The 144,179-nt window shown below is 45.5% G+C and overlaps 3 protein-coding genes across 4 annotated transcripts; all 3 read left to right on the top strand.

The window, feature by feature from the left end:
- The first annotated feature begins 4,751 nt into the window (after positions 1-4,751).
- PGLS (6-phosphogluconolactonase) lies at positions 4,752-37,021 on the top strand. 2 transcript variants are annotated; one of them, XM_040414636.1, is made up of 6 exons: positions 4,752-4,856; positions 17,324-17,585; positions 31,419-31,526; positions 33,151-33,252; positions 34,490-34,630; positions 36,280-37,021. In XM_040414636.1, exons 2-6 carry the CDS (start codon positions 17,331-17,333, stop codon positions 36,412-36,414), a joined length of 741 nt encoding a protein of 246 aa, XP_040270570.1. In that variant the 5' UTR covers positions 4,752-4,856; positions 17,324-17,330; the 3' UTR covers positions 36,415-37,021. The 2 variants fall into 2 exon arrangements, with proteins under 2 accessions (XP_040270570.1, XP_040270569.1); XM_040414635.1 differs by lacking the exon at positions 4,752-4,856 and adding an exon at positions 4,862-4,995.
- Positions 37,022-51,556: 14,535 nt separating this feature from the next.
- COLGALT1 (collagen beta(1-O)galactosyltransferase 1) lies at positions 51,557-88,796 on the top strand. Its single transcript, XM_040414637.1, has 12 exons — positions 51,557-51,927; positions 53,564-53,674; positions 58,236-58,353; positions 68,916-69,050; positions 69,150-69,354; positions 70,374-70,493; positions 71,094-71,170; positions 73,091-73,197; positions 84,192-84,324; positions 84,588-84,715; positions 86,603-86,809; positions 87,313-88,796. The coding sequence occupies exons 1-12, from the start codon at positions 51,725-51,727 to the stop codon at positions 87,578-87,580; spliced, it is 1,812 nt and encodes a 603-aa protein (XP_040270571.1). The 5' UTR covers positions 51,557-51,724; the 3' UTR covers positions 87,581-88,796.
- A 47,519-nt stretch (positions 88,797-136,315) lies between these two features.
- On the top strand, positions 136,316-138,278 carry LOC120987283 (protein kinase C delta type-like). Its single transcript, XM_040415864.1, has 3 exons — positions 136,316-136,353; positions 136,872-137,073; positions 138,081-138,278. Exons 1-3 carry the CDS (start codon positions 136,322-136,324, stop codon positions 138,276-138,278), a joined length of 432 nt encoding a protein of 143 aa, XP_040271798.1. The 5' UTR covers positions 136,316-136,321.
- The last annotated feature ends 5,901 nt before the right edge of the window (positions 138,279-144,179 follow it).

Genomic DNA, 144,179 nt, shown 5'->3' on the forward strand with positions numbered 1-144,179 from the left:
GCTACAGATTTGGTAGTCAGAGCAGCAGCATGATGGGTTAAATGTGAAAATGAAGGCAAGATACTCTGCAGATATGCTGAAACTTTTAAAAGTTTTTTCCAAGATTTTAAAACTGATGGCCTATCCTCTGGATAGATCAACAGTATCTGATCGGCAGGGGTCCGCTACTTGGGATCCCCACCGATCAGCTGTCTGGAAAGGCACCGGCGCTCACAGGAGGAGAAGCAGCCTTCTCGTGCTCACTAAACACAGCGCTGTACATTGTATATAGCAGATGTGCTTGGTATCGCGCTCATCAGCCCCATTCACTCTTATAGCGCTGAGCTGTGCCTAGGCCATGTGACCGATGAACGTTTCGTTACTGGCCCAGGAAAAGCTGTAGGAAGGCCACGCCAGTGTCTTCTCAAACATCTCATCAATGGGGGAGCCAGATTTTGGACCCCACTGATGATGTAACTGATTGGTATTGGTATTTAAAAGGGATATCCAACCCCAAAAATGCCACCCCAAAATGCCCGGGCCCCTCAAACGGATAGTACTTACCCCGCTCCCCGCATCGCTTCTGATGCTCACACAGCCGCCGCTGCATCTCCCCGTCGCGTAGATGAAAACATCCATCGGGGGGCAGACAATAGCAGGGAACGAGCCTCCCTAGTTTCGTGGGTGATGCTAGGGAGGCTTGTTCCCGTCGTGGCCTGCTATTGGCTGCCCCCCCTTCGAGGATGTTTTGATCTGGCGATGGAGAGATGCAGAGGTGGCTGTGCGGGCATCAGGAGTGACGCGTGTAAGTACAGTAAGTACAATCTGTGTGAGGGGCCCAGGCATTTAGGAGAGGGGGCATTTTTGGGAAAAAGTCTCGTAAAATGCCTATAACTTGTAGAACAAAAATGGCTAAAATTTTTTTATAAAGATCAATTAAAAATATATATTTTTAATTGCAATAAAAAAAACCCCCACCATATAGCCTTTAAATACATCCATGCTAACAGCATGTCAACTAATATTTCATGATATATCTATGTATAAGGAATGGTATTACAAAAACTCTTTCTTTTAATGTTCAGCATTGGGATTTAGCATTAGTATATTTTATTATTTATTTGTATTGAATCTAAAAAAAAAAATCATACCTAACAGTCATACCTAACAGTCATTTAAAAATAAGCATTATTTCATTTTTGGAGTGCTGTCTATAAATTATTCCAGTCATTTAATCATGATCACATACGGAATGTTATTAAATCAAATACCGGTATTTAAATAAATCGGTATCTTCCTTTGGTTAGGTTTTTAATGCATTTTAGGTAAACAACTGTCATATAAAATAATTCTAAATTAATTAAATCCAACATAAAATTCTTTAAGGTTTTAATAAGGAATGCGGTTCTAAAAAAAATTACCATATATACATAAAAACATATCATACATTTTCAATAAATAGCTAGATTTGTATAATTTGACCAATTTCAAGTAATATTCATGAAAATAATATGTAAATTAAAACTCATATTAAAAATGTATATATAAATATAAATACAATGTACAATTTTTGTAATGCTGTACCCCTTACTATTGGATAATCTATTAAAAGATAGTGAATTGAATCCCTAATGAAATCCTTGACCAGTCCAGGTGTCTTAGTCCCACATCTGCTATCAGTATTGTGAGCCCCATGTTATATATGTTAAGTCAGGCCTGATTCACACGACAGTTATTTGGGTCCAAATCTGAGCCGCATCTTTTTGCGGCTCGGATGCGGACTCATTCACTTCAATGGGGCCACAAAAGATGCGGACAGCCATCCACATCCGTTGCTCCATTCCGTGGCCCCACAAAAAAAAATAGAACATGTCCTATTCTTGTCCGTTTTGCGGACAAAAATAGGCATTTCTATTATGGGCAGCCCGTTCGGTTCCGAAAATTGTGGAACGCACGCGGACCGCATCCGTGTATTGCGGATCCACAGTCTATGTTTTTCTGTTAGATCAGGGATGCTCAACCTGCGGCCCTCCATCTGTTGTAAAATTACAACTCCCACCATGCCCTGCTGTAGGCTGATAGCTGAACGCTGTCCGGGAATGCTAGGAGTTGTCGTTTTGCAACAGCCGGAGGGCCGCAGGTTGAGCACGCCTAGGTTAGATAAATTGTAAGGATTAGTTGAGATGTTACCTACCTTCGCAGGAAGAGTAGGAGACACCACTGGCCCATTGGAGAACATACAACCTGCTTATGAGCTCAATCAACACTGCAAGGGATTTAGGATGCATCCCTATAAATAGAGCAGATCTGACGCAGAGGATTCTGGGAGCATAATCAGCTTATGTGAAGGGCTAAAGATATATCATATGGTAAAATCTGTGGCGTTAAAAAAAAAAAAGAGAGAGTAGTGGATGCATGGAATAGCCTTCCTGCAGAAGTGGTAGCTGCAAATACAGTGAAGGAGTTTAAGCATGCATGGGATAGGCATAAGGCCATCCTTCATATAAGATAGGGCCAGGGGCTATTCATAGTATTCAGTATATTGGGCAGACTAGATGGGCCAAATGGTTCTTATCTGCCGACACATTCTATGTTTCTATAAAGAGGATGTTAGAAAATGACCCAATGGTTAAATCAATTTTTATGTTTAACATATTTTTTTAAAGAAATTTCATTTTCTATGTTACTATCTGTATTAAACCCTTAGATACCGGAGTTTTTTTTTTAGTTTTTTTTTCCTGGAGCCATAACTTTTTTATTTTTCTATTAACATAGCCGTATAAGGGTTTGTTTTAATTTTTAATGCCACCATTTAATATAGCATACAATGTAGTGGGAAGCAGGAAAATGGGGTGGAATTGGGAAAAAGTTTTATAGTTTTTTTTTCTCTATGTAGAAATTTTTTATTTTTTTTACATCGCCATATTCTGACCCCCATAACTTTTTTATAGTTATGTCTACCATGCTGTGTGGGGGCTAATTTTTTGCGGGACGATCTGTACCATTTTGGAGTGTCTGTTACTTTTTGATACCAGCCTCTTCCGTTTTTAGGGTAAGATAAGCAATAAAAAATGGTGAATTGGCCAATTTGATACTTTTTTCCGTTACGTCATTCGCCGTATGGGATAAATATTTTTATATTTTAATAGTACGGGCATTTTTGGACATGATGATTGTATTTTTTTATTCTAGGGAAAGGGGGTGATTTGCGTTTTTTTTATACTTTTCAACTTTTTGTTTTTACTTTTTTAAAGTTTTTATTGCCCCTCTAAGAGGCTACAATGTGCAGTACTCAGATTTATTACAGTTTATACTGTATTCCCATACAATAACAGTACAGGCTGAATTTGCTGATATCCTATGGCCCCTTTCTCACAAACGATACGGATTAGGTCGGGATGCGTTCAGGAAAAGTCGCACCATTTCACAAGCAAGAACAGTCAGTTTTGCCTGCGATTGCGTTCAGTTTTTATCGCGCGGGTGAAATGCGCATTGATGCGTTTTTCAAGCGCTTGATAAAAAACTGAGGGTTTACAAACAACATCTCTTAGCAACCCTCAGTGAAAAACGCATCGCATCCGCACTTGCTTGCGGATGCGCTGCGTTTTTCATGCAGCCCCATTCACTTCTATGGGGCCAGTATTGCGTGAAAAACGCAGAATATAGAACATGCGGCGATTTTCACGTAACGCACAAGTGATGCGTAAAAAACAACGCTCATGTACACAGAGCCATTGAAATTAATGGGTCCGGGTTCAGTGCGGGCGCAATGCGTTCGCATCACACATTGCGCCCGAGCGGAAAACTCGCTCGTGTGAAATGTTGGCCAACATAGGAACTGCTCCTCTAATACGCTGGCTCTCTTCAGAGAGACTCAGCATATTAGAATGAATGACTGGCTTCTCTGATCGCCACATGGCAGAGCCAGTCTTAACCAGGAAATGCGCACTTCCAGGTTTTTTGCTATTTGGATGCCGTGGTCGCACTTGACCAAGGCATCTAAAGGCTTAAATGATTGCGGAAACAGCAGAGACCCGCCGGCTATGGCGCCCGCTGCACGTGCGAGCCAGCACCATGTTTAAAGAACCAACCAGGGCCATACATGTACGGCGCTGGGAGCCTAAGGGTTAAAAGAAAATCCTAAAATCCGGCAGTTTTCACACTGGCCACTAAGTCTTATAATAGGCGCCACTTCTAGATCTGTACAGATTAATTTTCAGCAGTCATCTCATTATCATCACAGGATTACAATGACAAGTATCACCTCTGTATATAGATAATACAGAGTCCGCCATTTATAGTACTTCATATCACAGCTTTACCTCTGCACAGCTTTTTTGATGCACAATTCCAGAAAACTGGCATAAAAATTCATGTACTACCCCAATGACTCAAATCAAGCGTCCGGTCACACGTGTCAGATTTTGGGGCAGGTTCCAGGTAGAAATCTGATGACAATAGCCATCCCATGCATATGAATAGGGTTTCTGTAACCCTGTTCACATGGTTAGGAACATTTCCACGTAGCAAACGACTTATTCCCATGGAAAAGCTGGCGGACTCAGGTCTGTTGTTCAGAAAGGCAGATATTAAGAAACTTTGCACTTATTACTCAGTGCATCATGATTCTCTGCATAAAAGGGAACCAAACCGTGTAGACAGAAAACAAATCTTGCAATACTTCCTGCCTCTGGGTGTAACCACTAGTTCTTTTCCACACAAGAGTCTTCACTTGCCAGCAATTGATAGAACTTACATACAAGTACTTCCGCCCTTACTTGACGTCGCTTCCTGTGGCGCTCAGCAACGCCGAAGCGGTACCTGAAGAGTGAGTTGCTCTGCCATTGGCCACGTCCGCCCTTACTGAAGCCTCACAGGTAGGGCTAGATGACGTCACTTCCGCCCTCTTACCTGCCTGTTCCCCTTCTCTTTTTTCTCTTACTCTTGTCATTGTGCCGCCCAGTGTGCGCTCGGTACAATATCCATCACTCCTCTGCTCTCACTGTGACGGTCAAGGTGCGTGCTGCTGTGTGACAAGGCTGCGACAGTATGTATTGCTGTGCATATATGACAGCGTGGGTGTGGGTCATGCTGCTGCCGCGGTGCATTGTTCTGACCTGTGCTCCTGAGGTTGCATGTATAGAAGAGGTGTAAAGCAAGACCCTCCAGCTGCAATCTGCTGTGGAACTACAGGTGGCAGCATGCCCTGCTTGGACTTGTAGTTCCTCAGCAGCTGGTGCACCTTTGTGCAGGTATTGAATCTCATGCACTATAGGGTTAGTGGTGGGATCTGTCATTGTTAAGTGGGTTAGGAGCTGTCACCCTGACATGTGATTGTGCCCCATTTTTCCTCCTCTTTTTGACCCTAACCTGTTGCATGTCATTTATTATTATTTTTTTATTATTATTTGTTGATGTGTGTGTTTTTTTTTGTGTTTATGTTTGTGTTCTCCGGCGCTGAGCTTTCTGTTCTAATCCGTCAGCAGAACAGAAACATTGAAAAAAAGTGTAATTTTTATGCTCCATTTGTTTGAATTTGTGCTTTAGATAATCTGCTGCGCTCGGCGTCTGCCCCGTCATGTAGTATCCGCCGGGCTCGGCGTCTGCCCCGTCATGTAGTATCCGCCGGGCTCGGCGTCTGCCCCGTCATGTAGTATCCGCCGGGCTCGGCGTCTGCCCCGTCATGTAGTATCCGCCGGGCTCGGCGTCTGCCCCGTCATGTAGTATCCGCCGGGCTCGGCGTCTGCCCCGTCATGTAGTATCCGCTGTGCTCGGTGTCTGCCCCGTCATGTAGTATCCGCCGGGCTCGGCGTCTGCCCCGTCATGTAGTATCCGCCGGGCTCGGCGTCTGCCCCGTCATGTAGTATCCGCCGGGCTCGGCGTCTGCCCCGTCATGTAGTATCCGCCGGGCTCGGCGTCTGCCCCGTCATGTAGTATCCGCCGCGCTCGGCCTCTGCCCCGTCATGTAGTATCCGCCGCGCTCGGCGTCTGCCCCGTCATGTAGTATCCGCCGCGCTCGGCGTCTGCCCCGTCATGTAGTATCCGCCGCGCTCGGCGTCTGCCCCGTCATGTAGTATCCGCCGCGCTCGGCGTCTGCCCCGTCATGTAGTATCCGCCGCGCTCGGCGTCTGCCCCGTCATGTAGTATCCGCCGCGCTCGGCGTCTGCCCCGTCATGTAGTATCCGCCGCGCTCGGCGTCTGCCCCGTCATGTAGTATCCGCCGCGCTCGGCGTCTGCCCCGTCATGTAGTATCCGCCGCGCTCGGTGTCTGCCCCGTCATGTAGTATCCGCCGCGCTCGGCGTCTGCCCCGTCATGTAGTATCCGCCGCGCTCGGCGTCTGCCCCGTCATGTAGTATCCGCCGCGCTCGGCGTCTGCCCCGTCATGTAGTATCCGCCGCGCTCGGCGTCTGCCCCGTCATGTAGTATCCGCCGCGCTCGGCGTCTGCCCCGTCATCTATCCATCTGTCTATCTCTGTAGTGCACTTGTTACTGTATATTACTCTACTGCTACGCTTGTGTTTATGGTGATGGACGTACGTGGCGTCCAGCTGCCCCCTTGGCTCGTGTATACGGCCTCAGTGTGGAGACGCCGCAGTTCCGCTTATTGATTGAAGGTTGGCTTCATTTCATGCCAGGGGAAGGGCAATGTTTAGGTAACCAGGACAAGAGCGGGTAGGGCTCCACGCCTACACATGCCTTGGGCAAACAGTTCGGGCTGGCACCTGTAGCTGGCAAGAACTTTCAGCACAGAAATCACATTATATACCCTCAATGTGTAGTTTTCCAACTATTGGAAACTACAACTCCCAGCATGCCCTCCCAACTGTTTGGGGTTGTAGTTTCACAACAGCTGGAGAGCCACATGTTGGAGAGCACCAGAAGACATGGCGCTGTGGCCCTCCCACTGGGAGTTGTAATCTCACTGCAAAAGGTTGGCTACAGGCTCAGCTGTCAGGGCATGCTGGGAGTTGTAGTTTCTCTACAGTAGGTTAGCCAAAGGCTCAGCTGTCAGGGCATGCTGGGAGTTGTAGTTTCTCTACAATAGGTTAGCCATAGGCTTGGCTGTCAGGGAATGTCGAGAGTTGTAGTTTCTCTACAATAGGTTAGCCATTAGATTTGGCTGTCGGGGCATGCTGGGAGTTGTAGTTTCTCTACAGTAGGTTAGCCATAGGCTCGGCTGTCGGGGCATGCTGGGAGTTGTAGTTTCTCTACAGTAGGTTAGCCATGGGCTCGGCTGTCGGGGCATGCTGAGAGTTGTAGTTTCTCTACAGTAGGTTAGCCATACACTGGGCCGCCAGGACATGCTGGGAGCCGGAGGACCACAGGTTGGAGACTACTTATCCTATTAGAAGTTGTAAGGTGCAGGACATGTTGTTCTCTGTTCTCAGCCGCCTCCTCCGCACCGTACATGCGGGAACTGCTTGTATACTAAATGGAAGGTCCTCTGTGAGAACGGGGTAATGGGTGTTCCCACCAATGAACTCTATCACCTCACATCATCATAGGCCCCCTGTGGATCACTAGAACAGTGGAAGCCACGGCTTACTATACATGTTCCACTAGGGAACCCTAGAACCGGACCTATGGCAGCCAGTGGGTCGCTGGGCGGATAACGTGACCCTTTGTATCTCTAGTATTTTTTACTGCGGTGTCTTATTGTTCCCATCATTTCTTAAAAACAGCTCGCCCCCGAGGAATAGATTCCCCAGCGAGGAGGCTTGTCAGTCACAACAAGTGTAATGTGGATACCTGTGAGCGGCTCTGAGCGGGGGCCCCATTATTCCTGTCACAGGAGTATTGTGGTTACCCGGGAGCCAGCTTCTGCTGCTTACATGAACAGCTGCGGCTCTGATTGTAGGGACCTACCTGAACCTACTGTATAATGTACAAAGTGCCCGTCTGTTATCTAATGTTTTATGCACCCATAGAAATATTGATGTTTTTGTTGCAGCGGCCATTTCTGAAAGTACAGCCATATCGGTTGTCACATTTGGATGTCTACCTGCCAAACCCACCGATATACATCTAATGTGTATGGTGGCCTCCTGACTTTCTCCCGACATCTGATGTTAAAACTTTTTTTTTTTTTTAATGGAAAACCTCTTTAAGGACTTTTTTCCTTTTTGTGTTTTGTTATAACTTTTTCATATTTACCGAGCTGTTTGAAGGCTCATTTTATATATATATATATATATATACAGTGGGATGCGAAAGTTTGGGCAACCTTGTTAATCGTCATGATTTTCCTGTATAAATCGTTGGTTGTTACGATAAAAAATGTCAGTTAAACATATCATATAGGAGACACACACAGTGATATTTGAGAAGTGAAATGAAGTTTATTGGATTTACAGAAAGTGTGCTATAATTGTTTAAACAAAACTAGGCAGGTGCATAAATTTGGGCACCACAAAAAAGAAATGAAATCAATATTTAGTAGATCCTCCTTTTGCAGAAATTACAGCCTCTAAACGCGTCTGGATTCTGGTTGAAGGTATTTTGGACCATTCCTCTTTACAAAACATCTTTAGTTCATTCAGGTTTGATGGCTTCCGAGCATGGACAGCTCTCTTTAAGTCACACCACAGATTTTCCATTATATTCAGGTCTGGGGACTGAGATGGCCATTCCAGAACGTTGTACTTGTTCCTCTGCATAAATGCCTTAGTGGATTTTGAGCAGTGTTTAGGGTCGTTGTCTTGTTGAAAGATCCAGCCCCGGCGCAGCTTCAGCTTTGTCACTGATTCCTGGACATTGGTCTCCAGAATCTGCTGATACTGAGTGGAATCCATGCGTCCCTCAACTTTGACAAGATTCCCAGTCCCTGCACTGGCCCCACAGCCCCACAGCATGATGGAACCACCACCATATTCTACTGTAGGTAGCAGGTGTTTTTCTTTGAATGCTGTGTTCTTTTTCCTCCATCATAACGCCCCTTGTTATGGCCAAATAACTCAATTTTAGTTTCATCAGTCCACAGCACCTTATTCCACAATGAAGCTGGCTTGTCCAAATGTGCTTTATCCCACCTCAAGCGGAGAAAAGGCTTCCTCTGCATCACTCTCGCATAAAGCATCTCCTTGTGTAAAGTGCCCCGAATGGTTGAACGATGCACAGTGACTCCATCTGCAGCAAGATGATGTTGTAGGTCTTTGGTGCTGGTCTGTGGGTTGACTCTGACTGTTCTCACCATTCGTCGCTTCTGTCTATCTGAGATTTTTCTTGGTCTGCCACTTCGAGCCTTAACTTGAACTGAGCCTGTGGTCTTCCATTTCCTCAATATGTTCCTAACTGTGGAAACAGACAGCTGAAATCTCTGAGACAGCTTTCTGTATCCTTCCCCTAAACCATGATGGTGAACAATCTTTGTCTTCAGGTCATTTGAGAGTTCTTTTGAGACCCCCATGTTGCTACTCTTCAGAGAAAATTAAAAGAGGAGGGAAACTTACAATTGACCCCCTTAAATACTCTCTCTCATGATTGGATTCACCTGTGTATGTAGGTCAGGGGTCACTGAGCTTACCAAGCCAATTGGAGTTCCAATAATTAGTTCTAAAGGTTTTGGAATCAATAAAATGACAACAGTGCCCAAATTTATGCACCTGCCTAATTTTGTTTAAACAATTATAGCACACTTTCTGTAAATCCAATAAACTTCATTGCACTTCTCAAATATCACTGTGTGTGTCTCCTATATGATATATTTACCTGACATTTTTTATTGTAACAACCAACGATTTATACAGGAAAATCATGACGATTAACAAGGTTGCCCAAACTTTCGCATCCCACTGTATATATATATATATAATTATTATTTTATTTTTTTTACACTTCCTGATAGGAACTTTGCTATGGCAGGGCACAGATCCTTCAAAAGACCTCAGGCTCCGAAAACAACCGAACCGCTACACTGATCTTGGCGTTGGGGAGCTCTTTTTTTTTTTTTTTTCCCGGGAGCATAGCACTCCTGAGAAAAGTCCTCTCGGATGCCATGGTCACAATTGACCACAGCATCTGAGGGGCTAAATGTCTGTGATTGACCTTATCGCCGATCATGGACTCTGCCACCATGTGTCTGCTGTGTAAAACAGCAGGCACCCAGGGGTTCTGTGCCCACGCAGCTTCTGAGAGGACGCCATCTTTACATTCTGGACTTTCACCACACATGTACAGTGGAAGTCCTGAAGGGTTAACATATGGCAGCAGCACATTTTGACCTTCCCTACAATGAGTCCAGGCGGTTCAGTTCTCAGTGGATTTCTCAGACTGGATACAGTTGTTGAAAACGTAGTTTTTTTGGGGGGAAATGACAAATACCATTTTAAGCCGACTCCGGTATCGAAATGGCGGCCGTGTAATATTAAATTTTGGTGTTTGGGGGGTAGCTTCTTTATGGAGCATAGTTACCAACATATCCAGGGCATTTAAGCTTTGCCCCAGAATGCCCGGATCCATCACTATCCCAAAATTCACACAAGCCCCGCCCCTTTCTGTGGACTGTCGGTAAATATGTATGAATGTGGTTGACTTTGAGACAGCCCCTTTAAGTGAACTGACATGACTTGCTCTTATATATACTTATAGGTCTCTAAGGACGAGGGAGGATATTTATCATCTTCCTTTTTCCTGAAAAGTGTTTTTTTTGTGACTTTTTAACTGCTACTTAAAAAAAAATAAAAAATTGTGTGACTCGGATTTTACGCCTTTCTCGCTTCTTTCCCTAAAGGGAGCTTTGCAGGGGCAGGAAGGAGGCATGGTCAGCCACCCCGATAAATTTATCTTCATTTACCTCAATTTTCTGGGGCAAGTGAAGCTAGAAATCCAGATTGTCTGTGCTGGAAAGTCCTTGTTACCCATAGCAACCAATCAGGCTTCAGCTTTCGTCTTCTAAACCATGCTGGAGAAATGATACGCGATCTTTGATTGGTCGCTTTTCCTCACTTTCTTGCCCAGTGTATGTGAACGATTTGGAAAGTGTTGTGGATTTATCCCCCCTTCCCCCCAGTGTGTGCTGACTGGAAAAATCCCGCTGTAGATTCCTCATCACCACAGGAGCAGCTACTATATATTTGTGTGACGGATCGGGGGAGTGGAGCCAGTGAATGCATTCCTTGTGCATATTGTTACCCATGTCCTGGTGTAACCTCTGCAGTATACTTTGGGGAAGAATTATTAAAACTGGTGTAAAGGGAAACTGGCTTAGTTGCCCCTAGCAACCAATCAGATTCCATTTTTTATTTTTTAGAGCACCTTTGGAAAGGAAAGAACCAATCTGATTGGTTGCTATGGGAAACTAAGCCAGTTTCCCTTCACACCAGTTTTAATAAATCTCCCCCTTTATGTTTCAGCGCTACAGTGTATCAGGGCAAATTACAAAAAAAAAAAAAAAACACGGGTCCTCCAGCTTCTTCCCACCTCCACCCCCTGGATACTTGCGTGCTCCCGGCTCCTTCAGTCCACGGCCTGTTAACTTTAGGCTCGGATCGCAGCAGCCAATGACCCCTGCGGCTGGAGAACCCCTTTAAAACCTTGTATTCTGTTGTCCTTGTACGTTTTTTTTTTTTTTATCTGCAATGGATCAGGGAAAAGTGGGCCACGCGTTGATGACATCCGCGGTTTTCGTGGACCTATTGAATAGAATGGACGTGTTCTGTCCCCAAAACGGACCAAAGTACAGCACGCCCCCGTACCATTTGTGGGGGAAAAAAAATAAAAAGACGTCTGAATATACGTATAGAACTCAGTGGATCCGGGTGCCGTCATGTCAGGACATGTTCTATTTTTTTTGTGGATCCGCAAATGCGGATGCAGACAGCACATTCTGGCCCCATTGAAAATGAATGGGTCCGCACTTGTTCCGCAAAATTGCGGCAACGATGCGGACCCATTTTTCGGACGTGTGAATGGACCCTAAAAAGGACCCGTCCACCTCTCCTGACATGTCACTACTTGCATTCCCCATGTAATAACCCTTCTGGAGCATGTATACTTATGGCTCTATGTTGTGCCATTCCTTTATTATTCCTGCTAAAAGTTATGAATGAATTGCCAGAAGTTTGCAATGAAGGTCCAGATGGGTGTTACCAGTTGGGGATGGTGTCCCTTCACAGTCTGACAATGGCAGCATTGATTGGATAGAGTCAGACACACACCTCGCTGGATCCTTATTGCTGACTGCTAGCAAAAATAATTTTCAAAGCAACTCTTCCTAGTAATCCGTGAAACACGGGTGGCCTCCGTGGTTTTCACGGACCCATAGACTATAATGGCCGTGATGGATCCATGAACACGGACAAATAGAGCATGCATCAGTGCTGAAAACAGACCGTGGTAAAACACGGATGTGTGAATGCACACATTAAAATGAATGGGTACGTGTGGCGTCCGTGGAGAACACTGACGTGTGAATGAGGCCTAAATCTGTTAATGGACCTGGGGTTCTCAGTGATGTTACTATGTGGCTTCCATTAGTAATAAAGCTAGAGTAGACATGCTGCAGTACGGCAGGATTCTCGGGGGTTAACAGCGAACACGTCTCTGCTGTGTCATAGTTGTCTTTGGGATTTAGAGATCTGTACAGATTAGGGAAACTTGTGTGCACATTATGGAAAGGAATGCACCGTGGCGCTGTCATGGCTGCCCTGGTATATACATCTACAGCGGTGAAAGTCTGTTAACTTAACCCTTTAGAATTCTCTAGATTTCTGCCTAAATTTGACCTAAAACTACATCAGATATTCACACAAGTGCTAAGGCCTCTTTCACACGAACGATACGGATTGGCTCAGGATGCGTTCCGGGAAACTCGCCTTGTCTGCGATTGTGTTCAGTTTTTTCTGCACGGGTGCAATGCGTTTGGATGCATTTTTCACGCGAGTGATAAAAAAACGGAAGATTTACAAACAACATCTCCTAGCAACCTTCAGTGAAAAACGCATCGCACCCGCACTTGCTTCCAGATGCGATGCGTTTTTCACTGAAGCCCCATTCACTTCTCTGGGGCCAGGGCTGCGTGAAAAACGATGAATATAGAACATGCTGCGTTTTTCACGGAACGCAGAACTGATGCATGAAAATAACTGCTCATGTACACAGACTCATTGAAATGAATGGGTCAGGATTCAGTGCGGGTGCGATGCGTTCACGTCACGCATCGCGCCCCGCGCGGAAAACTCGCTCGGGTGAAAGGGGCCTAAAAGTATATAAAAAACCAAATCGAACAAATGAGTCAAAAATATCACACACCAATATCATGTCTGTGAGTGGTAAAAGTATGTGAACCTTTTCTGTCGGTATCTGATGTGACCTCCTTGTGCAGAAAAAACTGCAACTAAACATCTACAGTTACCTCATTCACACGTCAGTGTTCGGTCAGTGATTTCCATCAGTGAATTTTGAGCCAAAACCAGGTGCGGCTCTAAACACAGAACAGGTCCAGATCTTTCCTTATAGCTTATGTCTGTGGAGGCTCCAGTACTGGCTTTGGCTCACAATCACTGAAGGAAATCACTGACCAAAACACTGATGTGTAAATGAGGCTTAGGGTTCATGTACACGAACGTATTTTCTTTCCGTGTCCGTTCGGTATTTTTTGCGGACCGTATACGGAACCAATTATTTCAATGGGTCCAAAAAAAACAGAAGTTACTCCGTGTGCATTCGGTTTCCGTATCTCAAAAAAATAGAACATGTCCTATTATTGTCCACATTACGGACAAGGATAGTACTGTTCTATTAGGGGCCAGCTTTTCCGTTCCGCAAAATACGGAATGCACACTGATGTCATCCGTATTTTTTGCGGATCCGTCGTGTGCATGAGGCCTTAATTGTTGATTAGTCCTGCAAATCGGCCTGGAGGAATTTTAGCCCATTCCTCCATATAAAACTGCTTCAGCTCTGCTATGTCTATGTTGGAGGGTTTCCTCCCATGATTTGCTCACTTCAGGTCCTTCCACCACGTTTCTCCTGGATTAAGGCCAGGACTGTGACTTGGCTATTCCAAAACTTTACCTTTTATTCTTCCTTAACCATTGTTTGGTAGAACCATTGTCTTTCTGCATGTCCCACCTTCTCTGGAGATTCAGCTCACGGACAGATGTTTTGCCATTTTCTTTTAGAATTTGCTGGTATAATTCCCAAATCATTTGGGGGAGTTGTTTTTCGCCAAGATTTGCTCCTGTTTTCAGGCGTACATTTGCCAGGGCCAATATTCCAGCCGCAGCACATCCCCATCACTTCCAACTGTCGAATGTGGCATAAAACACCAGTGCGACAAAATATTAGCTCAGAATTCCCTTATTTGGAAATGGATTTTCTAAACCAGACAACCCCTTTAAAAGAAGAATTCCAGTTGAATATGAACATTCTCTTCGGATGGCGGTAGACCTGAAGATGATTAGATGTTGATGTCACTGGTATTGATGATCCTCATGTCTGTAGCACTAAGGGCCGTCACACTTTCAGAACCAATTACAGTTTTTTTTTAATAGCCTGTGAATAGGATCATCTATCAATCAACCCACTATACTGATGCCTCTAGTCTGGGCCAGTCACTTCACTGGTTGCCTGTCCACCACAGATAAGAGTTCAAACTTCTCACCCACAAAGCTCTCCACAGTGCTGCACCTCCATACATCGCCTCCCTCATCTCTGTCTACCACCCTACTCGTGCTCTCCACAGTGCTGCACCTCCATACATCGCCTCCCTCATCTCTGTCTACCACCCTACTCGTGCTCTCCACAGTGCTGCACCTCCATACATCGCCTCCCTCATCTCTGTCTACCACCCTACTCTTGCTCTCCACAGTGCTGCACCTCCATACATCTCTTGCCTCATCTCCATCTACCACCCTACTCGTGCTCTCCACAGTGCTGCACCTCCATACATCTCCTCCCTCATTTCCATCTACCACCCTACTCGTGCTCTCCACAGTGCTGCACCTCCATACATCTCCTTCGTCATTTCCATCTACCACCCTACTCGTGCTCTCCACAGTGCTGCACCTCCATACATCTCCTCCCTCATTTCCATCTACCACCCTACTTGTGCTCTCCACAGTGCTGCACCTCCATACATCTCCTTCGTCATTTCCATCTACCACCCTACTCTTGCTCTCCACAGTGCTTCACCTCCATACATCTCCTCCCTCATTTCCATCTACCACTCTACTTGTGCTCTTCACAGTGCTGCTCCTCCATACATCTCCTCCCTCATTTCCATCTACCACCCTACTCGTGCTCCCCACAGTGCTGCTCCTCCATACATCTCCTCCCTCATTTCCATCTACCACCCTACTCGTGCTCTCCACAGTACTGCACCTCCATACATCTTCTCCCTCATTTCCATCTACCACCCTACTTGTGCTCTTCACAGTGCTGCTCCTCCATACATCTTCTCCCTCATTTCCATCTACCACCCTACTTGTGCTCTCCACAGTGCTGCTCCTCTATACATCTTCTCCCTCATTTCCATCTACCACCCTACTTGTGCTCTCCACAGTGCTGCACCTCCATACATCTCCTCCCTCATTTCCATCTACCACTCTACTTGTGCTCTTCACAGTGCTGCTCCTCCATACATCTCCTCCCTCATTTCCATCTACCACCCTACTTGTGCTCTCCACAGTGCTGCTCCTCCATACATCTCCTCCCTCATCTCCATCTACCACCCTACTCGTGCTCTCCACAGTACTGCACCTCCATACATCTTCTCCCTCATTTCCATCTACCACCCTACTTGTGCTCTCCACAGTGCTGCTCCTCCATACATCTCCTCCCTCATCTCCATCTACCACCCTACTCGTGCTCTCCACAGTACTGCACCTCCATACATCTTCTCCCTCATTTCCATCTACCACCCTACTTGTGCTCTTCACAGTGCTGCTCCTCCATACATCTTCTCCCTCATTTCCATCTACCACCCTACTTGTGCTCTCCACAGTGCTGCTCCTCCATACATCTTCTCCCTCATTTCCATCTACCACCCTACTTGTGCTCTCCATTCGGTTAGTGACCTAAGGTTAAAATTCACCATAATCCGTCCCTCTCACTTCCATCTTCAAGACTTCTCTTGAGCTGCACCTACTCTCTGGAATGCTCTGCTACGCAATATAAGGTCAATTCCCAACTGCCTACCTTCAAACCTCAGACCTGAGCGCCATCTTCTGACAGTAATCCCCACACCCAAAGCACTGGCACACGCAGCTCGGCCTACACCACTCGTTTCAGTACAGAGATGGCTGCACCACTTCATATAGCAATCATCTACCTCCTGTGTCACCCCCACTTCCTCATAGATTGTAAGCTCTTGCGAGCAGGGCCCTCATTCCTAGTGTATCAGTTGTATATTAGGCGGTGACTTTGTGATGTCTTTTGTTTTGTACATGAACCCTCTGAATTGTAAAGCGCTGCAGAATATGGTGGCGTTATAGAAATAAAGATGATTATTATTAGCAGCCATCAAAAAACATGACGGGTCCTATTTTTGGCTGTTTTTACGGCCAGGTGGACCCTGTTGGAATGAATGGCCCACTTTTTAATGGTTGTTTAGACAGAAGTGCACCTGTTTAACTGGTGTTAAAAATGTAAATTAAAGGACATTTCAGGGGTGACTTAGTGACATTGGGAGTGTCAGGTCCTGCTGCCTCCATTGTGGAGCAGATAAGCCCTGTTGTGCAAGTGGATTTTATTTTTATTTTTTTATAAATAAGGGGTTGTCCCAGTTCAGAGCTGAACCCGGACATATCCCCATTTTCACCCCGGCAGCCCCCCTGACTTGAGCATCAGAGCAGTTCATGCTCCGATGCTCTACTTTGCCCTGCGCTGAATCGCGCAGGGCAAAGGCATTTTCTGGAGTTTCGGTGACATACCGGGCTCTCCATGGGGCTGCCAGGCACAGGCTTCCGCCAAGCAGTGAGCTCAGTGACATCACCAGCACTGATGGGCGGACTTTAGCGCTGCCCTAGTCTGTAAAATGGCTAGGGCAGCGCTAAAGCCCGCCCATCAGAGCCGGTCTAGTCACCGAACACACTGCCGGGCGGAAGCTGGTAAACGTAGCAGGATCTTTACTCAGTTTTACATAATCGGAGCCATAGGCTGCTTTCACATGAGCATATTCGCAATCCGTATATGGTCCAGATTTTATGTCCCGGAATCTGCTGCTAATGTTAATGAACACGAGGCACATAAATGTTTTTGTGAAATGAAGAGTATTAAAGAAGTACCGTATTCATCCGTTTAGCTGAAAAATGTCACTGCTCCTTTGACATTCCCATTTGTGACTGGAACTGCCCTCTAATGAAATCTGCCATGTAACCTTCTGTCTATGATGTGTCCTTCCAGGTTTGCGATGTCCTCCCATCGTCAGATCCGTGTGTTCCCCTCGCCAGCAGAGCTTGCCCTCTCTCTGTCGCAGCTGCTGGTCCATGAGTCCAGGGGAGTCGATTGCTTCAGGATTGGCTTGTCCGGGGGCAGCCTGGTGCAGCTCCTGAGCCGCGAATTGCCGAAGACCGCGGGTCTCAATACAGAGGGATGGAAAGTGGCCATGTGTGACGAGAGGCTGGTCCCGTTCTCCGATCCTGAGAGCACGTACGGCGAGTACAAGGTGCGTAGTGCTTTGATGAGAGGGCAAAAATGAAAATGGATCCAGTGTCTTAAAATCCCTGATTTTGCGGATCCATTGTAACAATACCTATTGTCTGCAAAACAGACAAGAATAGGACATGTTCTATCTTTTTTGCGGGACTGTGGAACGGACATACGGATGCGGACACATGGAGTGCTGTCCGCATTTTTTGCAGACCCATTGAAATTAATAGGTCTGCATCCAATCTGCAAAAAATGCGGATCGGATGCTTTTGCGGCCAAAAATATGGTTGTGTGAATGGGGCATTATCCATTACTAGCTACCGCACGTGCGATACGTGATACCGGTAAGTGTTTTTTTTTTTTTAGTTTTTTTTTACATGATTTCACAAGAAGCTGATACCTTAGACCCCTAAATCCGCCATTATCATGTCAACTCGTGGACCTAGGATCGGTGATGGCTTCTAGGCATGTCTGGTGCCACAGAGGATACAGATGTGTGTCTGAGAATTTTGTGGGATCCAGGTGTCATTGAAAATGTATGGGGCTTAGGCTACTTTCACACTAGCGTTAATATTTTCCGGTATTGAGATCCGTCATGGGGTCTCAATACTGGAAAAAAATGCTTCAGTTTTGGCCCCAATGGGGACAAAACGTAACTGAACAGAACGGAATACTCCAAAATGCATTCCGTTCCGTTTGGTTGCGTTCTCATACCGGAGAGCAAGCTGCGGTTTTCTTTCCGTCCTGGGATGCGGAGCAAGACGGATTCGGCATGACCCACAATGCAAGTCAATGGGGACGGATCCGTTTAACTCTGGCACTATCTCACACAATAGAAAACGTATCCGTCCCCCACTGACTTTCAATGGAGGTCATGACAGATCAGTCTTGGCTATGTTGCAGATAATACAACCGGATCCGTTCATAACGGATGCAGGCTGCTGTATTATCAGTAACGGAAGCATTTTTGTGCTGAACCCTGCTGGATCCAGCAAAAACGCCAGTGTGAAAGTAGCCTTAGCTTGGTAATACGGAAGGTGTCTTCACTGGTGAGGCCTCGCACTTACCAGAGCCTTGTGTCCTGAGCACCAGTGGCATACATAGATGTGAGCATGCCCTTCTACAAGGATTAAAACTGGGCCATACGCGGTGCATCCATGGGGAGGTCTATATGTATCCTTCATGGACCTGTCGCCATCACCCTCAGCAGTGCGTCACGTACTAGTACATACTTTGCTCTCTTTATTATCTGTAGAGCCCCCTTCATCCACATGTAGCAGATTTGTGGGCAGACAACGCACGGCATTTTACATTTGCAGCGATGTGGATGAAGTTTTAATAAATCTCCTCCACACACTAGAAAATGAATTGCGCCATGGAATAAAGCATCATATCAGTTCTTTCTGCAGATCTTCACTTCGGATTTCACCTTTTGCAGTGCATAGGGTGTCATTTGTGGCAAATCCGTGACAAAGCATGCAGGTTTTGGCAGTGGAATGTGAACGTACCCTTTAAGGGCTCTCCAGGCATGGTAAATACTAGCATTCTGCATTCTAGAGCATCTTTTATTACAGCTCTTTATTGTGCCGTTCCTCAGTTATTCCTCTTAGAAATGTTTGAATAACTTGACAGCGGGAGGTGTCCCTAAACAGTCTGAGCAATTATTGGACAGTGTCAGGGTCCATTCACACTTCCGCGACTTGGGTCTGGATCCGTTCCGCAATTTTGCGGAACGGGTGCGGACCCATTCATTTTCAATAGGGCCGGAACGGATGCGGACAGCACACTATGTGCTATCCGCATTTCCGTTCTTGAAAAAAAATGTCCTATTCTTGTCCAAGAAAAGTCATTTTCTATTATAGTGCTGGCGATGTGTGGTCCGCGAAATGCGGAACGCACATTGCTGATGTCCGTGTTTTGCTGATCTGCAATTTGCGAACCGCAAAACACCTACGGATGCCTGAATGGACCCTTCCATTCACAAGGGGAATGGTTGCATCCACTTGTTAATTTATTCATTCCTTACCAAGAGGAATAACAAAATGCAGGCTTATGAGAAAAGATGTTCAGAGAGACCACCAGTTAGCGTTGGGAGTCTTTTTTATTTATTTTTTTATATATTTTTATTTGAGACGCAATACATCGTACATAAAAACGTACAGCCATCATTAAAACCTATAGAAACATGTCCTGCACATAGAAGAACAATAGAAACCTTCCATGACCAAAGCATTTTGTCTGAATGTTACACATATATCTTAATCCAGCGAGGGCCTCCCGCGGGTTATGTACCTTTCAGCCTAATAATGGTGTTATGTTAGTGTCGTTGGTTCAGCCTACCTAACGTGCCTTTCAATTGCACAGTCAAATACCATTGGGTAAGAGTAAGGGTCCATTCGCACAGCCGTAGATCGGGTCCGCAATTATCCGGAATAGGTGCGGACCCATTCATTCTCTATGGGGCTGGAAGGGATGCGGAGAGCACACTATGTGCTCTCCGCATCCGCATTTCTGGAGCATGCCCCCGATCTTCTGGTCCGCAGCTCCGCAAGAAAATAGAGCATGTCCTATTGTTGTCCGCAATTGCGGCCCAAAATAGGCATTTCTATGGGGGTGCCGGCCGGGTGTGTTGCGGATCCGCAATGCACTACGGACGTGTGAATGGACCCTAAAGGGTCTCATTATTGTTTCAATTTCTGAGCTAGGGAGGATTTGCTGCTCCATTTCCAACTTTCCTTCACTTCCCCTTTCTGCTTCTCTACGTTCCAGTGACAATAAACCTTTCAGGTTTTGCAATATTACCCCTCTTGAGGGGATGGCGGGCCGCAGCCAATTTTGCTAAAGAAATCTCTTAGTCACCAAGCAAATGGCATGAAATAGGACCGGTAGCCTTTGTTCGGTTGGGCCCTCACTGCCCGTCTCCTCCCAGTAATGGAAGAGATAGATCATGGGTCTTAGAGGAGTATTGAGGTTCCAGATATCTTTGACTGTTTGTGCTACTTGACCCCATAGAGAATAGGTCTGAGGGCAGGCCCAAAGACCGTGATGCATTTTGACATGGTGGGCCACGTCCCCTAGCTAAGTTGGCCATCAATCTCCCTGCCTTGTTCCCATATTTATGGAGTTCTAATTCCCATTGGGATTTGTAGAAACCTTCCCTCATATCTGCCCATGTTTCGAAATCTCGTCTTGCCTCAATCCAGGCTTGTTTATGCTGGGGCGTTTGGGTTTGTATAAACTCTCTATATGCCGACTTCCGGTTCCGGCGCGCACATGGAGGGACGTGAGTGAAAGGCTCTCCGTTCGACCGGCCCGAAGTTCTAGTAAACCGCCGCACACCGGGACCGTTAGGTACCCCCAGATCTCCCTGACACTGTAGGGAGCACCTATGGAAAAGTTTGTTGTCAGAGGCGGCTCTCAAAAGGAACCACGAACATCACTCCCACCAGGTGACGACCTGAAAGCCAGGAGCAAAATGGCGCCGGCGGCTGAAAAGCGACACAGGTTCACCCGCTCATCCTCGCAGTCGACCCAGAAAAGTGCAGAGGCATCGGGTTCAGAGGAGGAAGAAGGAGAGTGTGGTCCAAACATGGCTGACGAATTAACAGCCTCATGCAAATCTATGGCCATAGAAGTGGCTAAACTGCTAGCGCCAGATATTAAGGCCTCACTGGAAGCCACGGTCTCGTCAGCCCTGCAGCAACTTCAGACGGATGTGGCGCAACATACCTCTCAGATTGCCGAGGTGGAACAAAGAGTGGCGCTAGTGGAGGAAGACCTGGAGAAGGCCCAGAGCGGTGTCAGAGACCTCCTGCGAGATAACCAATACCTAAAAGAGAAGTTAGACGATTTAGAGAATCGATCCAGGAGGAGTAACTTACGGATCATCGGCCTTCCCGAATCGATTCCTCCGAACCAACTGGTCGATATCTGTGAGGTGGAGATCCCACAAGCACTGGGACTGCGCGGCACCTGCACAGTGGAAAGGGCGCATCGTTTGGGGCCGCAAATTTCAGCAGGTGCGCGTTCCAATAATATGAGACCTAGAGCTGCTATAGCCAAATACTTGAACTATGCCGCTAAAGAAGCGATACTAGCGAAATTTCGACGCAATGTGAGGCCCTTAACGATTAGAGGCAACAAGATCCTCCTATTTAGTGATTACTCAGCAGAAGTGGCCAAGCGTAGGAGGGAATTCTCGCAAGTATGCTCCGCTCTTGCTCACAACAAGATCAAGTTCGCCTTACTTTACCCTGCAACCCTGAGAATTTTTCGTCAGGATGGGGCGGTCGACACGTTCCTTTCGCCTGGAGAAGCATTGGGGATGCTGGATTCGGATCCCTTATTTTCGGATTTCATGTTTCCATCCTCCCAGCGATCTACTTCCTCGGCCAGAGGGAGAGGAGCCTCTCAGAAGATGGGGAGATTGGGGTCCAGACCCACAGAACCAGGACACCTGGAAACAGATCAGAGTTGAATATGGACAACACCAAGTATCATTAAAAAATGATAAGGTCGTCCTTGAGAGTCACGTGAGATATCATTAGACTTTTTGGTTCACTTTTGTTATTGCGTTATTACTTATTGATTATGCCAAAGAGTAAGGGCCGGGAAACGGTATATAATAAGAGATTGCTGATGATGTTTGAAATATGTAGTGACAACTGCTACACTGTTAGATGTGCGAAAAAAGTGAAGTCCTCATTTGCTTTATCTATGTTGTGGGGTTGGGTGGGGGGGTACGGGTGGCGGGATGGCGGGGGGGGGTGAACACTAATCTAAATATGGTTGGGGTGCAGTTACTTTGGTACCAATATGTGCTTGATCTGTTCTGGGTGGCTTCTCCTGCAGAGAACGCGTATATAGTGAAATTACTATGCGTGTAGTCACGTGGAACGTTAAGGGCCTACGATCCCCCACTAAACGTATGGCAGTATTGCGCCATCTCAAAAAGCTCAAAGTAGATGTGGCATTCCTGCAGGAAACCCATTTAGAAGAAGCTGATTTTTTTAGGATGCGTAGATTATGGGTGGGACAGGTAGTAGGTTCACCATCAGTGGGTAAAAGGGCGGGCACTATGGTTTTGTTCCATAAACGCCTGCAATACGAGATTCGCTCCATGTCCACTGATAATCAGGGGAGAAGGATGCGAATAAATTTGGATTCCCCAGTAGGGCAGATAGTTCTACAAAATGTCTATGCCCCCAACACCTCTCAGACTGACTTTTACAAGTCGTTGGAGAAAGACATTTTGGAAGAAGACTCACAGATGATACTGGTGGCGGGAGATTTTAATAGGGTGCATAACGAACAGGAAGATAGAAATCGAGAGGCCCTAGACAAGGTTACTTCACAGAATCGGACCCAGACGTTGCTCCCTTTGATACAAAATACTGGCCTTTGTGACACCTGGAGATATCATCATCCAGTGGATCGTGAGTACACTCATTTTTCTCATGCCCGGGGGTCATGGTCCCGGATTGACTATCTCCTGACATCGCAGAGGATGCTTTCTAAAGTCAAGTCGGTAGAAATTTCAGATTTGTTAATCTCGGACCATGCCCCAGTGGTTATGGAAATAATGGACATAGTCCCCAGGGGACAAGATTATACATGGAAAATGCCGCAACATTTAATCAAGGACAAGGAATTCTTAGATAAGCTGAAAGGGTGGTGGTGGGAATACTCACAGGATAATGCGGAACAGGCATCGAACCAGAATTTATTCTGGGACGCGGCTAAAGCAGTTCTTAGGGGCCAAATTATGTCTTACTCGATAGGAAAGAAGAGGGAAGCCAATAAGAAGTTTGAGGAAGCTACCCTAAAGGTGCGGGAGATGTACACTCAATTTCTGCAAACTCCCTCAACCCCTAATAAAGTTTTATGGGTCACGGCTAAGCACAGTTTTGACTACTGTCAGGAAAGAAAAGAAAAGTGGTTTGGAGACTACCAAAAAGCTAAGTTTTTTCGGGTCGGTAATAAAGCGGGTCGGCTATTAGCAAACCTAACACGCCCATTTGTCAAACAAACGGCCTTGCATCCACTAAAGGACAGTTCGGGAAAACTATGCTCTCAGCCGAAGGACGTAGTGGAGATACTAGGAGAATACTTCCAAACACTGTATTCAGGAGACCCCCCCCACTCTCAGGAAGCAAGGGATCTTTTGGACAGGGCGGATTTGCCGCATCTTTCTACTGAGGCGGTGGAAACGCTATGTCAAGACGTCAGTGAACAAGAATTGGGGATGACAATTAAGTCGCTATCAAATTGTAAAGCCCCGGGTCCGGATGGATTCCCGGCGGAATTTTACAAGGCCATGATCCCAGAACTTTCCCCGACGCTAACTAGGATGTTTAATAATGTTATGGCCGGAGGTAATTTACCTGACTCAGGCAGGTTGGCCTATATCAAAATTCTCCCGAAACCGGGCAGAGATCTGACTCAGCCCAGTGCATATAGGCCAATCTCCCTGATTAACCAGGATATTAAAATCATGGCAAAACTTTTGGCCAATAGGTTGGCCATTTGCTTACCGAATCTAATTGGCTCACACCAGGTAGGGTTTATGAAAGGTAGATCGGCTGTAACTAATGTACGCAAAGTCCTGACTGTTTTGAGTAAATATAGAGATCCAGCGACCGGGCCTTCTCCGGCGTTATTGGCAGTAGACGCCGAGAAGGCATTCGATAATGTAAACTGGCAATGGTTGGATATGGTTCTGGACAGAGTTAACATTACAGGACGCTTCCGGAATTTCTTGAAAGCGCTCTATAATAACCCCCAGGCTCATGTGAATATACCGGGCTTTCTTTCCAAACCAATCACGCTGGAGAAGGGTACGAGGCAGGGTTGTCCCTTATCCCCGTTACTTTTCAACTTAGCAATGGAGCCCTTGGTGAGATGGCTAATCAAATCTGATACTTTTGAGGGTATTAAGATAGGGGTCAAGGTGTTGAAAGTTAGTTGCTTTGCAGATGACATCTTACTATATTTTGGTTCCCCGGAACTTCATTTAGAGAAGACTCTAGAGGCGTTAAATCTCTATGGAAGGGCCACGGGATATAAGGTCAACGTGGAAAAAAGTCAGTTGCTGTTCCTAGATCATAGGTCTCCCGCAGCCAAATATTTTCAGAACAGATTGGAGGTTAGGAGGGATTATTTGACTTATTTGGGTATAAAGATAGGTCGCACCCCTGCGTCATTATATACTCTGAACTATCCCCCCCTCTTCCTTAAAATAGAAAATGAACTAGAAAAATGGCAGGACCTTCCATTATCGTTGTGTGGGAGGGCTCATTTGATCAAAATGGTAAGCTTTCCAAAGCTTCTTTATCCGCTCCAGACTATTCCATTGCTGTTAAAACACACTGATGTAAATAGGATGCAAAGAGCTTTCAACCGTTTCCTCTGGAAAACTAAGAGACCTCGCATTGCCTATGCTAAACTAACGATGCTGAAATATGAAGGGGGGTTACAATTGCCTAATATCCGTCATTATAACCTGGCGGCCCTTTTTAGACATGTGCGTGATTGGGTGTGGGGAACAGGCTATTATTCGGCGATTAAATTTGAAAGGGAGTTAGCTGAGGGAGAAAACCTGGAGGCCCTATTGCATTCTAGATTAAAAGACATACCGGTGTCAATAAGACAGTGTATTTTATTGAAGGACACCATAATGGCGTGGAAGGCGATTAGGAAAATCTATGGTCTTCCTTATTACTTGTCACCTAGACTACCATTATGGTCGCTGCCGGCGTTTCCCCAAGGTAGGGAGAATAGTATGTTCCAGACGTGGAGGGAGAAAAATATACTGAGACTCAAGGATCTACTGCAAACGTCTGGTCTCCGTTGGCTAGATTGGGACCAGGTCAAAACACAATTTGGCTTTCAAGATGCTCACTTTCTACCCTATCAGCAGATTAGAAGCTACTGCAACGCTCAGGCAAATTCTGTTGGTGATTCTGACAGGTTAGCGTGGTTTTCGGCCTTGCTAGGTAGTGATAGCTCTCACATGCCCCTTTCTGAATTACAACGTAGACTCCATAGCATCCAGACAATAGGTTTGGTAAAAGGGGCCTATAAACCTTGGGAGAATGAATTATCCGACCCGAATATATCCAAAAAGATGAGAGAAGGCATGGATTTGGTCAGACGGGCAACATGTAATGAACAGTGGAGAGAGACGCAATTAAGACTCATGCATAGAGCAACGTATGCCTTTAATTTGTCCTATCAAGATGCTCCTGCCCATTATCTGCGTGAATGTCCTAAGTGTAGCCTCCCGAAAGCAGGTTTACTACATTCCATATGGGAATGTCCGAAAGTGCAACCGTTATGGAAGCAGGCTATAGATTCTATTGATGACATTTGGGGGGACACGGTGGGTATCACACCGCAGCAATGCATATTCCATTACATACCTAAAAACCAGGAGGAGGAAATAGGATCGTTGGTTGCTAAACCATGTATACATCTCTTTTTGATGTCAGTTAAGAAATCTCTCCTACGACACTGGCTAGAGAAGGAAGTCCCAGTGTGGGAGGAGGTCATGGGAATGATGAAAAATGTTCTTTACCTAGAGAGACTGGAGGTAGAACAGGATAAGGAACGCCTGGTTGAAAAGTTTATTAAAAAATGGAGGAGGTTCATAGAAAAGCAACTTTCTGATGTTGAAATCCAGGAAATCATAGCCCCATTTAGACTTACTGGGTGGTACTTAGAAGCTCAGCTTGCAGGTAGGTTAGGGAGACTAGCCCTTTAATTCAGCTCTTTGGCGAGTGTATCATCCAGGGTGGGAGGTGAGGCTTTGTTCTGAAGTCACTTCAAGGCCGAAAGTCTTAGATTGGTGTTCAGGGGTGGGGGGTGAGGGAAAGGGGATGGGGTTATGGGTGGAGGGAGGGGAGGGGAGTTGGGGAGTAAAATGGTAAAATGTGAATTGAGCACGATCTTCTTTTTTTTTTGCATAATTGCTTGCATAAATATGCTTTGATGCAATTTTTCTGTACTGTATTGTTCTTATATCCATTGCTGTACAAAGTGATTTCTCATTTCAATAAAGAGATATTTAAAAAAAAAAAACTCTCTATATGCCTTTTGAACCGCCCTGCTATCTTTAATATATTGGGTCTTGGTTGCCTTTTTAAGCCCTGCTTACATTTGTAATCAGGCGGCCCCTTATCACTACCTTACCCGCCTCCCAAAACAGTGCGGGATTGGAGACATGTTCTTCATTTTAAGTACTATACTCTAGCCACCAACCCTGCACCAAAACGGCAAAGGATTCGTCTTTCGCTAGGAAAGATGGGAACTGCCATATAAACTCTGCTCCCCTCGGGACCGTGTCCGCCAGAGTCAGGATAACTGGTGAATGATCTGAGATCACCAGATCTCCAGTAAGTACCTCCTGCACCTTAGATATCGGCTGGGAATCTGTGAACCAGTAATCGATTCTAGACCATGAGTCGTCAGGATGCGAGATCCTCCACATGTCCTGCAAGGATGTGTCCTCTAGGAAGGCGGCCAGAACCCAGCCACCTGCTTTCATAGTGGCCTTAGGGTCACCTGCCTGTTTGCGATCTTAATTTGGGATTAAGGTCACCCCCCACTATCTTGTCCCGTATGGGATATTGCAGAAGCCTGTCTCTCAAGGATTCAAAAAAACGCTTCTGAGCCACATTCGGGGCGTATACATTATAGAGTTCTCCACTTGGGTCAGTTATCTTTAAAACTAGTACTCTTCCTTCATCATCTGTGGCCTGAGCCTGCTCTTTATGGACTAGGTTTTTGAGTATTAGTGTAAGCACCCCTGCTTTACTCCTCCCCTCACCCAAAGCTTAGCCATTCCCTGGAAGTCGGACCCTATGAGGTGGGTATCCTGCAGAAGGCCGATGTCTGCTCCTAGGCGCTTGAGATGACGCAGCACCAACATGCGCTTCTGCAGGAAGCGCCGATCTTTGACATTCCAGGTGATTATTTTAACCATTATGTCATATAAGACCGTATCACCTCACTGTGCAGACTCACGTAGGTATAGAAGTAAACAGCAAGATCAAAACAATAATAACTCCAACAGAAAAAAAGTAACATTGTGAACCAAGCGGTAGTCCCACTGTAAAGAGAAGAAAAGTCGTAGACGGGGAAGAAAAATACCTGATGTGACAGTACCTTCATAACTCGATGCCACATTAGGGCGTATCTGTGGATCCTAGTAAGAAGTCCGTCAGCGCCCATTTTTCCTTTGGCTGGCGGTGTTATGCGGTCCATCCCCCGCTTTGTTTGACCCGGTGATGAACCAGGTGAGTTGCGCAGCGTGGTTCTTGGTCCACTTTTGTCTACTCCCTCACGATCTGATAAATATGGACCCTGAGCGAAAAAGGCTTCAGCCTCCGAGGCGGATTCAGAAGTGTTGATCGATCCCTCTGCACAGCTGACGCGCAGCGCTGCTGGGTACACTAGTGGAAATCTGATATTGCGTTGAAATAAAGAAGTACAAACCCCGCTGAAGGCTCGTCTCTTTTTTTTTCGTCACTACTGCAGAGTAGTCGTTGAACAGCATGATTTTATGACCTTGGTAAGTCAGTGGTTCTTTGCGAGCCCAATAGGCTCGTATAATGTCCTCTTTGTCTGTGAAATCTAGGTACTTCCTGATGACCTGCCTCGCTCTCCATCTTCTCTCTAGGTCCAGCTGCATCATTTAAGCTAGGTCCCAGTCTATGCGCTCGTTCCACTTTTCGTGTTATTGATAGGCGAATACTCCGGTATGGCTCATATACTTTGTCATATTGCAAGGCGCTTTAAAGGGTCGGACATTGACTTATAGCGTAGCTATCCTCCAGTAGGTGGCACTAGTGAGGCAGCATTCATCCTCCTGGGTGAGAGTAAATTTTACATATCCTAAACTATGCAACAGACACTCCTATTTAATAATCTGAACTTCCCCTTTAAATTTGAGACTTCCACTGTTGGTAATACTGTCCTCATCCATACCCGGGTCTCACCGGTGAAACCTTTCACAAACGAGGGTAAGTTGTGGTGTCATTCGGGAAGTTACGCAAGAGGCTAGCGGTGTGCACGGCTCATGGACATGGTCACAAGCCGAGCCCTCACCTGTTGCATAACAGTCTTATCCGGTGAAAGTGCTGTCCATCGTAGAAATGATGGAGAAAGTTGTGAAACGCTCGGAAGACATTGCTCTCCACTGTGGTGAGGGCTCGGAGGTTCTCCTGCTGGACTCTACTTTATTTCTGCGCTCATCCTGACATTCATTTTGCTGTGTAAGATTGAAAAATGACAGTATTCCTCTTTAAGAACCTGGACGTGGTGTTTGTATATGCTTACACTCTAAGAAGTTCTCCAGCAGCCAGAATGTGTTTGTCGTCATCGCTGCGGGACCTCGGAGGTGAGGACATCATGGAAGGTTTTCAGTAGATGTTTGTCAAAACCTACCACTATGTCAAACGGTCGGCAGCTGTCGATCTGTGCTTGATGTTTCTGGCATCTCCATCGTTCTGTCAATCCTCCTAAAAGAAATTTTTTTATCACATGCAAATTACCCCCAATGAGAGTGCAGTGTGGGTGGTGCTGTTGCACCCAGAGGCTCCCCTCCCCGTCTTCTATGCCGCTCCCCCACCTCTGTGATGGACAAGTCCCTGAAATCTCTCGGGATTGTGTTCTGTACATTCGCAGTAAATGTCTGCCCGGCGGTCCCCATCCCTTTACTGCGCATGTACACAACACGATCCCGCGAGACCTCAGGGACTGCTTGTCCTGTCCATCACAGCGCTGGGGGAGCGCCATAGAAGACGGGGAGGTGAGCCTCTGGGTGCACTGAGGTGTAACAGCACCACCCTCATTGCACCCAGAGGGTAATTTGCCTATTATAGAAGTGCTCGACCAAAAGCTATCTCAGGAGTATGGCCATATTTACTGTTCCCAGAGAGGTTCTGCAGCAACTTGGTCAGTTCATCAACTCCTAAAACACATTACAGCTGCTGCAGAACTTCTCAAATAAGAGGGGGGGGGGGGGGGGACTTCATGTCCATGTGTTAGAATTTCTTTTTCTGGTGATAGGTTATGAGGTCCCTTTCCTCTTCTCTAAGAAGTTCTGCAGCAGCTGAGGAGAGTATTATAAGGTAAATTGCACCCCCCTCTGCTGCTGTGAAGATGAAGAGACCTTCTTGTCCAAACCTTTTTTTATTTATTTTTTATTCACTAACTTCCCCTTTCCCTTCTCTAAGAAGTTCTGTAGCAGCTGAGGCAGATGTAAGCTTCATCTTGGTAAATGAAAAGAAATGTAAAATTCTGCAGCAGACGGTCCGCTGACCTTATAATGCACAAGGAAGGAGCTTGACTTGACATATAGTTCTCCCTGTCCAGAAGAGGTTCTGCAGCAGCTAGAATAGTGCAGTGTATTATACAACGAATACTCAAGCTGGGGCTGAGAAAGGGGAACTTCCTATCAATCACTTTGAACTGACTGTTTAGACAAACCCATCTTTTTATTAAGAAGTTCTGCAGCAGCTGGGGCAGTGGAGAAGCTATGGGAAATGGCAGAGGTTTCATGTGCCCCCGGACCCTAGTGCCAAGAGGCCCCATTAGAAGACTCAAGTATTATCATGGCACATGTGGGGACTGGGTACAGGTTTTGCATTGGGATATATGGCAAATCACCTGGAGGTCAGTAATAGAGTACATAGCAGGGATCAGCAACCTTCAGCACTCCAGCGGTGGTGAAACTACAACTCTCAGCATGCACACTTGCTTCGCTGTTCTCAGAACTGTCATTGAAGTGAATGGAGCATGCTGGGAGTTGTAGTTTCACCACAGCTGGAGTGCTGAAGGTTGCTGATCCCTGGTGTATTGCATGTATATAGCCACAGGCATTTTTATTATTTTTTTTGGCCATACGCATCCCTCCGAAATAAGGATCTGCAGTGCAGGACTTTCGTCTCCGCTCAAAAATCCTGAGCGTACACCGAACGGACCCCATTATAGTCTATGGGGACTTTAGGCTCCGTTACGCTCAGTTAGGTCTCAGTTATCTGCAGAATCCGTCCTTTCCGTTCTTCTGCTCCTCAACGGAGCCGGAGAACGGAAAGGAGAAACGGTGATGTGAAAGGAGCCTTAGGCTACTTTCACACTCGCGTTTTGTGCGGATCCGTCTTGTATCTGCACAGACGGATCCGCACCAATAATGCAAACGCTTGTATCCGTTACTAACGGATTCATTTGCATTATTCATTCAAAAAAAAAGTCTAAGTCAAAACGGATCCGTCTTGACTTACACTGAAAGTCAATGGGGGACAGATCCGTTTTCAGTTGCACCATATTGTGTCAGTGAAAAACGGATCCGTCCCCATTGACTTACATTGTAAGTCTAGACGGATCCGTTTGGCTCTGCATAGTCAGACGATCACCAAAACGCTGCAAGCTGCGTTTTAGTGACCGTCTAAAAAACGCAACGGAGACCAAACGCAGCCAAATTGATGCATTCTGAACGGATCCTTTTCCATTCAGAATGCATTGGGGCTGAACTGATCCGGTTTGGGGCGCTTGTGCGAGCCCTGAAACGGATCTCACAAGCGGACCCAGAAACGCCAGTGTGAAAGTAGCCTGAGGTCTGAGCCACCTCAAAGGCTGCAAGTGTCAGGCGGGGGCTGCAAAAGGCAGTTTCCTAGAATGTGACCACAGTCAGGCCTCTTATGGTCACACTGGTCCTGGTGAACGTCTTGTATTACAACCACAGCGGGGAGGAGGATGGAGCCTGCACATCTACCATGATATGGAGACGGTGGTTGGCACGATGCTCCATCTCCTGTTCTCACCCACATTCATCCCCTCCTTCTCACAGCGTCAGCTCCTTCCTCTCGGCCTCCTGTCGGAATCGCAGTTTATCGTCATCGATCCATCACTGCCCGTGGAAGATGCCGCCGCTGATTATGAGAAGAAGTTGCGAGAGGTGAGAACCCGGGGGCTGTGCTACAGTCTGTCTATGGATTCCCTGGTATGTCTATTCCATGGGGGGAAGCTTGTCCTCAAGTACATCCACTTGTCACACACTCCTGTTGTCACAGGACCCGTCACCTCTCCTGACAGGTTTGTTTTAGTAAATAATTGCATCCCCATTAAATAACACTGAAATAGCACTCTGCATTGTGCTGTTCCTCTGTTATTCCTCCTGGTATCATGTGACTAAATTGATCACTGAGCATGATCCTTCTCCTATCCATTGGGCGATTCACTGCACATTCTTGATTGTCCACACAGATGGTAAGGTGGGGATGGTAATGCCCATTTCTCTGTTTATTCCTCCAATTTCAGGAGGAACAGCAGAGGAAAAGCACAACACAAAGTTCTAAGTTTAAATGGACTTTCTGGAATTTTAATATTGATGACCTGTCCTCGGGATAGGTCATCAATATCAGATCGTTGTAGGGAAGGCCGCACCATGTGCGAGCGCAGTCTTCCCTTCATTATTTCCCTGCACGACATCGCAGCGCCGAGCAGTGTAATCTCAAGCCTCCCATTCACTTTTATGGGACGGCTCCTCCCTAGTCAAGTGTATACTACCGAGCTCGCCCATTGAACTGAATGAGACGGCTTATAATTACACTGCTGCCATGTCGATGGCGAGCAAATAAATAATGAAGGGACGGCTGCGCTCACACGGAGCACTGTTTTTCCATCAACCAGCTGATCGGCGGGGGTGCCAGGTGTCGGACCCTGGTCATCAATATTAAAATCTTGGAAAAACCCTTCAAGATCCTCCAGAATTTTTAGAGAATGCAAGTATTTACTAAAACATGTCAGGAGAGTTCATCTTTAAATATCTCATTGTGTCCATGATGGGTCCCTAGCAATGTTTGGGGTAAGGGAGCCACGTAGAAAATGTATCAAGTCTTGGTGAGTTTCCGCTGTTTTGCCTTATGTCTAAAACTAGCCATGGACGTTGAGATGTTCCTCTTCTCATTGATGAGGAACTTTTTATAGGAGTCTGATTTTACACACAATTCGTGTAAGCTTGGCCCGCCTGCACCTCTCCTGACCAGCTCTGAGAGCCCTCCTGCCAAGGTTTCCATGTCTCTTAGATATGTTTGGGCTTCAAAATAGTCATGGTACCTCCTATCTGTACTGCTGATTAACCAAGCTGGCTCACTAGGGGGCAGAAGCATATGGAGTTTGGTCCCTCACATTTTTCTCAAGGGGCCCTTGAAAAAAAAAAAAAAAGGGATTGTCCAAAGCAGAGAACCACTTTAAAGGGTGTCTCCTATAATAACACATTTCTAATAGGTCAGATCGGTAATATATAAATCTGTCTGGAGACATCTCGGAAGTCGTCAGCAGTGGTGGCCCTTGAGGTGTGATCGAAGGAGCTGCCAGTTGGCCTATCTCCCCTTCATTCAGGAGAGGTGCAGGCGGGCCAAGCTTATACTGAGTGACCCCAAGAGATCACATTTTATAAGTGCAGAATCCTAGGTGAACATCCATGGCCTGATCTTATCACTTCGTGTGAATTGTACCTTACTGGTATGTTCCCTGAGGCTGCCATTGCTTATTTGGAATGTTGTTCTTCCCCCTTTTAGGTCTTCCCTGGGAATGGCCTTCCGAACTTTGACCTGCTGATTTTAGGAATTGGGCCAGATGGACACACGGCTTCACTCTTTCCAGGACATCCTCTTCTAGAGGTAAACGCTCCCACATAAGCATCTGATGCCACACAGCATGCAACCAGTGACATTACTGTGGGCAATCTCTGTGATTTCTTTTACTTTTCTTGATAGATCTTTATACTAATACATACTGTAGTAGGCGCATTCTCTTTACAAACTTTGACTCTTTTTGGGGTTCATAACCTGGGATCATCTCTTGCCCCCTCAATGAAGAATGAAGGTTCATGCCTGTCAGCATCAGCGCAGAAGTCTATCCTTGAGTTGTCCTTTTCATTGCTATCATTTTAGGGTTTATACAACTTTTATATCCTTTTTTTTTTCCGTTTCTTGGGAACCAGATGAACAAACCCCACCACCACTGGCATTGTTAGGCCCTTGTTAGGCTGCAATAGCAATCAATGGCACCTCTCGATTGCAGCACAGGGGAAGGGCCATGGTGTCACAAAGGGAAGCCCCTCCCTCCAAAACCACTTAGATGTCGCAGTCGCTATTTACTGCATCTAAGAGGTTAAACAGCTGAATCGGAGGTTATTCTGATCCCGGACTTGAGACAGGGAGCCTGGTTGTCATTAAACGGCAGCATTTGCTGGTCTCAACATGGATCACCCGTGCAACCCTTATTCTCCCCACTACAGTTTTCTGCTGTAAAAAAAAGGTGCAAACCTCACGTTTGAAGACTTTATAAATGCCACTGCGCCTACATGTAGGGGCTGGTGGTGTTTCTGGTGTAAAAGAAGACCAAAATCTCCACCAGCTCGGACTGCTGGAGAATGCAGCTAATTTATGAGGAGGCCTAAATTAAGTGCATCCTTCGCAGCACAGGGGATATTACAGACCAGCGTGAAATGCTGGTCTATGATAAATTCCCCTTAGACTAGGCAGCCGTAAAAAGGCACATTGGTGGTCACCAAGGGGTTAAAGCTCTATACACATCTTCGTAGGGGTCTCCGTTATAAACAAAGTGACGGATCCATTATGCTAGAGACACCAGCGGCTCCCGACTGATCCCATTGACTTAAAATTGGGTCCATTGTGTTGTCTGCTATTTTGGCAAGAAGTATAAGGTTCAATCCCCAAAAATCCATTGAGTATGAAACATTAAATACAAGACTTGGGGAAGGGGGGTGCAGCTGCAGTTTCTCTCCCGCAAGGAATGGCGCCAGAAATGTATGCTCACAGGACCCAGACGAAATATTGGTAAATGTTTGGTTAATGTCCCATAACTTCCATGTTAACTCTTCCTCCTCCTCAGGTGACAGATAAGATTGTGGCTCCTATTAGTGACTCCCCCAAACCTCCTCCAGAGAGAGTCACTCTCACACTCCCTGTGATCAATGCAGCTAAAACAGTCGTTTTTGTGGCCACTGGAGAAGGCAAAGCCACGGTTCTGAAAGTAAGTTACTTGCTGACTAGTTCTTCACAAATACATTTATCTATATACACTCATTACCAAAAAATAAAAACAACGCACCAAGAAGGAGTTGTTGGAATGACACTTTCTATGTGATTGCAGTGATGATACATGGAAGTGATTACAATATTAGAGTGAAAGGAGAAGTTTATTGGGGGAAACTGTACAGTTGAAAGGATGATCTAGTACCCTGTTTGGTAACCTTTATCCTGCATAGAGGATGAGATACAGCCTCTAGTCTGGATACAGGATGAGATACGGCCTCTAGTCTGGATACAGGATGAGATACGGCCTCTAGTCTGGTAACAAGATGAGATACAGCCTCTAGCCTGGATATAAGATGAGATACGGTTGGATATGGAGGCATATTGGTTCTGTATGGTATCCTGTGGCACATCTGCAGGTGCGCCTGTAGATCCTGCACACTCATGGTTGCTGAAGCTGGTGCCATAAATGCTCAGTTGGTGATAAATCTGGAAACCGGGCAGCCAAGGTAGTGTTTTAATCTGGTGGAGATGTTTGTAGAAACCCTTGTGTGTGCGGGCGAGCATTATCCTGCTGATAAATACCAGTTGGAAGCCCTGCCATGAGAGTAACACGTGGCCGCCGGATGTCCTGCACATATCACTGAGCTGTTAGTGTCCCCCGTATCACTACTAGGGGTGACCGACCCGTCACACAAGCAGATGGGGCAGTATGTTGCTCCACAGCAAAGGCAAGAGTGAAGCGCTCACCATGAGGTCTCCATACTGAAACCCAACCACTTTGGGATCCCAAACAGCTCTAGCCCATAGAAGTCCAGGTTTCTTGTTCACAACACCCCTGCAGACGGTGGCTGGCTGTTAATGGCAGAACACGTAATGGTCGCTAAATTTCCTTCTGCCAAGTATCTGGCAATGGCTCGGGCAGAAACAGGAGTGTGTAATGAAGGTGCCATCTATGTCTGGATGGTGGACAGCAAAACTGTGGGAGCTGCTTGTGTTTGTCAGAGGATCAAATGATCCTCTCTACTGGTGGTCTGTCTGGGCTGTCCCGAGTCAGGTTGCCATATGTGCCCTCACATAACCACTACTCCCAACACCCTAGCAGTAAGGACAGAATGACCTAGATGGTGGGCAATTCGTTTAAACCACCATTCTGCTTCTCTCAGTCCAATGATGCTCTCAAAGCCTGTGAACTGGGCAAAATGTCTTTGAGTGCATCATAGAGGCTAGATGTCTTGCAGTCAACGATCTCTCACCAAGAGACTTGATGGACGTATTTCAACTGTATTAACTATGTAACTATTTAAGAGGTACACTAACCAAAAGCAGCCTCTGATAGCCTTTTTATAGGACAGCAGGGATGCACGTTTACGCCCTCTTGTGGCAAGCCCCAATGTTTAATCAGAACATACTGTACCTGTAATAATTTACATATCTGCCTGAGACATAACTGCATGCCAAGTTTTGCCGCAATATGACATTTTGGGTGCGTTATTTTTTAATTATTATTATTATTTTTACAATGAATGTATATGTACCCATAGGTCTCTGTGATTCCCATAATTCCCTTGGGTCCTTTTCGAAGGCTCATCCCTGACTTTCTTGACCAGTAAAATAAACCTTAACATTTAAACTTTTGTCTGCCAGCGTATCCTGCAGGAGGAGTCTGATCCATTGCCGGCTGCTCGGGTCTTCCCGGTGAACGGTAAACTGCTCTGGTTTCTCGATGAACCTGCGGCTCGGGATTTAACTTGTCCTGTGGAGAAACACTCAGTCCTGTAATGTTACTCTTAAGAAGGCCAGCATCCGGAGCAGGTTCAGAACCAGAGTCCGGAGCTCCCCAACACTTTATCCCTGGGTCTACCAGGGCCACGGGCAGAAGCAGAGAGCTGGACAGAGCAGAGCTACAGATCATAGTCAAGCCAAGGTTAAGTCAGCCACGGGCTGATAAGAGTCACACAACCAAAACAGCTTATACATAGTGATGGTTCTGAAGATTGTGATGCACATGGGCGCCATGACTTCCTGGACCAAAGACAGAACTGGAACAAAAGCCAAGGATGCTAATCACTTCAGCCACGGACAGAACTGGAATCAGGACCAGGAGAGATGGCCATGCAAGTAGAGAGGAACCCATAGAACCATAGCCAAAACCTCAGACCAATCCACAGGCAGGAACCAGAACATGAAGCCTTGCAGAACTGCCTTTCATAACCGTACCCTCTTTATTCTTGACTCTGCCCGCTGTACCCTTTGACGATCTGTCCCCCTCTCACATCTGCCTCCTGCTAGGATTTGCTCCTCTGTGTCAGACGAGCCACATCTTCCAAAACGTTTGCACATTCCGAGCGCGCCACGCGAGTGCACAGTAATAAAATGCTAAGCTGTAGATCTGCTGTGTGTATCTTACATGTATATGGCAGTGTGTCAACTTTCAGGGGCATGTATATGGGGGCGTCAGGGCTCAATAAGCCAACAGCTATTGAAGGTGTATTGGTACATTTGGTAGATTTATGTAATAGCTTGAAATTTCAGAACCAAATACTTACATTTGCACCCAAAATAATCAGCATGACAATGGTTTATACCAAAGAGGAGCAGCCTGATGTTCCTCTTATTTTGTGTGGGCCTTTGGTCCAGTGTACCCAACCTCTCTGGAAAATTTCTTGTTGTACCCCGCCTATCAGGGAAACCACCCTAAAAAAAAGTCACTTGATATCACAATCCTATTAAGGGAAAAGAAGACTGGGGTTGGGCGAGTATCCATCTCATGAAAGTCCTGATGTGTATCCTCTCGAGTTGTCTTGTCCAGGTTCCTTAGGGGATCACAGTCCTGTAGACGTAATGTAATAGCAGTACTACTTAGCTCCGTAACAGGGAAGGCCAAACACAACAAAGGGTCTTGATGACCCTCATAAGCATCGGAGCTGCATGTATCCCAACGGTAAATGCTTTCAAACTCCAGGTGCCGAGTCCATGAGAAAGGACTAAGAGGTATGGTTGATGGAAGACTGTCCAACATGGTACCATGTCGTAGAGGAAAGAAGCAAGGAGGTGTACAAAAGCCTACAGAACGTAATGACTCCTGTTAATTCTCAGCGTCTGGTCATTTCATAAGGTGAGCAGATTAAGGAGAGCTTTCAAAATGTACTTCTTTGTTGTAATGTATTTATGTGGTCTGCGCTGTGTCTATTCTTATGCCCCTCTGAATTCCTTAGATTAAGTATAGCAAATACAGGGTGTGATTGAGATTTTTTTTTTAGGGGTTGTCTCACTTCACCAAATGACATTTATCATGTAGAGAAAGTTAATACAAGGCACTTACTAATGCATTGTGATAGTCCATATTGCCTGCTGGCTGGATACATTTTATCATTCCATGATACACTGCTAGTTCCCAGGGGTTACGACCACCCTGCAATCCCGCAGTGGTGGACGTGCTTGCACACTGTAGGAAAAGGTGTCCGTCTCTCTAGTGGTCGGGATTGTGGGAGCGCACATAGGCACTTATGCGCAGCAACTCCTGACCCAGCCACTGCATATCTGCTCGTATCCAGAGGTTTCGACCACCGCTTCAGAGCAAAGTATAATGTGATGGAAAATAAATCCAGCCAGCAAAGGAGGCAATATGGACAATCACAATACATTAGTAAGTGCCTTTGTCTACATGATAAATGCCATTTGCTGAAGTGAGAGCACCCCTTTAATCCTAATAAATATTACAAGAAAACAATTATGAGTACATATTTAAAGGGGTTATCCTCCTAGGAGCCAACAACCCCAATGGACGGAACCAAAAAAACACCTGGCTGCAGACTCGCCGTTCTCAAGTTGCTGCCCCGTTCTTGGCTGCTTCTAGTCCCCGCCAGACCAGAAGTGGCTTTGTCCTGTGACTGCTGCACCACTTCTGATCCGTTGAAGACCGGAAGAGCCATGAACGGGGCAGCAGAGTGGGAACAGTGGGGCTGCAGACAAGTGAGTATGTGTGGACACTTTCAAATAACCTATCCTTCTTACCCTAACCCCCTCCCACCACCACAACTCACCGTTCCTCAGGACTGTAAAAGAATAGTACAAAAAAGCATAAAAATGCTACCTCTTTAGTTTAAACTGATTTGCATGAGGAACCTTTAAATGGCTTGCTAATTCCTACTGTCACTTCTACTGAGCAGAAAACAGACGCAAACCGGATAGACACTAGTCATTGGGGGCACTCCAAAAATCTGGATGTACAACTTAGACCCTCCCAGAAGGTCATCCTTTGATTGAAAATGAGGGATTTATCTTCCGCTTCTATATACTAGAGAAAATGAAGATTTACATGGTGCCTCTCGAAATCATAGTGCAACCACGTAATATTCCTTGTCATTTAGAGCAAGAACCATACTTAGTGGGTCTCCTCTGGTTCATAGAGAAGGTTCTTGTTTGAGGAACTCCCTCTCTTTTCCCTCGATGTACCCTGACAGGGCATATGGAAGAGGACAACTCCTGTACCTTCCCTCGTGTATGACCTGACGATAGTTATCACGTATTCCATGGTTCTGAAGAGCACATTGAGAACGTTAGCCTTTTCAAAGCAGCAAGGTCCTGGGAATTGGGAGATATGTCTGGTTTAGTGAACCACAAGTGGCTCCCCAGAGAGGAAGGACTTTCTTTGAAGTCTCAGGAAGTGAAACAGTCAGAAGCCGAGGCTCACAGTTATAACGCTGAATCTATAATCTGGACTAAGGACTTCTTTCTGAACTATTTTTGGCTAGACCCAGTTTAACCGAATAAAAGATAGAAAGGTAAGTCAGTCCGTAAACACTGATCAACATAAAAAGCAGTTAGTGAGTGACAGGCTCGCAGTTGTCCGTAGGACTGGGTGACTCTGTGGCCGGAGATACCTGCTCCACTGCCTCAAATCTACAGATCCACCTATACACTCAATGCGTTTCTGAGCTCTACTAACTTTTGAGCACATCATCAGGAGCTAAATTCATATTAGAACCACTCTGTACCTGATAGGAGCAAGCCACAGCTGATAAGGGCAGCGTAGCTTGACAGCGATGTAATGGCGGTGCAGACTCTGGGTATATATAGGGCAGGACCCACCAACCGGTTATGGTCATCCACGAGGCATGCCAATCAGAAGTATGGGTCTATTGCCTAACACAACCCCCTGAAGGATTATCGTCTACCATATCAGGAAAGTACTAAACTGATGGAACCCATAGCCTCCATAGTTACAGACTAGTGGAAATCCCAGGTGGCCCCTGACATCTGTCATTAAAAGAAAAGAGCACTAATACTGTTGGGGAATAGAGTGAAGGAGGGTAAGTATATTCAAAAAGCACCCAAAGAGATCCCATGATGGAAAACACTGATGTGTTAAAAACTGTTTGCTCATCTCGTCCTATCTGGCCAAATATTGCCATGTATGATAGTGGGCGAATCTTATCACCTCTGGCCCAGTATTGTCATACATGACAGTTGTAGGGATCTGTACAACTGAAGTTATAGCACCAGCATAACAGAACATAAAACAAAATAAATACCTGCCCGTCTGGGCACTACATAATACACAGGCGGTTTCTGTCTCACCTATAGAGTCCTGTTCACACCAGGCTTCACTCAGCCTCATGGTCAGCCAGTCAACAAGCTCTACCCTCATCAGGTCAGCTCTCCCGGCTTCATTCCCCCAGACTGGCATTCTGAGGTCTGCTTTATTTACCCAGTGATGATCCCTACAGGCCTTACCTGGGATCACCTCGGGCTAGGGAGAAAACCTGGAATAGAGGGGTGTGGACTGGGAAATCCCTCTACCAAACCTATCTCCCTGTCCAAAGAAATCCAGCCCATTTAAACTTAAACAAAGAGCTCCAGCAGACTATGCTCTTTCTGGATTTCTGCTATCTCACGCAGGTTCCTCCGCTAAGGAACCTGGGTGAGTTGTACACTCCCTCCACTACTTTCCCGTACACATTACCACACAGTATATTAAGTAGCTCATTATCCTAGTGTATGGCACGACGAGGCAGAACGTTTATTCAGTCCAATATAGCAAAGAACTGCCATGCATGACCCATAAAGGGTAAGTATAGACAGAAAAACCCAATTTCAAGCTCTTGATATGTCATAGATCAGGGATGCTCAACCTGCGGCCCTCCAGCCCCTGCAAAACTACAACTCCCAGCATGCCTGGAAAGCCTACAGCCAAGCATGATGGGAGTTGTAGTTTTACAACAGCTGGAGGGCCGCAGGTTTAGCATCCCTGTCATAGATGAACAGAACTCGTCTAGTCATTTCTGGTCTGATGGTACCATACGGGGCACAGGAGGGAGACGGACTAGAACTGTATATTAATGACCAATATAGGAAGGAAGAGACATACACAGTGCAGTCACATTGTTATGACCACCAGCTAATAGCTAGAGAAACTGCCGTGTGCAGTTTCCAGCAGCTGGACGGGCTGGGAGTGACTCATTAAGGTCCTGGTAGGTTAGTAGAGGTATCAGGAGCCATGCTGACTGCAGTGCATCCCACAGCTGCTGGAGGGTGCCTGGGGGAAGATCTATAGAGTGAACACAATGATCGAGGTGGTCCCACAGATAGGTTCAAGTCTGGGGTCAGGCTCTTTCAACCAATGTCGGACATTTCTAGCCATGTGACATTGCATTGTCTTGCTGGAAGATCCCATCCACCCCAGGGAAGACAATCAGCATGTATGGGTGTATGTGATCTGCAAGAATGGATTCATACCCCAAATCAGTTAACAGTGCCTTCAACTTAGACTTGTAGTTCATCCAAGGTGGTTGTTGCCCGCTGTACATCGGAAATCCTTCACCCCATCCATTTTTAGACAATCTTGATGGAGGACAGATCTGGTGATGAGCTGGCCAGGCTAGCTGCTGGATACCCTGAGGAGCACGTTGTGTAGTGCGGGCAGTGTGTGGGCGAGCGTTATCTTGCTGGAACATCAAGTTTCCTGAGTCACAGGTGGCAGTAGGACTGGTTCCTTGTATGTCATGGACATATGGAAGGATGGTCAATGTTCCCTCCACGAATACCAGATGGGAACGGCCATGGTAACTAATGGCGCCCCACACCATGACTCCTGTGTGACTCCGCACTATGCATGATGGCAGTAGGAGCTCTCCAGGCCACCTGCGAACTCTAATACGGCAATCATGGCAAACAATAGTGATCAGTGATGAAAGCAGGTTCTGCCTTGGTGCTAATGGATTTAGTCACAAATTGGCATAGGAGTTTTTGGATTCCTCTGGATCGACATGGTAAGATTATAGGTTGACCTTGATGGACTTTTGTCTTTTTTTTTTTTTTTTTTAACCTTACCAATGATGTATCTATGAGCACTTTGTAATGGGGTACTGAAGTGAAAAGCGACATTCCCAACTGAATTATGTATTTGGGTTTGGCCACACAGTCTGGTTTCCTGATTTTGGAAGCCAAAACCACGATTGATTTAAAAAAAGAGGAGAAGTCCTATCCATCCTTTATAGTTTTTCTCCTTTTATGATCCACTCCTGATTTTGGCCTCCAAAACTACATCAGGAAACCTGGCAGTGTGGCTGTACCCTTAGGGATTCATTCAGACAGTTGTAAGGATGTACGTCTCTGAGGTTTTTCATGCAGTTTCTATGAGCCCCTCATCCCTTATTTTAACCTGCTCAGAGATCCCCTCTCCATAATCCTCACAAGTTTATAAATAGGGATATAGTGGATTAACCCAAGGATCTTGGGGGAAAAAAAAGGGTGCAAAAAACACCAAGTGTGATTACAGGTGTGGTGTTTGGTGACTGAAGCAGAAGGGGCCTCCGTTTTAAGGTTTGAGCTACATGGCAAGTTTAGCTGTGATGCACATTGCCCGGCCAAAAATTAAAGAAATAATAGTACTGCCTACATTGCCGGTAATATCAGCTACTCCCAATGTCGAGGGAAAGTATTGTCCCTCCTTGTACCATCTGATTTGAACAACATACTTATATGTGCATAAGTAATCATGCCCTTAAAGTCAATACTATGTGGCACTACCTTTTGCTGCAGTGACAGATGCCAGTTTTTGGGGGTTTGTATCTATTGGATTAGACACTAGGATTTGCGCCCATTCTGGCGCCATTGGCCAGAATGGGCGCAAGTGTCGGTGTCCAGCCGTCCTCAGGTTATGCCATAGATTCTCCATTGGATTGAAGTTTGGGCAGAGGAGTAGCTAGGGGTTCAGGATGGGGGAAAAGGGGGGAGGGGAGCAAAAACACCAAGCTAAAACCTACCCTGCACCTCACATGGATCCAGAGATCTCACCATTCATTGCCCTGCTAAGTACTTTAAAGAGTCCTCATACTTTCACACAATTTAATTTAATAGAGAATGGTGTAATTAGAAAATTTCTGGGTCGGGGGGAACTAACTCTCCTTAGGGAGAGAGCACCTTAATCAGTGTGAGGAGACTTACAGGCCATACATGCTCCTCTGGAATTCTGGGAGGGAAGGGATGCAAATGAGCTCTTAACAAGCTCCTCCTCTAATGCCACCAGATGTAAGGTAGGTATCCTATAGGTCAGTGTTCACCTCTTAACCACCTCAGCCCCCATAGCTTAAACACCCTTAATGACCAGGCCACTTTTTACACTTCTGACCTACACTACTTTGACCGTTTATTGCTCGGTCATGCAACTTACCACCCAAATGAATTTTACCTCCTTTTCTTCTCACTAATAGAGCTTTCATTTGGTGGTATTTCATTGCTGCTGACAATTTAATTTTTTTTGTTATTAATCGAAATTTAACGATTTTTATGCAAAAAAATGACATTTTTCACTTTCAGTTGTAAAATTGTGCAAAAAAAAACGACATCCATATATACATTTTTCTCTAAATTTATTGTTCTACATGTCTTTGATAAAAAAAAATGTTTGGGTAAAAAAAAAAATGGTTTGGGTAAAAGTTATAGCGTTTACAAACTATGGTACAAAAATGTGAATTTCCGCTTTTTGAAGCAGCTCTGACTTTCTGAGCACCTGTCATGTTTCCTGAGGATCTACAATGCCCAGATAGTACAAACACCCCACAAATGACCCCATTTCGGAAAGTAGACACCCTAAGGTATTCGCTGATGGGCATAGTGAGTTCATAGAACTTTTTATTTTTTGTCACAAGTTAGCGGAAAATGATGATTTTTTATTTATTTTTTCTTACAAAGTCTCATATTCCACTAACTTGTGACAAAAAATAAAAACTTCCATGAACTCACTATGCCCATCACGAAATACCTTGGGTTGTCTTCTTTCCAAAATGGGGTCACTTGTGGGGTAGTTATACTGCCCTGGCATTCTAGGGGCCCTAATGTGTGGGAAGTAGTTTGAAATCAAAATGTGTAAAAAATTACCTGTGAAATGCTAAAGGTGCTCTTTGGAATGTGGCCCCCTTTGCCCACCTAGGCTGCAAAAAAGTGTCACACATGTGGTATCTCCGTACTCAGGAGAAGTTGGGCAATGTGTTTTGGGGTGTCATTTTACATATACCCATGCTGGGTGAGAGAAATATCTTGGCAAAAGACAACTTTTCCCATTTTTTTATACAAAGTTGGCATTTGACCAAGATATTTATCTCACCCAGCATGGGTATATGTAAAATGACACCCCAAAACACATTGCCCAACTTCTCCTGAGTACGGCGATACCACGTGTGACACTTTTTTGCAGCCTAGATGCGCAAAGGGGCCCACATTCCTTTTAGGAGGGCATTTTTAGACATTTGGATCCCAGACTTCTTCTCACGCTTTAGGACCCCTAAAATGCCAGGGCAGTATAAATACCCCACATGTGACCCCATTTTGGAAAGAAGACACCCCAAGGTATTCAATGAGGGGCATGGCGAGTTCATTGAATTTTTTTTTTTTTTGGCACAAGTTAGCGGAAATTGTTTTTTTTTTTTTTTTTTCACAAAGTCTCCCTTTCCGCTAACTTGCCCCTCAGTGAATACCTTGGGGTGTCTTCTTTCCAAAATGGGGTCATTTGTGGGGTGTTTGTACTGCCTTGGCATTTGAGGGTCTCCGCAATCATTACATGTATGGCCAGCATTAGGAGTTTCTGCTATTCTCCTTGTATGCTCAATATATACGGGTAATGAGGGTAATGAGATTTTTTTTTTTCCGTTCAGCCTCTGGGCTGAAAGAAAAAATGAACGGCACTGATTTCTTTATTCGCATCGATCAATGTGGATGAAAAAATCTCTGCCAAAAAAAAAAAAAAAAAGGAGGGGAAAGTCGTCTGCCAGGACATAGGAGCTCCGCCCAACATCCATACCCACTTAGCTCGTATGCCCTGGCAAACCAGATTTCTCCATTCACATCAATCAATGTGAATGAATAAATCATTGCCGGGATTTTTATATATTTTTTTATATACAAAGTGTTTGCCAAAGTATAGGAACACCGCCACCTCCTCAGCTCATATGCCTCGGCAAACGTATCTTTTACTGCAGAGAAGAAATCTCGTCTTGCAGCGCCGCATACACCGACTTGTGTGTAATCTGACAGCAGCGCAATGCTTCTGTCAGAATGCACATCAGTGCTGCAGCTAGTCGATCGGTTGGTCCACCTGGAAGGTAAAACAAAAAAGAAAAAACCAGGCCGCAACGCAATAAATTTATTAACTTTATAATAAATTTAACTTTATAATAAAATTTGAACGGAACATATAAACTTTATTTAACTTTTTGAACTGAACGTTAACTTTTTTGCTTACCGGTGATTTTTTTTTTTTTTTACCTTTATAGGACAAACCTCTCCTTCCACATGGGACAATGTGCAAAGCGCAAATGGCCCAAAGATGTGGCGAAGTACATTATGCACTTTGTCCCAGGTGAAAGGAGAGGTTTGCAGCAGCTGTGAGTAAAATGGCCCTAATAGCCCTGTGTGCCTGTCCTGTGAAATGCAATCCCTATGCTAAGTGTACCTGTGTGTGGTACTTCCGGAAACACTCTCCAAAGCATAGGGCAGGGTGGTCAGGACAGTCAGGACAGAAATAGCGGGTGTCATGCCTTATTCCACTCCTGCTACAGACACAACATTTTTTTCGGGGTGGCGGTCGGTTTGAGGTACCAACAACGACATTGGGGAAATGTCGCTCGTGTAGACGGCTAACTACACTGGTGGTTGGGGCCACGGAACCTCCTGGATACAGGAGGTTCTCGATGATCTCTTCCTGAAATTTGAGGAAGGATCCCGTTCTCCCAGCCTTACTGTAGAGAACAAAACTATTATATGCAGCCAATTGAATCAAATATACAGACACCATCTTATACCAGCGTCTAGTGCGTCGGGAAACTAAATAAGGAGACAACATCTGGTCATTGAAGTCCACCCCTCCCATGAGCGCATTATAGTCGTGGACACAGGGGCTTTTCAATGACACTGGTTGCCCGTTCAATTTGGATTGTCGTGTCTGCGTGAATGGAGGAGAGCATGTAAATGTCCCGCTTGTCTCTCCATTTCACCGCGAGCAGTTCTTCGTTACACAAGGCAGCCCTCTCCCCCCTTGCAAGACGGGTGGTAACGAGCCATTGGGGGAAGCCCCGGCGACTAGTTCGCGCGGTGCCACAGCAGCCAATCTGTTCTAGGAACAAATGCCTGAAGAGGGGCACACTTGTGTAAAAATTGTCCACATAAAGATGGTACCCCTTGCCAAATAAGGGTGACACCAAGTCCCAGACTGTCTTCCCACTGCTCCCCAGGTAGTCAGGGCAACCGACCGGCTCCAGGGTCTGATCTTTTCCCTTATAGATCCGAAATTTGTGGGTATAGCCTGTGGACCTTTCACAGAGCTTATACAATTTGACCCCATACCGGGCGCGCTTGCTTGGGATGTATTGTTTGAAGCCAAGGCGCCCGGTAAAATGTATAAGGGACTCGTCTACGCAGATGTTTTGCTCAGGGGTATACAAATCTGCAAATTTCTGGTTGAAGTGGTCTATGAGGGGCCGAATTTTGTGGAGCCGGTCAAAAGCTGGGTGGCATCTGGGACGGGAGGTTGTGTTGTCGCTAAAGTGCAGGAAACGCAGGATGGTCTCAAATCGTGCCCTGGACATAGCAGCAGAGAACATGGGCATGTGATGAATTGGGTTAGTGGACCAATATGACCGCAATTCATGCTTTTTGGTTAGACCCATGTTGAGGAGAAGGCCCAGAAAAATGTTTAATTCGGAAACTTGGACAGGTTTCCACCGGAAAGACTGGGCATAAGAGCTTCCCGGGTTGGCGGCTATAAATTGAGTGGCATACCGGTTTGTCTCTGCCACGACTAAGTCCAAGAGCTCCGCAGTCAAGAACAGCTCAAAAAATCCCAGGGCCGAACCGATCTGAGCTGTCTCAACCCGAACTCCAGACTGGGCGGTGAAAGGGGGAACTACTGGTGCGGCTGAAGTTGGTGACTGCCAATCAGGGTTTGCCAGCACCTCAGGGACTCTAGGAGGTCTACGGGCCTGTCTGTGCGGTGGCTGCGACGGGGTAACTAGTGCACGTGCCACCGTACCAGCTTCAACTGCCCTTCTGGTGCTCGCCACGTCACCATGTTGTACGGCAGTGCTGGTACTAGGTCCAGGATGGGCTGCGCTGCTGGTGTATGCCTCACCACGTGATCCGGCAGCGACAGCCCCACTCTGCTGCCCTTGAAACGGATCCTGCGCAACCTGTGGTCTAGCAACAAGGGGCCGGGTACGCCTGGTGCTATCAGGGACCTCCACCTCCTCGTCCGAACTTTGGGTCAGACTGCCACTGCTTTCTACAGGTTCATATTCTGACCCGCTAGATTCGTCAGATGAGGGTTCCCATTCCTCATCCGACTGGGTCAGAAGCCTGTAGGCATCTTCAGAAGAATACCCCCTGTTTGACATTTGGACTACTAAATTTAGGGGTATTCCCTGAGACTACCCAAGAAAAAAAGCAAGCCTGTCTTACAAAGGGGAGGCTAGCGAAGTACCGGAGACCGCTGCGATTGATAAAAAATATCAAAACATTTTTTTATCGCCGCAGTGCGTGTAAAGTGAATGTGCAGTGATCAAAAAACAAAAAATTTTTGTCACTGTGGTGGGGTGGGCGTGGGTGAACGCACGTGTGGGCGACTGATAAGGCCTGATCGGGCAAACACTGCGTTTTGGGTGGAGGGCGAACTAAAGTGACACTAATACTATTATAGATCTGACCGTGATCAGTTTTGATCACTTACAGATACTATAAAAGTACCAATGCTGATTAGCGATACGCTAATCATCGAATCAGTGACTGCGGTGCGGTGGGCTGGGCGCTAACTGACGCTAACTACCTAACAAAGGGGGCTAAACTAATCCTAAACCTAACAGTCAATACCAGTGGAAAAAAAAAGGGACAGTTTACACTGATCACTTTTTTCCCTTTCACTGGTGATTGACAGGGGCGATCAAGGGGGTGATCAAGGGGCTAAGTGTGGTGTTTGGTGGGTACTCACTGTGATCTCTGCTGGAACCAACCGACGAAAAGGACCAGCAGAGAAGCCATTTAACACCTTATATTTATAAATATAATGTGTTAGGGCTCTTTCACACCTGCGTTCTTGTCTTCCGGCATAGAGTTCCGTCGTCGGGGCTCTATGCCGGAAGAATCCTGATCAGGATTATCCTAATGCATTCTGAATGGAGAGAAATCCGTTAAGGATGCATCAGGATGTCTTCAGTTCCGTAACGGAACGTTTTTTGGCCGGAGAAAATACCGCAGCATGCTGCGCTTTTTGCTCCGGCCAAAAATCCGGAACACTTGCCGCAAGGCCGGATCCGGAATGAATGCCCATTGAAAGGCATTGATCCGGATCCGGCCTTAAGCTAAACGTCGTTTCGGCGCATTGCCGGATCCGACGTTTAGCTTTTTCTGAATAGCGTCCCGGCAGCCAAGGTAACCAAAGTCCTGGCAGCCATGGTAAAGTGTAGTGGGGAGCGGGGGAGCGGTATACTTACCGTCCGTGCGGCTCCCCGGGCGCTCCAGAGTGACGTCGGGGCACCCCAGGCGCATGGATGACGTGATCGCATGGGACGTCATCCAAGCGCATGGGGCGCTCTGACGTCATTCTGGAGTGCCCCGGGAGCCGCACGGACTGTAAGTATACTGCTCCCCCGCTCCCCACTACTAGTATGGCAACCAGGACTTTAATAGCGTCCTGGGTGCCATAGTAACACTGAACGCATTTTGAAGACGGATGCGTCTTCAAATGCTTTCAGTTCACTTGCGTTTTTCCGGATCCGTCGTGTAATTCCGGCAAGTGGAGTACACGCCGGATCCGGACAACGCAAGTGTGAAAGAGCCCTAAGATGGCTTCTGATTCGTTTTTTTGAAAATCGTTTTTTTTTTAAATTAAATTTTGCCGGCCCGCGATGCGCTTGTGCGGGCCGGCATTGCCCGAAATCTCGCGTCTCAGGAGAGGACGCACCGGCGCGTCCACCCAGAGTAACAGGACCGCCGCAAAGACGCAATCCTGCGTACGCCGGTCCTGAGGAGGTTATAATAAGCTTTGAGACATGACTTGGATATTAAAGGGGTTCTACAGTTTGTTTTAACTGATGATCTATCCTCTGGATAGATCATCAGATTCTGATCGGCAGGGGTCCGACACCCGGGACCCCCGCCGATCAGCTGTGTGAGAAGGCAGCAGCGCCACGGCCTTCTCACTGTTTACCGCAGGCCCAGTGACATCACGACTAGTATCAACTTGCCTGGGCGGGGCTAAGCTCCATTCAAGTGAACAGAGCTTAGCCGCACCCCGGCCAGTGATACTGGTCATGACGTTACTAGGCCAGCGGTAAACCGTGAGAAGGCCATGGTGCGGCTGGAGCGCCGCTGCCTTCTCAAACAGATAAGCGGCGGGGGTCCCGGGTGTCGGTCCCCCGCCGATCAGATGCTGATCTGTAGAACCCCTTTAAATAAGCCAGCGCCTTACATCTGGTGGCATCAGAGGCGGAGCTTGTTAAGAGCTCATTTGCATTTCTTCCCTCCCAGAATTCCAGAGGAGCATGTATGGCCTGTAAGTCTCCTCACACTGATTAAGGTGCTCTCTCCCTAAGGAGAGTTAGTTCCCCCCTTGCTCAGACACAGGCCTCCTACCCAGTACAGCCAGTACTCTCTGCTCTGCACTGATGAGGGGCAATCACCCCAAAACAGCTGTCTGCAGATGAGGTGCTGGCTTATTTAATATCCAAATCATGTCTCAAGGCCTATTTTAAGAGCTGAATATTGAATTATAGGATAGCTGCCTTACATCTGGTGGCATTAGAGGCAGAGCTTGTTAAGAGCTTATTTGCATTTCTTCCTTTCTAGAAAATTTCTAAATCACTTCATTTAAAAAAGCTGTAAAGTTATGGCCACTAGGGGTCTCCCTTCCACCTAAGTTGCAGGTCACTGCCTGTTGTCGGGCAAGATCTGCCCCTGGTAACAGAGACTCAGAAGACAGGTGAAAGAAAGTGGGGGCCTGTCAGAGCTGGCTGAGCTCCTGCCTGATAAAAGACCTGCTTCTACACAGCTTCCGAACGTCACCGGAGCCTCCTGCCCTTCTGTGACTTATCTCTCTTTAGGCGGCTTTCACATCTGCGTTTTTTTTTATTCAGGTTTTGAGATCCGGCAGAGGATCTGTTTCAATACAACACTATGCATCAGTTCCCTTCGTATGCGGTTGTATTCTGTTGAAACGGAACAAACCGGATCCGGCATTAAAATCATTGTAAGTCAATGTGCGAAGGCTCCGTTTTTTTTCAGCACCATTGACTTGCATTGATATTAATGCCGGATCCGGTTTGTTCCGTCGGCTTGCTGCGGTTTTGTTTCTGGTCACAAACTGGAACTGATGCATACTGATCAGTTTTGTCCACGTTGACAGTGAATAGGGACAAAACTGAACCGGAAAGCCAAAACGCTGATGTGAAAGTAGCCTTATCTGTTCTGTGAGCAAACATAGTGGGATGTACGGGAAAAGATGTCACACCGGTCCAGTGCTGACAGAAGGGAGACGGCCCCTGCTTCTGAGTGAAATGCATCTAGCTGTGCAGCTGAAAGAGACATTAGGGAAGCCCAAATATAACTGTTCCATTGTACAAAGAAGCACAGCCATTAAAGCAAATACTTTTGCAAGGTGCTGTAAAGTGGATAGGGTCACGCCCCGGGCCCCCAAGTTGCCACAACTTCAACACAACAGGCACAAGTCGTGGCGCCCTGTTCACATTAGCTGTGATTACTTGCGATGTAGGCAGCGATCTTTGGGCGTGCTACACGTTATAGCAGGGATCGGCAACCTTCAGCACTCCAGCCGTTGTGACACTACAACTCCCAGCGTTCACATTACTTGGCTATTCTTATAACTCCCATAGAAGTGAACGGTGAATTCTGGGAGTTGTCGTTTCAGAACAACCGGAGTGCCGGAGATGGATTCCTGTGTTATAGCCGAAGTCGCCATGTTTCCCCAATCTGTTATCTGCTATGATCCTGTACCCCCCTGTTTGCTATATTTGACCCCACAAGTCATTTTAACCCCCAATCTGTCCACTTTACACACATTCACAAGGTAAACACAAAAGCCATTCCACACCGGTGATTTTCCAATGAAAATTGAGAAATCACGTTGCCGGCGCTTGGTCGCTATATGGTAAGGACTGCTTCGGTGTATGTGAATAACACCATAATAAATGTGATTTAGTTTCTCCCAGTGCCCCTGTCCTACTACTGAATGAGGGCTTTCACTGATTTTTACACCTCATCTGAGTGACGCACATACTAGATAGAATACGGCCTCCCTCTTTCCCAGCAGCCACACAAGTCAATTCATCCGGCGTCGCTGCGCCTCTACACGGTGCATTACGGCTTTGAGTTGGCAGTGCGCCCATCCCTTTAAGAACTCGCTCGAATGTGACAGCAAGCAGGGCTTTGGGAGTCGGAGGCGAATAACGTCCTGTCTAAAAGGGATTTTTTTTTACTTTTAGCAGCCAATCCCCGCTCTCCGGTCGCGCTGGCACCGCCTTCCCCTTTAAAGCGGCGCTGAGTTGTAGTCGGAGGGCAGAAAGTAGTTGCAGCCGCCGCCGCCGCTATGTACGGGGCTTTGGTGCTGCTGTGGGCTGTGGCGGGGCTGAGCTCCGGCTACTTCCCGGAGGAGCGCTATAACCCGGAGTCTCCGCTCAGGCAGCCCACCGTGCTGGTCGCCCTGCTGGCCAGGAACGCCGAGCGGTCCCTGCCCGAGGTCCTGGGAGCCATCGACCGCCTCAAGTACCCCAAGGACCGCACCTCTCTATGGTGAGACCCCCTGCATGCAGTTCCTATAGCTTGTGCCCCCTGAAATGCCATTGCACTGTGTGCCAGTCCTGGACTGGGCATCCTTCAGCTTAGGTACCCAGAATTACCTGCTAGTGTGCACTTACCTAGAATAATTGGGTGCACTCATAGTCCTTACCTCTCTTCAACTGATCCTGCTCTGTATCCTACTCCGGAGCTGCGCTCATAATTCTGTAAACAGGTAATAAGCAGGTAACCCCCAACACCTCAAATATTATGATGGGGGGGGGGTGTAGGTTTTTCTTGGATCACTGTGAAGTGCTTACTGTAAGGGCAGGGCCCCACCGTGCGGTCAAGCCATGCCCACCCGTATGATGCCAGCCACGCCGTGGGGCCCTGCCGTAAACGTGACTTTTCTCAGGTGTAAATTTTCAGTACAAGTGGAAAAGTGCAGGAAGATTTCAGCTCTGAAGCCTTTGGAATTGTGACTGCGGCTCGGGGAGATGCACCAGAAGCGACGCTGGGTAAGTATGACCAGTATGAGGTGCCCGGGCATTATAGAGGTTGGATGACCCCTTTACAGAGCACCTGTCCCCTCTCCTGACATGTCACTACCTGCATGCCCCATGTGATAACCATCCTGGAGCCTCTATACTTATGGCTCCATGTTGTGCCATTCCGCTATTATTCCAGCTAGAAGTTAACAAATGAGTTGCCAGCAGTAAAGGTACAGCTGGGTGTTACCAGTAGTGGGGGCCTCTGGCTCTGTCCGGTCAGATGGGGACACCCCCCAAATGGTAACAGCCTGCTAGCAATTCATTCATAACTTCTAGTAGGAATAATAGAAGAGTGGCACGACATAGTCAGAGATGTATTACATGAGGAATGCAGGTGGTTATCGCCTCCAGACATGTCCGGAGAGGTGACAGGTCCTCTTTAAGAAAAGCGCCCTGTCGCTTCTTCTGAAGACTAGTGGCTGTCAGGCGCCGCTTATCTCTCCACATCAGCATGCGCCATTTATGATCTTTTCTGGTATCTTACCTAGTTCTCAGTAATTGGCGCTGCAGGGCTGTGACAAATGTGCTGCTGCGGATTCTAACCTGGTGACCCCCCCCCCGATGGCAGAGCCCCCCTCCTCCATGGTCCTGTGAGGTCCGTGGCCGCTGATTACCTGATGAGCTCACGCGGTGCCCGGGGCCACACTATCTGCTCCGTGCACAGTACACACCCAGTCAGGCTCTGCTGTGCTGCCTCCCCCTGAGCTGAGTTTGTCTTGGAGCCGCTCCTCGCCGGTTCTGTGTGATGCTTTAGCCGCCATTCATTCCTTTAGCATCAGGTCGCGGCGACTGTAGCTGGATTGTCTATCGTATTCTAAGGTCGTCCAGATTGTACCTCCGGCTGCTGTTCTTGTTATCCCTCCCATACTTTATACTGCAGCTTTGCTTGTTCAACAGGAAATGAGTGCCAAAAAGGGGCAAGCCCCCCCCCCTTTTTTTCCCCTTCTACAAACCGCACCGCTCTTGTCTACAGGCCGTACCTGGTATTGCAGCTGAGCCCATAGACAAGAGGCTAGAAGGCAGACTCGGGCGGCCTCTGAGGGTCTTCACATGGCGCCCCCAATACACTAATACGGCTCCACTGTTTTCTGTCTCTACAGGGTTGCCACGGATCACAATGTGGACAATACCAGCAGCATTCTCCGTGAGTGGCTCGTTAACGTGCAGAACCAGTACCACCATGTGGAGTGGAGGCCGCAGGAGCACCCCAGGTAAAAGGCGTGGCGACGGGTGTCATGTTTAATCATTGAAGGGGTATTCCACTTGTTAAATGTTATCCCCTAGCCACAGGACCAGGCATAGCTAATAAAATGGAGGGGATCCTACTGCTGGGACCCCCAGTGATCATGAGAACAGGGACCCTACAGGTGGGGAGTGTACCGCCCCTCCATTCATCTCTATGGGAGCTCTGTAAATAGTCGAGTTGAATGGAGCGTCAGTACGCATACCCAGCAGTGGTGTGCCGTAGGGGAGGAGGGGGGTGGGTCCGCACCGGGTGCCCGCTGTCAGAGGGGTGCCAGAGCTCACTGCTAGAGCACGGTCCTGTCCCGGACCGCTCAGCTCCCCGCGCTCCCACTCTCCTGCACAGAATTATGAAGCCGTAAGACTTCTCCCTGCGGCATTCAGCCTGCAGGCACAGATCGCGCTGCTGGCATGTGTGGGAGGAGCCTGCAGCCTGGAAATCTGCATAAGCTCCGCCCTCACACTGCTGCAGAGCGGTCTGTGCCTGCAGGGAAGAAAGGTATGTGAGCTTCAGGAATGGGACAAGGTGAGTAGTATTTTTTTGATTTTTTTTCTTTTTATAACAGAGGGGGCATTACTACTGTTATGTGGGCACAGAGAGGGCATTACTACTGTTATGTGGGCACAGAGAAGGAATAACGACTGTGAGGGGGCACAGAGAGGGAATAACGACTGTGAGGGGGCACAATGAAGGGATGAGTACTTTAAGGCGGCACAATGTGGCATAAATACCATGAGGGGGTACATATCTGGACAAAACTACTGTGAATGTTGTACAATGAGGGCAATACTACTGTGAGGGGGCACAATTTTTTTAAAGTATTGGGGGTGGGGCCAGAGAAAGGACCCACCCGGTGCCAAACTCCCTAGGCACACCACTGCTTCAAGGGGCTCTGCAGGGTATGGTATACCCATTCCCATAATCGGAGTGGGTTCCAGCAGTAGCACCCCCACCAATCTAATAGTCATCCCCTCTCATGTGGACTGGGAATAACTTTTAACAATCGAAATACCTCTTTAAATGATTTTCAGAGGGGGAATGTGGTATAATAATAGGAGAAGCCCCACCTACCCGTGTATCCCCCGACGCCGCTCTGGTCCTTGCTGCAGCAGTCATGCGGGTATTCAAGAGCGTCACTGCTGCAGCCATGAAAGCAAACACTGGCGGGGAGCAGGGTGGGTAACACTTTCCTTATTATATCACATATCCCACCTTTAAGGGGGCTGCCACAATTACTCTCTTGGGAGTATTTTTTAAAAAAATTTGGCTTGTAAAAAAACACCATAAATTTCATGTATTTTCTGGTGGGTTGCGTTTTTTTCTTGAGTCACATGACACTTGGCCTGTTTTTTTTTTTTTTTTTCCTTTCATTTTTTAAATTTCATTAGAAAACTATGAGTAAACACGCGGCCAACATGTAAAAAGAACGACCTGCCTGGAAAGGATGATTTGGGTCAGGGGTCAGCAACCTCCAGCTGTTGTGAAACTACAGCTCTCAACATGCTCCATTCACTTCTATGGGGACAGCCTAGCAGGTGTGCATGCTGGGAGTTGTAGTTGGAGTGCCAATTTGAGGTGTTCACATCAACAACACTTACACCTGATGAAGGAGCGTTTGCTGGTTCATCAGGTGATCTGCAGCACTTTTTTTTTTTTTTTACACAGGGCAATTTCCAGGAACGAAGTTTCCTAAGGACATCCCTTCCCGATAATTACCCTGTTGGCCCATGTACAGGGGTCTTTATTGCCTGGCTTCTCCACAGAGAACAGTTGATCAGCAGGGGAAGCCTGTCATCTGCATTTTGTCATGAGATCCAAGTAGGGGCTTTCCAAAGTTGAGGACCCCTTTTAAATAAGAAAACCCCTGTGAGGTCTGGAAGAGCAGATGACCTCCACAGTGACCTGGTGGAAGATGGTGGCCTGCTCCGTATGGAGGATCCTTCTCTTAGCCTGAGGCGACATCGCACCGCCAAAGATCGCAGCGTTACGGTGTCTGCATCGCAACTAATGAAGTCGCTGTTGTCCTAAAAATCCAACATTTTGGATTTCTGCTGCCGGTCATGCTGTGGCCGGAGCATCGCAACGAGACCTCATTCACGTTCATTATTTGTGATATTTCATTGCGACACCGCAGTCTCTTTGGCAAAAGTCGCCATGTTGTCCGAGCCTCTCCCCTCTGTTTTAGTAACTACCTGCACTCCCCATGTAATAACTCTGGAGCATCTCTTCTTCTGACTGTCGTGCCGTTCCTTTATTATTCCTGTTGGAAGTTATGAGTTAATTACTAGCGGTTTGCAATGAAGGTGCAGTTAGGAAGGGGGGGGGGGGGGTCCCTGCACAGTCTGACGTTATCCAATCAGTGCTGCCACTGTCAGACTGTGCCGCCCCCCCCCCCCCCCCCCCAAACTGGTAACGCCCATCTGAACCGTCATTGCAGACTGCTAGTAATCCGTTCATAACTAGCAGGAATAATAAAGCAATGGCACAAAATACAGTCGTAAGAATTGGTATCACTTAGGGAATGAGGGCAGTTACTAAAACCGACATATCAGGAGAGGGGGGACAGGTCCTCATTAACCCTTCCACACCTGGATTGATCTTTCTTTGTTCCAGGCTGCAGTAAGGGTGTCTGATATCCATGGAGGCTTATGGGAATATACTGTAAGTCCGCCACGGGTCATCTCTGGCCCCTCCGCATACAGTATGCGGTCCCGGCGTCTGTGGCTTCTGCGTTGGGTACCGGACTTCTGAGCGTATCCTGGATTAAGCATCTAGAGAAAAGATCAACTCTTAAAGGGGTATTCCCATTGTTAGTGGGACCCCCACCTATCACAGCCCCCTGAAATGAACAGAGCGGCAGGTTACGCATGCGCACTGCCCTCCAGTCATCTTTACGGGAATCCAGAGAGAGCGCTCTGCCATTTCTGGTACGTCTGTAGAGTGGATAGCGCTTAAATTCTAACAACCGGAATACCCCTTTAAGTGCTCTGCATGTTTCTGGATCTTGGAGGATAAGCCCCACATTCTCCACTCTCCCTTCTAACTGTTCGTCCTCCATTTTTCACGGTGGAGTGAGGTATTTGCCCAGTAAACAGCAGTCCTCTCCGCCGTACATAGAGGAAGGCGCTAGATCTCATCAGTATGGAGCGTAACAAAGACCTCTCACTCTTAGGGTTGATGCACACGAGCGTGTGTCCCCCGTGCCCGTATTGCAGATGGCAAACAGCGGGTCTCCAATATACGGGCACCGGCCGCGTGCACTCCGTATGCAGACCCATTGACTTGAAATCCTCAAGATGAGGCGCGGTGGTATGGATGGGGAGCCCACAGAAGCGCTACAGAGTGCTTCCATGATAAATTTTTTTTTTTTTTGCGGTGCGGACCATGTCTTGCCGATCACAGACCTATTCAAGTCAACGGGTCTGCATCCGCAAACGGCGTGCACACCGCAGGGGCACACACGCATGTGCACGAGCCCTTATAACTATTGTATAGAATTCATGAAACTTCCCATAATCCAGCACGTGTTGCCAGATCACCAGAAGCTCCAGAGACGTCCATTAACTACACTGATGTAGCGCCTTCATACTCTGCGCATGCACCTTTAAAGAATATTAGGCGGGCCCTGTGCATGGCAGCGTCGGGCGGGCCCTGTGCATGGCAGCAGTGGTCTTATGTTTAGTGTATGATGTTGGATAAATGTAAGATTGTCTACATTTATTTCTGCATGGCAGACTAGCAATGGTTTCCTGCAGAAATATCAGCCTCATAACGTTATGTGGGCCTATGCATTATATATTTATATATTACCGAAAAATTCGTACTCCTCCTCGGCTAAAAATACTCAAAATTGTTAAGAGGAGTATTTTTACTCTTCTGGAAAAAATGTAGTGCGACCTCTGTCGGATGCAGAACTTTGAGGCCTGAATAGCTTTTGGTGTCATAGTAAACATCTAGGCGAGTGCCCAAACTGCAACCCAAAACCCACTTATTTATCGCAAGACAAGAAGTGCCAACAAGACAATAGCATATCTTCCATGTACTTTATCATCTAGTTATAATATCCTGCCTGCATTCAGCGCGCTGCCTGTGCTGTTCATAGTGCCCCCTGCGCTGATGAATGGCAGGAAAAGTCTAAGGCATATTGGTACACCATAGACTTTTTCTAGGGTGCGGGTGCCCACAGAGAGGGTTCTGAGTGCCGCCTCTGGCACCCGTGCCATAGGTTCGCCACCACTGATCTAGAGTTACATTCCAGATACTTGTCCTGGGTTAGAAGTACATGGCTACTTGAAGTTGGCATCTCATCCTAACGTAGCCATGGTACTACAGGTGCCCATCTCTAACTTTGAGCAAAGCAGCACCAGCAGCAGTTCTGCCTATTACAATCCCTATGAGGGCAAGCCAGGGGCAGCTATGACAGGGCAGTGTCTGCCATTGTGACCATGCGTCCTGTCCCTGTTCAGCATCTCCTCCTCTCCTGATGTTTCTCATTCTCCTTCCTAATCCTTGTTCTTCTTCTTCTCCAGATGGTTCCAGGATGAAGAGGGCCCGAAGCACTGGTCGCATGCCCGTTACGAGTACATCATGAAGCTGCGCCAGGCTGCATTAACCTCCGCACGGGAAATGTGGGCAGACTACATAATGGTATGTGATGGCGGAGGTGGAATGATCTCATCAGTGTGATATAAGGCGTGGCATTATAATATATGGGACAATATATGCATCAAAAGGGTACAACAGAGACCTCTAGTGGTGGAACAGCATATTACTCACTCATTTATAGGGGGTAATCCAACCATTGACATCTATCTATAGTAGAAGTCAAAAATGCCTGAAAGGCGCTGGTCTTCTCTCTGGGACCCTCTCAGAAGAATAGTGTTTGTTGTGCCAAGAAAAATGGCTGAAGTTGTCTGAGAAAGGGGGAGAGGAAAGAGGTCCTGGGTTCACACTGTTCGCTCTTCTGAGCCCTCTGTATGGGGGTGATCCAGGACCGCTATGCTTTACCCAGACATGACCAGTCGATTCTGCACACATGAGAAGAGCATGCCCACTACAGCCATGGTCTGGAGATCCACTTCCAGAGTATTGGCAGAAGTTAATATCTACAATGTAGGTCCTCAAGTGGTTATGCTGTTTTCAAGAAACTGGGGGTTGAGTTACAGGTTTTTCAGAATTTTCATATTTTTATTTTTACCAGTTTCAAATCTTTCTGTCTACGTGATCCAGCTACCAACCCCTTGGGTGTCTGGCAATGATTGGTAGCCTTTCTGAAATCATTACCAGCTTTACCAGGCTCCTGGGCTGTTGAGTTGGGGATGGGGCATTTGACAGTATCGGAAGCTGGGTGACAGCTGCTGGGTGCTGTAATGCCAGCTATACTGGTTGGCACCCAGCTTTTAGAGAAGCAAAGTAACTAAAAAAACAAACAAACCAGATTTTGATAACAGATGATGACTTATTAGTGATTTCCTGAACTACCTGATCTAGTTCACCCCTCCCTGCAGTACTCTATTTGTCCACTGGAGGGCTCTGTTGTATGACATTGGTATAATATTGCGTATTACTACACCTGTAATCACTGAAACACTGCGCTCATTGTCTTCAGAGCCGCCATTATATTATGAGATCCTGCTGTAATTAAAACCATATGATGCAGAAGACGCAGACTGTGGCCAAATGTAAAACAGACACAAGGACATGTGGATCTATCTGCTGTTTCCTTGCTGCTGTCACGTTAATTTCCTATTAACCGCATGTATCCATGGTGTTCAGTTACCATATGTCCTATTCTCTAGTCACATCTAATGCTGCATTTCAATGTCTGATGGCTGTTTGATTCCAAGGTGGCCGAACACTTGTTCAGCTGATTAAAGTGGATTGTCCCATGAAAATTAGTCTACATTCATCAAACCAGCTCCTTGGTCTGAATACTTTTGTAATTGCATGTAATTAATCATTTAGTAATTTCTCTGTATGGCGCCACCTGCTGTGTTATTTTCCTTTTCTCCATCCACCTCACTGAGGTGGTCGCACACTTGGTTTAAGGGTCCATTCACACGTCCACAATTCCGTTCCCGAAAAAAAAAAAAATAGAACATGTTCTATTCTTGTCCGCAATTGCGGACAGGAATAGGCATTTTCTATTAGGTGCCGGCGATGTGCGGTCCGCAAAATGCGGAACACACGTCGATGTCCGTGTTTTGTGGATCCGCAAAACACACACGGACGTGTGAATGGACCCTTAATCTTCAACTGTCACCGGGCATATCTTCTGTTGGAAGCTGTGGCAGTTATAAGGGAGAGAGCTGCAGCAGAAGGGACGCACCTCCTGAGCTGTGATAGGGGGAGAGCTGCAGCAGAAGGGACGCACCTCCTGAGCTGTGATAGGGGGAGAGCTGCAGCAGCAGAAGGGACGCACCTCCTGAGCTGTGATAGGGGGAGAGCTGCAGCAGAAGGGACGCACCTCCTGAGCTGTGATAGGGGGAGAGCTGCAGCAGAAGGGACACACCTCCTGAGCTGTGATAGGAGAAGAGCTGCAGCAGAAGGGACGCACCTCCTGAGCTGTGATAGGGGGAGAGCTGCAGCAGAAGGGACGCACCTCCTGAGCTGTGATAAGGGGGAGAGCTGCAGCAGAAGGGACGCACCTCCTGAGCTGTGATAGGAGGAGAGCTGCAGCAGAAGGGACGCACCTCCTGAGCTGTGATAGGAGGAGAGCTGCAGCAGAAGGGACGCACCTCCTGAGCTGTGATAGGAGGAGAGCTGCAGCAGAAGGGACGCACCTCCTGAGCTGTGATAGGAGGAGAGCTGCAGCAGAAGGGACGCACCTCCTGAGCTGTGATAGGAGGAGAGCTGCAGCAGAAGGGACGCACCTCCTGAGCTACGTATATCCGAAAGGTCGGCACTGCTCCTTAGCGATTTGGCGGTGCACGTGTCAGTGGGCAGGAATCCCAATAGACAGTGTATGAAGAAAGAGCGGCACTCGCACGGTTGATATATCATGCAAATGTATTCTGTCACATATTCCAGCATAGTGACGCCTTTCAGCACACAAGGGCTTTCATCAGATTATATACATACATCCTACCCTTGTACCTTTATATAGACACAAAGGAGCTGACGTCACATCATAGACTCCTCCCACAGCTGAGATTCTACGGAGTGTGAGATGTCCCAAATGTCATGTACATGTTCTGGAAAACTAATTTCGCTATAAAGAAAAAGATTTCAGACAACGTATCCTATAAAACCGCATACATTATAGTCTCGCTTTAGACCTTTTGGATCCATAGTTTGCAGTCGATGGATCCAATATGCCTCTCTCTTTTCAGCAACAATTTATTTCTCTCACCACCGCGTCGAGGTAATGGAGCACTCTCGGAACACTCTAAATTTCAATTTCTCTGCTTTTAAAACAGAAAGTGATACCTCATAAAATATTTACTCAACATTCCCCATATGTCTTCTTTATGTTGGCATCATTTTGTAAATGTCATTTTATTTTTTAGGACGTTAGAAGGATTAGAAGTTTAGAAGACATTCTTAAAGGATAACTGTCACATTTGGACCCCAATTTAAATTTTCATATATGTAGTTACTAATAACATGATATTCCAGAATCACTAACTATTAGACTGACTTACCCCATATTTCAGAAGATTCAGCTCTTAGCAACCAGTCTGCATAAAACTGCAATTTCACTATTCTGTTAAGATGGTCGCCGCTGCCCTCACCCTGAGGCTAATCCCGCCTGCCCTCACCACCCACAATGCATTGAGCTCCTCGTGCACTAGCTTCTGCACCTCAACCAATCATTGCTCTCCACACTTAAACACCTCCTCCTCCTCCTTGTATCACATACACTTTAGGAAGTGGCTGGATTGTGGAGCCTCAATTTAGCTTGGACACAGAAAACTAATGGTAATGGTCTCTATGAATGAAACCCAGGCTGCTGCATAGTATTTCCTATGGAGCCATAGCCTGTAATAGGCTCCATAGGAAATATGCGATTTTCTCATATATTGCAAAGCTATTGGTTGAAAAAAATAAATAAAATACAGTTCAAATCACCCCCAATTTTGCAAAAAAGAAAAGAAAAAATTGCAATGTGCGAAAACACCCGTACTATAAAAATATTAAAAAATATTCCCCATACGGTAAACCTAAAAATGACATTCGCCATTTTTGGACACTTCATTTCTTTATAAAAAATTAAATAAAAGGTGATCAAAAAGTCATACACACCCCTGAATGGTATCGATGAAAAGATCAGATTGCACCACAAAAAAAGAGCCCTCATACAGTGGCATCCACAGATCCCCCCCCCCCCCCCCCCCAAAACAGTGCCATCCACAGATCCCCCTCCCCTAAACAGTGCCATCCACAGATCCCCCTCCCCTAAACAGTGCCGTCCACAGATCCCCCTCCCCTAAACAGTGCCGTCCACAGATCCCCCTCCCCTAAACAGTGCTACCCACAGATCCCCCCCCCCCTCCCCTAAACAGTGCTACCCACAGATCCCCCCCTCCCCTAAACAGTGCCATCCACAGATCCCCCCCCTCCCCTAAACAGTGCCATCCACAGATCCCCCTCCCCTAAACAGTGCCATCCACAGATCCCCCTCCCCTAAACAGTGCCATCCACAGATCCCCCTCCCCTAAACAGTGCCGTCCACAGATCCCCCTCCCCTAAACAGTGCCGTCCACAGATCCCCCTCCCCTAAACAGTGCCGTCCACAGATCCCCCTCCCCTAAACAGTGCCGTCCACAGATCCCCCCTCCCCTAAACAGTGCCGTCCACAGATCCCCCCTCCCCTAAACAGTGCCACCTAGTGGGAGGAGCAGGCACGTGACATCAGTGAGTGAGCGCCGCCCGCACTGCCTGCTGTTACCGGAGCTGAGAGTAAGGTATCCTAGTAAAGAGATGAGCGATGATTACAGTTAGTTACGGATTACAGTTTATAAATGTACTCCTGTGAGCGGCGTGGCCCTGTATATTCTAACCCCCAGGCAAGCGTCCCCTTCACCATGGGAACGCCTGGGGGTTAGAATATACCATCGGATCTCGGGCGGGACTCGGGGAGACTCGCTGTGCTTCGTGTCAGTTCCGGCCAGCAACATGAACACGCACGCAGGAGGACGACCTCCTTGTGCGTCCTTCGTCTTCCATCTGAGCACAATTGGAAGACGGATGAGTCATAGCAACCTGATTTTAATCTTGGGTAAGAATAGCATATACTGGGGACATAAATGTGGTTTTTAGGAGTTATTTACTAAAGAGCCAAAAGTTAAAACATGGCAAACAAGGTGATATTAATCACCAAAATCCAATATTGAAGAAAAAAATAAATGTGACAGTTATCCTTTTAAATCTTTTAAGAAAATTTCCAAAACCCACTTTTTAAGGACGAGTTCAGGTCTGAAGTCAGTTTGTGGGGCCTTACATTGTGGAAACCCCCCATAAATGACCCCATTTCAGAAACTACACCCCTCAAGTTACTCAAAACTGATTTTACAAACTTTGTTAACCCTTTAGGTGTTCCACAAGAATTAAAGGAATATGGAGATGAAATTTCTAAATTTCACTTTTTTGTCAGATTTTCCATTTTAATAAAAAAAATTCTTTAACACATCGATGGTTAACAGCCAAACAAAATTCAATATTTATTAACCTGATTCTGAGGTTTACAGAAACACCCCACATGTGGTCGTAAACTGCTGTACGGGCACACGGCAGGGCACAGAAGAAATGGAGCGCCAGATGGTTTATGGAAGTCAGATTTTGCTGGACTGGTTTTTAGATGCCATGTCCCATTTGAAGCCCCCCTGATGCTCCCTTACAGTAGAAACTCTCCAAAAGTGACCAGATTTTGAAAACTAGGGTATAAGTTGCCATATTTATTGGTACTATTTTGGGGTACATATGATTTTTAATTGCTCTATATTACGTTTTTTGTGAGGCGAGGTAACCAAAAAATGGCTGTTTTGGCACCTTTTTTTATTTTTTACAACATCCATCTGACAGGGTAAATCATGTGCTATTTTTATAGAGAAGGTTGTTACGGACGCGATGATATCAAATGTGTCTACTTTCTTTGTTTCAGTTTTACATAATAAAGCATTTTTGGAAAAAAAAAATTGTGTCCATTTTCATAACGCCTTTTTTTTTTTTTCTGCCGATCGTCTTGTGCAGGGGCTCGTTTTTTTGCAGAAAGAGTTGATGTTTTTATTGGTACCATTTTTGGGTACCAATCATTTTTTGATCATTCATTATTACACTTTATGGGGCAAGGTGACCAAAAAATTTGTTGTTTTGGAACAGTATTTATTTTTACAGTGTTCACCTGAGCGGTTAGGTCATGTGATATTTTTATAGAGCAGATCATTACGGACGTGGCAATACTTTAATATGTATACTTTTTCTTATTTAAATTTTACACAATAATAGCATTTTTGAAACAAAAAAATTATGTTTTAGTGTCTCCATAGTCTGAGAGCCATAGCTTTTTTGTTTTTTTTTCCAGTTGTCTTAGGGTATCATTTTTTGCGGGATGAGGTGACTGTTAGATTGGTACTATTTTGGTAGGCATACACCTTTTTGATCGCTTGGTGCTGCAATTTTTGTGAAGTAAGGTGACAAAAAATAGCTTTTTTGGCACAGTTTTTATTTGTTTACAGTGTTCAGCTGAGGGGTTAGGTCATGTGATGTTTTTATAGAGCCGGCTGTTACGGACGCGGCGATACTTAATATGTATACTATTTTAAATTGATTTCACTTTAACACAATAATAGCATATTTGAAACAAAAAAATTATGTTTTAGTGTCTCTACGTTCTAAGAGCTATAGTTCTTATGTAGGGGCTCATTTTTTGCAGGATGAGGTGACTGTTTTATTGGTACAATTTTTTGATCGCTTAGTGTTGCACTTTTTGTGATGTAGGGTCACAAAAATGCCTTTTTTTTTTTTTTTTTTTTTTACAGTTTTAATTTTTAAAATTTTTATGGTGTTTATCGGACGGGGTCGATCATGTGATATATTTTATAGAGACGGCCGTTACGGATGCGGTGATACCTAATATGTGTAGTTTATTTTTTAATATTTGAAACTCTTATAAATGAGCGGATATAGTATAGTAAAAGGCAATTTATTTTATTTTTAATTAACATTATTTATTTTTACTTTTTTATTTTCACCCTTTTTTTTTAATTTATTTATTCTTTATCTAGACCCACTTGGATCTTGAAGATCCAGTAGGGCTGATGGCTGTACTATACTTGCCAATGCTCTTGCATTGCAACGTATAAGGGTCCATTCACACGTCCGTTTTTTCTTTCCTGATCTGTTCCGTTTTTTGCGGAACAGATCTGGACCTATTAATTTTCAATGGGTCCTGGAAAAAAATCGGACAGCACAATGTGTGCTGTCCGTTTCCGTTGTTCCGTTCCGCATGTCCGTTTAAATATAAAACATGTCCTATTTTCCGCAAAATTCGGATCCTGGTACAATACAAAGTCAATGGATCCGCAAAAAACGGAAGACATTCGGATGTCATCCGTTTTATGCGGATTCCGTTCCTGGAAATTACATTTAAATTTTTTTTTTCAAAGAAATCCAAACAACTTTATTTGCTTATTGAAATTTATACAGGTTTCCGTTTTTTGCGGATCCGCAAAAAACGGATGACATATGGAAACATTTTCAGGAACAACGGATCCGCAAAAAACAGACCGAAAATCGGGATATAGAAAAATACTGACGTGTGAATGTAGCCTAATACTATCAGTTTTACACTGATAGATGGCAACACTGGATGCCTTTGCAAGGTGTCTGGTTGCCATGACAACCATCGGGCGCTGCCATCGCAGCGCGGCAGCCCGGTGGTTGAGAGAAGGAGCCCCCTCCCACTGTTAACCCCTTGGATGCCGCTGACAGCGGCATCATAGGGGTTACAGCAGAGTGTCAGCATTTAGCTGACACTTGCTGTTGATGGCGGCTGCTCAGGAACAGAGCCGCCGCTATCACAAATAGCAGGGGGACCCATGGGGGTGGGAGCACAGGGTTGAAATGGGGGTAGGACCTGCACAGATGGGGGCAGAGCATGGAGGAAACGGCAAGCAGGGAAGACATCAAGGGGCTGGTATTAAGTAATTCTGAGGCTGTTACAGAATTACTTAATACCAGCACTTAAAAACATCGGAAAAAATATTTTTTTCTATCACTTCTTAAAATAGTTCTGGAGCGAAATTATTTCCTATTCCAGGATTCCTTCTACCAGCAGTGCCGTGGGACCGCGATGGCATCGAACGTCGCACCGCCATACGCAAATTGCTAGATGTCATATTTTTACCGCAACCCATTATACTCAAAACATAGCGTTTTTTTGGCGTCGATTCATCAATATTTTTTGCGTGTGGCGACGTTCGATCCCTCACAGAATTTACCACATATTTCAATTCTGTTTGGGAGGAACTACAGTTCCCCATGCATTCAGACATTAGTAAAATCTCATTCCTGGACACCTCGGTCTTGTTAGGGGAGAATGGGAAAATACATACTGACCTCTTCACAAAAAGCACTGATCGAAACAGGCTACTTTCACACTTGCAGCAGGACGGATCCGACAGGCTGTTCACCATGTCGGATCCGTCCTGCGGCTATTTCGCCGTGCCTCCGGACCGCCGCTCCGTCCCCATTGACTATAATGGGGACGGGGGCGGAGCTCCGGCGCAGCACGGTGGTGCACGGCGAAAGGCCGCCGGACTAAAATTACTGCATGTCAGGTTTTTTAGTCCGGCGGCTTTCGCCGTGCACCGCTGTGCTGCGCCGGAGCTCCGCCCCCGTCCCCATTATAGTCAATGGGGGCGGAGCGGCGGTCCGGAGGCACGGCGAAATAGCCGCAGGACGGATCCGACATGGTGAACAGCATGTCGGATCCGTCCTGCCGCTAGTGTGAAACTAGCCTTACCTTTGCCAGCAGTCATCTGGCATCTACAAAAAAAATAAAAAATAAAATAATTTTTTCCCAGTACCAGTGGGTCAAGCGAATTGTTAGCAATCCGGAAACCTGCGAAAAAAGATTGGAAGAAATGACCAATAAGTTTTTAGAAAGGGGTTATCCTAGACGGCTGCTAGAGGAGCAGAGGATTAAATACCACCCCTGGATCCAGAGGGTTAAAAGCATTGGCAACGAACACTGGCAGGTAGTCTCCAGGTCATATCCTCAAACTGATGAATTCCAGAGGCCTCCTATGATGTGCTTCAATATACGTGACAAGATAGTCCGAGCGGACATGGGCAGTAATAAAACGACACTATCCTCCCCCAGACGAGGCACATTCCCATGTTTGAATTGTGTCAATTGCTCAAGCGTTATTAAAAGGTAGCCATTTTTCCCATCCGCATTCGGGTGAACAAATTCCAATAAGGGGAGTCTTCACCTGCGATTTGTCATATACATCCTTAAGTGTTCCTGCGGTCGGCTGTACGTGGGGGAAACCTCCACGCGGATCAAAGATCGATTAGGCAAACCCAAATCGACTATCGGAAAGGAGCATTTACTACTCCCAATACCGTATCACTTTCACCACAAGGGACATACAATATCACAACTACGCTAACGGGTCATCGAGAGTGCTCCATAACCTCGACGCGGTGGTGAGAGAAATAAATTGTTGCTGAAAAGAGAGGCATATTGGATCCATCGATTGCAAACGATGGATCCAAAAGGTCTAAATCGAGACTATAATGTGTGCGGTTTTATAGGATACGTTGTCTGAAATCTTGTTCCCCTCTTTTTCTTTATAGCGAAATTAGTTTTCCAGAACATGTACATGACATTTGGGACATCTTACACTCCGTAGAATCTCAGCTGTGGGAGGAGTCTATGATGTGTCTATATAAGGTACAAGGGTAGGATGGATGTATATAGTCTGATGAAAGCCCTTGTGTGCTGAAACGCGTCACTGTGCTGTAATGTGTGACAGAATACATTTGCATGATATATCAACCGTGCGAGTGCCGCTCTTTCTTCATGCACCTCCTGAGCTGTGATAGGGGGAGAGCTGCAGCAGAAGGGACGCACCTCCTGAGCTGTGATAGGGGGAGAGCTGCAGCAGAAGGGACGCACCTCCTGAGCTGTGATAGGGGGAGAGCTGCAGCAGAAGGGACGCACCTCCTGAGCTGTGATAGGAGGAGAGCTGCAGCAGAAGGGACGCACCTGCTGAGCTGTGATAGGAGAGCTGCAGCAGAAGGGACGCACCTCCTGAGCTGTGATAGGAGGAGAGCTGCAGCAGAAGGGACGCACCTCCTGAGCTGTGATAAGGGGAGAGCTGCAGCAGAAGGGACGCACCTCCTGAGCTGTGATAGGGGGAGAGCTGCAGCAGAAGGGACGCACCTCCTGAGCTGTGATAGGGGGAGAGCTGCAGCAGAAGGGACGCACCTCCTGAGCTGTGATAGGGGGAGAGCTGCAGCAGAAGGGACGCACCTCCTGAGCTGTGATAAGGGGGAGAGCTGCAGCAGAAGGGACGCACCTCCTGAGCTGTGATAGGGGGAGAGCTGCAGCAGAAGGGACGCACCTCCTGAGCTGTGATAAGGGGGAGAGCTGCAGCAGAAGGGACGCACCTCCTGAGCTGTGATAAGGGGGAGAGCTGCAGCAGAAGGGACGCACCTCCTGAGCGTGATAGGGGGAGAGCTGCAGCAGAAGGGACGCACCTCCTGAGCTGTGATAGGGGGAGAGCTGCAGCAGAAGGGACGCACCTCCTGAGCTGTGATAAGGGGAGAGCTGCAGCAGAAGGGACGCACCTCCTGAGCTGTGATAAGGGGGAGAGCTGCAGCAGAAGGGACGCACCTCCTGAGCTGTGATAGGGGGAGAGCTGCAGCAGAAGGGACGCACCTCCTGAGCTGTGATAGGGGGAGAGCTGCAGCAGAAGGGACACACCCCTGAGCTGGCAGCCTGAAATAAATCTAGCAGAACAATTGGAGCAATGAATATGGAGATCTGTGGACCCATGTGAGGTACAGGGCTGGTTCTAGCTTTGATAGAAAGAGGCTGTCATGTACTGGCTGATGTCTGATTTTCATTTTTGACTTCAATCATGGGATAACCCCTTTGAATGCTGTAGACACACCAACCCTCCTCTTACAGCAGATAACGCCTTTAACAGTAGACCGTTTTGGAGGCTTTCACCTATAAGGTTTGTCTTCTCCTACAGTTTATAGATGCTGACAACCTTCTGACGAATCCAAACACCTTGAGCTTGATGATTGCAGAGAATAAGACTGTAGTTGCCCCCATGCTGGAGTCCAGGGCGGCGTACTCTAACTTCTGGTGCGGGATGACCACTCAGGTGAGGATCTGCTGCCTGCGATGAGACTGGTGTTCACTTTTGGTCTACCACCATGGACTGTACTGACTGTATTGTATGTAATCTCTCATGCATACAAAGGGTTATTACCGACGTACCCCAGCCTACATGCCCATCCGGCGCAGGGAACGTCGCGGTTGCTTTGCTGTTCCCATGGTTCACTCTACATTTCTTATCGACCTGCGGAAGGAGGCCAGCAAACATCTAGACTTCTACCCACCACACCCGGACTACACCTGGGCATTCGATGACATCATAGTCTTTGCATTCTCAAGTCGGCAAGCTGGTGAGTTCATGATGGTTGGAGTGATTGTTTGAGTGTGGATTTGCAGGATGCAGCCTAAGGGTGCATTCACACGTCAGTATTTTTACCTTTCCAGATAAACGTTCCTGTTTTTTGCGGATCCGAAAATCTGGATGACATGATGATGCTTTTAGCATGTCATCCGATTTTTTTGACGGATCCATTGACTAGAATGGGATGACGGAACGCAAAATCGGACAAATAGTAGGACAGGGTATATATTTTTTTTCCAGTATCCGAATAACGGAACCCACGGAACGGAACGGAATCACGGAATCGGAGAGCACTATGAGTGCTCTCCGATTATTTGTGGATTCCCTTGAAAATGAATGGATCCGCATAACGTTCCGTTTTTAATCTGAACGGATGCGGAACACCAAAACGGACGTGTGAATGGACCCTTAGATTTACTGGATGTATCTAGTGGTAGCATCCTCCAGACTGGTCATACTTGTCAGCATCCTGACAGGGGTCTCATGTGCCGCTGCAGCCAATGACTGGTCGCAGTGGTGACGTGTCCCTCATGCGTCATGTCAGTAGGTCCCGTGATGCATGGAGGACACATCACTGCTGGGGCCAATTATTGAGTGCTGTGCCACACATGACCTCTATCAAACCGGATGTTAACGAGCAGGACCAGAGCACAGTGACCGGGGGGTGTGTGGCCGAAAGGCCCTTAAAGGTGGACAACCCCCTTTTTAAAGGGGTTGCCTATTCATTACATAGTCCAACAGATAAAACCCTGGAGTGTAACTACAGGGAAAGTTGCTGGTGGCTGCACTCTTCTACAGAAGGTCAATTTGGGCAACACTTTCTGGTTCATTAGCTGCTCATGTTCTTCTCCATGCTTTACACTGCATCTCTTCTTCTCGTGTGCGTTGTGACTATGTCTATCACACGGAAGGCATGATTATAAAGCGCAAGCCTACCTATGATCTGTTTCTCCTGTGAGGGACGTACCCGTCACATGCCCAACCATTCCTCCTCCTTCTTCTCTGCAGAGGTCCAGATGTTCCTTTGCAATAAAGAAGTATACGGACATCTGCCGGTTCCTCTGCGGGCACATAGCTCTCTGCTGGATGAGGCTGACAACTTCCTGCATACCAAGCTAGAGCTAATGGGTGAGTGTTACTGTAATAGGGGGGCGGTCATTCTTTAAGAATTATTTTTTTGGTGGTCCTTGGAAACAAGACGGCATTTATCTCCCCCTCCTTCTGTCAGACGTCAAGTAATTCTGAGTTAAACCTTTGACTTAAATCGAGAAGAGCCTTGTATTTCGGCTCCATTGAAGGCCATACCTCACACAAGATGCAGCCATGGTCCATCTAGTGCTATACAACTCCTCTGAAGTATCCTATGGTTCTGGGCTGGTGTCCTGGTGGCTTCCATGCCTAGCCTTGCTTTGGAAAACTTTCTGAGGAATGTGCTGAACTTCTATTTTACTTATGGTTATGTGCACGTGATGGATATGGCTAAACCACATGAGGACCTGCGGCAGAGGTGCAGCAGTACCCCGAGGTACAGGCTCTGCTTTTTGCCGCTGATCTTTTCGATCCCCACGTACCCTGCTTTGCCATCAACTAGTAAAACTCCTCAGACAGAACCTCCCAGATATTCAAAAGCGAGGATCCATTTTAAAAACGCTCCGCTTTCTTCTTGTCCGTGGCGTTTCTCCACCTTCTACTCCAAAGTTAATTCTGGTGGTTGTGTTCTGTCTGCAGTGAAGGGACCTCCCTCTGAACCCTCAAGATTCCTGTCTGTTCCACCAAAAGTCTCAGACAAGATATCGATGGATGAGGTAAGTGGAGATGGACATATTATAGCCGGTTCATTGATGTTCAGGCTGCAGATATTGATGATTTATCCTCAAACTTGAAGTGTACGAAGCTTAGGCTACTTTCACACTAGTGTTTTTTTGCGGATCAGTCATGGATCTGCAAAAACTCTTCCGTTACAATAATACAGCAGCATGCATCTGTCATGAACAGATCCGGTTGTATTATGTCTTCTTCTATAGCCATGACGGATCCGTCTTGAACACCATTGAAAGTCAATGGGGGACGGATCAGTTTTCTATTGTGTCAGAGAAAACTGATCCGTCCCCATTGACTTACATTGTGTGTCAGGATGGATGCCTTTGGCTCCGCTTTGTCAGGCGGACAGCAAAATGCTGCAGTCCGCCTCCAGAGCGGAATGGTGACTGAACGGAGGCAAACTGATGCGTTCTGAGCGGATCCTTTTCCATTCAGAATGCATTAGGGCAAAACTGATCCGTTTTGGACCGCATGTAAGAGCCCTGAACGGATCTCGCAAACGGAAAGCCAAAACACCAGTGTGAAAGTGGCCTTAAGCAGAAGGCCCTGTACACTGTAGTCTCTGAATCTGCCGTACTGCGGCTTGAAAGGGAGCGGAGCTGCAGTACCCCAGTACGGCCACTACACCATGTCCGGCACTGTCAGCTTCCAGTTCCATACACTGTGTAGATTCCAGTGCCGCAGCTGATCGGTGGGGATGCTGGTTTTTCAGGTCCCCACCAACTCCTATCCTGAGGCCCGGAGAACCCCTTTATCTGGTAATTAATGCTGGGGTAGTTTTACTAATATAAAAATGTGCCAGAATCCTGGCGCAGTTTATTAACCTGTTTAAGACTGCTCTTTTTTTTTTTTTAATCCCCTTTTTAAGACTCGCTGGAGAAGGGGGCATGGCCTTAATATCTCGCCCTGTGTCAAAAAATGCGCCAAGAGTTTGGAGCATTTTTTGGTAGTAAACTAAGCCAAGAAAGGTGGTGTAAAGTCAGACTAGACAGTCTATAGGCACAACATCCAGCGTCTAACACAGAGTGCAGTGTTAGCAAATGCAGAATGATCTCTCTTCAAGATAATGGACCACTACATGATGGCTGTATTAAAGGGGTTCTCCGGGAATTAAGAAAATGAAAATGCTTAAATATTACTTTATTATAAATATATTCTCAAATACCTTTTCATTAGTTATAATAGCTTGTATTGTCTGGGGAACAATCATTAGGAGAAATAAAATGGCCGCCGTCCTATTAGTACGCACAAAACCTGTCCTAATCACACAGGAGGACAAGTTACTTCACAACACTGAGGTAGAGAGCTGCCTCATCCTCCTCTCTGCTTTACTTGTCAGGGGTTATGATCCTGAATACAGATGATACGACCTTCTGCTGAATCTCTGTAGGGATGGAGTTCATGAGGAGACATGAAGTACAGAGAGGAGGTGGGTTGTGGATGATGAGCAGCAGCACTTGTTTGCAGTCTCCATTACCATAGCCCCACATCACCACAGTCTGTCGTATCCATCCTCTCTGTACTTCATGTCTCCTCATGAACTCCATTCCTACAGAGATTCAGCTGAAGATCTTATCTGTATTCAGGATCATAATCCCTGACAAGCAGAGAGGAGGATGAGGCAGCTTTTTACCTCAGTGTTGTAAAGTAACTTGTCCTCCTGTGTGATGAGGACAGCTTTTGAGTGTACGAATAGGACGGCGGCCATTTTATTTCCCCTAATGATTGTTCCCTAGACAAAACGAGCCATTATAACGAATGAAAGGTATTTAGGAATATATTTACAATAAAGTAATATTTCAATATTTTCATTTTCTTCATTCCCGGAGAACCCCTTTAAGGTCACCAATCACCTTATCCCCCGGGTGTCCAAAGGATGACTTGTGTTTTACCTCCTTTTACAGATTTTCCTCATTAATTTGAAGCGTCGGCAGGACAGGAGAGACCGCATGAAGAGGACCCTTTACGAGCTGCAGATTGACTTCAAATTGTCTGATGCTGTGGACGGCCGGTGAGTTAGAAAACTCTTCAGACGAGCTTTGCTGTGGAGGGGACTGTGGAGCGTAGAGTGATGTTGTAAGGCCCTGTAACCTGCATACATAGCTCCAATATTCAGTAGTGCAGGTCGTCACCACTCGCCCCACGTCCTATAATCTAATGCTTACCTCAGACAAACACATTCAGTGGAACCCAGGAGACCTACGCGTTTAGGTTCATATTTGTGCTCTATGGCTATCGTGTCTTCCATGTGTTAGTCTTTCCAAAGGGTCATAATTGCTCAATTAAAGTGCTGGAGCCATTGAAAATTTTTATAGCATTTCCTCCCTTTTGTCCCCCAACACTTTTTAAAAAGTTTTTCAATTCACCTGATGTACCATTAAAAAATAAATACAACTTGTCTGCCCACTCCCCACCCCCCACCAATACCCCCATCCCCCACAAAAAAATAAAAATAAAATACTGAGAAGCTCCAAAAGAACTATGTGGAGGTCAAAAACATCATTAAAAAAATAAAAAATCCAAGCCCACAAAATTTTTTTTTTTTTAAACCAGCCCCTGGATCTGAATACATTTGTAATTGCTTGTAACTAAAATGTCTAGCCTCTGAGCTATTCAATGAAATGTATCTGTATAGCGCCACCTGCTGTTTGTTCTTTTTATTTCTTTGGCCACCTTACTGAGGTGGTCGCACATACTCTGCTCCATCCTTCAACTGCCTCTAGCCATATCTAGTGTTAGAAACCGTGTCAGTTACAATGAGTGAGATGCAGCAGAAAGGAAATGCCTCCTGAGCTGCGATAGGGAGAGAGATGCAGCAGAAAGGACATGCCCCTGAGCTGCCAGCTTGATATGAATCTAGCAGAGCAATTAATGTGGAGATCTCTGGATCCATGTGAGGTACAGGGCTGCTTCTTGTGCTACATGATGCCTCATTTTTTACATCAAGCATAGGATATCCCCATTAAGTACCACACTAGGCTGCATCCTTAAGGGGGTTAAAGTGTTTTTCAAACATTGATTAGTATGTTTATTTTATTTTTAATAGGCTTCTGACCCAAGTTAAGAGGGTCGGTGAGTGGAGGCGAGCTGCACTACCAAGCAGAGTCGTCCTTGGGGGTCAGACTCCCACCATTCACACATTGATGGCCCATGTGGACCCCAGAAAACCCCTTTTAAGTGGATTTTCGGGAACCCTGCCACATCTTGGATGTACTCTGTTCTGTGTTGGAAATGTCCGCATACATATGTTAAAAACCACTTTGTGTGTATAATATGTCGATGTAACAGACAGATTTGGCTGTACCTGGACAGAGATTTGTGTCTTCTTTCCATTGTTTGCAATGGTCTGTTCTGTCTCATGTACTAGAAGTCCTGGCTGACCTGGAACAACCGCCTAAAACATCTGTTTTCCTATGTATTAATGGACCTGTTTAACCTAGAGAAGTAGTATCTGATGTCCGGCTGGCAGAATGCTTCTTGGCTTAAAGGACCAGCACTTAACTATGCAGCAGAATTAGTCGCTCCTATTTACCGTAAATGTTCTTGGCTTTGGTGGGGGGGGGGGGGGGGGGTCGGGGGCTCAGGGATTTCTCTCGACACTGGAAAAATGGCAGTGTGTCTTATGGAGCGAATACTAATGAGCGCTCCTGGTGTTGGCTTTACTCACCGCTCCCTGGTCTTTTGCTGGCACTGCGCTGTGTCTTGTACAGTGTCAGAACTTGGTGCGTGTAAGCGTGTGTGTGTGTCAGGTTACAGTGTATTGCTGCAGGAAGAGCACCCTGGATCTCCCAAGTGGTGGCCCAGTCCAGGGCAAGAGGGGCAAGTTCTTTTATTTTATGTCTGAGGAGGACTGGGGGTCTGATCTGACGTCTGAGGAGGAGGACTGGGGGTCTGATCTGACGTCTGAGGAGGAGGACTGGGGGTCTGATCTGACGTCTGAGGAGGAGGACTGGGTGTCTGATCTGACGTCTGAGGAGGAGGACTGGGGGTCTGATCTGACGTCTGAGGAGGAGGACTGGGGGTCTGATCTGACGTCTGAGGAGGAGGACTGGGGGTCTGATCTGACGTCTGAGGAGGAGGACTGGGGGTCTGATCTGACGTCTGAGGAGGAGGACTGGGGGTCTGATCTGACGTCTGAGGAGGAGGACTGGGGGTCTGATCTGACGTCTGAGGAGGAGGACTGGGGGTCTGATCTGACGTCTGAGGAGGAGGACTGGGGGTCTGATCTGACGTCTGAGGAGGAGGACTGGGGGTCTGATCTGACGTCTGAGGAGGAGGACTGGGGGTCTGATCTGACGTCTGAGGAGGAGGACTGGGGGTCTGATCTGACGTCTGAGGAGGAGGACTGGGGGTCTGATCTGACGTCTGAGGAGGAGGACTGGGGGTCTGATCTGACGTCTGAGGAGGAGGACTGGGGGTCTGATCTGACGTCTGAGGAGGAGGACTGGGGGTCTGATCGGACGTCTGAGGAGGAGGACTAGGGGTCTGATCTGACGTCTGAGGAGGAGGACTGGGGGTCTCCATAGACTCAGGTACTGAACTGCCATTCCATACACTAGTACTGCAGAGTGCCACACTTACAGGGCCTATTGTGCCCTATTTTTTTCCACATGGTTATACAGTGCCCTCCTATTGACTTCCAAACCATTGACCAGGTAAATGGTGCCTAAATTTCCACAGTTCATCCCTGCACCTTTACCATCCAAGAGTAGCCTGCACCCCATCCCCATCCTACGAGAGAACACCTAATGTGTACTGCTATGTCCATCCTGAAAACCATTTTTTTATTTTGATTGTAGTAGTTTTGCTTGTTACTATTACTTTGTTTCTGCGCTTCCTATGCAGAGCTATGTCTTACAAATTGTGTAATCTGATTCTGCAGTCATAAGATCTTTGTTCCCTTTTTCTGGATTACCTATGTATGTAGGGAATCATCATCAGTACACAGGGGTTTTCTTGTCTGATACCATGTGGTAACATAAATCTGCATAGGTGCTGCATACTGAAATGCTAACCAATGTTGAACTAAGACCTAGTGCAGATTTTCTACATTTTCCATTTCCGTTCTATTAGGTCATTTAAAAAAAATATCTATGTACTGTGCTGGCAGATGTAGCTTAAAAAGGGGTTGCCCAGCCTTTGGAAAGTGATGGCCTATCCAGAGGACAGGCTATCACGGGTGTCTGACCCCCGCTGATTAGCTGTTCGGTGTAGCTCCATCGCCATAATTCTGCACCTGCGCTACACAACAGTTGTAGCGGTGGGAGCTTACAACTACCACGATGCTCCCATTGATTTTTGGATGGCGTTCGTGGCATCGGACCCTTGCCGGTCAGCTAGTGATGGCCTATTCTGAAGATAGGCTATCACTTACTAAGGGCTGGACAAGCTCTTTAAATCTCAAGTGGTCTTGTCTGCATCCTTAGGCATGATGTAAATGACCTTTTGATACAATAAAAATATATTAAATAGGCACTGTATTCGCAACAAAACATGGCATGAATCAGTAGTGCAAGTGAAAAAACCTTGTAAAATATCTTATTAGAGAAAAATGCTTCTTTCTTCACTTATCAGCCAATTCTTACCATTCCCCTCATTCACCGATCATTTGCTCTTAGCTCACTGCTAACTCGTTGACTATCAACTCATGAAGTGGTCAGGTTACTGCTGCTGTCCATAGAGGTCTATAGAGAAGGGAAGGCAAAGAGCAGGAGTGAGCTGGTGGAGGGAGACAGAGGCACAAACACACAGATGCTGCTTCTGGCTTTAGTAATTTTTCTATCACAACCTAGTACTGCAGTCACATCTACACTGCTCAGTACTGCTATAATATGTCCTCTGTGCTACTGTTACTTATGAGAGTGTGTTAGAGAGAGACTACTTCTGAGAGTGTGCTAGAGAGAAGGGGAAGCAAGATCTCCTCTCTTCTATGTGTGCTGTGTATTGGAAACATCATAGCAGTTAACCTCCACCCACCAGCTAAGGGAAAACTGACAACTACAGATGGAGCCAGCAGATATGGAAACTTGTGATTCATGCAGGATACATACCATATAATGGGTAGATATGTTATACTGCATATACACACTTGACAGCTTATTGTGAAAAGTCACCTGAAATGAAGAGTACGCCTTATAGTGTAACTGTCATATTATTTTTTTATTTGCTAGTTTATTAGAGCTAGGCACGTATACCTGAGTTAGTCTGTCAATGATTGTCAAAAGATCTGTAATTGCCTGTAAACAGAAGACGGAGGAGCGGTCCTTCACACTGCATGCCTGCATTAGGCTTCAGAGTGAGGAGGCGTGTCTCTCAGTAATCCAATCTGATTGGCTGTCAGGGAGCTGCTGGCTACAGCAAGTGTGTATGTGAAGTGAGGGAAAGCAGTTTTGGCCTCAGAGAACTGGCAGAGGAGCCATCTTAAGAATGTCCTCATATTGTAGAGGTTTAAGAGCCGTAAGGAAGAGAAAAAGTCAAGGAAAACAGTGGTATGTGAAGAAACTAAAGATTGCTTTATGCATAATGCTGCAGCAGCAGTAACATATGCTAAAATAGATTTATTTATTTTTTTATATATTTTATTTTTTTTTTTAAATGAAAACATGACCGTTACACTTTAAGAAAACTTATTAAAACAAGATTGCTGCATTATTGCGGTTGTAGCCAGGAAATGGAGAATTGCATAATAGTTGTCTGGAAGTAAAACTGGAAATTTGGTTGAATGCTTGTTTATCTGAACAAATATTTCTCAGGAAACGAGTTGACACCACCAGGCCGGGTACCTGTACAGTATTAGAATGTATTGGCTCCGATGAGCTGAAGTTAATAACTTCATAAATTTATTTGTTCTGTAAAAAAAACAAAAAGCATTTCCCGAACTCTGGTTCGGTTCCAAGGTACCACTTGGAACCGAATCGCGAAGCAATAACTTCGGCTCGTCGGAGCCAATACATTCTAATACTGTATGGAGCTCCTGCTCCGTACAGTATTGGAACAAAGTTTTATGCGAATGAATGTTTTCATCCGAAGTCGATTCTCTCATCCCTAATGACAGCGGGCCCCCAAGTACCAGCTGCCAGGCCTGCGTACTGCCACTCCATTTAAATTCTGGGACTGACTGAGAAGAGGGTTAGATTTAGCAATCTGATACTTATTTTTATGGATGCTTTAGTGACCAAGCTATTTTTAATAAAAAAAAATTTTTTTTTACATTTTCATCGTCTTATTATGGCTATTTTTATAGTCTTATGAGGGCTTTTTTCTTTTTTTCTTTTTTTTTCTTTCTATGGATCGGTCTGAAAGCTTTTTTTTTTTTTTGTGGGACAACTTTGTGGTACTTTTTATCGTGCATAACACTTTTTTGATCGCTTTTTATTTCATTTTTGCTTTGGTGAGAATAAGCAAAAATGAAGCTATTGTGTTTTTTTTTTATACAGCATTCACCATACGGGATAAATTACATGATAATTGCATAGTGTGAGTCATTACGGACGCAGAGATACCAAATATGTGGAGGAGATTTTACTTTAGCTCCTTTTTCTATTTGAAAGCTTTTTTTTTTTTTTTTTTTTTTTTTTTTTTATGGAACAAAGGTGTATTTTTTTTTAACTTGAATTTTTTTTTTATTTGATAAAACTTTTTAACTATCCTTCAAGGATCTGTTGATCGCTTCTATAATACTCTACAATTGTTTATGCAATTTCTATTATTCTGTCAGTGCTATGCTGACATCCACCAGCAGGCTGCACCAGAGAGGCCTGCTAGGATACAAGGCAGGCATGACAGGGGCCTTCACTAGGTTCCAGCTTGCGTGCACAGACAGACATTTGCTCCTTCTGTAACCACATAGATGCCGCAGTTGCTATTTCCCTTGGCATCTAAGGGGTTAAATGTCTTCCGCTCTGAGATCGAGGGAGATGTTCAAGCTGCTATGGCAGTCCCTCGCCTTCTGAACGTCTCATAGGCCTGCCACAATAATGTTCCTATGGAGCCCTGCCCATGGCGAGGTTCCGTATGAACAAAGTGAATCTCCTATAGGTTGCAATGTTAAATCATTGCAGTTCATGGGAACAACAGATGATCGCAGCATGTTAAGGTCCGCTAGGGGGACTTAAAATAAGTGTGGAAAAAAGTTAGAGGTTTTCACATGTGGTATTGCCGTACTCAGGAGAAGTTTGGCAATGTGTTTTGGGGTGTCATTTTACATATACCCATGCTGGGTGAGATAAATATCTTGGTCAAATGCCAACTTTGTATAAAAAAATGGGAAAAGTTGTCTTTTGCCAAGATATTTCTCACCCAGCATGGGTATACGTAAAATGACACCCCAAAACACATTGCCCAACTTCTCCTGAGTATGGCAATACCAGATGTGTGACACTTTTTTGCAGCCTAGGTGGGCAAAGGGGCCCACATTCCAAAGAGCACCTTTCGGATTTCACCGGCCATTTTTTACAGATTTTGATTTCAAACTACTTCGCACGCATTTGGGCCCCTAAAATGCCAGGGCAGTATAACTACCCCACAAGTGACCCCATTTTGGAAAGAAGACATCCCAAGGTATTTCGTGATGGGCATAGTGAGTTCATGGAAGTTTTTATTTTTTGTCACAAGTTAGTGGAATATGAGACTTTGTAAGAAAAAATAAAAATCATCATTTCCGCTAACTTGTGACAAAAAATAAAAAATTCTAGGAACTCTCCATGCCCCTCAAGGAATACCTTGGGGTGTCTTCTTTCCAAAATGGGGTCATTTGTGGGGTAGTTATACTGCCCTGGCATTCTAGGGGCCCTAATGTGTGGTAAGTAGTTTGAAATCAAAATGTGTAAAAAATGACCTGTGAAATCCTAAAGGTGCTCTTTAGAATGTGGGCCCCTTTGCCCACCTAGGCTGCAAAAAAGTGTCACACGTGGTATTGCCGTACTCAGGAGAAGTTGGGCAATGTGTTTTGGGGTGTCATTTTACTTATACCCATGCTGGGTGAGATAAATATCTCGGCAAAAGACAACTTTTCCCATTTTTTTTTTTAATACAAAGTTGGCATTTGACCGAGATATTTCTCTCACCCAGCATGGGTATATGTAAAATGACACCGCAAAACACATTCCCCAACTTCTCCTGAGTACGGCGATACCAGATGTGTGACACTTTTTTGCAGCCTAGATGTGCAAAGGGGCCCACATTCCTTTTAGGAGGGCATTTTTAGACATTTGGATCCCAGACTTCTTCTCACGCTTTAGGGCCCCTAAAATGCCAGGGCAGTATAAATACCCCACATGTGACCCCATTTTGGAAAGACACCCCAAGGTATTCAATGAGGGGCATGGCGAGTTCATAGAATTTTTATTTTTTTTGCCACAAGTTAGCGGAAATTGATATATATATTTTTTTTTTTCTCGTCTCCATTTCCGCTAACTTGGGACAAAAAATTCAATCTTTCATGGACTCAATATGCCCCTCAGCGATTACCTTGGGGTGTCTACTTTCCGAAATGGGGTCACATGTGGGGTATTTATACTGCCCTGGCATTTTAGGGGCCCTAAAGCGTGAGAAGAAGTCTGGAATATAAATGTCTAAAAAATTTTACGCATTTGAATTCCGTGAGGGGTATGGTGAGTTCATGTGAGATATTTTATTTTTTGACACAAGTTAGTGGAATGAGACTTTGTAAGAAAAAAAATAATAATAATTTCCGCTAACTTGGGCCAAAAAAATGTCTGAATGGAGCCTTACAGGGGGGTGATCAATGACAGGGGGGTGATCAGGGAGTGTATATGGGGTTATCACCCCCCTGTAAGGCTCCATTCAGATGTCCGTATGTGTTTTGCGGATCCGATCCATGTATCCGTGGATCCGTAAAAAACATACGGACGTCTGAATAGAGCCTTACAGGGGGGTGATCAATGACGGGGGTGTTCAGGGAGTTTATATGGGGTGATCAGGGTTTAATAAGGGGTTAATAAGTGACAGGGGGGGGGGTGTAGTGGTGTTTGGTGCTACTTATTACTGAGCTGCCTGTGTCCTCTGGTGGTCGATCCAAGCAAAACGGACCACCAGAGGACCAGGTAGCAGGTATATTAGATGCTGTTATCAAAACAGCGTCTAATATACCTGTTAGGGGTTAAAAAAAATCGCATCTCCAGCCTGCCAGCGAACGATCGCCGCTGGCAGGCTGGAGATCCACTCGCTTATCTTCCGATCCTGTGTGCGCGCGTTCACAGGAAATCTCGCGTCTCGCGAGTTGACGCACGGATTGCGTCCAAGAGGAATGAATCGACCGCCTCCAGGACGCATCCATGCGTTAATCGGTCGGGAGGTGGTTAAAGGGGTTGTCCCACGAAAAATATTCTACAGTTTTCAAACCAGCCCCTGCATCTGAATACTTTTGTGATTGCATGTTATTAAAAATTTTATACAGCCACTGAGATATTCAATATAATGTATCTGTATTTCTTTGTCCCGCTCACGGAGATGGCCGCACATGCTCAGTTTTATCCTTCAACTGCCTCCTGAGCTGTGATAGGGAGAGCTGAGACACGCCCCCTGAGCTGTGATAGGGAGAGCATGGACACGCCCCCTGAGCTGCAGCAGAAAAGACACTCCCCTTGAGCTGTCAGTTTGATATAAATCTAGCAGAGCAATGAATGTGGAGATCTCTGGATCCATGTGAGGTACAGGGCTGGTTCTAGCTTTGTTAGTAATAGATTTTCATGGTCTGATTTTCATTTTTTTACATTAGTCATGGGAGAACCTCTTTAAAGGGTTTCTGTCACCAGAATGAACCCTATTAAACTGGCTGACATTAGCGATGTGCTAATGTCAGCAGACCCTAACTCTCCTAATATTATGCTTATGGATGTGCCCGTTACTGCACAATTTTAACTTTGATATGCTAATTGGCCTCTAAGAGCAAGGGGGGGGGGGGGGGGGGGCATTCGTTGACAGGGCCAGGCAGCGTTCGTCTCCTCCTGCCGGCCCTATGTGCTGGATAAATCTCACGCCTGCGCAGTCCCAGCACACAGGGCCGGCAGGAGGAGACTAACGCTGCCTGGCCCTGTTAATCCAAGGACGGCAGTGCGTGACTTGAGGTGGGCGAACAGAGCCTCTAGGAGCAGGAGGAACGCCCCCCCCCCCCCCCCCCCCCCCTGCTTGTTAGAGGCTAATTAGCATATCATCAAAGTAAAAATTGGGCTGTAACAGGGGCATCCAAAAGCATAATATTAGGAGAGTTAGGGTCTGCTGACATTAGCGATGTGCTAATGTCAGCCAGTTTAATGGGGTTAATTCTGGTGACAGAACCCTTTAAATGATTCCATTAGAAAGTAAAACTTGTCCTGCAAAAAAAGTCCTCATATGGTTAAAGTCCTGGCTCCCGGAAGACATGGAGTAAACAACAAGAGGAGTGTGTGATACTTCTTTTCTTTATGCTTGATCTCAGTATCTACTCCTGTGTTTGTGTTTGGCTCAAGAGACTGCATCTGAGACCACATGTCTGATTCCAGCCTAAAAAAATACTTTCTGGCCTGGAAAAAAGTGAGAGTTCGTTCCACCTCATTATTTAGAGATGAAGTCATAAGCCCTGCAGATGCCTTCACAGCTGTCGTACAGAGGCCAATTCCTTCCTCAGCTCCTGGGAAATCATAACTCCATAATTCCCAACCCTCCCCCCCCCCCCCCCCCCCCTCCCATCCATCCCAAGGCTAAGCCCCCGGAGACTGAAGCCGTACTGAGCAAGTATAAGAAGTAACATATAGATGGTAGGTTATCCACACCCATCTGCATCCTCCAGTTGGATGTTCTCCTGTAGTACTGCAGGTCTATGGGTTGTGTCTGCTGTTACAGCTCAGCCCCTGTCAAATGAATGGATTTAGCTGCAATACCACAAACAGCCTATGGACAATAGTGGAGCCATTCCTGCAAAAGGGCAGCCCTGTTTTTGTATTCTCCTACAACCCCTGTGCTGGATTAGGTTAGGATAGCAGCAGCTTTTCACATAGCAATACCTGTTAGCCGTGCAACAGGAATGGACTGTCTGAGTCTGCCTGGGCATCAGAGGGGCAGCATGGCTTCTCGGGGTGCTCTGCACCTCTGGCTTGGATCCATAGAAAGTCTATGGGAGCTGCACGTTGGAAAAGCCGAGGGAGCCCGATGACAGTTGAGGGTGCAGATCTCAGCATGGTTTCATAAAATGCTTAGGTCCCGCTTAGGGGCTTTTCGGGCAGGGGCATTTGTAGAATTGTCTTTTATGGATGTCCTTTTTTTTGATGACCCTTTTGGATAGAAAATATCAGTTATCACGTATATGAGGCTGACCATATGTGGACAAAGGCTGGGGTTGCGTGGCCAAAGACACCTTCAAGTCACATGAAAAGTCTTGGATGTGATTCTTCTCTATGGAGTAAAAAAATTGCAAGTGGTTACTAAGAATATTCAGTCTTCTGGAGGTGGGAGGCTGCGGCTCTGGATGGATTGATGGTCATGGCCTGGTTCTTCATCAGGAACTCTCTGTATAGGTTTGCCGTCCATGTGACTTGTGTAGTAAACACACCAAGGGGCTCCTACATGTCCGTACACTGCATTCCACCGCACTGTAGAAATTGCTCTAGGACTTGGGCTGTAGATACTACATCAGGGTTGAGCAACTTTCAGCACTACAACTCCCAGCATGCACACTTGCTTGACTGCTCTTATAACGCCCATAGAAGTGACTGGAGCAATCTGGGAGTTGTAGTTTCAAAACCTCTGGAGTGCTGGAGGGCTGATCCCTGAATTCACATGCATAAATCCATGAAGGGGAAACGGGAGGCCCTGCATGAACACCTGCAAATACTGTATGTAGAAAACTTGTCTTAGAACTGTATGGATTTGAACCCTTGGTCCCAGTGATGCCCAGAGCTCCGCGATTACATTTTAATGTTATTTTATGATTTATTTTTATTTTTCTCTCTCACCTTTTGGTATGAAAGTGATATATAATGTATAAATTGATTTTGTCTCTCCATACAGGGCACTGAATGACTCTCAGGTGGCTAAACTTGGCATAACGATGCTACCAGGGTATAAGGATCCTTATCATGGGCGTCCGCTGACCCGAGGAGAGATGGGCTGCTTCCTCAGCCACTACAACATCTGGAAGGAAGTGAGTTTCTATCATTGGATCCTGTACCATGATGTCCTCCTTATGGAAAAACAAAAATCTATAAAAATTTCTGGATATTCTGGTTTCTCAGATTTTCACTACAGAATATGGTATGTAGCGGAAAAGCTATTACATCTGCTGGTTCATCTTCTCTCGATCTTTAGACATGCCAGACCCTGATGGCCAAGATATTTCTGGCAAAGACATTCCAAATGAAGGAGTAGTTGTCACTTCCTTGGTAACATTCCTGCTCCTTTCCACAGATCTCTGAGCGCTCGCTGGCTGTTTCGGCTGTCTTCGAAGATGATCTGAGGTTTGAGATTTTCTTTAAGAGGCGACTGGAGAACCTGTTGCAGGATTTGGAGAAGGCAGAACTAGATTGGGATCTTATGTAAGTTTAAAGGGACACCCCATTCAGTTATTTTTATTCACATATTGATGAGCAATATATAATTTTTTTTTTTTTTTTTTTTTTTTTTTTTGTGGGTGGTTTGTTTTTATGATATCACTTTTTTTTTTTATTATTATTTTATTGTGAACTAGTTCCTGATTTGTGAGTCTTTCTTTCTTTCTTTCTTTCTTTCTTTCTTGTTCTTTCTTTCTTTCTTGTTCTTTCTTTCTTTCTTGTTCTTTCTTTCTTGTTCTTTCTTTCTTTCTCTCTCACTGAAGACAGGCTTACTTTTCATTAGTTATAATGGTTCGTTTAGTCTGGGGAGCAATCATCAGGGGCAACAAAATGGCTGCCGTCCTATGCACAAAACTTCTCCTAATCTCAGAGCTGCACAAGTTACTTCACAACACTCCTCTCCTACTTGTCACGGATTATGATGCTGATAAGATCTTCAGCTGAATCTCTGTAGGAATAGAGTTCATGAGTAGACACGAAGTATAGAGAGGAGGGTGAGGATGTGGATAATTAGTAGCAGCTCTTGTATACAGTCACCATTACCACAGTCTGTCCTGTCCATCCTCCCTGTACTTCATGTCTCCTCATGAACTCCATTTTCTTCTTCACGGAGAACTCCTTCAATACCTGATCCGAACGGATCAGACACTCCGCATCCCTGTCAATCGGGTGTTCTGCATAAGTCCTGATGCTAGCACTTCACACCATTGTGCAGTGGATTGAACTTGCAACTTTTTTAGTGGCCATTTTGCATCCATTTTGGAAAAAATTGCAATTCTATTTTTAACAGCGAATAACATAGATGTAATTAATTGCCTTTTTTTCTATTTTTTATCCCAACCCCTACAGTTCACCCCTGGACATCCAGTGCCCCCTCCAATAGCTCCCAAAATCCTCAACTTGCACATGAGGGAACACACTGGAGGCACCAGGACCTGACACCCCCAGTGTTGTGACGTCAATCATATGACATCATGATGCTGGGAGCGTGAGGTCCTTCTTCATCCAGGGAGCATCAAGAGTTATTTAACCCCTGAAAGGCTTTTTTTTTATTCACCAGAGTATACCCATTTTTAATGGTTGTGACGGGTGCCCTGCTGTCTAAACGGCCGTTAGAAAATGGGCCCATTCATTTCAGTGGAGTCAGTCTGGCCGTGAAAATGGGCAAAAGTAGGACATGTCCTATTTTCGGACTGCCACTCTTAAAAAAAGAGCCCCACAGACTGTAATTGGTTCTTAAAACAATTGTTCTGAAAATGATTGTGTGAATGAGCCCTAAAGCTGCTTATATTAAATTACAAGACTCTCCTACCCTAAGTCCTCCCTGGACCGACACGACGATAAGTGGACATCCTCTTGAAGGTCTTGCTTCATCACATTACTAATCTAATGCACTGTACATCAGCATAATGTAAGAATTCCTCTTACCAAGTGTAGGAGCATCTCCTGAAGACCACCTAAGGCAAACCACCATGCCCTGTCGGCTCTGTCTGCTCCAGATGGAATGCAAATTATCAGCAATGGTCGGGGTTGGTATTCCTATTGCTAGGAAGGAAGCGAGACTAGGCATTGATACCAACATGCAGGATTTAATGTTGTGTGGCTCTTAACATTCATCCAGACCTCAGAAATCTATGAGGTTGGCCACAATTTTCATGGCGGGGGAAGGGTTACTTATGCAGTGGAAAATGTAATTCATGACCGTAGTTTAATGTAATTTTCAGAAGCTGGTCTTAGAGGAGACATATTTGAGAGGTCTCGGTGTCGTTGTAGCATGTAACGTCATGCATAACGTTTTATGTATTTTATTTGCGACACCTTTTTTAGGGTTTTTAGCCATGATCAAGTTTTTACGTGGCTTTTCTTTTGTAGTTACCTGGGTAGAAAACGGATGCAGGTGGATGAGCCTGAAGAACCTGTTCCTGGGGTCCGAAATCTGGTTGTCTCTGACTACTCCTACTGGACGCTGGCATACCTCATCTCTCTGCAGGGGGCTAGAAAGCTGCTCAATGCTGAACCGCTAAGCAAGATGCTTCCAGTAGACGAGTTCCTGCCAGTCATGTATGACAAGCACCCCATGTAAGTGCAGCTTTTGTTTTTTTTAAAGGGGTTTACCTGGGAGATAGATATTGATGCCCTGTCCACAGGAAATGTCATCAATATCAAATCGGTGAGAGCCTGACTCCCATGACCACCCACTGATCAGCGATTTGAAGGGACCGTAGCACTAGCACAGGGATCGTCAACCTTCGGCACTCCAGCTGTTGTGAAACTACAATTCCCAGCATGCTCTTTTCACTTCTGTGGGAGTTCAGAGAACAGCCAAGCAAATGTGCATGATGGGAGATGTGGTTTCTCAACCCCTGGAGGGCCGGAGGTTGCCTACCCCTCTGCACTAGGACATTGTATACCAAGCACAGCTCATACATTGTATAGTGGCCGTGCTCGGTCTTGCAGCTCAATCACCTTCACTAGAATGGGACTGAGCATAGGAAGGCTGTGTGACTGATGGATGTGTGATCTCTGAAAACCTCACTATGGCCTTCTATAGAAGTTTTGTCATCCTGGTTTTCTTCTTTCAGCTCGGACTACTCCTCTCAGTTCTCTCCACGGAACCTGCGTGGCTTCTCCGTGGAGCCATTGCTGATTTACCCTACACATTACACCGGGGATGAGGGCTACATAAGCGATACCGAGACCTCTGTTCTGTGGGACAATGTGACGGAAACAACTGACTGGGATCGGGCTAAATCCCAAAAGACCCAGCAGCAGAAGAAGCTACGCAGTGAAGCTCTGAACACCCCTTCCCTCCGATCACCTTTTGACAGTGCCGCCCGGGAGGAGCTATGACCTTCATGATATCCACGACTTAAGATGAACCACCCGTTCAACGTGTAGGGAAATGTCTGAGTCCTGATGATGAGGCACGACAGGGCAAGTGGACTTTTTTTAGGTGACCAAAGCATGGTGTGTGGAACCTAGTAATGACTACCCTCCTCTTCCAAGTAGAACGCCACAGCTGGGAAGGGTGCCGTCTCTGAGGGAATCGGTTCTTCTTAACAAAATGGGATTAGCTCTGCTCTGGGTTAATTAATAATAATTATTTATATATGTACAGATAAAATCGCCTCGTAGAAGCCGAGAAACCAACAGCTGAGCTGTTCAAGAGATCTTTTAGTTTTAGTCAAAGAGCTAATGGATTTGGTCACCTCTCGTTGTAAGACCTTTGGTATCCTCACCCAGCTGCTCGGGTTACGCTGCAACGTATCCAAGATGCATGAGAAGTAAATCTGCATGTATTTTCCATGATGCTAATTTTGAGTGCACCTCGTGGCCGGGTCTCCTTGTGCCTTAGTAATATCACTGGTTTTTAATGGTTTGATTGGCTGCATTCCCTTACATAGTGGATATAGTAGTATCCCTTCATGACCATGTTGGTACATAATGTGTAAGATAATGCAATTGTATGATCTTAAATACTTCATCTGGGCATACCCAAAGCTTCAGGTGGTGGGATCGGACAATGAGTGAACAGCATTGCTAAACCATGGATCATCCCATTCTGCTTGAGTTGTAGTGAACTTAGTTCATTCCCCTTTCTCTCAACAACCATTTTTATTCTCTGACCTGTTAGTAAGATACATGATGTAATCTATGTATTTCTATAGAGCCTCAATGTCGGGCATATCGGGATGAATAGAGAAGACACTGACTTCCTGTCCTGTGTCAGTTGGAGAACAGAATGCTGGTCACATGACACAGCTGAGGATCAGAATGGAGGCTATAACTCACAAATACAGTCACTAGTAAGAAGATTACCTTCACTACATATTACATCATGTACCTTTCTAACAGGTCTGAGAATAAAAATATTTGTTGGAGTGCTACTTTAATGGAAGCTGGCTGTAGGGTTTTCCACTACTACTTGGGGTATGCAGGTGAAACTCGAAAAATTTGAATATCGTGCAAAGTTCATTTATTTCAGTAATGTAACTTAAAAGGTGAAACTAGCATATGTGATAGACTCATTACATGCAAAGCGAGATATTTCAAGCCTTTATTTGTTAAAATTTGGATGATTATGGCTTACAGCTTATGAAACCCCAAAGTCTCAATTTTAAGTCTCAGTTGCTCAGGGGATATGGATTAATTAGCTGACTAGAGTGTGACACTGAGCCTAGAATATTGAACCTTTTCACAACATTCTAATTTTAAGCTGTATTAATGCAATTCCTTTTAATTTGCATTACTGAAATAAATGGACTTTTGCACGATATTCAAATTTTTCGAATTTCACCTGTAGTAATGCGGTGGGTCTAATATCTGAACCATATGTAGATGACACATTTAACCAGTGTGCAACAGTGACACCTGGAGGCCACATTCGGTTACTGCATGTGAGTGTGTAACCTTATTAAAGCTTTATCCAGAAAACACAATTTTTTTAATAAAAAACAAATGCAATTGCTTGGTGATTAAAGGATCCTCCACTTCCATTAGTGTTTCCTCTTTTATGCTATGCCAACGAGACTGGCAGAGTGGTAGAATTAGGACTAATGGAGGAGGTGGTTGACCTTCCTCTTTAACCATCATCAGCAAGTGAGAGCTGATGACTCCACTTTTTGGTATTTCTTTTTATGTCCTGCATTAGGGTATCCACAGGATTCGGGATGTGTCTGATTGGCGTGGATCTGACCGCAAGGTGCCCCCACAAGCACAAGAACTGGGGGCCCAGACTCCACTGTTTGAATGGAGCGTCAGACACCACTCCATTCAACTCTATGGGATTCCTGTAGATAGCAAAGTACAGCAGCCACATGGAGCTGAATGGAGTGGCAGCACACATGCGTGACTGCCGCTCCATTCAGAAGGCGTTGGTGGTGGCCCCAGCAGGTTGGACCCCTGCCAATCAGACAGTTAACACCTATTCATGAGGAGATGTTTTCTTCATGGGACAACCCTTTATCTGGCTAGAATACTAACCCGAAGATGGAATCGGCAGGATTTTTGGGACATCCAGCATTGAAGTACATGGCTTCCATGTTGTAATTCTGTGCATTTCCTTTATTAAAGCATGCCAGTCAAAGGAGACGGCTCCCAAAATAACCACAGGTCAGGTGATAAGTGTCTCATTGCTGAGACCCCCACCATTCATGAGAAAAGGAGACCATTCAAGGTCTATGGGACCACCAAAGAGGGCAAAATACAGTGCTTGGCTATCTCGGGTCATCCAATGGAGTCTGGAGCAGCAGTGTACATACTCTACTCCTCCTCCTTTCAAAGAGGTCACATGGGACCCCCGTTTTCCTGATTGGTGGACCCCCCCAGCGATCAGACAGCATCTCCCCTGTGTCATTCTGGGGCAACCCCTTGAGATGCAGTAGCTCTTCAGAGAACAGACGCTGCAGAGCTCTTCTCCTTCAGCTTCTTTCTGTCTGCCACGTTTGGTCCAGATGTCTTTGTCCATTAGGCAAGTGAGGCTTCCACCGCATTCATAGCCAATAGGTTTCCCAAAGTGTGCTTCAGAAATGACATCAGTCATGGAGGAAATAGCCAGCTTCTCCTATTTGGGTTTCATTAGAAATTGAGAAGACCAGTAAGACATGTAGGTATTTCTTTGCCCATCCTGAGGTATGGACCCTGAACAGCTTTACGCACGGTCTGTGCCATAAAAATGATACCATCTGACATGGTCTACCGTCTCTCGTAAAGTGCCTCCCTTATTGCTGAAACGTACAGTACCTGTACTGTATTACTGACACTAAAGTGTTTGCGATCAGACAAATCTCATGTGCACTCTGCTTTTACGTTCCGTACGGATCCACCTGCCGTGTGGATTTAGGATTCTGCAGAATGTCAATGAGGCTTGCGATTTTTGTTGCAGATTACGCCCTTTCCAATGCAAAACTGCATCACAGTAGCAGAAGTGGCTTTTGGTGGGAAAACTCGCAGAAATCCACACGGAAATGTATGCAGATCTTCTGCATGTTTACCCGCACGCATGTTCAGGTACCCTTAAACTTTTGAGGAATTGAAACAAAAGTGCAATATATTAGAAAGTTGTAGAAACTTTCATTTATCCAGAGGTCAAGCTTCATATGGAACTTGCAAACGCTTTTGTCTTGGGCTTCTTTCACACACCATTTTATAGCAGCGGTTGTTTTCATATGGTTTTACACGTTTTGTGTGGCTTTTTTATTTTATTTTTTTTTTCAATTTTTAACAAACGGCGTTTGAACTGCTGCAGAGAAAAGTATGGAAAATACCATACCTAGAGCAGGCTGCGTTTTGAAAACCATGGGCCCAGATAACGCCACCAAAAGAAACCCTATTGGCCCAGATTTACTCATTTAAATACACCAAAAAGTGGTGCAATATGGCACATCTAGATTTAGAGTGTTCCTAGATCTAGTCTGAAAAAGTGGTCGCGGCATACTGGAAAATGGGCGTGGTCTACCATGAAATGTGTTGCGCCACAATTCTGGCTTAAAATATTTAGACTGTGTAAAGATGGACCAAAATGATCCAAGGTGATGAATTTGGCAATATTTTTAGACACTTTAAAAAAAAAATAAAAAAAAATTCACACTACCTGTAGGTTAGTGTTCCCTTTCTGCTAAGCCACAGCCATTCATCAAGCGAGGTGCAGAAAGTGTCTTCAAACACATAATAAATGTGGTGCAAATCATGTACAGCAGGTTCTGGTGCAAAGTAAGGCTGGGTTCACACCTGAGCGTATTCGATGAGCGCTTTTTACAGGCGTTCTTATCGGGCGTTTTTAATGGGCGGAAAGTGTCTGAGTTGCAATACCAAACATGGCCTGTGGGTAACGGAGGCGCTGATTTTCTTTTTTGTCCCTTATGAAAACGCATTTCAGGCAGCTTGTACATGGCCATATTTTTGCATCGTCTGTCCCGTTCTCGTGCCTTGCCAAATATGAAAGGAAATGGTTCCCAGCAGAGGAAAGTATGAAGTCTGGAATGAATCATACAAGAGTTTTCCTACTTCCCTTGTACGGCCTCTGTTCCCATCCTCGGCTAGAAATTTATGTACAGAACACAGGTCTCCAGTTGTCACCAACCTACAAGTGGTGGAATAATATTTTTTTTTTCTCCATGATTTTATACGGTTTTGTTTTTTTCCTTTTTTTGGGATTGAGGGACTGCAGCCAATCGACATGTGACATTAGTAAAACATGACTTGTGATTGCTGGTTCGACGCTCTCGTTTTTGCACAATGTAGACATTGAAGCCTACTGAGAACTTTTGGGCTCATGCACACAATCGTATTTTCTTTCAGTGTCTTTTTTTTTTTTTTTGCGGACCACATTCAGAACCATTCATTTCAATAGGTCCTAAAAAAAAAAAGTTACGGAAATGGAATGCACACGGAGTATGTCCATATCTCCATTCCGCAAAAAAATAGAACATGTCCTATTATTGTCCGCATTATGGACAAGAATATGACTGTTCTATTATGGGCCAGCTGCACACGGACACGGACGTCATCTGTATTTCTTGCGAATCCTTATTTTGCAGACTTCAAAATACATACGGTCGTTCGCATGACCCTTAGTCTGTATAAAATGTTCTACATCATATCGGTAAATTCTGATTGCTCTCCCTGTTTGGAAAAAGGGCTGTGTCATGACAAACCCCACAGCTAGTCTGTGGCCGCTACAAGGGAATTATGCAGTATTGCATGTAGGTCATATATTTGTATTTTTTTAAGTGGCTTAGTGTCATTGATGGGGCTCCACAGCACCGCCCATGAGGGACATATTCCTCAAAGGGGTTGTCCGCTTTTTACTATTGATGACCTATTCTCAGGATAGGTCATCAATATCAGATCAGCGGGAGTCCGACTCCCAGCACTCCTAGCGTTCAGCTGTTTGAAGAGAAAGCAGTGCTCATACAAGCGCTGCTTTCTCTGCTCTGTATACTTGCTGTAGCTATTGCAGTGGTGAGTAGAAGTAATTACATGTATGGTGTCTATGGGACGGCTCTGTAGTATTCACTTGAACAGACAGAGCCCTCCCATAGAATTGAATGGGGACGCCATACTTGTAATTACACCTGCTCACCACTGCAATTGCTGCAGCGAGCAGGTAAACACAGCAGAGAAGGCGGCGCTTGTACGAGCACTGAGTTCTCTTCAAACAGCTGATTGTCGGGAGTCAGACCCCCGCCCATCTGATATTAATGACCTAGCCTGAGGATAGGTCATTAATGGTAAAAAGCGGACAACCCCTTTAATATGGCATATGGAAATGGGTTGTTGTAAGACTATTTTCACCAATGTCTCCTACAGGCATAAGGCATAACTTGTAATTAACGCTTTCTTGAGGGTGGAAGATCTCTTATATATGTGTTTTTAGGGTAGAAGACTACCAAATAACTGACTTCTATACCAAGGCTTCTTCAGTAGGAGGGATTAATAATTTTTAGATGGAGGGTTTTTATGCTGGTGACCAGGAAAGGCAGAAGCTTATTGTGGGTATGTGGATGGAAGCTCATGCACCCCGTGCTGGTGGCCACCTGCTGTTTACAGAGTTCTTTATATTTTTGTGCTTTTTCAATAAATAATTTTTACAGTATTGTCACTTTGTGATTTATTTCTTCTTAGAATTAAGAGGATAAGTAGCAGCCAGGTTGTGCCAATCAAATGCCCCCGATTATCCGATCATCAGGAAGTGCGAAAACCTCTGCAAAAGCAGAAGTTTTGGCAGTTTGCTGGTCTGGAGCATTCAGACATGTGTTAACACAATGCCAAGGAGAAAAGATATCAGCAGTGATCTCGGAGAAGCAATTCAAGACAGTTGACAGTCTTCCCAGGAGTGGACGTCCCAGCAAATTCCCCCCAAGTTCAGACCTTGCAATGCTCAGAGAAACTTAAAAAAAAAACTAAGAGCTACGTCTAAGGATACTTTTTCTTCGTTTTTGCTGGATCCGGCATGGATCAGCAAAAAAAGCTTCCGTCTAGATAATACAACCAGCAGAATCCGTTATGAACGGATCCAGTTGTATCATCTTAAAAATTGCAATGACTGATCCCGGCATTAAAACCATTGTAAGTCAATGGGCGCCGGATCCTTTTTCTATTGGGTCTGAGAACCTGGCACCATTGACTTACATTGTGTGTCGTTTCGGATCCGTCTTGCTCAGCATCCCACACCGCACAGAAAAATGCTGCTTGCAGCGTATGGGAACGCAACAGAATGCATTCTGGTGGATTCCGTTTCATTCAGTTCAGTTTTGTCCCAATTTGACAATGAATGGGGACAAAACGGAAGCGTTTTCCTCCAGTATTGAGATCCTATGGGAGATCTCAATACCGGAAAGGAAAAACGCAGATGTGAAAGTAGCCTAAGACTCTACAGGCCGCAGGTAGCGTGATAAATGTTCAAGTTCATGACGGTACAATTAGAAAAGGCTTAGGCTATTTTCACATCTGTGGCTGTCCAGATATCTGCCAGACCCCATTATAGTCGATGGGTCCGGCGGGCAGTAGTATCCGGCAATGTGAAAATAGCCTTAAAGGGAACCTGTCCCCTTGAGAATGTGACGTAATCTGCAGGCAGCGTGTTAGAGTAGGAGGAGCTGAGCAGATTGATGTATTACGCTTTGGCCAAAATGTACACCAATGTCTCATCCAGCATGGAGGCAGGGCAGAATGCTGGATATAGAGTGCTATCACATTTGCATTTTCAGATTGATGTATAGTTTGTGGGGAAAAACTCAGTAAAATGTGCATTTCATTGATTTACATTCCTGCTCATTCTGAGCTTTGAAGTCCAGGAGGCGGTCCTATCAGTGATTGACAGCCTTCCCTCTACCACAGTGTATGCAGAGAGCTGTCAATCACTGATGGGACCGCCTCCTCAGAGGGAAGGCTGTCCATTACTGATAGCACCGCCTCCTGGACTTCAAAGCCCAGAATGAGCAGGAATATAAATGGATAAAACACAAGATATATATATAACTATATATCAATCTGCTCAGCTCCTCCTGCTCTATAACTTGTATCTATAACATGCATCTCAGCTCAGAGCTGCCATAGATTCCTGGCTTCATTTTTGCCAGAAAACTGTTCCCTGCTAGAAAAGTGGCAAGGATGGTGTGCTGTGCCTTTTTTTAGGCTGGGTTCATAGAACATTTTTCCCAAAAAACGTCTACGTTTAAGGCTACTTTCACACTAGCGTTCGGGTGTCCGCTCGTGCGCACCGTTTGAAGGGGCTCACAAGCGGCCCCGAACGCATCCGTCTGGCCCCAATGCATTCTCAGTGGAGGCGGATCCACTGAGAATGCATCCGCCTGCCAGCGTTCAGCCTCCGCTCCGCTCAGTGAGCGGACACCTGAACGCTGCTTGCAGCGTTCGGGTGTCCGCCTGGCCGTGCGGAGGCGAGCGGATCCGTCCACACTTACAATGTAAGTCAATGGGGACGGATCCGCTTGAAGATGACACTATATGGCTCAATCTTCAAGCGGATCCGTTCCCCTTTGACATTCAATGTAAAGTCTGAACGGATCCGCTCAGGCTACTTTCACACTTAGAAAATTTTCTAAGTTTTAATGCAGACGCATCCGTTCAACGGATGCGAACGTCTGCATTATCGGAGCGGATCCGTCTGATGAAACATCAGACGGATCCGCTCCGAACGCAAGTGTGAAAGTAGCCTAATGGATGCCTCAGACTTATGCCATACAGTGGCATCCGTTCATCATTGTAAAAAAATAAATAAAGTATACTGCGTTTTTGTTTTTGTATCCTTTTTTTTTTTTTTCTAACATATACGTCAAACGGAGGAGTAAAACGTGATGCGAACCCACCCTTAAAGCCACTTTTCTGGCACACATGGCATGATAAATCTCCCCCAATGTTCTTTGGATAGAGAAGATCAAAGTGGAGATGTTTGGCCATAATGCCCAGCAAACCATACAAACATAGAATGTGTCGGCAGATAAGAACCATTTGGCCCATCTAGTCTGCCCAATGTACTGAATACTATGAATAGCCCCTGGCCCTATCTTATATGAAGGATGGCCTTATGCCTATCCCATGCATGCTTAAACTCCTTCACTGTATTTGCAGCTACCACTTCTGCAGGAAGGCTATTCCATGCATCCACTACTCTCTCAGTAAAGTAATACTTCCTGATATTACTTTTAAACCTTTGCCCCTCTAATTTAAAACTATGTCCTCTTGTAGCAGTTTTTCTCCTTTTAAATATTCCCTCCTCTTTTACCTTTGTTGATTCCCTTTATGTATTTCAAAGTTTCTATCATATCCCCTCTGTCTCGTCTTTCTTCCAAGCTATACATGTTAAGGTCCTTTAACCTTTCCTGGTAAGTTTTATCCTGCAATCCATGTACTAGTTTAGTAGCTCTTCTCTGAACTCTCTCCAAAGTATCAATATCCTTCTGGAGATATGGTCTCCAGTACTGAGCACAATACTCCAAATGAGGTCTTACTAGTGCTCTGTAGAGCGGCATGAGCACCTCCCTCTTTCTACTGGTAATGCCTCTCCCTATACACCCAAGCATTCTGCTGCTCTATGACATTGTCTGCCTACCTTTAAGTCTTCTGAAATAATGACCCCTAAATCCCTTTCCTCAGATACTGAGGTTAGGACTGTATAACAGATTTTATATTCTGCTCTTGGGTTTTTACGCCCCAGGTGCATAATCTTGCACTTATCAACATTAAATTTTAGTTGCCAGATTTTTGACCATTCCTCTAGTTTTCCTAAATCCTTTTCCATTTGGTGTATCCCTCCAGGAACATCAACCCTGTTACAAATCTTTGTCATCAGCAAAAAGACATACCTTACCATCGAGGCCTTCTGCAATTTTGCTGATAAAGATATTAAACAATATGGGTCCCAGAACAGATCCCTGAGGTACCCCACTGGTAACAAGACCATGGTCTGAATATACTCCATTGACTACAACCCTCTGTTGTCTGTCCCTCAGCCACTGCCTAATCCATTCAACAATATGGGAGTCCACGCACAAAGACTTCAATTTATTGATAAGCCTTCTATGTGGGACAGTATCAAAAGCCTTACTGAAGTCTAGATAAGCGATGTCTACTGCACCTCCGCCATCTATTATTTTAGTCACCCAATCAAAAAAATCAATAAGATTAGTTTGACATGATCTCACTGAAGTAAACCCATGCTGTTTTTCATCTTTCAATCCATGGGATTTTAGATGTTCCACAATCCTCTCCATAAGTATGGTTTCCAATAATTTCCCCACTATTGATGTCAGGCTTACTGGCCTATAGTTGCCCGATTCCTTCCTACTACCTTTCTTGTGAATGGGCACATTTGCCAATTTCCAATCTTCTGGGACGACTCCTGTTGCCAGTGATTGGTTAAATAAATCTGTTAATGGTTTTGCTAGTTCGCCGCTGAGCTCTTTTAATAGCTTTGGGTGTATCCCATCAGGCCCCTGTGACTTATTTGTATTAATTTTAGACAGCTGACTTAGAACCTCTTCATCTGTAAAGACACATGCATCAAAAGATTCATTAGTCTTCCTTACTAACTGAGGTCCTTTTCCTTCATTTTCATTTGTAAAAACTGAACAGAAGTATTCATTGAGGCAGTCAGCTAGTTCTTTATCTTCTTCCATATACCTTCTTTCTTTTGTTTTTAATTTGGTAATTCCTTGTTTTAGTTTCCTTTTTTCATTTATGTATCTGAAGAATGCCTTATCACCTTTTTTCACTGACTGAGCTAATTTCTCTTCTGCCTGTGCTTTAGAAGCTCTTATAACTTGTTTGGCCTCTCTCTGCCTGTCATCCTTGTGTTTTTTTTTTGTTTTTTTTTTGCTTTTACTGACATGCCTAATGCAATTTTCTGTTGCCTTCAATAGTGCCACTTTTAAGTAGTCCCATTTCTCCTGGACTCCATTAAAACTGTTCCAATCTGATAGGGACTCGTATACCACTGTCAGTTTTTCTAAAATCTAAAACTTCTGTTTTTGTGTGGTGTGACTCAGTCACTGTACTTATAGTAAACCACACTGACTGGTGATCACTAGATCCCAAGCTTTCCCCTACAGTAATATCAGATACCAAATTCCCATTTATGAATACTAAATCTAAAATGGCCTCCTTCCGGGTTGGCTCCTCAACTACTTGCTGTAGAGATAATCCCAGTAGGGAATTTAGAATATCTGTACTCCTGGCACAACTAACTATTTTGGTTTTCCAGTTTACATCAGGAAGATTAAAGTCTCCCATAATGATAACTTCCCCCTTCAATGTCATTTTAGCCATTTCCTCAACTAGTAGATCATCTAATTCTTTGACTTGGCTTGGTCTATATATCACACCTACACGAGTTGCCTTATGATTATCAAGCTGCAAGGTAACCCAAACTGACTCTAAATTGGTCTCGCTAATTTGTATCAAATTAGATTTCATGCTATCTTTCACATACAGGGCCACCCCTCCCTCCTTCTTGCCTTATCTGTCTTTCCTATATAGAGAGAACCTTGGTATTGTTATATCCCAGTCATTACTCCCATTGAACCACGTCTCAGTAACAGCCACTAAATATATATTCTCAGGTGCCATTATAGCCTCAAGTTCATTGATCTTATTCCCTAAACTGCGAGCATTTGTAGACCAGAATCTGAGCTTGTCATTTCTTAACCTTTTGTGCTACTGGCATCTTCTGGCATTGTTCCGGGGGGCAGTCGGACTCCTGGATTATCACTCTTTTGCCCCCCTTTCCTAGTTTAAATGCTCCTTGGCAAATACTTGGAACTGTTCACTGAGGACATTCGTTCCCTCGAGAGAAAGATGCAAACCATCTTTCTTGTACAGTTCATTTCCATTCCAACGAGAGATAACATGAGACACAAAGCCAAACCCTTGGTTCAGACACCATTCACCAAGCCATACATTGAATTCCTTAATGCGCATCTTCCGGTCATGCTGAAGGTTATGCACAGGCAAAACTGCAGAGAATGAAACAGTTGATGCAACCTCCCGTATATCATTTCCAAGTGTGTGAAAAGCTTCCTTCACCTTTGAAACCTCATTGCAAGCCAGATCATTTGTCCCAAGATCGACAATAACATCCAGCTCCCTTTCCTGCTTTGCTTGCCTAACAATATTAAGGATCCGTCGTCTATCCCTGCTAACGGTAGCACCAGGGAGACATCTCACAACATCATTTTCCTCAAACTTCACACCTCTTATGATGCAATCTCCCACCAACAGCTGCTTACTATCAGTCCATCAGGGGTTAAAAAAAAATTAAAAATTAACTCGCCTCATCCACGCAGTCGGCATCATCTTCTTTCAACACCTGCCAAAGGACCTTTGATGATGTAATCGCACTCACCACATGGTGAGCGCAGTGATGTCAGCGCAGGTCCTGCTGATCTTCACTCAGCAGGACCTGAAAGAAAGGTCCTTTTGCAGGTCCAGAAAGAAGAAGATGCCGGCTGCGTAGATGAGGTGAGTTAATTTTTTTTATTTTTTAACCCCTCATGTCACATTTTAGTAAACATTCCATATTAAGAATGCTATTATTTTCCCTTATAACCATGTTATAAGGGAAAATAATACAGTAAATTGACTTTTAGCATCTTTTAGCATCCGCACTTGCTTGTGATTTTCACGCAGACCCATTAATTTCTATGGGTCCTGCGTTGCGTGAAAAACGCAGAACATGCTGCGATTTTAACGCAACGCACAAGTGATGCGTGAAAATCACCACTCATCTGAATAGCCCCATTGAAGTGAATGGGTCTGGATTCAGTGCGGGTGCAATGAGTGAGGTGAATGCATTGCACCCATGTGGGAAAACTCACCCATGTGAAAGGGGCCTAAAGGTGTGGCAGTGACGCACAAATCAGAAACTGCGTTTTAGCTGTGGGTTTTTTGCAGAATTCACCCCAGTGTGCTGCTATAGATCGTGTGCCTGGCACATCCGGATGGAAAATCTGCAACCTATCCATTCCTGGTGGACATAACCTGGCAGTCATTTGTCAAAAGAAGTCATAAGAAAAGGAAAAAAAATAAGAAAATGTCACTGATGAGTCACTGGATTGATAGAGGATCTGTCACCTCTCCTGGCATGTCTGTCATAGGAAATTCCTATACTCCACAAAAAGTCTCCTGGTACTGAAATGACCATTCCTCCTGTCAAGGATTTGCCCCCACACAGTGTGATACTGTCAGTATGTAGGGTCACAGCCCTTTTACAAGGGGAATGGTAATACCTAGTTTTCAATGCTAGCACAGAAACGTTGTGTTGACAATGTAACGCCCTGGAGTGGCATTACCACCTCTTTTTGTACCCCCACTATCTTTATTGGTGCATCCTGTGTCATGTTGAATATATATATATATATATATATATATATATATATATATATAGCCATTTACTGCAATGTGTAAGTGTCAGGGGCGTAGCTATAGGGGAAGCGGCTGCTTTAGGGCCCTGACCCAAAAGGGGCTCATCCAGGAGGAGGAGGACTAAAAGATTTTGTCAGGGCCCCCTCGATAGTATTACACAATGAAATTATATACAGTGACAGTATAGACAGTGTAGGAAACGAATGGAACAGCTGCCGGGCCTGGTCTGAGAGAGCGATCTTTACTAGCCACAGGAATGGGGGCGGCCTGAAAGGAAGGGGTTGCAAAAAAATTACTGGGGGAGGAGGGCCCCATTCAAATATTTGCTGTGGGGCCCAGTCATTTCTAGCTACGCCACTGGTAAATGCATTTCCTTTTAAATTACTGTTAATATGTAATGTGCCTGATTCAACAGCAGGTGGCGGCAATCTGTGCAGAGCTGTGCTAAATAGAATGGAACCCTTCTTCCATTCTATTCCCCTCTCTAGAGAGGGAGGAGTTAGTTAGTTAGTGTTAGTCAGTCTAGCTTACCGTTCCTAAGGGGAAGGTTGCGTGTCGGCCAGCAGAGTGCTGCTTGTGAAGTCTACATGGTTGCATGTCCCCTCCTGGGCTTGCATTGCCTCCGTCCAAGCTAAAGTGAGCTTGAAGCCAGGAAGAAGTTCCTAGGATTAAAGATAAAGTAAGAGACTACTGCTAAAGTTCCATCAGAAGAGGAAACGTTTCCTATTTAAGTCAGCATAGCAGAGCTGAGATTGTTGCAGAAGTGTTTGCCTGCTGATGACCAAGATAAAGTAAAGTAAAGCTGTGTTCAACGTTAATACAAAGTCTGGACTCCATTTATTCTACTTCCTTCATCATCCAAGTTAGTCTCCCCTTTTTGCACTGCTTCGGACTACCACGTAGTAAAGTAGATGTAAAGTGGATGTCAGGATTTACCTCCGCATTGGGAGTATCATTGTCCTATCGACATTATTCCTGGGGCTAAATTACGCAAGTCTAGGCTGTATAACCTTTCTGGACCTGAAAGACTGGCCATGAGAGAATATATATTGCTGAGAGTTTGGCTAAGGGACACATAAGACCTTTCAAGTCTCCAGTGGCAGCAGGGTTCTTTTTTGTTAAAAAAAAAGGATGGAGGTCTTAGGCCATGTCTGGTTTTCCGTGAACTCAATTGGATTACTGTCCATGATCCTTACCCTCTTCCTTTGACTCCTGATTTGTTTAACCAGATTGTTGGTGCCAAGTTGTACTTAAGGGGGGCATATAATCTGGTTAGGGTCAAGGAAGGGGATGAATGGAAGACCGCTTTTAATACCCCAGAGGGTCACTATGAGAACCTGGTCATGCCTTTTGGGTTGACCAATGCTCCTGCGGTTTTCCAGCATTTTGTGAATTACATTTTTCATCACCTGGTGGGGAGGTTTGAAGTCGTATATTTAGATGACATACTAATTGTGGGGGTCAGCTCAATAGTGGTAGGCACAGCAGTCAGAGACAGTGACAGTTCACACAGAAATTTTATTTATTTTATTTATTTTCATCCACAAGAAAAAATATAAGGCCTTTACGTTCAGGCACAAACACAAAATAAATTCCTGCTCGGCTGAGCACTAACTAAACACAAGATCACCCTTTCTATACGGGTGGCCTACTACTGGCCACACGACACAACTCAAAGTAAACTTACAGTGTCCTTTTTGTTGTTTTAGCAGACTTCAGCAGCAATGGTGAAAAACAGTCTGTTCAACCAGTCCCCCACACACATATGGTCATAGTGCAGACCAGGGGCGTTGCTAGGGTCTCAAAAGATCCAGGGCCCAAGCCCCAATGAATATGTCCTAGTTCTCTAAGTCGTCCCCTCTCCCCCCACACAACTTTTTTCAGCCCATCATCCCCCAACCTGGAGTCCCCACAGTGTTATCCTGCTGCTCGCTGTGCCCCCCAAAACCCCCAAATACTATCCTGAAGAAAAATTTGTGCCCCCATAGTAATACTGCCCTCTCCAGTGCCCCCAACCATGATAACACTCCCCAAGAGTGCCCCCATTAGTAGAAGAGCCCTCCAGTATTAATAATACCCTCACAGAGCCCCCAGTACAAATAAGTACTGTAGTTATATTCCTGCCTCCACCATACAGTCCCATGTAAATATCATCACACCATCTCTCCTGCCCCCCCAAAATACAGTCCTATGTAAATAACATCACTCCCCTCCCTTCACCCCCTCCAACATACAGTCACATGTAAATAACACTATTTCCCTCTCAACGCCATACAGTCCCATGTAAATAACATCACACCATCTCTTCAGCCCCCTCCAATATCCTGTCCCATGTAAATAACATCCCTCTCTATCTACAGCCGCCTCCAAAATACAGTCCCACGTCAATAACATCACCTCCTCCCCAGCCGCCTTCAACATACAGTCCCAAGTAAATAATATCACCCCCTCCCCAGACGCCTCCAACATGCATTCCCATGTAAACATCACCCCCTCAACATTCAGTCCCATGTAAATAACATCATCCCCCCCACCATCCACCTTCAACATACAGTCCCACGTAAATAATATCGCCCCCTGAACATACAGTCCCATGTAAATAACATCACTTCCTCCCTCAGACCCCTGTAACATTCAGTCCCATGTAAATAACATCACTCCCTCCCACAGCCGCCATTAACATACAGTCCCAGGTAAATAACATCACTGCCTCCCCCAGCGCCCTCCTCACAAAAAATAAACACTTATACTAACCTCCATCATGGCAATACAGTTGTATCTAGCAGGCAGGCAGGACATTCGGGGCCTGGGACAAAACATCAGGGGCCCAGGCCCCGAATGTTTTAGCCTAGCCACTCCCCTGGTGCAGACCTTTATAGCCCAGAAATGAGCTGAGCTCCATCACCTGGCTGAGAGCTCTATAGGAAACCTGTTCTGGACAGAAAGGGAATGAGGAGCCCCACTACCAACCTGCTCCTCATTCCATAAAAATCCAGGCCCGACAACACCATTTACCAAAGTCCTCAGCAAACAATGTTTTGCTAAGGCAACCCATCTTTCCTGGATTTCTGATATCTCACCCAGGTTTCCTAGTTGAGATATCCACTTCCTGTACCCTAGTACATTGTATATGAAAGAAACCTAGGAGAAATATTATATATATTATATTATATAATTTTCTACTACTTTTCCAGTCACTGTCTCACATAATTTATTCTCCAGACGTGGAAACACATCAGGATCACCTTAGACAGGTGTTGCAGATCCTAAGGGATAATAAATTAGAGAAGTGTGTTTTTGGCTACTTTCACACGAGCGTTCGGGTGTCCGCTCGTGCGCTCCGTTTGAAGGGGCTCACGAGCGGCCCCGAACGCATCCGTCTGGCCCCAATGCATTCTCAGTGGAGGCGGATCCACTGAGAATGCATCCGCCTGCCAGCGTTCAGCCTCCGCTCCGCTCAGTGAGCGGACACCTGAACGCTGCTTGCTACTTTCTGACTTAGAAAATTTTCTAAGTAATAATGCAGACGGATCGTTCTGAACGGATGCAAACGTCTGCATTATCGGAGCGGATCCGTCTGATGAAACATCAGACGGATCCGCTCCGAGCGCTCGTGTGAAAGTAGCCTTTGCTGTACACGAGGTGCAAATTTTGGGCTACCTGCTGTCATCTTCGGGTTTTCGAATGGATCCAGAGAAAGTCTGCAAGGTATTGGACTGGGATCATCCCAAAAATCTGAAGGCTCTTATGTGGTTGGGGTTCACCAACTATTATCGAAAATGTATTCAGAACTATTCTACAGTGGTAAAACCCCTAACTAACAAGACTGGTCTGATTCGGCGTTGCAAGACTTTTCTGCGATTAAGGAGTGCTTCGCTTGTGCCCCTATATTGGTGCAGCTGGATGTATCACAACCTTTCATTGTGGAAGTTGACATGTCCGAGGTGGCGGTAGGAGCAGTCTTATCGCAGGACCCGTCACCTGGTAAATGGCATCCATGTGCCTTTTTCTCTAAAAAAAAACTCTGCAGCAGAGAGAAATTACAATGTGGGTAACAGAGAGCTGCTGGCCGTTAAGTTGGCTTTTGAGGAGTGGCGTCATTGATTGGAGGGGGCGAATTATCCGATCACGGTGTTCACAGATCACAAAAATCTGGCTTACCTGGAATCGGCTAAACGACTGAACCCGAGGCAGGCTAGATGGTCGTTTTTTTACTAGATTCAATTTCACTGTCACTTATCGTCCGGGGATTAAGAACGTCAAGACGGATGCCTTGTCATGTAGTTTTCCTGGAGGTGGTGATTTTGAAAATCCGAGTCCTATACTGTCGGAAGGGGTGGTGATATCCGCTCTGTACCCTGACCTAGATGCAGGCTCGGACAGGCCCACCGGGGAGCCGGGGAAATCCTCGGTGGCCCCCCGAATCAGCAAGCAGTGGCGTAGCGGCAGGGCACAGGTGGATGAGCGCTTCTATTCTATACCTCAGGACAGCGATACAGATAGATGCTGCGGGGCAGGGAAGAGGCGTCTCCCTTCCCCGTTCCTCTGATAGGCTGCAGGCACTAGGCCTGCAGCCTATCAGAGGCCAGCGCCGGCGGCGCAATGACATCATTGCGCTGCCTGAGCCGTACAACGCGGGACACAGGCCAGAAGAGGCCTGCATCGCTGCCAGCATGATGGAGGTAAGTATAAGTGGTTTTTTTTTTTTATATGGCACAATACAGGAGAGGAGTGCTGTGGGGGGCACTTTTTACTGGCACATGATTGGGGGGCATCTATGGGGGGAACTTCTTACTGGCACATGATTGGGGGCATCTATGGGGGGAACTTCTTACTGGCACATGATTGGGGGGCACTTCTTACTGGCACATGATTGGGGGGCATCTATGGGGGGACTTCTTACTGGCACATTATTAGGGGGCACTTCTTACTGGCACATGATTGGGGGCATCTATGGGGGGCACTTCTTACTGGCACATTATTGGGGGGAATCTATGGGGCACTTCTTACTGGCACATTATTAGGGGCACTGTGGGGGCATCTATAGGGGCATTTCTTACTGGCCAATTATTGGAGGGCACTGTGGGGGCACTTTTTACTGGCACATTATTGGGGCACTATGGGGCAGGGGCGTTGTTAGGGTCTCAAAAGATTCGGGGCCCAAGCCCAAATGCATATGGCCCAATTCTCTAAGTCGACCAACCGACCCCTAAGCCCCCTATAGCTATACAGCTATACAGCAGCACGTACCTCTCACATCCAGTTCCTCCCAGGTGACGTCTCTTCTGATGTAGATCTTCTCTGTTATCATCTTCTCCATTCCGTCCGGACAACTTCTCTCAGCCGCACCTCGTCTCTACAGAGTGTGACACACAGACATCTTAGCTTCCTCATTTTTCTGTACCCCAAATACTATCCTGAAGAAAAATGAGTGCCCCCCATAGTAATAGTGTTCCTCATAGTCCCACCAATAGTAATTCCCTTCTAGAATGCCCTCATTAGTAATACTGCCCCCTACAGTGCCCTCAACTGTGATAATGCTCCCCAAGAGTGCCCCATTAGTTGTAAAGCCCTCCAGTATTAATAATGCCCTTACAGAGCCCCTAGTAGAAATAAGGCCCACCTATTGTTCCCCCAGTGGTAATAAAGCTATCTACTGACCCCTCAGTAGTAATAAGACCCCCACAGTGCTCTTAGTAGAAATAATGCGGATTTATAAGTCCCTCCTTTAGAGCCCCCAGTAGTAATAAGAACGTCTAATGTCTCCTGGATTTAAAATGCCCCCACAGTGCCCCCAGAATTTATAATGCCCCCTACTGTTATAATGCTCACCCTGAAGTGCCCCAGTATTTATATCACCCCCTACTGCTATATCGCTCGCCCTGAAGCCCTCCCAGTATTTATAATGCCCCCTGTAGTTATATCCCTCTGTTTACTGTCCTCAAAAATTATAATTCTTCAGCCCCTCCACCATACAGTCCCATGTAAATAACATTATTTCCCTTCTCCGCCATAGAGTGCCATGTAAATACCATCACACCATCTCTCCAGCCCCCTCTAATATACAGTCCCATGTCAATAACATCCCTTTCTATCTACAGCTCCCTCTAAAATACAGTCCCATGTAAATAACATCACACCATCTCTCCTGCCCCCTCAATATACAGTCCCATGTAAATAACATTACCCCCTCCCCAGCCGTCTTCAACATACAGTCTCATTTAAAGAACATAACCCCCTCCCCAGCCGCATTCAACATACAGTCCCATGTAAATAACCACCCCCTCAATATTCAGTCCCATGTAAATAACATCACTTCCTCCCCCAGTCACTTTCAACATACAGTCCCATGTAAATAAAATAACCCCCTCCCCAGCCACCTCCAACATGAAGTCCCATGTAAATCACAACACCCTTCAACATTCAGTCCCATGTAAATAATATCACTCCCTCCCACAGCCGTCTTCAACATATAGTCCCATGTAAATAACATCACCCTGCCCCAGCCACCTCCAACATGCATTCCCATGTAAATAGCATCACTCCCTCAACTTTCAGTCCCATGTAAATAACTTCCCTCCCTTGAGCCCTAACATACAGTCCCAGTTAAATAGCTACAACTCCCAACATTGCTCTGCCTCTCACACTGAGTTATCTACCCCTTTACTTACCTCTCCTCATGTAGCAGACCTCACCACAGCTTCTTCCCAGGACTTCTCTTCACTGCTGAGCCGTCCTCTCCTGCACTGGTCACATGACGGTGACATTATCGCAGGTCCTTTTCAGCTACTGCATTTAGCACTGATCACATGACCTGTGATGTCATCACAGGTCCTTTAGCTCTTGCAGGGCATTAGAGTCAATTGTATTGCTGTCCTGAAGATGGCAATACAGTTGTATCTAGCAGGCAGGCAGTACATTTGGGGCCTGGGACAAAACATCTAGGGGCCCAGGCCCCGAATGTTTTAACGTAGCAACGCCCCTGATACTCACACATACACTGTATATATATCTATATATATACACACACACACACACTGTACATATATCTATATACTCACAGGTCCACTGTACATATATCTATATACTCACACATACACTGTGTATATATATCTATATACTCACACATACACTGTACATATATCTATATACTCGCACATCCACTGTACATATATCTATATACTCACACATACACTGTGTATATATATCTATATACTCACACATACACTGTACATATATCTATATACCCCAATGTCCACTGTACATATATTTTTATATATATATATATATATATATATATATATTCATGTGTAAAATGTACGTATATTGTGTCTGTGTAGTAAGCATGGTTCTGTTACCATGTCTATATGTTACACAGGTGGGGAGGGGGGTCTACGGTTTTCACATCTGCGTTTGAACTCTGGCAGATGTTAGACCTGCTTGTGACTTTTACTGCTTGGTTTCTCTGGTGTAGCTATAGGCTATGTCACTCAGGAACCATTAGTATTTTGCCGTCCTCAGAGGCAGTCCATGATGAGCATCTGCCATGTTAGATCTGCTTGTGACGTACCAGCCGTCCTCAGGGGCAGTCCATAATAATTAAGCAATACATAAAATGCTGACTATCTGGCTAACTAGATAAAGTGCAAAATCCATACAAAAATGCATATAATAGATCACATTGTTGTACCTGCGAAGGAATACACACAATAGGCAATACACTTGAATGTTACTGAAAATCCTAAAGGTTAGTGCAAATATTTAATAAGGACACACTTTTAACGTAATAAAATAGTGCAATAAATCTATAAATTCACATATGAGTCCATTTATTCAATGCTGGTAAGTAAAGTGCACAGAACTGGAACGTTACGTGCAATAGAGTCTCTTAAGGGCAAAAGAGTCTTTTGCAATCCATAGGAACAATATAATGTCAATAGTTGTAATCCATACGAGGCGAAATTGGTAATCCATGGCAAATAACGTCACTTGTAATCCAAATGAGGTAAACAAAGACATTTGTAAGCCACATAAATTAATAATGTCATTTGTAATCCACATGGGTAGCAATAAAATATATAGCAGCACAGTTTATGAGAACCATTTAGCAAAGAGGCTTCCAAATAACCTGAAAAGGGGGAAAAATGGAAAAAATGTGCACAATTAAACTGCAACCGAGATGTGATGCTGGGGAGAGTCCTAACTCTCATGGCCATCCGGGTGAGGGCTAAAACAAGGGCAACCTATAACAATAAAAACACAATAAAAACACATAAAATGCCAACAGGCCCTCACCCTTCAGGTCCAGTCCACGGGGTGTCCTCCTCGCTACTAGATCTGCTTGAGAAGGACATCAGGGTCTGTCCTGCTGCCTGTAATACAACCTAGCTTGGGTGGCGGAGCGCCACTGCCCTCCTGTGGCTGGATTTGGTGAAGACCGGGTGGTCACACTCCTCTGTGTTGCAACCTTCTGTCGCACCAGGGCGGACTGGCGCTACTTCCTTACGGCGGATGTTCTGGCCATCCCGAAGGGATCCAGTATCTCTGGCTGTAAAGGGCTCGGCAAGTAGTCTTCCTCTCTGGGGGGTGATTCTTGCACGATTCCACAGGCCGCGGTCTCCCTCCTCCTCGGCATCTGGCAATTGATGACCGTTGTATTGATGGTTACCGACGCTATTTCCACACACGCTTGCTGTGGGAGAAGTGTTGGGGTCACTGGTAAGCCTGGTATGAGGAGCTCCGGCTCTGGCTGGGGGTCTTCCCTAAATCAGAGCACGTCATCATTAGACTCCTGAAGGCATCTCACTCTGCCTGTGGCCAGGGGATCATCCTGCCATTCTTCAGGTGCAGTGAGAGGTACGAGAGGCCGGCAGACTACCACCACCGCGAAGGGTCCTTGCAGGGACTCCATGGGAGTGAACTCAACGGTGTCCCGCTTGTACAAGCTATGGCATTCTTGCGGGAGATAAAGCCGCTTCACGGAGCGCCTAATTACATAGGTCTCCCGTCCGGTCTCGGCGTCTTTGACGAATCCAGACCCACGTTCAACAGAGAATCAGACTACGTACCTCTTTCTCCTTTTAAATACTGGGTCTCTGGGCTGAGGCCGATCCCACACTCTAATGGCCCAGTTCTCTATGGCCTTATGATAATCCCACATGTTATAGGCGTGGACGGTGACCTCTTTGGGGACGATAGAGTTAAGTCTGTCGTACGACCAATGTATTATGGGCAGCGGAGTGGAAACTCCGACCGCCACGGCATCTGGCATAGGGAATGCCCGCAGTACCCTTGGAGAGGGTCGCCGTACCTGCGAGACAGAGATCTCCTCGGGTTCCGGCTTGGCTTCGGGGTCCTCATCACTCCAGCACATGCCGCCCCAGTCCGCCTGCAGTTGACGCACCATCTTGTCTTTCTCAGGGCTGGTACAGACAGGAAATGAAGGAGGGGTTTCAGAGGAGGAGCTTCCACTTCCTCTCTTCTTGCAGTAACATCGCTCCCGGTGGGCAGGGCTAGATTCTCCCGTTCTAACTGGGGGCGTTGCTAGACTTTCCCGCTTTAGCTGAGCATGAAGAAGCTGCACCATCACAGTCAAAGATGGCTGACTAACCCTTCGGATGCCAACACGCACTTTGCTGCGCCTGTCGCTCCGCAGTAAACACAATAAAGTCATTTTTAAAAGTGTCTTTGTAAATCCAATAGGCTAGTTCATAGGCACACAAATTTAACGGATTCGGATCCTGTTTGTGACGCCAAATTATGCAATAGACGGGTGGTGGTGTTCACTACTTGGGGTCTCTTAACGTTAAAATGTTTGTCGTGATGCCAGTTGCATTTCAGCAACGAGGGACGGAGTCCCCCTAAGTAGATGGTGCTGATGGTGGGTACCCAGGATAGGAATTCCAGAGTGGTGTAGGGTTGGCCTAATGTCCCTTAAAGGTGTTGCACTTGTCATAGTGCTCCTACCTGGATACACTGGAACCCCAAGTGTGGCCGTCCGCTGCAGTGAAAAGGGGGTATTTGAATGGTGGGATGAAGAAATAAATTGAATCCAGACCTTGTAATGAACTTGACAACAGCTTTACTTGAATAAACTTTCATCAGGCAACAATCTTCCAACTTTATCTTGCTCACCAGCGAGCTTTGGCATAAATTCTGGCAGGCAAACACTCTCAGCTCTACTACATCTGCTACTCTTTAGCTCTGCTGTGCTGTCAGGATTAAATAGGAACTTTTCCTTTCTGCTGTATGCTGTAACTTAACTTTATCATCTGGTCTGTCAATGTCTTGCTTTATCTAAGGAACTATACTTCCTGGTTTCTGAGGCTTGTAGCTTGGGCCTCCAGGTCCAACAGAACTGATGGTGCTCTGCTGGCAAAGGCAGGGCTCGCCAAGCGGGGCCGAGCTCCCCTGCTTCCTTCCCCTTAGAGGGGATACTCTCAACTCCCTCTAACTAGCTGAACTCCTCCCTCTCTAGAGAGGGCTAGAATGGACAGAAAGGCTCCATTCTAGGCAAAACTAGCTCTGCCATTATTGCTGCCATCTGCTAAAGGGTGGCCTAATGTCCCTTGGTGGTGTAGCACGTGTCACAGTGCTCCTACCTGGATTCACTGGAACCACAGGTGTGGTCGTCCACTGCAGAAAAGGGTAGTTGAATGATGAGAGTGATGAAAAGAATTGAGTCCAGCCTTAGTATATTGTTGAACAATAGCTTTATTTGAACAAACTTGCATCAGAAACAATCTTCAAACTTTGTATTGATCATCAGCAGGTTTTGGCTTAACTCTTGGCAGGCAAGCACATTCAGCTCTGCTACATCTGTCACTCTTTGACTCTGTCTTTGCTGTGCTGGCAGGATTAAAAAGAAACCTTTCATTTCTGCTGAACTTTACTTGCTGTAGTCTGACTCTGTCTCTCTCTCTCTTTATCTTTGTCTTTATCTTTATCCTTATCTTTATCCAGGGGACTACACTTCCTGGCTTCTCTTGAGACTCTTAGGACTCTCTGGTTCCAGCAGAGCTGATGGTGCTCTGCTGGCCTAGGCAGGTCTCCCCCAGAAGGGACGAGCTCCCTCCTGCACAACCTCCCTCTTGCAGGGGGTCCTCTAGACTGACTTTCCACTAACTAAACTTCTCCCTCTCTAGAGAGGGCTGGAATGGACAAAAAGGTTCCATTCCAGATAAACTAGCTCTGCCAATATTGCTGCCATCTGCTGGTGAACCAGGCACATTACATTATACATAACAGTTTCATAGGAAATAGAGATACACATCTTTGTAGGATATGGAATAAATGCACATGATGACACCAGAGCAATCATAGTGATGTGGGCAAAAAGAGTGCATGTAGCGGGGCGTTACATACACAGCCTGGTTCTGTTACTAAATCTATACACACAGCCTGGTTCTGGTACTGTATCTATACACACAGCTTGGTTCTGTTACTGTATCTATACACACAGCTTAGTTCTGTTACTGTATCTATACACACAGCTTGGTTCTGTTACTGTATCTATACACACAGCTTGGTTCTGTTACCATATCTATACACACAGCTAGGTTCTGTTACTAAATCTATACACACAGCCTGGTTCTGTTACTGTATCTATACACACAGCTTGGTTCTGTTACCATATCTATACACACAGCTAGGTTCTGTTACTGTATCTATACACACAGCTTAGTTCTGTTACTGTATCTATACACACAGCTTGGTTCTGTTACTGTATCTATACACACACAGCTTGGTTCTGTTACCATATCTATACACACAGCTTGGTTATGGTACTGTATCTATACACACAGCTTGGTTCTGTTACTGTATCTATACACACAGCTTGGTTCTGTTACTGTATCTATACACACAGCCTGGTTCTGTTACTGTATCTATACACACAGCTTGGTTCTGTTACTGTATCTATACACACAGCCTGGTTCTGTTACTGTATCTATACACACAGCCTGGTTCTGTTACTGTATCTATACACACAGCCTGGTTCTGGTACTATATCTATACACACAGCTTGGTTCTGTTACTGTATCTATACACACAGCCTGGTTCTGTTACTATATCTATACACACAGCTTGGTTCTGTTACTGTATCTATACACACAGCCTGGTTCTGGTACACAGCTTGGTTCTGTTACAATATGTATACACACAGCTTGGTTCTGTTACTGTATCTATATACACACAGCCTGGTTCTGTTACTGTATCTATACACACAGCCTGGTTCTGTTACTGTATCTATACACACAGCTTGGTTCTGGTACTGTATATATACACACAGCCTGGTTCTGTTACTATATCTATACACACAGCTTGGTTCTGTTACTGTATCTATACACACAGCTTGGTTCTGTTACCATATCTATACATACAGCTTGGTTCTGTTACCATATCTATACACACAGCTTGGTTCTGTTACTGTATCTATACACACAGCCTGGTTCTGGTACTGTATCTATACACACAGCTTGGTTATGTTACTAAATCTATACACACAGCTTGGTTCTGTTACTAAATCTATACACACAGCCTGGTTCTGTTACTGTATCTATATACACACAGGTTGGTTATGTTACTGTATCTTGGTATTGAGCTTGAAAGTGGGTGCCCAAGTTCAAATTTTTAAGGGCAAACTACAGGGAGGTTATTAAAATACAAATGAAAAACAAAAACACTTAAACTCACTTTCCTGACCACTATTTGATCCAGCACCACGGCTCTCTCATGTCCACCACGCTGCAGCTGGGACATAGTGGGTCATTACTAAGCTTAAATATATGCCTTTATTAGGCGTATTTCAGGTGCAGATTGTGCCGCAGTCTGTGACGTCTCTCTGCTCACGCCAGGTCTAAGAAAGTGGGCGAGGTGTGGGCGGGAGGCTGTCTTACATTAACAACTGACTGAGGATCTGTCGACGTTATGAAGACACCGGCGCCTCTTCGCCACTGCCAGCTATGGGGTTTATTAACCGCCTCACGTCCGCCCATAGGATATAAACGTCCTATGGGTGGACGTCTATTTCTGACAGCACGTTTTAAAACGTCCTGTCAGAAATAGCAGCTGCACGCTAATCGTGCAGCTGCTGATCGGGTTGCCCGCTGTCAGTGACAGCAGGGCAACCCTAAGACAAGGCAGGGACAGTGCCCAGGTGTCCCTGCCTTCACGATCGCTGCAGACACAGCGCTCACCGAGCGCTGTGTCTGCAGAGCAGGAAGCGCTGTGCGCTTCCTGTTCCGGCCCGGCGGTCGTGTGACCGTCCGTGACCGGAGAGTGCAGGAGCTGTGTGAGGTCTCTCAGAGACCTCGATCAGCCCTGCTGTGAGGCTGTACAGTGCTGGATTGCTGCTGTACAGCCTCTCTAGGGGTGTATTTGTCCTGTAACTGGGGCTACTATGTCAGCCCCAGTTACAGGAGAAATCAACAGTGTAAAAAAAAATCCCAAGTAAGGAATAAAAAAAAAAATTAAAAATAGAAAAAATAAAATAAAATAGACATATTTAGTATTGCCGTGTCCGTAAAAACCAGCTCTATAAAAATATCACATGACCTAACCCCTCGGGTGAACACCGTAAAAAATAAATAAAAAAAACTGTCTCAAAACAAGCAATTTTTGTCACCTTGCATCACAAAAGGTGCAACACCAAGTGATCAAAAACGCGTATGACCCACAAAATGGTACCAATAAAACCGTCACCTCATCCCGCAAAAAATGAGCCCCTACATAAGAAAATCTCTCAAAAAATAAAAAAACTATAGCTCTTAGAACATGGAGACACTAAAACATCATTTTTTTGGTTTCAAAAATGCTATTATTGTGTAAAACTTTAATAAATGAGAAAAAGTATACATATTAGGTATCGCCACGTCCGTAACAATCTGCTCTATAAAAATGTCACTTGACTGAACCTCTCAGGTGAACGCTGTAAAAATAAATAAATAGAAACTGTGCTAAAACAACCAATTTTTTGGTCACCTTGCCCCATAAAGTGTTATAATGAATGATCAAAAAATCATATGTACCCAAAAATAGTACTAATAAAACTGGCACCTTATCCCCTAGTTTCCAAAATGGGGTCACTTCTTGGGAGTTTCTACTGTAAGGGTGCATCAGGGGGCTTCAAATGGGACATGGCATCTAAAAACCATGTGGAGTTCCTTTACTTCTGCGCCCTGCCGTGTGCCCATACAGCAGTTTACGACCACATGTGGGGTGTTTCTGTAAACCGCAGAATCTGGGTAATAAATATTGAGTTTTGTTTGGCTGTTAACCATCGATGTGTTAAAGAAAAAAATTGATTAAAATGGAAAATCTGCCAAAAAAGTGAAATTTAAAAATTTGATCTCCATTTTCCTTTAATTCTTGTGGAACGCCTAAAGGGTTAACAAAGTTTGTAAAATCGGTTTTGAATACCTTGAGGGGTGTAGTTTCTACAATGGGGTCATTTATGGGGGTATCCACTATGTAGGCCCCACAAAGTGACTTCAGACGTGAACTGGTCCTTATAAAGTGGGTTTTGGCAATTTTCTTAAAAATTTGAAGAATTGCTTCTAAACTTCTAAGCCTTCTAACGTCCTAAAAAAATAAAATGACATTTCCAAAATGATGCCAACATAAAGTAGACATATGGGGAATGTTAAATAATAAATATTTTATGAGGTATCACTTTCTGTTTTAAAAGCAGAGAAATTGAAATTTAGAAAATTGCGAATTTTTTAAATTTTTGGGTAAATTTGGGATTTTTTCATAAATAAAGGTGAAATATTTTGACTCAAATTTATGACTATCATGAAGTACAATGTGTCACGAGAAAACAATCTCTGAATGACTTGGATAAATAAAGGCGTTCCAAAGTTATTACCACATAAAGTTAGATATGTCAGTTTTGCAAAATTTGGCCTGGTCAGGAAGGGGGCAAAGGGCCCAGATGGGAAGTGGTTAAAACCCGGTGTCTAAAATGCGGGTCTTAATAAATGTGCCTCATAATGTTTTAGCTGCTGCAGTGACACGCCTGTATACCGTACATGACTGCTGTAACCAATCACTGGCCTCAGTGGTATACGAGATAAATCAGTGAAGGGTAGGGAACAGGGGGTAGTCACCCACCCCGAGTGTCACACCGGTCACTGTAAGAAATATATATGCAGTTGAGCGCCAAATTCCCAAAAAACAGAGTATAAGTAAGTGATGGTGTTAGACAGGGCCGGCGCCACCACCCGGCAAACCCGGGCAAGTGCCGGGGCCCCCTGCTCCTGGGGGGGGGGCTACTGTGCCCACTCACTCCTGCAGCTGTGTCCTGCCTGTTCTGAATTCTAGGGCAGCTTACCCCAGCAATGCAGACAATTTTCGCCATGTGCACTGCTGGGGTAAGCGGCCCCAGAACTCAGAACAGGGGAGATGGAGTTTCGGTAGATGATCGATCCTATGCTAGAATGTAGTTGTTAGAAGGAGGTCTGTGACATCACTGGTCACATGCTCCTTCATGGTCACATGACAAACCCTGACGGCAGCAGCAGCAGCTTGTGGAAGGAGGAGGAGCTGTGCCTGCCTTCAAGAGGCAGAGTGAGGGAGGATGTGCTGCTGGAGAACCAGAACTTCGTGAGGGGAAGCATATGGAGCTGAGATATGAGGGGGCAGGTGGAGCTGAGATATGAGGGGCCAGGTGGGGCTGAGATATGAGGGGGCAGGTGGAGCTGAGATATGAGGGGGCAGGTGGAGCTGAGATATGAGGGGGCAGGTGGAGCTGAGATATGAGGGGGCAGGTGGAGCTGAGATATGAGGGGGCAGGTGGAGCTGAGATATGAGGGGCCAGGTGGGGCTGAGATATGAGGGGGCAGGTGGAGCTGAGCTATGAGGGGGCAGGTGAAGCTGAGCTATGAGGGGGCAGGTGGAGCTGAGATATGAGGGGCCAGGTGGGGCTGAGATATGAGGGGGCGGGTGGAGCTGAGATATGAGGGGGCAGGTGGGGCTGAGATATGAGGGGGGGCAGGTGGAGCTGAGATATGAGGGGGGCAGGTGGAGCTGAGATATGAGGGGGCAGGTGGAGCTGAGCTATGAGGGGGCAGGTGGAGCACTCAGGGGCAGTGGGGTTCAAGTGGAATCTGGTGCAATTAAGGGGGTTTATCATACAGATCTGGGTGTATTCTGAGGGCCATGATGTCTGTCTGTCTGTCTGTCCGTGTGTGTGTGTCTGTCAGTCCCTGTGTGTGTGCCCCTTTCTGTGTCTATGGCCTCATGCACACCGGCCATGGGCATCACGAATGCGGACCTATTCACTTGAATGGGTCCGCAATCGCTCAATGGGAAGCACTACGGAGTGCTTCTGTGGTGTTTCCGTCCGTGCCTCTGCACCGCAAAAAATAGAACATGTTCTATTTTTTTATGCGGTGCGGCCGGATCATGGACCCATTCAGGTGGTCCCCAATGCACGGAACGGACGCATAACGGCAGTGTGCATGAGGCATTGCTTAGACTCCATCCCACAGTCTAGCCAGTGCCTAATGGGTTACGGTTTAGACCACCTTGTGGTACATGTTGATAGTTCCCTTTTAAACCTCAGTCCATGTCCCCTCAGTACTGGGGATCAGTGGGGGTCATAGAAGGTAACAAAGTAAGGTGGAATTCCCTTTTAGATAGAAGTTGGTTAATTGCACAGGTGTCTGTCCCTGTGTGTGTGTGTGTGTGTGTGTGTGTCTGTCTGTCTGTCCCTGTGTGTGTGTGTGTGTGTCTGTCCCTGTGTGTGTGTGTGTCTGTCCCTGTGTGTGTGTGTGTCTGTCCCTGTGTGTGTGTGTGTCTGTCCCTGTGTGTGTGTGTGTGTGTCTGTCCCTGTGTGTGTGTCTGTCTGTCCGTGTGTGTGTCTGTCCCTGTGTGTGTGTGTGTCTGTCCCTGTGTGTGTGAGTGTCTGTCCCTGTGTGTGTGTGTGTGTGTCTGTCCCTGTGTGTGTGTCTGTCCCTGGGTGTGTGTCTGTCTGTCCCTGTGTGCGTGTGTGTGTGTTTGTCCCTGTCTGTGTGTCTGTCTGTCCCTGTGTGTCTGTCTGTCCCTGTGTCTCTGTCTGTCCCTGTGTCTCTGTCTGTCTCTGTGTGTCTGTCTGTCCCTGTGTGTTTCTGTCTGTCCGTGTGTGTGTCTGTCTGTCCCTGTGTGTGTGTCTGTCCCTGTGTGTGTGTCTGTCTGTCCCTGTGTGTGTGTGTGTCTGTCTGTCCCTGTGTGTGTGTCTGTCTGTCCCTGTGTGTGTGTGTGTGTCTGTCCCTGTGTGTGTGTGTCTGTCCCTGTGTGTGTGTATCTCCCTGTGTGTGTCTGTCCCTGTGTGTGTGTGTGTCTGTCCCTGTGTGTGTCTGTCCCTGTGTGTGTGTGTGTGTGTGTGTGTCTGTCCCTGTGTGTGTGTGTCTGTCCCTGTGTGTGTGTGTGTCTGTCCCTGTGTGTGTCTGTCCCTGTGTGTGTGTGTGTATCTCCCTGTGTGTGTCTGTCCCTGTGTGTGTGTGTGTGTCTGTCCCTGTGTGTGTCTGTCCCTGTGTGTGTGTGTGTGTGTGTCTGTCCCTGTGTGTGTGTGTCTGTCCCTGTGTGTGTGTGTGTCTGTCCCTGTGTGTGTGTCTGTCTGTCCCTGTGTGTCTGTCTGTCCCTGTGTGTGTGTCTGTCCCTGTGTGTGTGTGTCTGTCCCTGTGTGTGTGTCTGTCCCTGTGTGTGTGTGTCTGTCTGTCCCTGTGTGTGTGTCTGTCCCTGTGTGTGTGTGTCTGTCCCTGTGTGTGTGTGTGTGTCTGTCCCTGTGTCTGTCCCTGTGTGTGTGTGTGTGTGTGTGTCTGTCCCTGTGTGTGTGTGTCTGTCCCTGTGTGTGTGTGTGTGTGTGTGTCTGTCCCTGTGTCTGTCCCTGTGTGTGTGTGTGTGTCTGTCCCTGTGTGTGTGTGTGTGTGTGTGTGTGTGTCTGTCCCTGTGTGTGTGTCACCATCACCATGCCCACAGTGTTCCCTTTGTTTTGACACAGCTGCATCAGGACATTCTGTGTGGGGCAAGATGAAGATGGAAGAGGAGGCAGCACCGCCAGCATGGAGTCCATGGTAGAGGCACAGGGAGGCACACTAAGGACGCAGGTAACACTACTACATAATCTACACTAGTGTTATCTGTGGTTTACATAGGACTACAGGTAACACTATCATATTATCAGCACTAGTGTTATCTGTGGTTTACATAGGACTACAGGTAACACTACTACATTTTCTGTACTCAGATAGCCATGACTGTGTTATCTGTGCTGTTACATAGGACTGCAGGTGATCTCTACTATATTATCTGTACTCAGAGAGTTACCACTGTGTAAGGGGGCCCACTGAGACTTTATCGCCCAAGGGCCCACATGATCCTGGAGCCGGCCCTGGTGTTAGATAATCGTTGACGGTATCAAAAATCACCAAACTCAGGTGCTATAGACTGATAGGTAGAGCACAGTCGAGGGTAGGTTAAAAGGTACAAGAATAAGGTGATACTTGTAATAGTATTAGATCAAATCGTGCAGCACTAAAACTGAATAAGATATAGATACATAAAGTAAATTCTTCAAGAATGTTAAAAATATAGAGACAAAAGTAAAATCATTGGTAAAAATCCACTCACTTCACAGGGGGGGTCGCCACCAGGATAAACTCAAGACACCTGTGGCAAGTCGCCCCCCTAAGCCGGGATCGCGTATAAGCTGTTAGAGGTTGACGTCTACGACCTGGGTGTACGGCCTGGTTGGTAAAGCAGCAGACAAATCCAAAAGTGCGTAATCAATCCTCTTTATTGGTATAATGTACGGCTCAAGAGGATTGATTACGCACTTTTGGATTTTTACCAATGATTTTACTTTTATTATTGTCTCTATATTTTTAACATTCTTGAAGAATTTACTTCGTTTTATGTATCTATATCTTATTCAGTTTTAGTGCTGCACGATTTGATCTAATACTATTACAAGTATCACCTTATTCTTGTACCTTTTAACCTACCCTCGACTGTGCTCTACCTATCAGTCTATAGCACCTGAGTTTCATGATTTTTGATACCGTCAACGATTATCTAACACCATCACTTACTTATACTCTGTTTTTTGGGAATTTGGCGCTCAACTGCATATATATTTCTTACAGTGACCGGTGTGACACTCGGGGTGGGTGACTACCCCCTGTTCCCTACCCTTCACTGATTTATCTCGACTTCCCTGTGGTGTTTGGTTTTATCCTACACCAGAGCTGCTTCTCCATCCTACTGTTTCCTTTTTTCCAATCCCTCCATCGTACGGTCCTGGTGGCGCCCCTTCTCTATCCTTCTCTTCAGGGACAAAGCACAGTCCCTTGTAGCTTTTGGATAACCTCCTTCTTTTTTCTTTTCTCCACTTCTGCTCAGTGGTATACAGCACTCATGGTCAAGCTCTCATGGTCCCAGCCACCAGAGAGGCCGGCGCTTTTTTTCTATAGTGTGCAAGCACAACCACCACTGATGGATTGCCGGGTGGTCTCAACCATATAAACGAGCAGTGCATAATGTGATAAAAAATTAAGCCAGAAAATGGAGCAATATGGACAATCACAATACATTAGTAAGTGCCTTAACTTTCTCTACGTGATAAATGCCACTTGATGAAGAGAGACAACCCATTTAATGAAAACCTCCATCCAGAGTGCTCTGTACCTCAGACTGGGCTGAGGATTCATCTTCCAATAAAGACAATGACCATAAGCAGACAGTCAATACAGCACAGGATTGGCTTAGGCACAACTCTGTGAATCTCCTTGAGTGGTTCAGCCAGACTTGAACCGAAATGATAGGTGTGGGTCCCACCTCTGGGATCCGATCTTGTCTAGAGAACTTGGCCACCAAAATGAAGGACAGCATGCCATGCAGACTGTGAAGTGCTCTCGATTTAATGACATGGGAGTTCCGAAAATAGCCGAGCAAGTGGGCTGAAATATTTGGGACTGTCAGACGTAACCGATCCAACATCTCTGTTCACTTGGAGGTCCCGTTCTGGAGACAAAAGTGGGTCCTAGCGATATGTCATCAATGTCCCAGGTAGAAATACCCCTTTAAGTAATAAGATTTAAAATGTAACAAAATCAATCAGTAGTTCTACAAAAAGTTTCTGTGTAGCTCCAGCTATTGACAATTGACAACTGTTCTTACTATTCCCCTTGTCCATACTATAAAACTGTTTAGGGACACAACCATTTGACAAGAGGAATAGTAACACTCGGTTATTAACCTCTTCACTGCGGCCATACGGCTATATACGTGCTATTTGCACATACCCCATGCAGATATCAAGTATATAAACGTCATGGCAATTCTTTAATCCAAGCGCTGCAAAGCGCTTGGATTAAAGCTTCTGCCCCTGAACTTCTGCTGTCACGGACAGCGTACAGTCCAGTAATGCCAGCAATAAGAAAAAATTTACATATTAGGTATTGCCACGTCCGTAACAATCTGCTCTATAAAAATGTCACATGACCTAACCCTGCAGGTGAACGTTGGAAAAATAAATAAATAAAAACTGTTCCAAAACAACCAATTTTTTGGTCACCTTGCCCCATAAAGTGTAATAATGAATGATCAAAAAATCAAATGTACCCAAAAATGTTACCAATAAAAACGTCTATTATTTCTGCAAAAGAAGGGCCCCTGCACAAGACGATCGGCAGAAAAATAAAAAAATAAAGCGTTCAGAAAATAGAGACACAAAAACAATTTTTTTTTTTCAAAAATGCTTTATTATGTAAAACTGAAACAAAGAAAGTAGACATATTTTAAATAATTGCGTCCGTAACAACCTGCTCTATAAAAATAGCACATGATCTACCCTGTCAGATGAATGTTGTAAAAAATAAAAATGGTGCCAAAACCATTTTTTGGTTACCTTGCCTCACAAAATATAGAGCAATATAGAGCAATTAAAAATCATATGTACCCCAAAATAGTGCCAATAGTACCAATAAAACTGGCACCTTATCCCCTAGTTTCCAAAATGGGGTCACTTTTTGGGAGTTTCTACTGTAAGGGTGCATCAGGGGGCTTCAAATGGGACATGGCATCTAAAAACCAGTCCAGCAAAATCTGCCTTCCAAAAACCATATGGCGCTCCTTTTCTTCTGCGCTCTGCTGTATGCAGGGGTGTTTCTGGAAACCGCAGAATCAGGGTAATAAATATTGAGTTTTGTTTGGCTATTAACGCTCGATGTGTTAAGGAAAAAAATGGATTAAAATGGAAAATCGGCCAAAAAAGTGAAATTTCGAAATTTTCCTTTAATTCTTGTGGAACACCTAAAGGGTTAACAAAGTTTGTGAAATCAGTTTTGAGTAACTTGAGTGGAGTAGTTTCTGCAATAGGGTCATTAATGGGAGTATCCACTATGTAAGCCCCACAAAGTGACTTCAGACCTGAACTGGTCCTTAAAAAGTGGGTTTTGGAAATTTTCTTAAAAAGTTTAAGAATTGCTTCTAAACTTCTAATCCTTCTAACGTCCTAAAAAATGATGCCAACATAAAGTATACATATGGGGAATGTTAAGTAATAAATATTTTGGGAGGTATCGCTTTCTGTTTTAAAAGCAGAGAAATTTAAATTTTGAAAATTGCTAATTTTTCAAATTTTTGGGTAAATTTGGGATTTTTTCATAAATAAAGGTGAAATATATTGACTCTATCATGAAGTACAATGTGTCACAAGAAAACAATCCCAGAATGATTTGGATAAGTAAAAGCGTTCCAAAGTTAATAGCACATAAAGTGACATATGTCAGATTTGCAAAATTAGACGTGGTCACGAAGGTCAAAAATGGCTTGGTCTTGAAAGGGTTAATTTGTTCATAGATTTCCAGGAGGAATAACAGAAGAACAGGATAATACAGAGATTTATCCTAGAGACAGATTATTTCATAAATATGGCACATGTAGTTTATGGCCATCTTTATAATGCAGATTATTGCTCCACCTTTGCAGCACATTTCATTTGATAAGTTTCCAATGAGTTCCCTAAAAATCAAAGAAAAATGGAAACTTAAATCCATTATATTCATAGAAGAAATTTATTTTCAATAAGTATTATAAAAAAAAAAAAAAATAAACATGGCAGAAATGGCTGAACGCTATTGGTCAGTTCCTGCTCACATCACAACCGTGTAACCAGGGCAACTGTGGTGCCCGCGTCTGAATGGTAGGTGGCAGTTGGAAGTGGCAGTTAGAGTTGACTGGCGACGGAGGACATACCTGTATCTGCTGACCGGATGGAAAGCGCTACAATGGATTCGGAGGAAGAGAAGATTGTTGTGAGGAAGAGAGGAGCGAAGAAAAGAAGAGGAATTCCTGACTCATCGGCTGATGAGCAGAAGGTGATGGAGAAAGAAGAGGAGACTCTCATCAGGAGGAAAGGAGGGAAGAAGAGACGGACCATCCTGACCTCAGCGGATGAAGAGAAGGAGACACCCAAGAGGAGCAAGAAGAGGAAGAAGAGAAGACCATCCTGCTCCTCCAAGAAGACGTCTCCTAAGGATCAGCTCATTCAAGTGGAAGAAGATGTGAGTAAAGAGCCCAAATGTGCCAAGAAGAGAAAACTCATCCTCATCTCTTCAAAAGGAGCAAAGAAGTCCCTGATCAAGAAGGAGGACGACACGGTGAAGACAGAAGACCAGCAGGAGGACCAGAGAGTCTCAGGTAGATGCACACATACAGGAATACACAAGTTATACATCCTGGACACTTTGTTATAACTTTACATTAATCTGATCTGTAGCGCTGAGACCTGAGACAAGCAGAAGGAAGGGGCTTCCACATTTACAGCTGGGGGATTATTAGGGGTGGGGGAGGGGTGCTAGCCGCCATGTATACTGGGTGCTCAGTTCCATGGAAGCGACAACAAGCCATTCTGTCTTGGTCAGGGTATTTAGATACAGGGCTGGGGCAGTGAAGTGTGAATTAGGCCGTACACAGTCCAATCTTAAGCATTTCATGTTATTATAGCAATTATTTCTAATCCCCCCAATAGTGTCCTGTATGAGTTGTCAGCAGAGCCTGTGCATGGACAGAATACAGGCTGTCATAAACAGCAGCCCATAGTGTGTACAGTACACAGGGCCGCTGATAGGCCAGTACAGCTGGCCCAGTTGTACCGGGCCCGGCTGGCAGGGGGGCCCGGCAGTGGCGTAGCTATAGGGGTCGCAGCGGTCGCAATTGCGACCGGACCCCTAAGTCAGGGGGGCCCACGGGGCCCCCTCAGCCAGGAGAACGCGGCCCCAAGCTGGTGAAATCAGATTCACATGGGGCGGAGGCGGAGCGGAGGCGAGGCCCTGCATGACGCGCACTGTGCAGGGCAGGGCAGGCTAAGTAGGAGGAGGGAGGGGGAGTGGCTTCAGTTGAGGTCAGAAGACGAAAGAGGAAGCTGTGTGCAGCCGCCGGTACTGACTGACTCCGCCTCCTCTCCTGGCTGAGAGCTCCCCTCCTCGGCTCCTCCTATCCTGAGCCTGCGAGTGCGGCTGCCTGCCAGACTGTCTGCTGTGCTGAGGTGAGCGTGGCTAGCTGGACCATCCGACTGGACCAGGGTCCTGGTGGTCCGGTCCAGACCAGTTAAAGTGTGTGTCTGTGAACTGTGAGTGTCCCTGAGTGAGTGAGTCCGGTCCGGGGGCCCTAACCCGCCTGGTGGAAGCGCCGGTGGCGGTGACATAGTCAGTGATAACTAAGCCCAGCAGCCCCAGACCAGACCAGTCAATACCCGCTCCTTTAGGAAAAAACTAATCAGTACTCTCATCACTCAGATGTGACTGCAGGCAGCACAGCAGCAGGCCAGAAGCGATCGATCAGCCAGGATTAATGTGCACAGCCTGGGTGGGAGGCCCCCCTTACCCTGGCCTTAGGCAAGTGACAAACTGCCCCCCCCTCCTCAATCTGAATCCACAGATCCCCTCCATAACAGTGCCATCCACAGATCCCCTCCATAACAGTGCCATTCACAGACGACCCCCCAGCGCCATAAATATCACTTGTAGACAAATCTGCATGTTGTTTCAAGGCGGCGTCTGGGGAGGGGCCAAGGGCGGGGCCAGGGGTGTGGCTGAAGGAGGGATCAGGGGGTGGAGCTGAAGGGGGCCCCGTCATGTATGCTGTACGGGGCCCCATGATTTCTATCAGCGGCCCTGACAGTACACACTGTAACAACCCTGCATGCACAGGAGTGATCCTGATACATGGAGCAATGTGCCCCTAATGGAAATGGTTAGAAGTGGTCAGGAGCTCCAAGTCCATAGAAATGTACAAGGCCACATGCCGAGCCCATGTCTACACCTCACTGACCTCCAAGGTGACTTCTAATATTCCTAATAATGTATTCTAGGAAGTGCATTACTCCTTGTGATACACCCTGCAGCTGCTGCAGAACTTCTTTCTTTAGGCCACTTTCACATGAGCATTTTTGTAATTCAAACCCAGGAACAGAAAATACATAAGAAATGCAGAGTTTTCCATGATCCTTCCTCTCTGTGTAGGTTCCACTCTGGGTTTAGAATCACAAATACTGACCCCAATACTGACCTGAATATGTAAGTGGGAAAGAGCCCCCAGTAATGGACTGGGAGGAGGTCTGCAGCATCCGAGCTGTGTAATGCTGTTCTGCAGCAGCTTTGAAAACTGTATTTATTTAGGTGGTTTGAGGTCTATATATATTATGGGGCGAGTATTAACTCCAGGATTCGTATTCAGGGGTCTGGTCTGCAAGTTTACAAAGTTTTTGTTTTTATGGGGATCACTGTAAAAATGATGTTATCTGTATCCGGCCGGTCATTACAGTCATGGTGATACTAAATATATGTGTTTACTGCATGTACAAAATAAAATATTCTAAAACCCAGAACTTTTGTATTTATTCAACAGACCTTTAATTTTTATTGGTACCAAACATACAACTTTTTGACCACTTTTTATTCCATCGTTTGGGAGGTGAAGTGACCAAAAAGCAGCAAATCTTACATTGTGTATTTTTTTAAGTGTTCACTGTATGGGATATTTTAATAGGTTGGAAGTTTACAGACATGGTGATAGCAGTTATGAATATATGGTATTGTTTGCATTTTCATATGATAAATGTGAAAAAAATTAATTGTTTAACATATATATTTTTTATGTTTTGAAACCTTTTATTAAACATTTGACACACACTGTGTATGGCGTCTGCCCTATACACTCCACTGCCAAATATGTATATGTATGTCACATGTCAGGAAGGGTTAAAGGGGTTGGTATTAAAATATCAAGATATTTTTCAAAGGAGGTGATTGTCTTAAAGGGCTTCTGTCACCCCACTAAACTCTTTTTTTTTTGTGTACTTATAACCCCTATCCTGCGATATTGCCATACATTATGTTATTAATAATTTTCATTCAGTAGATTTAGCAAAAAACATACTTTTATAATATGATAATTACCTTTCTACCAGCAAGTAGGGCGTCTACTTGCTGGTAGCAGCTGCAGAAAACCGCCCCCTCCTTCTGTTGATTGACAGGGCCAGCCGCGATCTCCTCCTCCGGTGGCCCTGTCAGCATTTCAAAAATCGCGCGCCTGTGTTGATTCGGCGCAGGCGCTCTGAGATAAGGAGGCTCGCCTCCTCAGCACTCCCTTCTCTTTCGGTGACGTCATCGGCGCAGGCGCACTGAGGGAGTGCTGAGGAGGCGAGCCTCCTTATCTCAGAGCGCCTGCGCCGAATCAACACAGGCGCGCGATTTTTGAAATGCTGACAGGGCCACCGGAGGAGGAGATCGCGGCTGGCCCTGTCAATCAACAGAAGGAGGGGGCGGTTTTCTGCGGCTGCTACCAGCAAGTAGGTAATTAGCATATCATAAAAGTAAGTTTTTTGCTAAATCTACTGAACGAAAGTTATTAATAACATAATGTATGGCAATATGGCAGGATAGGGGTTATAAGTACACAAAAAACAAAAAAAATGAGTTTAGTGGGGTGATAGAAGCCCTTTAACAAGAAAAAATAAAAACACCCAATTCACCATTTTGGGTCATCTTGTGCCACCCCCAAAAAAATTAACAAAAAGTGACAAAAAATTTGTATGTACCCACAAAATGTAGCAATAAAAGCTATAGTTAATTTTGTAAAATACAAGCTCTCATACAGCTCTAAAATATAAAAAAGTTGTGGCTGTCAGAAAATCTTGATGCAAAGAAATTTTTGTTTATTCAATATAACTGCTCGTATCCAGAGGTTATGACCACTCCGCAATCCAGCAGAGGTGGCCATGCTTGTACACTATAGAAAAAAAGTGCTGGCCTTTCTGGTGTCTGGGACTGCAGGAGTGCGCATAGGCCGGCACTTTTTCCTATAGTGTGCAAGCATGGCCACCTATACTGGATTGCAGGGTGGTCGTAACCCCTGGATACGAGCAGTGTATAATTTGATGGAAAAATTAATCCAGCCAGCAAAGGAAGCAATATGGACAATCACAATACATTAGTAAGTGTCTTGTATTAACTTTCTCTACATGGTAAATGCAACTTACTGTACTGAAGTGAGACAACCTCTTTAACCACCTCAGCCCCCAGTGCTTAAACACCCTGAAAGACCAGGCCACTTTTTACACTTCTGACCTACACTACTTTCACCGTTTATTGCTCGGTCATGCAACTTACCACCCAAATGAATTTTACCTCCTTTTCTTCTCACTAATAGAGCTTTCATTTGGTGGTATTTCATTGCTGCTGCCATTTTTACTTTTTTTGTTATTAATCGAAATTTAACGATTTTTTTGCAAAAAAATGACATTTTTCACTTTCAGTTGTAAAATTTTGCAAAAAAAACGACATCCATATATAAATTTTGCTCTAAATTTATTGTTCTACATGTCTTTGATTAAAAAAAAATGTTTGGGTAAAAAAAAAATGGTTTGGGTAAAAGTTATAGCGTTTACAAACTATGGTACAAAAATGTGAATTTCCGCTTTTTGAAGCAGCTCTGACTTTCTGAGCACCTGTCATGTTTCCTGAGGTTCTACAATGGCCAGACAGTACAAACACCCCACAAATGACCCCATTTCGGAAAATACACACCCTAAGGTATTCGCTGATGGGCATAGTGAGTTCATAGAACTTTTTATTTTTTGTCACAAGTTAGCGGAAAATGATGATTTTTTTCTTTTTTTTTTTTTTTCTTACAAAGTCTCATATTCCACTAACTTGTGACAAAAAATAAAAACTTCCATGAACTCACTATGCCCATCACGAAATACCTTGGGGTCTCTTCTTTCCAAAATGGGGTCACTTGTGGGGTAGTTATACTGCCCTGGCATTCTAGGGGCCCAAATGTGTGGTAAGGAGTTTGAAATCAAATTCTGTAAAAAATGACGAGTGAAATCCGAAAGGTGCTCTTTGGAATGTGGGCCCCTTTGCCCACCTAGGCTGCAAAAAAGTGTCACACATCTGGTATCTCCGTATTCAGTAGAAGTTGGGGAATGTGTTTTGGGGTGTCTTTTTACATATACCCATGCTGGGTGAGATAAATATCTTGGTCAAATGCCAACTTTGTATAAAAAAATGGGAAAAGTTGTCTTTTGCCAAGATATTTCTCTCACCCAGCATGGGTATATGTAAAAAGACACCCCAAAACACATTCCCCACCTTCTCCTGAGTACGGAGATACCAGATGTGTGACACTTTTTTGCAGCCTAGGTGGGCAAAGGGGCCCATATTCCAAAGAGCACCTTTCGAATTTCACTCGTCATTTTTTACAGAATTTGATTTCAAACTCCTTACCACACATTTGGGCCCCTAGAATGCCAGGGCAGTATAACTACCCCACAAGTAACCCCATTTTGGAAAGAAGAGACCCCAGGGTATTCGCTGATGGGCATAGTGAGTTCATGGAAGTTTTTATTTTTTGTCACAAGTTAGTGGAATATGAGACTTTGTATGAAAAAAAAAAAAAAAAAAAAAATCATCATTTTCCACTAACTTGTGACAAAAAATAAAAAATTCTAGGAACTCGCCATGCCCCTCACGGAATACCTTGGGGTGTCTTCTTTCCAAAATGGGGTCACTTGTGGGGTAGTTATACTGCCCTGGCATTTTCCAGGGGCCCTAATGTGTGGTAAGTAGGTAAATGACCAGTGGAATCCGAAAGGTGCTCTTTGGAATGTGGGCCCCTTTGCCCACCTAGGCTGCAAAAAAGTGTCACACATCTGGTATCGCCGTATTCAGGAGACGTTGGGGAATGTGTTTTGGGGTGTCTTTTTACATATACCCATGCTGGGTGAGATAAATATCTTGGTCAAATGCCAACTTTGTATAAAAAAATGGGAAAAGTTGTCTTTTGCCAAGATATTTCTCTCACCCAGCATGGGTATATGTAAAATGACACCCCAAAACACATTCTCCACCTTCTCCTGAGTATGGAGATACCAGATGTGTGACACTTTTTTGCAGCCTAGGTGGGCAAAGGGGCCCATATTCCAAAGAGCACCTTTCGGATTTCACTCGTCATTTTTTACAGAATTTGATTTCAAACTCCTTACCACACATTTGGGCCCCTAGAATGCCAGGGCAGTATAACTACCCCACAAGTGACCCCATTTTGGAAAGAAGAGACCCCAGGGTATTCGCTGATGGGCATAGTGAGTTCATGGAAGTTTTTATTTTTTGTCACAAGTTAGTGGAATATGAGACTTTGTATGAAAAAAAAAAAAAAAAAAAAAAATCATCATTTTCCACTAACTTGTGACAAAAAATAAAAAATTCTAGGAACTCGCCATGCCCCTCACGGAATACCTTGGGGTGTCTTCTTTCCAAAATGGGGTCACTTGTGGGGTAGTTATACTGCCCTGGCATTTTCCAGGGGCCCTAATGTGTGGTAAGTAGGTAAATGACCAGTGAAATCCGAAAGGTGCTCTTTGGAATGTGGGCCCCTTTGCCCACCTAGGCTGCAAAAAAGTGTCACACATCTGGTATCGCCGTATTCAGGAGACGTTGGGGAATGTGTTTTGGGGTGTCTTTTTACATATACCCATGCTGGGTGAGAGAAATATCTTGGCAAAAGACAACTTTTTCCATTTTTTTATACAAAGTTGGCATTTGACCAAGATATTTATCTCACCCAGCATGGGTATATGTAAAATGACACCCCAAAACACATTCCCCAACTTCTCCTGAGTACGGCGATACCAGATGTGTGACACTTTTTTGCAGCCTAGATGCGCAAAGGGGCCCAAATTCCTTTTAGGAGGGCATTTTTAGACATTTGGATACCAGACTTCTTCTCACGCTTTGGGGCCCCTAGAATGCCAGGGCAGTATAAATACCCCACATGTGACCCCATTTTGGAAAGAAGACACCCCAAGGTATTCAATGAGGGGCATGGCGAGTTCATAGAAATTTTTTTTTTTTGGCACAAGTTAGCGGAAATTGATATTTTTTATTTTTTTCTCACAAAGTCTCCCGTTCCGCTAACTTGGGACAAAAATTTCAATCTTTCATGGACTCAATATGCCCCTCACGGAATACCTGGGGGTGTCTTCTTTCCGAAATGGGGTCACATGTGGGGTATTTATACTGCCCTGGCATTCTAGGGGCCCTAAAGCGTGAGAAGAAGTCTGGAATATAAATGTCTAAAAAATTTTACGCATTTGGATTCCGTGAGGGGTATGGTGAGTTCATGTGAGATTTTATTTTTTGTCACAAGTTAGTGGAATATGTGACTTTGTAAGAAAAAAAATAAAATTCCGCTAACTTGGGCCAAAAAAAAGACTGAATGCAGCCTTACAGAGGGGGGGGGGGGGGGATCAATGACAGGGGGGGTGATCAATGACAGGGGGGTGATCAATGACAGGGGGGGTGATCAATGACAGGGGGGTGATCAATGACAGGGGGGGTGATCAATGACAGGGGGGTGATCAGGGAGTCTATATGGGGTGATCACCCAACTGTCATTGATCACCCCCCTGTAAGGCTGCATTCAGACGTCCGTATGATTTTTACGGATCCGATCAGTCTATCAGTGGATCCGTAAAAATCATGCGGACATCTGAATGGAGCTTTACAGGGGGGTGATCAATGACAGAGGGGTAATCAATGACAGGGGGGTGATCAGGGAGTCTATATGGGGTGATCACCACAGTCATTGATCACTCCCCTGTAAGGCTGCATTCAGACGTCCGTATGATTTTTACGGATCCGATCAGTCTATCAGTGGATCCGTAAAAATCATGCGGACATCTGAATGGAGCTTTACAGGGGGGTGATCAATGACAGGGGGGTAATCAATGACAGGGGGGTGATCAGGGAGTCTATATGGGGTGATCACCACAGTCATTGATCACTCCCCTGTAAGGCTCCATTCAGACGTCCGTATGATTTTTACGGATCCGATCAGTCTATCAGTGGATCCGTAAAAATCATGCGGACATCTGAATGGAGCTTTACAGGGGGGTGATCAATGACAGAGGGGTAATCAATGACAGGGGGGTGATCAGGGAGTCTATATGGGGTGATCACCACAGTCATTGATCACTCCCCTGTAAGGCTGCATTCAGACGTCCGTATGATTTTTACGGATCCGATCAGTCTATCAGTGGATCCGTAAAAATCATGCGGACATCTGAATGGAGCTTTACAGGGGGGTGATCAATGACAGAGGGGTAATCAATGACAGGGGGGTGATCAGGGAGTCTATATGGGGTGATCACCACAGTCATTGATCACTCCCCTGTAAGGCTGCATTCAGACGTCCGTATGATTTTTACGGATCCGATCAGTCTATCAGTGGATCCGTAAAAATCATGCGGACATCTGAATGGAGCTTTACAGGGGGGTGATCAATGACAGGGGGGTGATCAGGGAGTCTATATGGGGTGATCACCTCCGTCATTTATTACTCCCCTGTAAGGCTGCATTCAGACGTCCGTATGATTTTTACGGATCCGATCAGTCTATCAGTGGATCCGTAAAAATCATGCGGACATCTGAATGGAGCTTTACAGGGGGGTGATCAATGACAGGGGGGTAATCAATGACAGGGGGGTGATCAGGGAGTCTATATGGGGTGATCAGGGGTGATCAAGGGCTAATAAGGGGTTAATAAGTGACGGGGGGGGGGGGGGGGGTGTAGTGTAGTGGTGCTTGGTGCAACATATTACTGAGCTGCCTGTGTCCTCTGGTGGTCGATCCAAACAAAGGGGACCACCAGAGGACCAGGTAGCAGGTATATTAGACGCTGTTATCAAAACAGCGTCTAATATACCTGTTAGGGGTTAAAAAAATCACATCTCCAGCCTGCCAGCGAACGATCGCCGCTGGCAGGCTGGAGATCCACTCGCTTACCTTCCGATCCTGTGAGCGCGCGCGCCTGTGTGCGCGCGTTCACAGGAAATCTCGCGTCTCGCGAGAGGACGCACCGGCGCGTCCACCCAGAACAACAGGACCGCCGCAAAGACGCAATCCTGCGTACGGCGGTCCTGAGGTGGTTAAGGGGTTAAGGTACTTGGCCTGGGGTCTGTATTTATTTAGGGGGTCTGTTTTCTGTATTTATTTTGGAGTCTGGTCGGAGTCGGTATTTATCTATGGGTGCTAGATGCTATTAACCTCTTGCCGTCACACTAAAGCCGAAAGGCGTCAGTGCGGCGGCTCTCTCAGGTCTCAATGACGCCTATTGGCGTCATCTCATGAGACCCGAGATTTCGTGTGAACGCGCGCGCGCTGCTCGGAAGTTATACTACAGCCTGCCGGCGATGATCATTCGCTGGCAGGCTGTAGATGTTAAAATAATCGCATCAGAAAGGTATGTCAGGCGCTGTTTTGTTAACGGCGTCTGATATACCTGCTACCTGGTCCTCTGGTGGTCCCTTTTGCTTGGATCGACCACCAGAGGACACAGGCAGCCCTGTGAGTAGCACCAATCACCACACTACACTACACCCCCCCCTGTCACTTATTAACCCCTGATCACCCCATATAGACTCCCTAATCACCCCCCTGTCATTGATCACCCCCCTGTAAGGCTCCATTCAGATGTCCATATGTGTTTTGCGGATCCACGGATCCGCGGATCCGCAAAACACGGACACCGGCAATGTGCTTTCCGCATTTTGCGGATCCGCACATTGCCAGAACTATATAGAAAATACCTTTTCTTGTCCGCAATTGCGGACAAGAATAGGACATGTTCTATATTTTTGCGGAACAGAAGTGCGGACCCGGAAGTGCAGATCCGCAATTCCGGATCCGAGCGGGGTCCGCAATTCCGTTCCGCAAAATGTGGAACAGAATTGCGGACGTGTGAATGGGGCCTAAGGGTCCCTTATCACCGCCAGTTAGTTAGCTACTTGTTAGGTAGTTAGCGCCCAGCCCACCGCACCGCAGTCACTGATTAGTCGCTGATTAGCATCATCGCTGACGCTAATCAGCACTAGTACTATATAGTATCTGTAAGTGATCAAGACTGATCGCAATCAGATCTATATCAGTACATTAGGGTCACCTTAGGCTCTACAAAAAACGCAGCGTTCGCCCGATCAGGCCTGATCTTGTGCGCACACTTGCGTTCAGTCCGCCCCACCGCAGTGACAGAAATGTTTTTTTTTCTGATCACTGCAAAAACACCGTAAAATCGCTGCGGCGCTATAAAGATCACTTTTGAGGGGCATGGTGATTTCATAGAAGATTTTTTTTTTGCCACAAGTTAGCGGAAATAGATTTTTTTTTGTTTTTTTGTTTTTTCTTACAAAGTCTAATATTCCACTAACTTGTGCCAAAAAAATAAAATCTTACATGAACTCACCATACCCATCACGGAATCCAAATGCGTAAAACTGCCCTGTGAAATCCTAAAGGTACTCATTGGAATTCGGGCCCCTTTGCGCATCTTAGCTGCAAAAAAGTGTCACACATGTGGTATCGCCATACTCAGGAAAAGTAGGGCAATGTGTTTTGGGGTGTATTTTTACATATACCCATGCTGGGTGAGAGAAATATCTCTGTAAATTGACAACTTTGTATAAAAAAATGGAAAAAGTTGTCATTTACAGAGATATTTCTCACACACAGGATGGGTATGTGTGAAAAGACACCCCAAAACACATTGCCCCACTTCTCCTGAGTACGGCGATACAACGTGTGACACTTTTTTGCAGCCTAGGTGCGCAAAGGGGCCCAAATTTAAATGAGTACCCTAGGAGGGCATTTTTAGACATTTGGATTCCAGACTTCTTCTCACGCTTTAGGGCCCCTAAAATGCCAGGGCAGTATAAATACCCCACAAGTGACCACATTTTAGAAAGAAGACACCCCAAGGTATTCCGTGAGGGGCATGACGAGTTCATGTAAAATTTTATTTGTTGTCACAAGTTAGTGGAATATGAGACTTTGTAAGGAAAAAAATTAATAAAAAATAAAAATAATTTTACGCTAACTTGTGCAAAAAAAAAAAAACTTCTATGAACTCGCCATGCCCCTCAGTCCTCACGGAATACCTTGGGGTGTCTTCTTTCCAAAATGGGGTCGCTTGTGGGGTATTTATACTGCCCTGGCATTTTAGGGGCCCTAAAGCGTGAGAAGTAGTTTGGAATCCAAATGCGTAAAAATGCCCTGTGAAATCCTAAAGGTACTCATTGGAATTTGGGCCCCTTTGCGCACCTAGGCTGCAAAAAAGTGTCACACATGTGGTATCGCCGTACTCAGAAGAAGTAGGGCAATGTGTTTTGGGGTGTATTTTTACATATACCCATACTGTGTGTGCAAAATATCTCTGTAAATGACAACTTTTTAATTTTTTTTATACAAAGTTGTCAATTTACTGAGATATTTCTCTCACTCAGCATGGGTATATGTAAAAATACACCCCAAAACACATTGCCTTACTTCTTCTGAGTACGGCCATACCACATGTGTGACACTTTTTTGCAGCCTAGGTGCGTAAAAGGGGCCGAAAGTCCAACGAGTACCTTTAGGCTTTACAGGGTTGCTCACAATTTAGCCCCGCCCAAAATGCCATAACAGTAAGCACACCCCACAAATGACCCCATTTCGGAAAGTAGACACCCCAAGGTATTCACTGAGGGGCATAGTGAGTCCGTGGGAGATTTTTTATTTTTTTTGCCAGAATTTAGCAGAAATTGAAACTTTATTTTATTTATTTTTTCCTCAGAAAGTGTCATTTTCTGCTAACTTGTGAAAAAAAATTAAATCATACATGAACTCACCATGCCCTCCGCGAATACTTTGGGGTGTCTTCTTTCTAAAATGGGGTCATTTGGGGGGTATTTATACTATCCTGGCATTCTAGCACCTCAAGAAACATGACAGGTGCTCAGAAAGTCAGAGCTGCTTCAAAATGCGGAAATTCACATTTTTGTACCATAGTTTTGTAAACGCTATAACTTTTGCGCAAACCAATAAATATACACTTATTGGATTTTTTTTTAATCAAAGACATGTAGCACAATAAATTCTGACACAAACTTGTATAGAAATGTAATTATATTTGAACAATTTTACCAAAAAAAGTAAAAAATACACTTTTTTTGAGAAAATTGCGGTCTATTTTGATTAATATCAGAAAAACAAAAAATCTCAGCAGCAATCAAATACCACCAAAAGAAAGCTGTGTTTGTGAGAAGAAAAGGAGGTAAAATTCATTTGGGCGCCAAGTTGCATGACCGAGCAATAAACCGTTAAAGTTGTGAAGTGCCGATTTGTAAAAAAGGGCCTGGTCACTAGGGGGGTATAAACCTGTGGTCCTTAAGTGGTTAAATAGAATAATATAGTCCCCCACCTATCACCATTCCAAGTCTATGGAACTGCTGGAGATAGCCCAGCTCTGTGTTTGGCAATGCAGATTCATTACAGTTGTCAACAATGGTCTATGACAGGCATGGCCAACCTGCGGCTCTCCAGCTGTTGTAAAACTACAACTCCCACCATGCCCTGCTGTAGGATGATAGCTGTAGACTGTCCGGGCATGATGGGAGTTGTAGTTTTGCAACAGCTGGAGAGCCTCAGGTTGGCCATCCCTGGTCTATGAGAGTAACAGAAAGGGCCAAGACAATCGATGTGGTATTAATGCCTCAGATAGGAATATCCCTTTAAATGTCTTCTCCTGTTTTTCTATTATTTCCCCCCAGTTGAGGACAGTGGTGTTCGGCCAACCTGCTCTAGAAGCACAATCTCCGATAACATCAAGGAGAGATTATTATTCCATCATGTGCTCGGGCAGGGAAGTTATGGAAAGGTCGTCTTGGCTGAGGACACTTCTAACCATCAGAAGTATGCTGTGAAGATCATCAGCAAGAGAGCCATGCTTGCCGACTGTGAGGAGGCGGATGTGTTGGTGGAGCACCGAGTGTTACAGCTGGCATCTGGGAGCCCCTTCCTTGTCCACGCGGCCTTTGCATTTCAGACCAAGGTACACTACTGACAACCTCACTTTTATCAAATGTCTCCACTCATAACCCAATCAGTATAAAAGGGGCCAGCAGCAGTCGCTGGAGAACCCAAGACCCTTCACTGTAAGACCTGACAGAATGACTATCCATGTCAGAGCGAATGGGTCTGGTAGAACTGCAGGGACCCCCAGTTATAAGAACAGGGGTCCCTGAGTCCCCCTTCATGTGAATGAAGAGGTAGTTTGCATACATGACCAATGCTTTATTTAAAACTCCATTAAAACACATACAATGGCTGTGTGCTCTCTGCTTCCGGGTGCGTACTCATACGCTCCGCGATCTGCAAGATGCGGCTAAAGAGGGGACGTGTGCTATCTTTTGAGGCACGGCTGCACAGACTCAGAAGCACCGGTGTCCGTTTTTGGCAAATCCGCAGTTTGCGGTCTGGAAAAAAGGATGTGGTCATGCGAATGGGACCTAAGGGTTGTCCACCATGTCTCCATCACAGGACCAGGACAGATTTATAGCAGCTACAGGAAACCATTGAAGGTTCCTATTCAATAACTGCAAGCAGAGATCATAACTGACAATCTGATACAGAAAGATTATAAAACTGTCTAATCTTTCACTATATACAAAGAATAACCATTACTTAAGGAAACTGGAATATCCCTTCAAGGATTACAGAAGCCACTGCTATATTCTGTACAGTAAATGTGTAAATGTGATCTGATGGTTCAGTAATGGCGTCTTCTATGTCACAGATGCTTGTTCTACTTGGGCTGGAATACATGAGCTGCGGGGACCTCGATCAATTCCTGAGGATGAAGGGGCGGCTTGACATCCCCAGTGCAAGGTAAGGCTGGATACAAAACCTCAGCTAAACGGTCAGAAGATGCCATGAAATGTTAGATACAGCGTCCTGCCCCATGTACATCACACTGATGAGATCTGCTCCCCCGTTTCTTCTCTACCAAAGAAGGATTGAAGAAATGTTAGGGAATGTTCCCCTCTTCCTTGGGCTCTGATCCTCCATCTGATATTAAAAGACATACAGGAGAACAGATCTCCCCCGTGTGATGTGAAGAAGCCTTAGTCACATTCCCAGGTATTAAAGGGGTTCTACTGGGAATGGTCAATGGTCCCAAGCAACCTGTCCTAGAATGTGACTAGAACTGGTTTCCTCCAATAGCTGAGCTGATCAATGGGGTGAGGGATGTGAAGCCACCATGCAGCCCTGGCAATAAGAAATTGCCTCCTCAGTTGACAGTGATAAGATATATATTTTGCCTCTTATTTTACTGATTGGTAAGAATGTCTAACAGTCTTCTGTGTTATCCTCGCATTATATTCATTTCGTTACTTTTCTGACAGATTCTATGCCGCTGAGCTCGTGTGTGGCATCCAATTTCTCCATTCGAAGGGAATCATCCACAGAGACCTCAAGCCCGAGAACATCCTGGTGGCTGAGACGGGCCATATTAAGATCACGGATTTCGGTCTCGCACTTGACAACATGCTTGGAGACCGCACAGCCACCGAATATGCTGGGACAAAGGGCTATGTGGCTCCTGAGGTGAGAAAAAGGGGGTTTCCTCATTTCCACCATTCCATTTGTATTAAAGTGGTTTTCCAGGTTTGGAATATCGGTCGCATATTCTCAGCTTCAGCCATTAATATCACATTGGTGGAGGTCCGACTCTTGGCACCCCCACCTATTACCTGTTTGAAGGGTCCTCATTGATGGTCTGAGCTCTACCTCATTGATTACTGCACGCCACCTACTTGATGCCGGCTACTGCAGCTTCTTCTCATTGACGTGAACGGGACAAGGCTGTAATAACCTGCAGGTAGCGCCCGGCCCTTCATACAGCTGATTGGTGGGGATGTCGAGAGTCAGACCCCAACTGATCTGATACTGATGGCCTATTCTGAAGAAAGATAATGAATATTCTGAACCCAGAAATCCATTTAATAATGGTAATTATTCTTATTATTAATCATTCATCTTCAGATCATTATGTATTGATGAATGCCTCATCTTAACTCATTCCTTTTTACAGACACAGGGGAAGAGTTATCAAGACTCGCACTTTCTGCGCCGGTCTTGATATCTCCTGTGTTGCTCCTGCAGTCCATGTCCCAACCAAAAATCTACGACATCTCTGAGCGTCCGTACATTTCTGGCTTCAAATGTACCAGAAAACTGTCACAAATAAAAATAAATTATTCATGGGTGGCTGACCATGCCCCTGTGACAAAAAACAAAACAGCAATTCTGGCGTTGAGATGTTTTTTTATTTTTTTTATGGTGTTCTCTTAACAGCAATACTTCTGTATTATTGCAAATAGTTATTTTCATGCTTTTTTCTACAGAGTGTATGAGGTGCCCCTACAGCAGCAGATGACTTTGTGGTTACAGTTTATCTGCAGCTGGATGGAGGCAGAACATCTTGTCCTCATTCAGCTAAACACCTTGTGTGACCCAATACTACGCTATGCCAGCAATGGCCACAGCCTGAGCACCTACAGTGCGGGTTTATAGTATAAGCCGTGTAGTCACTCTTCTCTCCTTTCTGGCAGATGCTGGCTAAGGAGGAGTATGGCGTCGGAGTGGACTGGTATTCATTTGGTGTCATCTTAAATGAAATTATCACCAGTGAGTGCACTTACCAACCTGCACTGTTTGCACGCTCCGGCGCTAAAGACATCATTAAAAAGGTCAGTATGTTCCTACATGACACTACTGTACTGTATACAATGTTACATGACAACCTGTGATAGGAGACATCTCCCCCTACAATGCCCCATAGTGCACCATGATCTCCTTCACTAATACTCACCACTGTAGTGTTCAGGAGGGGTCGCCCCTCAGGATAGCAATACACAACCAGCACCTCTGTAGTATACAAGGTGACAACACTGGTCTCCACCAGAGAGGATGCCGAATAGGATGCTGGAGCCACAACTTCTCCAGCACAGACTCAGCAATAGCACAAATGTCTGCCAAGAGCTCCAAGGACTGCCCTGGAGCCAGGTTACATAGGAGCAGCAGGAAATATCATTTCTATTCTCCCATGGTAACATTTTTGGGAATTACTGACCTAATGGATAATTGGAATGAGAGTTTCCCTTTAAAGTAAGAGCCTGGTACGTGTAGTTACTGTACTGAGGACATGTCTACACACTTAGTCCACCCCTCGGAGTTTATGTAACAAGAAGACACAGATTTCTAAAATCCCCCATTGCTGACACTACAGCCTGAGTCCAGCATTCAGACAGAATAAACATTAGGCAAAATTTATCAAAACTACTACAAGAGAAGACAAGTGAGAAAGTCGCCCAGGGAAGCCAATCAGATTGCAGATTTCATTTCCCAGCTAGCCTCTGCAAATATAAGAAGCCAATCAGATTGCAGATTTCATTTCCCAGCTAGCCTCTGAAAATGTAAGAAGCCAATCAGATTGCAGATTTTATTTCCCAGCTAGCCTCTGAAAATGTAAGAAGCCAATCAGATTGCAGATTTTATTTCCCAGCTAGCCTCTGAAAATGTAAGAAGCCAATCAGATTGCAGATTTAATTTCCCAGCTAGCCTCTACAAATGTAAGAAGCCAATCAGATTGCAGATTTCGTTTCCCAGCTAGCCTCTGAAAATGTAAGATCTGGAGTCTGATTGGTCATTGTGTTCATTAGTCGTTATAGTCACTAAGTTATAATTACATTCCTCATTTTCAGCTCCTCCAGAGACATCCTGCCAAGCGCTTAGGAGTCCACGGGAACATCCGAGGCCATCATTTCTTCCAGCATATTGACTGGGTCTCTGTGGAAGCCCTTCGGATGGCCCCACCACACATCCCTGTAGTAAGTACATGAAGAGAAGCTCTTCCCTGCTCTACATACACGTTATATACTGTATAGGATTCTCAATGTCAGGGGCTTGATATAGGGTGGCTACTGGCTTCACCTCAGAAAGCCGGACCTCACTGACCACGCCCCCAAACTGATAAACCACGCCCACATTGGTAGTTGTTGAATGAGTAAGATGGCATGTAAGATGCTTTATACTCCTCCAGAAAGACTATATCTTATTATGGTGGAGGATGAGTACATAAGGTGATCATATTATATGTGAAAATACTACCACCAGAAGCTTCATATCAGGTCTGTGACCGCTTGTGATGATCATATCCTCATTTTCATCTATTTATTTGCTTTTAGCCATCTACACCTCAACGCTGTGCCAGGCAATTCAACCTGGGCACAATGGAGGCAGCAGCGGCCAAGAAGGGACCTTTACCATCTAAACATCAGGCCATTTTCAGAGGGTTTTCATTTGTCACCCGGTAAACCCTCCACCCGCTCTAATGTCATCAGAGCAAGATGTCCTCCTGAGCTCCTGGAGACGGACAGAAGAACAGACCCAGGTATATAGCTGGAAATAAGTGGTGTTCCTATACAGCTGTATGAATTTCCTAATGATTCAAGATTTAAGGTGCTCCAAATGTGTAGCTTCAGTTTTCTGACCATTAGGCTTCATGTACACGACCGAATGTGTTTTGCGGTCCACAAAACATGGATACCAGCATTTTCCCGTTCCGTATGTCCCGCCATATTGTAAAAATTACTATTCTTATCCACAAATCGGAGAAGAATAGGATATGTTCTATTGTATTTTTTGCAGGGTTACATACGGCTGCATGAATGCGGACAGACGGATGACATCCATGTGCTGTCTGCATTTTTTGTGGCCCCATAAGGATTGGATCCGCCTGTGATCTGCAAAAAATACATTCAGATGTGGACCAAAAATATAATCATGTGCCTGGTGCCCTAAATGGTTGTGTACAATCCCTCATCTTCACATGAGCACTCAGTCTTTATATATTATACCACATCTTGTGGTATCTGTACTGATTCATCCTGTCATATATCCTACAGGGTGAAGACCATGAAGAACTATGACAACAGGACCTGCGATTGGCACTGGGCTGAAGAAAAAGAACATCTAGAAGACACTTGATGAGAGAGGACACTGGTCGTGGATCTCACAGATCAGCGCTGGATGACTGTGAGTATGTGTACGGGCATTTGATCCAGGGACTATATCCCCACTGCCATATTTGCAGTCAGGAAGGAGTGTTTTTCCCCTTAGATCAGGACAGATTGGCAAATGTCATAAAAGGGTTTTTTCTCACCTTCCTGTGGATCAACACAGATGCCCTTCCCCCAATTCAGCCATTCCCCTAATCAAAAGTACAATTCGGACCACCTTTTGTGGACAGATTATTTAGTAATTGATTCAGGGACTAATCTGACTGCCATGCGTGGAGTCGGGAAGGAATTTTTCCTCATGTGAAGCTGATGGCTGAGGCTCAGTGAGGTTTTTTCGCCTTCCTCTGGATTAATAATATCTGATCCAGGGAAATAGTCTGACTGCCCTAAGCGGAGTCGGGAAGGAATTTTTCCCACTACAGGGGGTTTTTTCGCCTTCCCCCTGAATCAATAAAAGTCAATGGATCTAACATATCCTTGACTTTGATTTGGTATTTACACCAAATCATCTGTCCCATCATTAATAAAATTATAAATAAAATAAAATTCTCTATTCCCCCCTATATCGTTGTGTGCCTGCTTTTATTTCCACTGACGAGCCATGTGCTGCTCAGGGCTGTATTTCACTGGTTGTAACGGATCTCCTAGCACCCCGACCGGGTACCTCCGTTGATAGATGCTCCTAGTGCTTTCCGAGGACTCCAAGCACTCCACTTGACACCGTAAGCACTGCAGACCCCACGAACCGCCGAAGCTTGGTTGAGGCCTCACCGTCTCCTACCCACCCTGGACCTATGACAAGGCTCCAGGCTCCAGTGGGTGAACCTCTCCTAAATCCAGAGAGCAGGAACAGCTCTTACAAGAGCTAGTAGTTATAGCCAGGGGAGTATAGCAAATCTTCAGCGTATAGCAATGCCCCAGTGTCAATCAGTTACCCAAACACCAGCCTCAACATGATAAAGGGTAAAACAGGAACTCTTTATTGAGGGCTACCCGCCCGTATTTATGCAGGTCCCCATCTGCTGGACACGCCCCTAGGGGACCAGATGGAAGACTGTGACACAGGACAGATATGCAGCAATTCAGGATACACAGACACAATACATCCCCACAATGCATCATGGTTTCCTCCTCTCTGCCCTGGAGACACCCGAGGAGTAATTAAATTATCTCTCAGGACAAAGGGAAATCGCCAATACACATGTGGGGACAACAGGACAGAAATCACCATTTAAACATACAATGTCACAACCCTTACAGTAAACACAGACATTTAACATATCCCCAGATAGCTCAAGTCTGAGTGCATATTAGGTGAATGGCACTCAGACTACACGAATACAATAAAATTAGCTATCTGGGTACCCTCATATAACATAAAATACAATTCCAAAGACAGATATGTCTGTCACACAACTCAAAACCACACATATCCCCATAATGTATACATCCATGGATAGCTCTGATCTGGGTAAACAACATATCCAAAAATCACCCAGATCCGAGCAGGGGTTCCCGAATTCCATGGAAGTCACATTTGGCCGACCGCAAGCATGGCTTTCCTGCCCAAAACAGTTCCACAGATTTAAGCTGTGCGGCCGGTCTGTCTTCTCCTTTAAAGTTAGTATGGGCCATAATCCTGAGGCAAGAGGCTGGCAAACAAGCCCCTCCAAAACCAAGTGGCGAGGTTGGTTTCGCCACACTGGTCTCCTCATATGATTACATATTAAGTTTCTGCTCTACTTTCTGTAAGTAAGAAGAGAACATACGAGTTCATGGTAAAGAAGATTAACCTCCTAAGGCCTCTTTCACACGGGCGTTGTGGGAAAATGTGCGGGTGCGTTGCGTGAACACCCGCGATTTTTCCGCACGAGTGCAAAACATTGTAATGCGTTTTGCACTCGCGTGAGAAAAATCGTGCATGTTTGGTACCCAAACCCGAACTTCTTCACAGAAGTTCGGGCTTGGGATCAGTGTTCTGTAGATTGTATTATTTTCCCTTATAACATGGTTATAAGGGGAAATAATAGCATTCTGAATACAGAATGCATAGTACAATAGGGCTGGAGGGGTTAAAAAATAAATAAATAAATAAATTTAACTCGCCTTAATCCACTTGTTCGCGCAGCCGGCATCTCCTTCTGTCTTCATCTGATCTCTGTGCAGCAATAGGACCTTTGATGACGTCACTCCGGTCATCACATGGTACGTCACATGATCTTTTACCATGGTGATGGATCATGTGATGACCAGAATGACGTCACCAAAGGTCCTGTTGCTGCACAGACATCAGATGAAGCCAGAAGGAGATGCCAGGCTACGCGAACAAGTGGATTAAGGTGAGTTAATTTTTTATTTAAATTTTTTAACCTCTCCAGCCCTATTTTACTATGCATTCTGTATTCAGAATGCTATTGTTTGCCCTTATAACCATGCTATAAGGGAAAATAATAATGATCGGGTCTCCATCCCGATCGTCTCCTAGCAACCGTGCGTGAAAATCGCACCGCATCCGCACTTGCTTGCGGATGCTTGCGATTTTCGCGCAACCCCATTCATTTCTATGGGGCCTGCGTTACGTGAAAAACGCACAAAGAGGAGCATGCTGCGATTTTCACGCAACGCAAAAGTGATGCGTGAAAATCACCGCTCGTGTGCACAGCCCCATAGAAATGAATGGGGCGGTATTCAGTGCGGGTGCAATGCGTTCACCTCCCGCATCGCATCCGCGCGGAATACTCGCTCGTGTGAAAGGGGCCTAACAGTCACATTAAAATGGGAAAAACCCTACCAAAAATGTAACTTTTTTATTTTAGATTTTTATTATGTGTCTGAAGTAAATCCTGTTGGCGCACAACTCATGGGACACAATTGCATTTTTCGTCCCTTAGTGACATAATTAACCACCTCAGCTCCCCTAGCTTAAACACCCTTAATGACTAGGCCACTTTTTACACTTCTGCACTACACTACTTTCACCGTTTATTGCTCGGTCATGCAACTTACCACCCAAATGAATTTTACCTCCTTTTCTTCTCACTAATAGAGCTTTCATTTGGTGGTATTTCATTGCTGCTGACATTTTTACTTTTTTTTGTTATTAATCGAAATTTTAAGATTTTTTTGCAAAAAAATTTAATTTTTCAGTTGTAAAATCTTTCAAAAAAAACGACATCCATATATAAGTTTTTCTCTAAATTTATTGTTCTACATGTCTTTGATAAAAAAAAAAATGTTTGGGTAAAAGTTATAGCGTTTACAAACTATGGTACAAAAATGTGAATTTCCGCTTTTTGAAGCAGCTCTGACTTTCTGAGCACCTGTCATGTTTCCTGAGGTTCTACAATGCCCAGACAGTACAAACAACCCACAAATGACCCCATTTCGGAAAGTAGACACCCTAAGGTATTCGCTGATGGGCATAGTGAGTTCATAGAACTTTTTTTTTTTTGTCACAAGTTAGTGGAAAATGATGATTTTTTTTTTTTTTTTTTTCTTACAAAGTCTCATATTCCACTAACTTGTGACAAAAAATAAAAACTTCCATGAACTCACTATGCCCATCACGAAATACCTTGGGGTGTCTTCTTTCCAAAATGGGGTCACTTGTGGGGTAGTTATACAGCCCTG

This window comes from Bufo bufo, chromosome 1 (assembly GCF_905171765.1).
Source record: "Bufo bufo chromosome 1, aBufBuf1.1, whole genome shotgun sequence".
NCBI classification, from domain to species: Eukaryota; Metazoa; Chordata; class Amphibia; order Anura; family Bufonidae; genus Bufo; species Bufo bufo.

Bases quoted from the DNA above. Each gene is read 5' to 3' on its own strand.
- LOC120987283 (XM_040415864.1), top strand. From the start codon at position 136,322: ATGAAGGGGCGGCTTGACATCCCCAGTGCAAG. The intron at 136,354-136,871 runs GTAAGGCTGGAT...CTTTTCTGACAG, and splicing joins CTTGACATCCCCAGTGCAAG to ATTCTATGCCGCTGAGCTCG. The intron at 137,074-138,080 runs GTGAGAAAAAGG...CCTTTCTGGCAG, and splicing joins AGGGCTATGTGGCTCCTGAG to ATGCTGGCTAAGGAGGAGTA.
- COLGALT1 (XM_040414637.1), top strand. From the start codon at position 51,725: ATGTACGGGGCTTTGGTGCTGCTGTGGGCTGTGGCGGGGCTGAGCTCC. The intron at 53,675-58,235 runs GTAAAAGGCGTG...CTTCTTCTCCAG, and splicing joins AGGCCGCAGGAGCACCCCAG to ATGGTTCCAGGATGAAGAGG. The intron at 70,494-71,093 runs GTGAGTGTTACT...TTCTGTCTGCAG, and splicing joins TACCAAGCTAGAGCTAATGG to TGAAGGGACCTCCCTCTGAA.
- PGLS (XM_040414636.1), top strand. From the start codon at position 17,331: ATGTCCTCCCATCGTCAGATCCGTGTGTTCCCCTCGCCAGCAGAGCTT. The intron at 31,527-33,150 runs GTGAGAACCCGG...TCCCCCTTTTAG, and splicing joins ATGAGAAGAAGTTGCGAGAG to GTCTTCCCTGGGAATGGCCT. The intron at 34,631-36,279 runs GTAAGTTACTTG...TTTGTCTGCCAG, and splicing joins GCAAAGCCACGGTTCTGAAA to CGTATCCTGCAGGAGGAGTC.